At 42.4% G+C, this 144,179-nt stretch overlaps 1 protein-coding gene and 1 pseudogene across 11 annotated transcripts; both read right to left on the bottom strand.

Annotated features, from left to right (window-relative positions):
• Positions 1-5,344: 5,344 nt before the first annotated feature.
• Positions 5,345-73,843, bottom strand: LOC118370131 (muscleblind-like protein 2a). Of its 11 annotated transcripts, none has more exons than XM_035754940.2 (10): positions 73,573-73,843; positions 57,441-58,326; positions 24,162-24,329; positions 23,846-24,052; positions 22,425-22,673; positions 18,638-18,691; positions 17,984-18,143; positions 15,971-16,006; positions 14,966-15,060; positions 5,345-9,612 (listed from the first exon to the last, which is right to left on the bottom strand). In XM_035754940.2, exons 2-10 carry the CDS (start codon positions 57,612-57,614, stop codon positions 9,598-9,600), a joined length of 1,158 nt encoding a protein of 385 aa, XP_035610833.1. In that variant the 5' UTR covers positions 57,615-58,326; positions 73,573-73,843; the 3' UTR covers positions 5,345-9,597. The 11 variants fall into 11 exon arrangements, with proteins under 11 accessions (XP_035610833.1, XP_035610835.1, XP_035610836.1 ...); XM_035754942.2 differs by having other exon boundaries at positions 73,565-73,843; XM_035754943.2 differs by having other exon boundaries at positions 23,846-24,049; positions 73,573-73,836.
• Positions 73,844-104,635: 30,792 nt separating this feature from the next.
• On the bottom strand, positions 104,636-107,112 carry LOC118369968 (zona pellucida sperm-binding protein 3-like; annotated as a pseudogene).
• Between the last annotated feature and the right edge of the window lie 37,067 nt (positions 107,113-144,179).

Raw genomic sequence — 144,179 nt, forward strand, 5'->3', positions numbered from 1 at the left:
ATCTGTGCCGAAAGTAGATGGATGGCCTGGAATTCTCCTGTAGAAATCTGTGCCGAAAGTAGACGGATGGCCTGGAATTCTCCTGTAGAAATCTGTGCCGAAAGTAGACGGATGGCCTGGAATTCTCCTGTAGAAATCTGTGCCGAAAGTAAACTGATGACCTTGAATAAAATAAAATGTTTAAGAACAGGCCATTGTCTCCTCTAGTTCATATGGCTTTTATAATGTTAGCAAAATATCAACAAGTGACTGAATGTTTGAAAATTATATATGACATTAGAAAAACGCATTAATCAATTGACTTGTAGGATCATCTTCTCACAAGCTTTTATCAACAGATTAGTGGTTTAAAATATTACATCTTTATGATTCTGGTGGTCAATTTCCTTATGTCAAAATATTGTGGCTGCGCAACATTGCAATGTTGACCCATGGTTCATTTTCAGAAATTACGAACCTATAGCAATAATTATTCAAATTGACACAAACATGAAACTATGTCTAATAGTACATTTGTTTAAAGTAACAAGCATTATAAACCAGAAACATGAAGATAAGACAGATATTGTGCACTTCTCACCAGCTGTTACTTCAATCCCAAGGCTGTGTTATTCCCATCCCGCTGGCAGGTACAAAAGTAACGTTGTGGTAGTTCTGTTCTCGGTATATTTAATAGAAATGAAATTACAGTTGTTAAATGGTAGAAGACATATGCAAGTTGTTTGCCATAACATATGGTGTCTCTAGCGATCTGAGTAATTAATAAAATAATTTTAAAAAAACTTTCTGCCCGGTTAAATATAAGTCTGCTTACACAAAATATATTTCTGTATACTATGAGTTTTCATAGTAACAATATACACTGCTCAAAAAAATAAAGGGAACACTTAAACATCACAATGTAACTCCAAGTCAATCACACTTCTGTGAAATCAAACTGTCCACTTAGGAAGCAACACTGATTGACAATACATTTCACATGCTGTTGTGCAAATGGAATAGACAACAGGTGGAAATTATAGGCAATTAGCAAGACACCCCCAATAAAGGAGTGGTTCTGCAGGTGGTGACCACAGACCACTTCTCAGTTCCGAAGCTTCCTGGCTGATGTTTTGGTCACTTTTGAATGCTGGCGGTGCTTTCACTCTAGTGGTTGCATGAGACGGAGTCTATAACCCACACAAGTGGCTCAGGTAATGCAGCTCATCCAGGATGGCACATCAATGCGAGCTGTGGCAAGAAGGTTTGCTGTGTCTGTCAGTGTAGTGTCCAGAGCATGGAGGCGCTACCAGGAGACAGGCCAGTACATCAGGAGACGTGGAGGAGGCCGTAGGAGGGCAACAACTCAGCAGCAGGACCGTTACCTCCACCTTTGTGCAAGGATGAGCACTGCCAGAGCCCTGCAAAATGACCTCCAGCAGGCCACAAATGTGCATGTGTCTATGCAAACGGTCAGAAACAGACTCCATGAGGGTGGTATGAGGGCCCGACGTCCACAGGTGGGGGTTGTGCTTACAGCCCAACACCGTGCAGGATGTTTGGCATTTGCCAGAGAACACCAAGATTGGCAAATTCGCCACTGGTGCCCTGTGCTCTTCACAGATGAAAGCAGGTTCACACTGAGCACATGTGACAGACGTGACAGAATCTGGAGACGCCGTGGAGAACGTTCTGCTGCCTGCAATATCCTCCAGCATGACCGGTTTGGCGGTGGGTCAGTCATGGTGTGGTGTGGCATTTCTTTGGCGGGCCGCACAGCCCTCCATGTGCTCACCAGAGGTAGCCTGACTGCCATTAGGTACCAAGATGAGATCCTCAGACCCCTTGTGAGACCATATGCTGGTGCGGTTAGCCCTGGGTTCCTCCTAATGCAAGACAATGCTAGACCTCATGTGGCTGGAGTGTGTCAGCAGTTTTTGCAAGAGGAAGGCATTGATGCTATGGACTGGCCCGCCCGTTCCCCAGACCTGAATCCAATTGAGCACATCTGGGACATCATGTCTCGCTCCATCCACCAACGCCACGTTGCACCACAGACTGTCCAGGAGTTGGCGGATGATTTAGTCCAGGTCTGGGAGGAGATCCCTCAGGAGACCATCCGCCACCTCATCAGGAGCATGCCCAGGCGTTGTAGGGAGGTCATACAGGCACGTGGAGGCCACACACACTACTGAGCCTCATTTTGACTTGTTTTAAGGACATTACATCAAAGTTGGATCAGCCTGTAGTGTGGTTTTCCACTTTAATTTTAAGTGCGACTCCAAATCCAGTACTCCATGGGTTGATAAATTTAATTTCCAATGATAATTTGTGTGTGATTTTGTTGTCAGCACATTCAACTATGTAAAGAAAAAAGTATTTAATAAGAATATTTAATTCATTCAGATCTAGGATGTGTTATTTTAATGTTCCCTTTATTTTTTTGAGCAGTGTATGTTATATTGTAACAGATACCAAGTTTTTTTCATCAAAGAAAAAACAGTGTGCTCATGACGGTTGTTATAGACTGTTTGCAAAGACAAAAGATAAAGATATTGCGATATACCTTCCTCATCAAATTATATTGGTTCCTACTACAAGCTGCACAGTAATACAAACAAATGTGTCAGATTACAGTACTGTGCTTACTTGATTATCACAACGTTTTACACCAGTATAATGGATCTATTGTAAAAATTGTGAAAGTGGTTATGCGACCTCTATACCTACACTAGAATGTTCTCTTGCCTGGAACTGTGAGACTAGTCATATGCAATCTCCATAATTGTTCTAGATAGTTTTCTTGAGGTGAAAGAAACACACCTATTTAAGCTTGAAAAATTGTAAGTAGAGCCGCACACTCTAGGAGCTCAGATCCAATAATTGAATAACCTAATATCCAACTTTCCGACAGACAAGGGTATAATGACAAACACTGCAACGTGACTGGTTTATATCGTGTCAAAGGACACACAGGTGTCTGTAATCATCAGTGTTGCCAACTAATTTTCAGGTTAAGAGGCAGGTTGATTTGTTGCTAAAAGTTGCTAAATGACGTTGTCATGTCATTGCGTGAGCCAACAATGATTTGCAATTCGCTGATATTGCTGCTGATGTCACTCACAATGCACTTTTACAGCCAGGCACGTGTGTTGTGACTGAGTGTGTGAGAGAAAACCATTTGTGTCTTTTAGAGGGAAAATGCATACATTTTAGCGTTTGGGTCACTTTTCAAAAGTTGCTAAAAGTTCCAAGTAGCTAAATTTGTTGCTAGGTGCTGTTTGAAAAAATGTTGCCAGGGTAGTCTGAAAAGTGGCTAAATCTAGCAACAAAATTGCTAAATTGGCATCACTGGTAATCATGGCCGGTGAGAGGCTGCCTGGATCTTTAATTTAAAAGGCCCTTGCACCCTTCGGTCTCAATGTAAATTTTGATCTGAATCCATTATTGTGATTTTGCTATTGTAAATGTTTAGGCCTTTGTAGCCAAATTGTATCTATGATCGTATGCTATCCATTTATGTTTTTGGTATGTTATTTTTTTACATCTGAGAATTAACCAATGATCAGGCCACCCCCGGCCATGATTACAGACACCTGTGTGTCCTTTGACACTATATAAACTAGTCACCCTGCAGTGTTTGTCATTATACCCCGATGAAGACCACTTGTCTGTCGAAACGTTGGATATTAGGTTATTCAATTATTGCATCTGAGCTCCTTAGAGTATGCAGGTCTCCTTACATTTTTTCTAGATGGTGTTCTTACTTGGAGCAGGTAAGGTGAAATTGTCATGTCAGAACTATACCTATCATGTAGTGAGAAGGCACTGCAAAATGGAAAAAGCAACATTTGTTTTTGTCCATACAATCTACCTCAGCTGCTCAAACAATTCTGTATCCAGAGTATCCACCTAAGCGTCATAGCATGAGTTATTTTTCTACCTCCAAAAGCTTCAAAACACACTAGCAAAGCGTTGTATTCCCACCAGACCCAAACTACCAATGCCCATACACACCTCCATGTTGGATCCTCCACTGTTCTTGAACCATTTATGCTACAAACCCCAAATCAACGTTGACATGCAGACGGACAGCCATTCATTTCAATGGCGGAAGAACTGCCACAGAACTGTCAGAATGTTCAAACTAAAGCTATTAACACAAAACCAACTTCCAAATGTACAGACTGACCCAATAGCCTGAGAAAATGTTTTTGAAAGCATGTGTACTTTTTGTACTACAACAATATTAAATGAGCTCCCAATACATTAAATGGTAAAATAATAATAATTCTAAACCCATCTCCTCTTTCACCATTTAAGCTATCAACACCAAACCAACGTTGAGACGTTCAGACTGACCCAACTTAGATGGTTTACATTCCGATTTTGTATCATATTTATACTTTTTTGAATAATACCCATTTTTAAATAAATGAACATGGATTTGAACCACAAGGTTTGAATGAGAACCCCAGGAATACAGTGGCAGTTATTTCAAATGGTCCTGCTCCTTGGTCAATTAAGCAACAGGACAAACTTTAGAACTTTAAGTAAACTATAAATGATAAATAAAATAAAAATCACCCTAGGTTCCTCGATATTTGGGAGTTTTTGCTGGCCACTGTGCCTTCGCTTCTGCTGCATTGGTTTCTCTTTGGGGTCTAGACTGTGTAACTGTAAAGCACTTGAAGCAAATTGCTGATTTAAAAAGGGCTTCATGAAATGCATTTATTTACTTGTGCTTTAGTGAGGGGACAAAAAGTTAGTATCTTGTTGTGCATTCTGAAATGTATTTTTTTCTGTTCCTCATCTATTGTTCTGCAACATGCATGTTGTGGCACAGGGATCATCAATTACATTCAGCTGCGGGACAATTTTTTTCCTGAGCGAATGGTCAGGGGGCTGGAACATAATTACAAATAATTTGTAGACTGCAAATTGACCGCAAGAAACCCAAACAGATATAATATTTGACGAAAACAGTCATTTCAAACCTTATATGTGTGGGGATACTTTGGAACAGATTTCCAAATTGTAGATAACTTGGAGTTGATTTGTGTCATTTTTATAGTCTTATGTCCAACAATAAAACATAAAAAATAAATAAAATGTTTTACTTAGAAAACGTTGGGCCACATATCAGCTGCGGGCCAAATTCGGCCCATGGGACCGCCAGTTGCGGAACCCTGTTGTAGCATGTCTGTCATTCACCACATCCATAAGAGCATTATTAATGTTTACATTTTGGCCATTAGCATACACATTTCCAGAGCGACATACAGTCTGGGCATTCAACTAAGGTAAGTAAGACAAGCGCATATCACAGTCATTATTCACATAAATAAGGTCATTTCTACAAACATCCTTTCCATTTTTTCTTTATTTCAATAGATTTTACACTATCTTGCTGGAACAAACATTTGACTATAGTAACATAAAATAGCACAAACTATACGCACAAAGAAAACTGAAAAATGGTTACATCAAAACTAAAAATCCAATGAGGGTCTTTTACTCTCTATATATATATTTTTGCAAAGTAGATGGGATACTGCATTTCTGATGGCAGTCAATTCATTACCTGGGTAATATTCAATAGTGCACACTGTAGCGAAACGTTTTGCAATGTTAAAAGAAAACAATCGTTTCTTATTGGACAAGTTCAGTTAGTCCCTTCTGTTTCGGCACGTTTGCTTCCTAGTGAATACGACCCTGGCGGCAGTCCTTTTAGGGACCATTCAGCATCTCATGTTGGCCACAGCCCTCATCATCAAGCTCTCTACAAGGACATAATAGGGCCCTGTTCCAATACTTTAACAAATGAATCGTTCCTTCCTCCTTCCTTCCTTGAATAAATACCTAATCTGACATGGCCGGATTGGGGAAAGCTATGTGATAGAACTGTTGCTTACACCTACCAAATAATGTTAGATCCGAAAGTAAGTAAGGAAGGGTGTGTTAAAGTATTCGAACGGGGCTTCGAAAACAAGACAGCTTTCTGTACAGCAGTCAATCCTTTTGGCCTCACCTTTAAAATATGCAAAAAAGTAAAAACTTCAAACAATTTAATTTATGTATATAAATAAAAAGTTAAGTTTACATTTTAGCATTATATATATATATATAAACAAAAAAGTCTGTTCAGCAGAGACCAGTTTACAGCCTTTAAAAGTTTATTTTTAACAGCGCTGGAACATAAAACCTTAAGCACGATGGACTAACGACAAGGCAAAGTGTTTGGATAAGCTGTGTCTGCTCAGCTGACCCAAGTGCTTATATATTTAACTCTTATCATCAGTCAGTCAATGTCAACACATTTCATTTAAATAAATTACATTTCTCAGCACAATTCCATTCTCTTGGGCACAACCATGACCCCATTTGAGGACAACTTGAATTTTTGTCTCATGTGCAGACTATTTTTTGTGTTTTTCGGTATAACTAGAAACATTCAGTACGTTATCGTTTATTAATAAAAACTTTTTTTTTTTTTTCATGCAAGATGTTCAAAGGTTATTTCTGTGATACGAACTGGTAGTGACTATTATACAGAATTACTGTAACTATAGTAACTTTGCCATACCTAATGACATTTTCCATCGGTAATAATGAAATGTTTTATTTTACCAGAAGAAGTGCAATCCTTAACTGATGATAAACAATTTAAACTACATTCATAAATATTTTCCCATTGGTGTGCATGAAACCAGTGGTCCTTTCTCAGGGGAAAAGTTGTACATCTTAACTATTCAATTAACAGATCATTTGTTATAATTTCATCCTAAATATCATTGGTAACTTTGTCTATTACATCTTAAGTGTTACAGTTACACCTTTATAGAGGCTGCTAAGGAAAATTGTCATAATCACGACAAATAAGAAATGTTGAAATCTGCTTTACAATCTAGTGATGTGTGCAGTGTTCTAGAAAAAAAGTAAACTTAATGATTAGATAATTTACAAAAATACAGAACTTTAGTAATTGCAACTTTATGTTGCCACAGCAACAACTTAATATTGTTATGAAATACTAGAGTGAAAAGTACATATTTTGAAAATTATTTTTTGGGTAAAATGTCACCTATACAATTAACATTCTTTTTTTCTTTTCTATTTTTTTTGTTGAACAATATAAGCAATTCTAAAGCTTTGCTCATTACTGTAATGCGATGAACTGTGTTGATGACAAGGCAAGGGAGATCCAGTAGCATTCTATTGGTGGCTTTTTAAGACTCCACCCCCTTGCTCCTGATCTGCATCTCATTGGCTGACTAAAGAGACCAGACCCTGTTGGGACGCACAGCTCAATAAATTACATTCATTTCAAAATAGAATAGGTTACATCATTCTGACTCATTTGACAAAACAATAAAATACGATAAATTACCAAAAAATATCTTCGATCACCTTCCACACCAAAAATTACATTAAAACTGTAACTTTTTAGAAGAAAATCTCAGTGAACAAAAAGAAGGAAAAAAAACATTCTAAGACCAGTGCCATATTACTTTTTTAACCAAAGGTGTCTTGTTGTGGATTGTCTGTGTTGATCAAGCGCCATGAAAATATGTCATGATTCTGATCTTTTTTGTTGAACACACATACAAAGGTAAATAATTGGTTGTGTAGGATCAAGAAATGTGATTTAGAGTCTAAATACATACATCTCATAAAACATATTAGGTAATAACGTGGAGGTTGGTTTAAAACAATGCTAGTACACTAACTATATCATGGCATAAAATAACGGATTGTTCTGGTGACACACATACCTTGATGCTTAACATCATAAAACATAAACGTGAATACATTGCTGCTACAACCATGAATATAAACTCTCAAAGTATGAGACACGTTACATACGTTACACACACACACACACATCAATGTCCTGTATTCTCAATCACTTTTTCCAATGTAAACTACTCAAAACCTATGGTAAAAACAAAATATTACATCATGAAATATTTATCAAACATTCTACCAAGCTATCTTGGTTAGTTTATATACTTTCTTTTCAGAAAGTTATTTTTTGTCGTGTTAAATATATGTTTACAATAACACTAGGGTACTGCTTTAACCATGGCATCTGCATGAAAAGTGAAGTCTTTTCTCTATATAGGTCAACATACTTTTGGGAACTTTGCTTGAACCATCCTTTTGTGTATTCCTATTTTTTCTTTGACAAAGTATGTTTCTCCAGATGCTTGTTGTTTTAAAGTTAAAGGATTTTTAGGCACTTCTACAGTTTTTCTCAAATAGAAACAGGATTCTCGGCGATAGCAGGGTGACGACTGACAGTCACAGATAGCCCTCCAGTCAAAAACTTCAAGTCATCTCACGACGATGACTAGCATCTTCGAACGCACCTTTTTTTTCCTCTTTTTTTTTTTTTGGAGTCGTAGCACTTGTTTCACCCCTAGCCGATCTCACCCTTATCCCTCCTTCTAGCCCCACCCCTAACTCCCCCAAAGGCCTTGTCCTTGTGGTCTTGACTTTGGGGCCGCTGGTGGACTTACTCTGCCTGTTCCAGTCTGCTGGCAGATGTCTATGGCTTGGCCCATCAGGCTGAGGCTCCCTCCCGCCACATGCTCTCAGCCACCCGCAAGCTTTCGTTAAGCCCTTGGCACACAAACCGGAGCCATATAGGCTAGTAGCCTATAACTCTCCCCAACACGGACCCCTCAGAGGCTCCCACCCAACCAACCACATACACCCACAAGCCAATGTCAGCACCCATCCAAACTTAACCGAAAATGTAACAAAATGAGAAGAAATTGAAATTCTAGGTTATTCCCCCCCCCAGGATGTGCACAAAAACGAGGCCCGACTGCACGTTTTGGCCACGAAGCTGTTCCACGTCTGTTCCCTTGCAGATCGACTCCGATCGCTTCTGTCCGTCAAATCGGTCAGTCGCGATGACTTTCGTTTGGCAAGCCGTTGGTTTTCCAGAGAATAAATGTTGGCAAGTGGTTCATATGGAGAGCATACCACACCGTTTTAAAGGGGTGATGGGGGGTGGGGGAGCACGTTCAAATCATCGTTAAGAGGACAGTCATTGAGTAAACATAAGTCTGCCCTAACATTTGTCTTTAAAAAAATTATTAAAACAAAAAGTTAAACAATCCCTTCTAGCTTGGTCTGGAGCGCCAGTTGCAACCAAGGGCTTCTCTGTGACTCTCCTGTTTAAAACAATGAAGCACTTTTGACAATAAGCACTAGTTCTCTTATAGTGCAAATAAGGTGTTTTCAAAGGGTGAACATTTGTGCAGATCGAGGTTCCGTTTTGAAAACAAAATATAAAGGACCCATATTACTTTAACAGAGAAAACAATAGTTATAATGAACTCGTCACCATCTCTCCACTAAGTGTTTGTAGTTCAGTACATATAATTTTTTTGTCATAATTTTCATGGCAATAGTTTCCTAGCAATACATATAAATCTTTTTGTTGTGTGTATCTTCTTACACCAGCACTCAAGTCTTATGGTTAATTGGTAGTATTACACTCTTAGCATGCAGGTTGCTGTACTGGGAGGGGAAGGTAGTATGTACAGAAGGGCTGTTTTGGGCTTTGTAGTGCAGCTTCTTGACACTCCATTTCTTTCCTGACAGTTACTTCAGGATAATCTGCGGGAGAGGTGAAGAAAAAGAAAAATGGAAAACAAAAACGTCAGTTCATTGTCTATACCTTTTCAAATGATTGGCTCCATCTCGTTTAATCTTTCCGTGATTCCTCACATCTGATCCCCTCGCCTTCTTCTCAACCATATTGGAGGAGAAGATCCAAGTTCCCTCTGACCTTCTCCAATGCCTTTTGAGAAGGAGGCGAGAAGAGGATGAAAAGATTGCACAAGAGCCAGATTGTCATTGTAGGGTGGCTAAAAAGCTAATCCCTAACATACAGTAGATGACAAAGTATGTGGACACCTGCTAGTCGAACATCTCATTCCAAAAACATGGGCATTAATATGGAGTTGGTCCCTCCCTTTGACGTCAGGTCTGCGTGCAGGCCAGTCAAGTTCTTCCACACCGATCAACAAACCATTTCTGTATGGACCTCACTTTGTGCACGGGGGCATTGTCATGCTGAAACAGGACAGAGCCTTTCCCAAACTGTCACCACAAAGTTGGAAGCACAGAATCGTCTAGAATGTCATTGTATGTTGTAGCGTTAAGATCTCCCTTCAAGGGGGCCTAGCCTGAACCATGAAAAACAGACGCAGACCATTATTCCTCCTCCACCAAACTTTACAGTTGGCACTATGCATTCGGAAGGTAGCATTCTCCAGGCATGCACCAAACCCAGATTCCTCTGTCAGACTGCCAGATGGTGAAGCGTGATTCATTACTCCAGAGAAACGCGTTTCCTCTTCTCCACAGTCCAATGGCGGCGAGCGTTACACCACTCCAGCTGACACTTCGCATTGTGCATGGTGATCTTAGGCATGTGTGCGGCTGCTCGGCCATGGAAACCCATTTCATGAAGCTCCAGACTAACAGTTCTTGTGCTGACATTGCTTCCAGAGGCAGTTTGGAACTTGGTAGTGACAGTTGCAACCGAGGAGAGACGATTTTTACAAGCTACACGCGAGCGTGTATGGCTGTGAAAGCCCTCAGTTAGAAAGCAGACAGACAGTAGATGAGCTGGCGGATGCATACAGGACCACAATGATGCGCTGTATCAGCTACGGAATTGAAATAACGGCGTTTCCCTTTTAGTCATGATGGACAGAAAAAAGGAAATGACAGGTCAGGGGTGGATGCCTGGCCCACCATAAAAGAAAAGCCAACACCAGATGATGTGTGTGACACTTGATTGTTTTTTGTGCCTATGATGGCACAGAACTCCTTATTGCAGACAGCAGCCCCAAAGGGGATATTGTACAATCGTCCCGCAAAGATGTGAACCAATGTCTACACTAATTACTTTTTCTAACCAATGTGACAAAACCCACAACTGTATCTTGGTGTATTTCCCAATTCAGCCAGAAGAGGGAGCCCCCATGTCCGTGTCAGGGCAGTGAGAGGTTTGACCTGCAGGTACTTATGATCAAGACTACTGTCTGTGGGGCTGACGCCACACAGACATTAGTCGACATGTCGATTGTTTGGTAGTTAGGCTGTTGGTCGACCCAGATTGTTTTAGTCGGTTGTTTTGTGACAAGGTAGGGAGGGGGTGGTATACAGAAGATATCCCTATTTGGTAAAAGACCAAGTCCATACTTTGGCAAAAACAGCTCAAATAAGCAAAGAGAAACAACAGTACATCATAGCGCTTGAAGATCAATCAATGCAGACAATTCCAAGATCTTTGAAAGTTTCTTCAAGCGCTATGATGAAACTGGCTCCCATGAGGACCGCCAAAGGAGAGGAAGACTCAGAGTTACCTCTGCTACAGAGGACAAGTTCATTAAAAGTTACCAGCCTCAGAAATTGCAGCCCAAATAAATGCTTTACAGAATTCAAGAAACAGACACATTTCAACATCAACTGTTCAGAGGAGACCGTGAATCAGGTCTTCATGGTGAAATTGTAGCAAAGAAACCACTACTAAAGGACACCAATAAGTAGAAATGACTTGCTTTGGCCAAGAAACCTGTCCTTTGGTCTGATGAGTCCAAATGTGAGATTTTTGGTTCCAACTGCCATGTTTTGTGAAACGCTAAGTAGGTGAATGGATGATTTTGCATGTATGGTTCCCACCGTGAAGCACGGAGGAGGTGTGATGGTGTGCAGGTGCTTTACTGGTGACACTGTCTGTGGTTTACTTTGAATTCAAGCACACTTCATGGATACCACAGCATTCTGCAGTGATACGCCATCCCATCTGGTTTGCACTTAGTAGGACTATCATTCCTTTTCAACAGGACAATGACCCAACACACCTCCAGGCTGTGTGATGGAGTGCTGCATCAGATGACCTAGCCTCCACAATCACCCGACCTCAACCCAATTGAGCTGGTTTGAAATGAGTTGGCCCGCAGAGTGGAGGAAAAGCAGTCAACAAGTGCTCAGCATATGTGGGAACTCCTTCAAGACTGTTGGAAAAGCTTTCCAGGTGAAGCTGGTTGAGAAAATGGCAAGAGTGTGCAAAGCTTTGATATGTTTAACACTTTTTTTCACTTTCATATGTGTTATTTACATAGTATTGATAACTTCACTATTATTCGACAATATAGAAAATAGTACAAATAAAGAAAAGCCCTTGCATGAGTAGGTATGTCCAAACTTTTGACTGGTACTGTATATCACCAGTAGTACATTTACCATTAATTCCTATAATTTCTTATCTACAAAGTTTGTTACTTTGGTTATGGTAATTTCTGTTAATGCATTCAATATCATTGTTCCAGTCTTTCCGTTTTCATTGTCAGAGTGGACACATTGTTTGCAGAGTGCACAACCTATGCTACACTTGTAAGAAACAAGTTTTGGTTTATTTGATTCCATTTACCAGTTTTTTTCTCCCCAATTGAATTATTGTCTTTTGTTTGGACCGCTCCTGTGACAGAGACAGATGTACTCCGCTCAGATCTACACAAGTGCATTGGGGCTAAGGGATGATTTGGGATTCAGGTTAGTCCCCCATATGGAACACTTTTCCCAGTATAGTGCACTACATCACTGATCAGGGCCCAAACGGCTTTATGTGCACTGTAGGGAATAGGGTGCCATTTGGAATGCCCTATCTAGAGGCTACAAAATGGCGATGGGTGTGTGCTTCTAAGGTAATCATTAAAAATCCTTAAGGGCAAAGTCATATTTCTCCCTGGTCATGGTCCAAAAACAGAACAATATCAAGGAAATTGCTAGTCATGAATGATAAATAGCAAGTGAGGCTGCTTATTGAGTTTTGAGGGAAAGGGTAGAGAGACCTATCCGTAATAGTAGACCTACAATAATAAAACATCATAGGCAGCAATAATAAGTCATGTGCCAGTAATAATATTAGCGTGGTTGGTCATACAGACTAGATGCTGGGAGGAGAATCAGTATAGAGAGAATATTTTTTAGAATATCAATTGAAATTCTAGAGTCTTGATTAAAGGCGTCTAACATGTTAAAGTTTCAGTGCCTTCAGAAAGTATTTACACCCCTGGACATTTTCCACATTTTGTGATCACAACCTAAATTTAAAATGTATTAAATTGCAATTTTTGGTCACTGGCCTACACACAGTACACTATAATGTCAATGTGGAATTGTGTTTTCCTGTATATTTAAAAATAAAAAATGAAGCGCTGAAATGTCTTGAGTCAGTACGTATTCAACCCCTTTGTTATGGCATGCCTAAATAAGTTCAGGAGTAAAAACGTGTGCAATAAGTGTTTAACATGATTTTTTAAATGACTTCCTTCAGTCCTTGAGTGGCCCGCCAAAGCCCTGACTTGAAGATTAAACAGCAAAGTCACTCCCCAACTAACTTAAGAGACCTTGAAAAATAATCTGCACGGAAGAATGGGAGAAAACCCCCAAATCCAGATGTGCAAGATGGGTACATATCCAAGATGCCTCAAAGCTGTAATCGCCGCCAAAGGTGCTTCTACAAAGTACTGACGCAGGGGTGTGAATACTTATGTAAAGGAGATATCGGTATTACATTTTCAAAAAGCAAAAAACAAATAAAACATTTTCATCCATTTTGAATTCAGGAATAAGTCAAGGGGTATATAAACTTTCTGATGGCAATATATGATGTGTAAGAGTGCATTTTCTGGTTCATTTTTTGACCAAATAAAGCCTGGGATTGAATGTATAATGATGTGAAACCAACAGAAAACAAACCATCACTTTCTACACTGAGAGTCTCTCAATATAAACCAATTTGAGGGAACAGTGTGAAATGACGAAGATTCACTGGCAACCGGAAGTCTTGATGATCATGGATCGACGTCATCCGTCCAATTCATTTCTGGGAAAGCTCACTGACCACTGAGATGTAAATCAAATCTCATCAAGCCTGTAACGTGGCCACCGCTCAAGGCCTTGCTAAGTGGGGTTAATGGGAGATTGTTTGCTGCGGGCACTCCACCTGGCAGTGCACTGTAATTGTCAGGTTTAAACGGGGTTGTGTGTGTGTGCGTCACCCGACTTACGCACCCAACTGCAACTTCCCAGGCCCCTGCTGACACAGAGCCATGCGTCGAGCTAGTAACTGTGCTTATCTGGAGCCATTTTAGGCCGGAGACATCGTCCCGTCTCCTGCAACACTAATATATAGCAGAGATGGCCACCCTGGATCGACAGTTTCCTCAAGGCTTTCGTCCTCACCCATCGCCGAAGAGGGAGTCAACATGGTGGAGCCAACATGGTGGATGGAGAGGGAGTGGCTAGGCTTTTTTTTTAGGTGGAAAAAAAAGTGTATGTGCGTGCGTGTGCCACGAAACATAAAGGTGATGTTTCTAACGCAGGTGAAGAGGGAAACTTGACATCAAAGTGGATGAAAAACAACATACATGCAAAACAAAAACTAGGATCTAATGCAACACAAGACAACTATTATTTGCAAATGTGAGAGCTCTGAATAAGTGCTTCACTGGGTCATTGTGTGACACGGCCAACAAATGATTAAACATATACTTGTACAAAACGTACAGCAGTCCTCTGAAATAAAAGCCAACACATTCTGACACCTGTGGCAGACATTGTAATATACCACAGTAGCAGACTAGACTAGAGCCTGAATGAGATTCCCTGTTGGGACAATAAAGTTTGAATTTAATTGAAGGATGTTGAGGTTGGGCTCAGCCATAGAGTTGGATAGAGGGCACACTTGGCCCAAAACCTGTTTTAACATAGGCAGCGCCATTGAGGACTTTCGCCATATTGAAGTAGTCAACTCTTCTGCAGTCATAGAAGTAAAATAAGAAATTGACTACTTGAATTGAAATGATAGTAGATCAGCTCTATGGACTACGGTCGTCAAGCACTTATTTAGAGCTCTGGGACTGTATGAAAGAAAGCTTTAAACTGAGCAAACCTGATTGGCTGGCGCTGCTGCTGCGTAGGGGACACTTGTGGCAGGAGTTGTTGTTGCAGAGATAGTAGCAGGCGCAGCACTGTACATCATGGGTACTTTTTCAGGAAGGGGGGACCATGGAAGCAATGAACAGGTTGGCAGTGGAGGCAGTGTGGTAACCATGGCAACGTGTGTTGATTGTTTGGTTGTTGTTGTTTTTGGGCATGACGCATATTACAGAGAGGGGCGAGCCATCGTTAGGTTAGCCCAGCGGAAGGCGTGCACATCACAATGCAAAAGCGAGAGAAAGCATGGGAGAAAAAAAAAGAGAAAAACCTGAATTACAATCAAGGAAATTTGTCCCGACAATTAGTTGTTCCCAGAGGACTGAGTGAGATATGATGAGTGATATTATAAGATTGAGATTAACTAGAAAACAATTAGAGCCCCATCAAGATCGAGAGCTTTACTACCAATTGTGTTCACCCTCTTTCTATTTTTCTCTGGGATCAACACAGCACAGTAAACAATACAATATCTACTTTTCAACAGACTATTCATTTGGAATGCATTTTTCTTCATATATACTAATAATGATAAGAATAACACTTCACATTTCATAATTAGGGTATAAGACAGTAAGTAGTTAAGTAACAATCATCTCTTACCGGGGAGCTCAAATTGCCATGTAGGACTTTGCAGCACTTTGCAGCGCTTTTCAGTAAAAACAATCAATCATGCACTCTAGCCCAATGTTCTACAACCGTGCCACTCACTGTGTCACAACATCCACAAACTTTGTGTCACCTGTAAGCGCTTACATCTCTCTGTTCCCGCTCTCCCCCCAATTTAAAGAGGCTCCATGGTGAAGTTTCCCCTAGGTACAGATCTAGGATCAGCTTCTCCTCCCCCAATCCTAACCTTAAACATTTAGTGGGGACCCAAGATCAAAGTCTAGGGGCAAATTCACCCTAAACCTTTAAATGAATATGTGAGAGAATGAAAAGGGGAAAGGAAGGAACCTACCAAGGCTGCTAGCAGGAGTCATGCACAAGACTGACCCTGTGTGATCATGCAGTGGAAAAGAGTGAACAGAGGGTTAATAAGGGAAGGAGAAAAACATGTTAGAGAAGAAAGACAGATTTTGGTGGTAGCCTGGTCCCAAATCGGTTTGTACCGTATGGCATGCCATTGACCATAGGAGCCGGCAAGAGAGCACAAACAGATCTGGGACCAGGCTGGAGATTTTGGTAGTTGCTATATAAACAACATGCCTTTAAACAAATTTCACAAGCTTGCAATTGGTATAACTGGACTGTGCAGTTTGACTCCATTTGTAGTCTTATGCCATACTTTATGCTACACATCCAGGCTGTATCACATCCGGCCGTGATTGGGCGCAATTGGCCGTCATTTTAATTATGAATTTGTTCTTAAATGACTTGCCTAGTTAAATAAAGGTTACATTAAAAATAATGTCTGGTCTGCAAATAAATCATTAAAAAATATGTTCTGGAGGGGGTGGGAAGGTAAGGTCACACATATTACAAATGAAACTTTTTCAGTGTCAGGTTAATTAGCCTCAGATAGCAGATGCGTGTGCCATCTTGGCAACTCCTATGGTCTCTGTCACAGCAGACACATGGCGTGACAATGGCAATAGGAGCTGGCAAGACAGCACACACATTTCTGGGATCAGGCTAGGGAAGGTTAAGGGCTGGATGCTTGGACCATGCAGTGAGAACGAATCAGACCTGAGTTCAAATAGTAAGTCTTCTTTCAAATGACTTTATGCGTTGGATCTGGAATGCCAGATGGGCAGGGTTTGCACTTTTGGTTCAATAAAGAACAGCTAGAGTTTTCATAGAGAAACCGATATTAATTGAACTCATGTGTGCTGTGTACACAGCATTCTGAACAAACTTCCTACACTAGGAAAGGGGTGTAAAAGCCATGGAGGATAAAAACACTTTAACCATATCTACATGTACATACTACCTCAATCAGCCTGACTAACCGGTGTCTGTATGTAGCCTCGCTACTGTTATTCACTGTCTTTTTACTGTTGTTTTTATTTCTTTACTCACCTATTCACCGAATACCTTTTGTGGCACTATTGGTAAGAGCCTGTAAGCAAGCATTTCACTGTAAGGTCTACACCTGTTGTATTCGGCACACGTGACAAATACACTTTGATTTGGACACTAAAGAAAGGAGCAGTTAGGGAGGGATAGAGGGTTAGGGAAGGTAGTCTCATCCACAAGAGGCTTCGGATTTTGGCAATGAATACCTTTATCTACTTCTCCAGAGTCAGATGAACTCGTGGATACCATGTGTATGACTCTGCGTCCAGTATGAAGGAAGATAGGAGGTAGTTTTGAGAGCCAATTGCAACTGGCATTAGTGCAAGCTTAGTGCAAAGACTGGAAGTCTGCCGTTTTATAAGTAGGCCTTAAAATGCCTAGTGTACTTAATATAATCATACAGCAATGTATCCCATCATCAGCCACAAAAGAGATTTACCGCTGTGATCAAAGGATATCCATGCCTTTACCTTGTCCTGGCACCTGGCTGCAATTACACATTTATATGAGACGCGAGCATACCGTGGCTGCATTCCGAATGGCATCCTATCCCCTATATAGTGCACTGCATTATTTTGAACAGGGCCCATAGCAACATTATTTCCACTTGAGGAAAAGCGCTTGATCACTCTGTTGGTTTAAAGAGAGACTGGCCTCAAACTTTTGGAGAAAATATGGGGAATATCTTATTTCCTCACAAGCTCACCTGGTGAAACCTTTCAAGGGTTATATACTTGAATTTTGCCCTTTGATGCTTTTATGGGGAAAAGGAAAGTTGGGGAAGCTCTATCCAGTGTGTGTCTACATGCTACATGGGTGTGTATCTGTGTACAAGAGTGTGTACAAATGTGTGTGTGTGTGTACATAAATTGTGTATAGGTGTGTGTGCCTACATACTAATGTGTGTGTGTGTGTATGTGCATGAACATGTGTTGCGGGTGGGTGAACCCCCTACCTGTGGGAAAGCCACAGAAAGCAGTCTGCTGCTGCAGCTGTGCGTTGGCCAAGGCCTGCTGGTAGTGCAACATACTGGGGTGAAAGAGCGAGCTGGCCCCGTTGCTCTTCTCAAGCGCTGGTCTCTTTGGTAGGGGCTGCAGGCAGCCGTGGGGGAACGCCTGTACGGGAGGGACGAGGAGACGTTAGATACAAGGAGGCGGAGGCCTCAAAAATGACTACATTCACATGACTATTCTCTACACTATAACACGAGAAATCACCCTGCTGCTCGGGGTCTTTTGTGGCGACTAGCTACAAAACAGCACAAAGTTACAACAGAGAAGTCACAATGGCAACTTAGGTTTAAATAACCACATGGGGACAATGAAGGAACTACACACGATATCTAGCCAGGCAACTATAAAACAATGATGTATAGTACAGTAACAAACAAATTGATACTTGGGAATTAACATTCTCATTGTTGTTATACGATCAATCAATGTAAAGCATACTAAAATAATAACTACAAGAATCATATTGGTGGATATTAATTGCATAATACAAATACTTGGGCATTTAAAACAGCAAAAAGCCAAATTAAAATTATTGTGAGTTGCTACAGTACATTAAAGAAGCTACATGCAAAGCAAAAGGTGAAAGGTCAAAGTACCAGTTCTACAGTTGCCTCGAGGGGTCGCTTCATTGCTTTGGCAGTCGACTGAGTCTTTAAATAGCAGGCAGCGAGCACATGATGGCAGTGGGCCAATGGGAGTCAAGCGTATTAACATACAGGTAACAGCAAGCAGAGGTGCGTCATGGGGGACAGCATTGCATTGTGGATAGGTGAGAAGGAAAAACAAAACAAAATAATCTGAATGCAGTATACCACGTACAAAACAATAGGCATGCACATAAACAAAAAATTGTTTGTTTAAAGAAACGTATTGCTAAAGTTCTGAATTAGTACGAAAGCAAAAAAAGCATCTACTATACCTTTGGTTAAAAGGTTTAAGAAATACAAAGATTTACAAATGTACTTATGAAGTAAACAAATTATTTGGATAGCAGTTATTAGTTCTGTAAAGCTAGCTACTTCTTTACAAGTAAATCAGCTATCTAATCAATCAATGTATCAAAATATCTTGGGGGGTATTATTGATAAACACAATCGACATTCAGTTGGGCCAAACCCTAACTTGAGATCTGTGCGCATAAGTCAATATTTTTCACAAACCTCCCTTTGACATTGTGATTTACGTGAAAGTTTGAGTTATGTTCGCAGATCTAAAAAAGGTAGGATTCGGCCTCTTCTGTAAACACACTATCTGCTGTATGGAATATTGTTGGCTCTGTTTTTGGTGCTTTGGTGTGACTGGCCACCATGACAGAATAGGATGTGAGCGCAACATACATTTTTCACCGAAAAACACAAGTCTTTGCTCTAGCCCTTACAATTGTGTTCATAGAGCTGAAAGGACTGGATAGGTGAAAGCAAACAGAGGATGGAACCATCACACCTATCCAGTCCTTTTAGATCTGGGAAAACAAAAACAAGATAGGGGCTAAGGGAATGGGCTATTAGGGACTAGATGTTCTCAGCAAGTGAAGAGTTTTCAGCTCAATGGACAATGAAGGACCACATGTCTTGTCGATTGGAATTATTTGCTTTTACAATAAAAGCAGTGCAATTTGGAACCAATGCACATTTTATGGAGGCCATTATGACCAATGGTTTGATAGAAGATGCCCTATGGCAGACAATGGTAGAAAGGACAATGTTTTGGCAGCTGGTCGGTCACATCCATTTCAGTCACGGGGTAGAAAAATGCTGATTTAGGTGGTAAAAGCAAAACTATTATTTTTCTTTCCATAACTGCACTAATACATGAGTGAACCCAAATGTGTAACTTGTTAGTGTGTGGTTAATGGGCAACTTTGGAGAGGTGAAAGTCAAAATGTGAATTGTAACAATATCTGTTATTAGGAAAGTCATCACAGAATGTGGAGCTCTGTTTATTCTACATTCCTCTTGGTTTCTACAGTAAAAGAAAAATAGATATTTGCTCAATGCAATAACATTTAAAGAAGATTAAAAAATGGCGTTTGTTTGCAAGCCTTCTGAATGGAACCAAATCGATGACATTGCACAAAGGAAACAGCAAACGTCGATGGGACAACCAAGGCACTTATGATAACGAGACCATGCACAAGCCTTTCCTTTACGTGTAGGATAAAACTATGATTTTTCGTTAACACTTTACATTACGGTACCTTTTATAAAAGGTATTAGGTATTTTATAAAGTGTTACCATCATTCCAAATGAATACACCTCAGATTCGGTGTTAGATTCAGACTGTAATGTTATGGAAGCAATCGGAGGAGGGGGTAGAAATGTTCTGTTTTAATTAAAGGGGGGGTGAGCAAAGATGGCAGCATTCAACTTGGGACACGACAGGCTATGAAGACAAAATGGAGCTAAATGAAATCAAATGACACCTCAGTGTAACTGCATAGCGTAAAACTCAACCACCTCGACCTGTTGTTTATAATCTTATGTACTATAAACTTGGTTCTGTCTGGGGCATATTTCCAGATGACCAAATCCTTAGGGAATGTACGCTCATGATACATGTACAGCTCCGGGCACTAGAAAATTACACAATGCATGAGCAACATGGCACTCTGACTCCTTTTGATAGTTTGTCACAACAAACTGTACTATGGTACAACTTCTCAGTGCCTGTAACTGTATCTAACTTAGGACAAGAGTCTGGTCGAGCGGTTAATCCTCTCACTTCTGGAACCATATGCTTCGCCCTTCGGCAGGGATTCGGTTTTTGCTCCTGCTCCTATCATAGAAATGATAAATATACATAAGTTCTCCTTTGTAAAAAAACTAAAACAGAATCTAACTTACTGTACCTTGTGTCAATACATTGTAATGGCTTTATAGTACATGATACATTTATTGAGATAATTGCAGTGGGGGAAATGCTCCCATAGAGCTGACTAAAAAGCTCTCTCTCCTCCGGTAAACCATAAGCCCTGTCGCCCCAATATTTTATCTCAGGTCACGCCAGCTTAAGGAAACAGAGCGCGAGTTGTCAAACTCATAATCATGACTTCAGCACTGGATGACGTGTGTTTTCCGATTGTTTAGGTCCTTTTTCTTTTCTACCATAGTTGTGCTCGGGTCATCTTTTCACCCAGTATCAGTGGAGGTGTGGTTGTGTTTTTAGAGCACGCAGTGATGTACGAGCAAGCCGATGAGACGAAAAGCATGCTGGACGATGCCATGGAATCAGACAGCAGCGCGAGAGCAGTGACAGCACAGTGTGAGTGACAGCGAGCAAGACAGAGCCAAGTTCACCCCTTCAACAGCCACTGACTCGGACCAATGTGGACACGAAGTAGAGTGAGAGGGGAGGGAGGGTCACAGCCAAGTGAAAGTCCTATTGCCAAAACCTGCTCCTGCCTGCCTCTGCCTGCCTTAGTGAAGGGGGAGGGTCCAATAATGAGGGAGTGGACCAATGGCCTCGCATTCTCATCCATCTCTCTTGATTCAATTTGTACTAATCTGCAGAGCTCTAAACTTATCATTGTGACGAGGGTGGGCATCGTCTTTGTATGGATGATCAAGGGAGGAAAAAAAGCTCCTAGCCTGAAGCTATACTATGGGAAAGACTATGTCCCAAATGACACTCTAATCCCTTATAGTGCATTACTTTTGAACAGAGGGCTCTGGTCAAAAGTAGTGCAGTATATAGGGAATAGAAACCATTTGGGATGGGCCCTGGTCAAAATTAGTGCACTATATAGGGAATAGAATCCATTTGGGATGGGCCCTGGTCAAAATTAGTGCACTACATAGGGAATAGGGTACCATTTGGGACGCAAGCATAGACTGTTGTGGTCGTGTTATACATTCACTTTACCTTCTCTAAAGCCTGATAACTATAGAGCCTATACAATGACCTGAGTGTGGGTTGAGTGGTCACATTTCCGTGAATTGTATAAAAGTGTCCATACTAGGAAGATGGTATATCAACTGTATGGAAAAATAAAGCAGTGCTCCACATTTTATGTACTTGTGTTCTTTTGTAGATGTGTAAAGTAGAATTTAAGATTTAAGTTTGTGTACTTTACCAAACTAATCGTCTATAGTTGATTACATATTATAAACATTAGAAATTATATTTCTTGATCTGGCCCTTTGTCAGGTGTGCCGTCTGACATTGCTGGGGCTACAAAAGTTTTGTAATTTTCCCAAAAGTCCCAGGTTTTCACGAAATTACAGTTCAAGGATTCCCTCCTGATTTCAGGAATATTTCAACCAGGATTTCGGCAAACCAGGGAATTTGGAAAAGTTAGCAGATTTTTTGCCACCCTACTCTAGTGTGTGTGCTGTGAGGTGCTCACTACTCTACACTACAGGCTGTGAGGCGGAGGGTCTCACCATGGCGGCGGCTTGTGCGGCCACGGCTGTCTGGTTGGCCTGGTGCTGCGCAGCCTTGATCTTGGCCTGCAGGTGGGCCGGCGGGTGGAAGTACTTGCACTTCTCCCGGGAGCAGCGTGACTTGATGTAGTCCATGCACACGGTCACAGTGTTGTCGCTGGTGTCAATCATAGGGCTGTCACTGGGGTGAGCGAAGCGGCAGTCTGTCTCGCCACGCGCGCAGTTGCCCCGCTGGAATTCCCGGCACACCTGGGAAGGAGGGTGGGGTGCACACGGACAAACAGACACACACACAGACACACACACAGACAGACACACACACAGACAGACACACACACAGACAGACACACACACAGACAGACACACACACACACACACACACAGACACACACACACACACAGACAGACACACAAACAGACAGACACACAAACAGACAGACAGACACACACACACACAGACACACACACACAAATATTGGTTTAATATATCATACAATATAATACACATGCCAATAACATAACAACAACTTATCATTGGGTTTATAACTATAGACTGAATAATGAACAGATTGATGTGTTTATCTATTCAGAGCCTGGGCGTAGTCAATCACAGGGGGCTTCACTCACAGCCTGGGATGTAAAACAACACCGCACACTCACTAAGTGTGGGGAGAACACGCACGCACATGTACACGCAAACACACACTCAAATCCACACACAGGCAAAGACACACAAAGAACACACAAAGAACACACAAAGAACACACACAGCCCCTCTACAAACACGCGCAGAAGGAGGTAAACAGTCTCACTTAGCGTGGGGAGTGTCCCCATTCCTCAGTGGAACACGGCCTCTCATTAGCAACCACATGGCTCTGTTGCTAAGTGACAGCACTTTGAGATAAACACACAATACACCTACACTCCGAGGCCTGTCTTTGCTTGCCATCCTTCCAAGGCTATTCTTTGTTTTCATTACGACACAATGGCCTGGGTGCTTAGTTGTTGTATAAACAAAAACCACCCCCATTGAAATAACCTCATCTACCTTAAGTAGATTTAAACAACGGTGAGATCTAAAATTCTGTTGGCCAGCGCTCAAGTTCTTAAAGTCCTCTATTCTTTCAACGTCAAGGTGTGTGGAAAGGGAGTATGTAAAATATAAAATATTCTTAAATGTTCTGTGTTAAAAGGGGTAACTTCTACCTCAACCTAGGTGGGTAAGGATGATGTCATGAGATAATAATTATGGAGAGGCTTTCCCAACACCTCGTAGGGAAAACTCTCTTGATTCCTTGTATCGTGACCACCCAGAGGCCGGCTCTCCTAACTCCTGTTATTGTTATTGGTTAGTTGGTGATGTCTCCTAACTGCTAATATACTAGGACATCTAGTATTGTTATTGGTTAGTGGTGGTGTACCTCCAGCTTGTCCGTGCGTAGCAGCTTCTGGTTGGAGGAGGAGCTCTGCATGGAGCAGGGAGGGCTGCCGGGAACGATGATACTCTGGGTGCTGGGCTGGAGCATCTCGGTGGGCATCATGCCCATGCTGTGGGTCATGTGGGTCAGGTAAGGAGCATAGCTCAGACCCGGGCTGGAGCCCAGGCCCTGGTTAATAGGAAACGACTGCTACCGAGGAATAGGGGGTGAGGTGGGGGGGAAGAGGGGAGACAGAGAGGGACAGAAATGTTAAAGAGGTGAGAGAGGTAGAGACATAAACAAGTAGTCCATTACTCACCATGGTAGGCTGCATGGTCGTGCCAGGGAACATGAAAGGCATCTGTTGAGCCAACATGGCTGCCGCCGTCTTCTGTTGTATGAGGTTGTTGCGGCCGTTGATCTCAAGCTGAGTCTTGAGGTGGGCCGGGGGGTGGAGGTATTTGCAGTTCTCTCGCGTGCATCGGCCCTGAAAAAAAATACAATAAAAAAAATACATTAACACAAGTTAAAGAAAGACCTTGTTAAAGACTGAGATTATGAATAAACCCTAAAGACAGGTCAGAGGTTAGGCATATTCAGACAGACTTAAATACATTGAATACGGAGGGGCAACATTGATATTCACAGCTGATGCTTTTGCAGCGGCTAATGGGGATCCTAATATCAAACATTGTGGGAGTTGTGTGTATTGGCCTCAGCAACACGACGGGGCTGCGCGTAGCTAGCTCAGAGGTTTGAGCTCGTTAGTTAGCTAGCTAGCTGCTTCAATAAAGGATATTTAAAACCTTACAATGTGTAGCTTTGGCTTCAACGTGTGTTAGCAAGATAATGACGCCAAAGATAGAACAAGGCACCAGATATTTCACTGGATGTATAAATCTGAAGCATCCGGTATCCATCTTCTGCTGTTGAAATGCCTCACCTCCACACCACCAGGCAGTAAGGGGAGAGCAGTGACCTAATTAGCTGAGCACCAGCTCCCCAGTCATGGGTTCATGCTGAAATAGGACAACCTCCCTACCAGTCCACTGACAAACCAGCATACAGCCAGCCACTCTCCATGCACACACTGCCTAGCTAGCTCTGACCTAGAGCTGCGTTTACTACTGCAGATTGGCACGTACTCCCTCAGATTTGTCCTGTTTTAATTGCTAAACTTAATTTAAGCACACATTGTTTCATAATTTTTTATAAAAATATCCATCAGCGGTATTATGAGGAAGGTGCCCACTGACTGGACAAGGCTAAGAGTACCCCCCACTTTCCCTAGTACTGTAAGTGGTTACTTCCAAGGTGCATGAGTAAAAGGATGCCTTGGCAGGACGCTAGACACTCAATGGAGAAAGAGAAAGGGTGTAGAGTGACACACACACACACAGCGTTTGTCCATTCATTCCTTTGTAAATAAAACACAAAATGTTCTGTTGTAATACTAGCCACCAAGCAATTTTATTAAGTTGGCTTTAGCTAGCTAGATATGTTCCCCAATCTCCCAACTTCATAACAAGCTACCGAGTCATTTCAGGCTATCAATCAAGTTAGAAAAGCTACTCTAACAATCTTAGCTGGCATGTCTGCTGGAAAGGTTGCTAGACCTTAGAAATGCAAGCAACTACTAAATGTACAGAATAAGACTAACATTCCTTTTAATCTTTTACCCAAATTGTAGTTTCTAAATAACCACCAGTCACGAGGATACAGACAGCCCAACAGGTATGCTTACATAACCTATACAGAAAAATATACATCTTTTTTTTTTTTACATAGAATTTGGCATAATGATTATGGCTCTAGAATGCGCCAAAAAGCTGTTTCAGATGTTTGAAAAAGTCTAAATTCTCCTACTTCCCCCTCCATCCTCGCATACTTTCGTGCCCCTTCTAAAATAATGGGAACATGATGCTTCTGCTTTTAGCCAAGGCAACATGTCAGAGAAGATGAAGTGGACCGTATTTTTTGATGACCAAATATTTTTCTTCACATCACATGTCAACATCAATTCTATAAGGGTGGTTGTAAATCTGAACCACGCTTTACGGTTCCCCCGTTTCAAAATCCGGCTTATTGTTCTGGTCACGAACGTGAGCAGACCTTTAATCAAGGAGGGGTTATCAGACACCGGGGAGTTCGCAGAGCAAATAACGTGTAATCACGCTGGTCAGCCGGGTGTTGTCAGCCCGATACAAAATTAGAAACCTGATGGAAAGTGCCTGTTTTTTACCCCACTGTGATAAAAAAGCACCCGTGGGAGTATCAAACTGAGAGCTGGCATTCACACGGAAGTGATTTGGGATATGAAGTTGAGCTGAGCCCAACAAAGCTATATGTGTGAAGGTATGCCTTATTTATGTAAGAAACTAGCTGTAGCTAGATATAATATGATTACGTACTAAATCCATCATAAAATCATCTCTAAGACAAGTCTGGGGCAAAGTAGGCTACACTGTTAACAACAAACACTGTTAGTTATCTATCATCATGAGACTAATACAGAGTTTATAGGCCTGATATAAAAGGAATGCAATTATGCACCATCCTTCAAAGAACTCTTGTATTTCAGGATATGATCACCATTTTCCCTAGTGGAGGGGCACAGAGGTCTTGGTTTAGTGTGGGGAAAGTCAAGTCGCCAGTCAGGTGGGGTGCCACAGGGCTGCACTCTACACCCCCTTCAGTTTCTACAGCTAGTTTGTGCCAGTGCTGTACTCCCGCTCAGTTTCTCCACTGGCGCATAATAGTTCTATCGGTATCCCTCCTCCGCTTTACTCCATCCACAGCCAAAGAGTAATGTTATCGCTGCGCATCGTAGCTAAGAGCCTGAGAGGTGTGAAAACCAATCAAAGCCTCTCACTGACGCCGCTCTGGGCAGACCCGACTCCATGGCGACTGCTGGGAGGGGAAGAGTGATGGGGGATGCGGTGCTGCTGAGGCTGAGCTTTGGATGCCTTCCCTGTTACTGTGAGGATGGCCTGAAGGGCATTAGATTGTCAGGGGTCAAAGCACTATCGCATGAGTAGGGCCGTGACCACCTGGACCAAACCCCAGAACCTAGTTATAGCCTATTTTCTGTGGTCAGGAAAAACTCTGACAATCATGGTTAGAAACAAGCTACATTACAACAATGTTTTCTTCGTGACATTTTGCTGCCAGTGTCATGATTGATTCAATGTATTTGGTGCCAGTTTTGAGCATCGTTACTCGCCATTTGAGGGAGGAGTTAAGCAGCTATAAAACACACTTTGGTAGAGCGTTTCATTTGACACATTAGGAACGTATCAAATGTAGGGGGCACAGCGGTCCATATGCTCTCCTCCTAAACCACTTTACTTCTGCTTATTAGCATTGAAGGAGCGGTGTAAATTTTAATAACGCTTATTACATGATAATCAGTGTCCTTTTCAGTCACGTACGTAATTAAGTTCGAGCCCACCGGCTCTCGAAGTCACAGCGATGCTGGCTAGAACACTTATGCAGTAGGTACACGTGAGATGACGCAAGCAGGGTCGGTCTGTTCAGAGGGAGTCGCGCCACTGACTCTGCAGATAGAGGAGCGTTTCTGGCTGGCTCCCCGAGCAGAGCTGCCGGAGACTGCTCCGGAGCATTCCTCATGTAACAATGACAGAGCTAAAAAGCTGCCTGTCTCAGATGATGAAACACTGAGCGAGAGACCGTCATTAAAGCTAGAGTCAGATGTTATCTTGCCGGGGGGTTAAGAGAGGCCCAGGTGTCTTAACCACCCACACACGGAGCAAGAATCTATTCATCCTCACCATCGCCTCAGAGCACGCATTTATGAAAAGGGGCTTTTCAAACCTGAGGCACATGATTACCCTGTTAAATAAGCCCGTTTCAGACGCTACATTGTTCGGATGTAATGACACAGTGGATCCCTTCTGCTAGCTGGGTCTGTTTCAAAATGTCAGCACAAAGTCAAGGATCTATGCATCTAGCTAATTTGTGATACCAGGCCTAATAATAAGAGGGTTAAGAAGATAATAGTCTCTTAGGGGTTTGAAAAGCGATGACAATGAGGCAGGCAGTATAATACTATTACTATTAAATGCTTTATTTGGGTGAGGTTTTTTGACTCGCCTGAGAAGCCTCATTTCACTGCCAAAAATAAAAATTAAACCATGTAGAGTTCAGCGAAATAACAACACAATGTCAAATAAAAGTAGCCTAGTCAAATAATTAACATCCAATCACATTAACCGTTACTCTCTCACGGGAATTCCACTAACGGTCTGTATGTAGCCAAACGTAACTGCAGCTCATTCAGTTAGCTCGAAAATGGATAAATGCTTAAAAAAAGTAAGGCCCGCATCCATAGATACACATACCAGCAGTACTACACCTGCACTTGTCCACGACACAAGCTGTTCTGCTTCCACGAGCACATCCAATACTAGCATCAGTAATTCTACATTTGTTGTTAGCCCAGCTAGCATGAACACTGACAGTTGTGAATCTGATGCAGCTGAAGAGCTACTGCCCCCTTACCCGGGAAAGCACCTAACCATAAACATCAATACCTTTCTTAAAATCAATACACAAGTATATATTTTTAAACCTGCATAATTAATATTGCCTGCTAAAATAAATGTATTTTACCTTAGGAAATTGTGTCACTTCTTTTGCAACAGAGTCAGGGTATATGCAGCAGTTTGGGCCGCCTGGCTCGTTGCGAACTGTTTGGAGACTATTTCTTCCTAACAAAGACAGCCAACTTAGCCAAACGGGGGATGATTTAACAATCGTTGCACAACTGTACCTAACCATAATTAATGCCTTTCTTAAAATCAGTACACAGAAGTATATATTTTTAAACCTGCACATTTAGCTAAAATAAATCCAGGTTAGCAGGCAATTATTAACCAGGTGAAATTGTGTCACTTCTCTCGCGTTCATTGCACGCAGAGTCAGGGTATATGTAACAGTTTGTACCGCCTGGCTCATTGCGAACTAATTTGCCAGAAATACACGTAATTATGATGTAACATTGAAGGTTGTGCAATGTAACAGGAATATTTAGACTTATGGATGCCACCCATTAGATAAAATACGGAACGGTTCCGTATTTCACTGAAAGAATAATCTTTTTGAGATGATAGTTTCCGGATTCGACCATATTAATGACCTAAGGCTCGTATTTGTGTGTGTTATGTTATAATTAAGTCTATGATTTGATAGAGCAGTCTGACTGAGCGATGGTAGGCACCAGCAGGCTTGTAAGCATTCATTCAAACAGCACTTTCGTGCATTTTGCCAGCAGCTCTTCGCAATGCTTCAAGCATTGCGCTGTTTATGACTTCAAGCCTATCAACTCCTGAGATTAGGCTGGTGTAACCGATGTGAAATGGCTAGCTAGTTAGCGGGGTGCGCACTAATAGCGTTTCAAACTTGACTCGCTCTGAGACTTGGAGTAGTTGTTCCCCTTGCAGGCTCTTGTGGAGTGATGGGTAACAATGCTTCGAGGGTGGCTGTTGTCGATGTGTTCCTGGTTCGAGCCCAGGTAGGAGCGAGGAGAGGGACGGAAGCTATACTGTTACACTGACAATACTAAAGTGCCTATAAGAACATCCAATGGTCAAAGGTATATGAAATACAAATCGTATAGAGAGAAATAGTCCTATAATAACTACAACCTGAAACTTACCTTGGAATATTGAAGACTCATGTTAAAAGGAACCACCAGCTTTCATATCATCTCATGTTCTGAGCAAGGAACTTAAGTTAGCTTTCTTACATGGCACATATTGTACTTTTAATTTCTTCGCCAACACTTTGTTTTTGCATTATTTAAACCAAATTGAACATGTTTCATTATTTATTTGAGGCTAAATAGATTTTATTGATGTGTTAAAATAAAAGTGTTGATTCAGTATTGTTGTAATTGTCATTATTACAAATATTTTTTTTTTTTTTTTAAAACCATCCAATTAATCGGTATCGGCTTTTTTGGTCCTCCAATAATCAGTATCGGTATTGAAAAATCATAAAATCGGTCAACCTCTAGTCTTAACAGCACGATTTGCCAAGGCAGGATACTCTGAGCGCAGCCTAATCCAGAAATCTGGCAGTGGCTTCTGATTAAATAACATTTTCACAGAACCGCTTATTTCGATGAGGATCTCGTTCAGATATCGGTAAGTGGACTGGAGGCAGGGCTTGAAAGGGATAACGAATCTAGTTGTTTGTGTCAAACGTTTCAAGAAAGTACCTGCGTAATTGCGCACCCAACTCACTCAGGAACTTCGCTATATGACATTTGACATAGTCCGTAAGCTTAAATGAATTTGCACACAAAAAAAAACATACAATGACGGAAAGACCTGTGTGTTGTCCTTGTTAGTGCAGACAGAGAAGAGCTCCAACTTCTTAATCATAGCCTCAATTTCGGATGCAGATCATTCAGGCGAGAAAAAACATCACCCAGATAGGCCATCAAGCAAGCAGTCAGACAAGTGAAAATGATGGTCAGTAAAGAAAACTTTAAGCTCGTCTCTCAATTTAAAAAAAACACATCAATACTTTGCCCCTTGATAACCAGCGCACTCATGTATGTTGTAAAAGCGTTACATGGTCGCGGCCCATATCATTGCATAGTACAGAAAATTAACGAGAGTTCAGGGGCCTTGCATTAACAAAGTTAACCATTTTCACTGTAGTGTCCAAAACATCTATTAAGCTGTCAGGCATTCCCTTGGCAGCAAGAGCCTCTCGGTGGATGCTGCAGTGTACCCAAGTGGCGTCGGGAGCAACTGCTTGCATGCTCATTACCACTCCACTGTGTCTCCATGTCATGGCTTTTGCACCATCAGTACAGGTACCAGCACATCTTAACCACCGAAGTCCATTTGATGTCACAAAGCTGTCCAGTACTTTAAAAATATCCTCTCCTGTTGGCCTGGTTTCCAGAAGAGGATGTCTTCCTTAATTGACCTCCCATAAACGTAACGGACATATCCCAGGAGCTGTGCCAGGCCCACCATGTCTGTTGACTCGTCCAGCTGTAACGCATAGAATTCCCTGGCTTGTATGCGAAGCAGTAATGGTTTCAAAACATCTCCTGCCATGTCACTGATGCATCGTGAAAGTGTTTTATGAAGACATTTGTCTGTATAGTTTTGTTGGCCTTTTCCCCAGCATTGTCCCAGCCATATCCACGGCAGCAGGAAGAATGAAGTCCTCCACAATAGTATGGGGCTTACCTGTCCGAGCCACTCGGTAGCTCACCATATAAGGCACTTCTAGCCCCTTCTTATTAATGGTATCCGTTGCTTTTATACATGTCTTACTACTCGAAAGTTGTCTTAATTCTCGCTCAAAAAACTCCCGTGGCTTATTTTTCAAATTGGCATGTTCTGTTTCTAAATGTCTGCGCAAGAGTGAACATTTCATCGAGTTGTGAGATCGTACTTTTGCACATATAACACAATGTATATAACACAATGTGGCTGAGGAGACTACTCCCAATATAAGTGAACCACAAATCATCCTATTTGCGCCTCTTCGATGGTCCAACGTCCCTGTCTGTTGTTCGGTGCTTTCCTGGGTAAGGGGGCAGTAGCTCTTCGGTTGCATCAGATTCACAACTGTCAGTGTCCATGCTAGCTGGGCTAACAACAAATGTAGAATTACTGATGCTAGCAGAAGGAATTCCCGCGAGAGTGTAACGGTTAACGTGATTGGACTAGGCTACCTGTATTTGACATTGTGTTATTATTTTGCTGAACACTACATGGTTTAATTTGATTTTTGGCAGTGAGGCTACTCAGGCGAGAGAAAAAAAACTCACCCAAATGAATGCCAGAATAATCCCAGGGGGACAGAGATGAACGCCTGTTATTTCATGAACAGATTAGGATTATGCTCACTTAATCCATTTAGGCGTGTCCCCTTGGAGGCTAACTAATTACACCTAATAATTGCCCATGCATACCATCTTGGATCTCACTGCTGGCTTGCCTCTGAAGCTAAGCAGGGTTGGTCCTGGTCGGTCCCTAGATGGGAAACGAGATGCTGCTGGAAGTGGTGTTGGAGTGCCAGTAAGGAGGCACTCTTTCCTCAGGTCAAAATAAATATCCCAATGCCACAGGGCAGTGATTGGGGACGCTGCCCTGTGTAGGGTGCTGTCTTTCGGATGGGACATTAAACGGGTGTCCTGACTCTCTGTGGTCACTAAAGATCCCATGGCACTTATCGTAAGAGTAGGGGTGTTAACCCCGGTGTCCTGTCTAAATTCCCAAGCTGTCCCTCATACCATCACGGTCACCTAATCATCACCAGCTTACAATTGGCTCATTCGTCCCCCTCCTCTCCCCTGTAACTATTCCCCAGGTCATTGCTGTAAATGAAAATGTGTTCCCAGTCAACTTACCTGGTTAAAATAAATGTGAATCCAAAGTCTAACACTGAGAAATTGGGTTTTTGCATGTTGTGATCGAATCATGGCATTTTTCCCTTGTCGTCATATCCGGGTAGTCAAATGGAGCCAAAGTTGTTTCCCTCAAGAATCTCAATAATAAGCTAGCCTAGTTAGTCTCTTCCCACAGCTGCTGTGAGTTTGGGGCAAGCAAGACTACTACTATACTGCTGTTGCTTAAGCATTGTGCTACATTACCAGAAACAGAATGACACTGCTGTCCTCGACGAGGCCTTCGCGAGGAAGGAAAAACACGTACCTTTAAAGCAACACTGTGGCTGCCTGCTGCTGTTTTGGCATGCACCCCCCCCCCATCACTGCCTAGAAAGAAAAAAAACTCAAACCCTCCCACCTTCTCAATCAGCTGTGCCCTGAATCGAGACAGAGATGACTGCGTGTCTGTGGGTGGCACAGCACAGAGGGCCACTTTACCAGGGGCAGCAGAATGGCGCTTCAGTTGAGGCCTCCGCTAACTACTGGCCATTTGCATTTTCCTTTCAATGGGGCTCTATTCTGCCTCGACCGAGACAGAGGTTCACCGTCTCTCCAGCCGACAGAGGTGCAAAAAATATAAATAAAGTAAAGCCAAACCCTAATTCAGGGAAGGCTGGGTGGCCTTCCTTGTGTCACTATATGTTTTATATAGTTTTGTATCTTGTATTCAACTCTGCATTGTTGGAAAATGACCTATAAGTAAGCATTTCACTTTTAGTCTACACTTGTTGTCTTAGAAGCATGTGACAAATTAAATTAAATGACATTGCATCTATATGGCTTCGGGGGAGAGAGACTATGTTGGTGAATGAGAGGGGTCTTTAGTTATGGAGTGAAGTGGTGGGGTTCTGTCGCTCTCTCTGTGTGACTAGGGTCAGACACAAGCTACTCATTCACCCTCAGGAGAAAGGTGCTGCACAGGGTTCGCATAGCTAAAACCCACATTATGACATTATCACCATCCTGACAGCCAGGATCGATGGCCATTGGGAGAAGAGTGACAGACGAGAAGGCCATTTCAATCAAGGAAGAAGAGTGACAGAGACAAAAATAATAATGAGGCACTGGTGAGACATAGTGGAACGCCACGGGCTAGGAATCTCTCTGTACGTTAGTTATTGTGCTAAACATTATTTATTCATGCCTTTGCGTTTCCAGAGACATCCACCGCAACACCTGAGATGACTGCACCTCCGGAGAAGCTCTGACAACACAAAGTCCTTTCCCTTTATCCTTTAGTTCTTCTCCCCGGCGACGAGGGGAGGGCTTTGATCGCTGTGAGAACTGACACTAATTTCTATGACAAGAAGCCAGGAATATCTGTAATCCCCTTACACCATATCAGAGGGGCTCACGTCTCCACTGCCCTGACCGGGTGGCCTCTTCTCTTCCTCAGTTTCTCCCTCTGTCCGTCTTCCTCTCCCTAGGTCTCGCTCTCCATCTCTCGTTCTCTCTCTGGGCATTAATGGCTGCTGGCATGTCAACCTTATTCCCAGTCAAGTGTGACATTTTAGCGAAACCTGCAATGAGAGAGAACCCAACAGGATGGGCACTTACAGAACACGGGAAGGCCCAGAAAAAGCAGGTCCCGACACCGCTCTGGAAGAAAGCGGAATGGTTCTCGTTGCTGGATGCACACAGACAGGAGGTCCCTTCATCCTCCTCAGGGGTAGTAGTATCCCTTTCCGGTGCCCTATTCCACTTAGGCCCACTGTAACAGGTTCACCTCAGCCATGAATACTCCTCGAGGTGCCATGACATCCGTAAGCAGTGCTGGCCACCCTAGCTCAAGTTGAGGCATTCAACTCCATGCACACAGGTCTTCTAAAAGAAAATTGGCACTAATTGAAATGCTGTACTTCCATACTGAAATAATATCCTATGGCTTTTAATCTTGACATTTGAGAAGATGAACTATACCCATTAGCGTTTCCTTTAACTTCAGAGTTTCTTACACCATAGAAATAGTGAAAAGTACAATCGAAGAACGGTAGATATATCTGTAGCAAATCTTGCCCATTTTGTGTCGGCCTACATGTCTGGAGAGTCTCATCATAAGGCTATTATGCGTCAACACAAATGAGAGTCACCATTAAGAAAAATAAATTAGGGAACAGAGGTCTTTGTTCTTGCTTTTTGTCACACACACACACACACACACACACACACACACACACACACACACACACACACACACACACACACACACACACACACACACACACCTCCCGATGCATTTAGCCGCTGCCTACTAGATTCCAGTGTTGGCTCGACGGTAATTACATATGCCTTTGTTTCAACACCCGTAATCCTAGAGATGGGTAAGCGGTGCTACCGCTGACACGCCTGAGATTACCACAGGAGTGTGGCAAAGAGCCTCCTAAGCCTCCTGGCTTTCCACTGCAGAGGAGAGAAGAGCGAGAAAGAAGTAGGGAGAGTGAGTGAGAAAGATAGGTGGTGATAATTCCTCCCTCCTGTTTTCTCAGACGCAGGACACACACTGTCATCTGTGTAGGGACGCTCCTCAGTAGGGGTCCCTCTACCACAGGCCCACACAACACACACACTCCCAAAAACACATCTCCATCTGGGGAGAGGGCGTTGTAGACAAATGTGGCAGGCAGTACTGTGTGTGCATCAGAAATAGAACACAAACTCATTCTAATTCTTTGACTGTAACATCAATGAGAGTGTATTCAGAGTGAGGTGCTGCCTGGAACATTGAGCACGCACACGGTTTCTGTGAAAGACGTGGAAAGAAAACAGCTTGAAAATAGCAGCGTGGCTCTTAATACAATGATGATCCTTGAGATACAGCAGAAATATACACACTTAGTCTTTCGGACAAAAAGCAAGTCTAACTTCTGCGCTTGTTGACAGAGGACTGTCTGACATATTGTTGTGGACCAGTTATGAGGGAGCGTCCTGACCTAAGAGCGAGGGCAAGTTTTTTGTGTGCATGTATGTTACAGAATTGTGTGTGTGTTCTGCTTGCCAGTCAACATAGAGAGAGTTAGGATGTGTGTGTGTGTCTTCACTGCTCTTACTGCAGGTGCCTCCCAGGTCTATGCTGTAGCCCAGTAGGCTGGGCTGGTAATCCAGTGAGCCGTGCCTGCTCCAGTTAATCTGATCATCTGTGACCTGCTGAGACATGAAACCCACCCTGTTGAGCTGCACTAATCCGACGACACACATACACACAGGCGTGCATCCCAACCTCTGTGTTGACAGGCCGAGGTTCAGGACCGAGGCAATATTCCTTACAACGAAGCCTAACTGTCATGAGCACTCAGTCCATTTCAGACACTTGCATACCAGTTGTAAGATTGGCCTATTCGTCACTGAAACCTTCTAGGTGGAAAAGGATTGTAGAATAAGTACTGGCCAACGTCAAACTGCAATTAGAGAAAAAAAATTGCCATTTCAAGAGAGAAAATAAACAACAATTGCTAGCCAATCTAAAATGAATCTATAGTGCAGCCGGAAAGCATTTAGACCACTTGACTTATTCCACATTTTCTTACATTACAGCCTTATTCTAAAATCAATCTACACACAACCACCCATAATGTCAAAGCAAAAACACATTTTTAGACAAAAAAATCAAATAAATGAAAACCTACATTTACATAAGTATTCAGACCCTTTACTCAGTACTTTATTGAAGCACCTTTAGCAGCGATTACAAGCCTCGAGTCTTCTTGGGTATGACGCTACAAGCTTGGCACACCTGTATTTGGGGAGTTTCTCCCATTATTCTCTGCAGTTCCTCTCAAGTTCTGCTAGGTTGGATGGGGAGACGTCGCTGCATAGCTATCTTCAGGTCTTCACAGAGATGTTCGATCGGGTTCAAGTCCGGGCTCTTGCTGGGCCACTCAAGCACATTTAGAGAGACTTGTCCCGAAGCCACTCCTTCGTGGTCTTGGCTGTGTGCTTAGGGTCATTGTCCTGTTGGAAGGTGAACAAACCTGCACCACAGTTTGAGGTCCTGAGCACCCTGGAGCAGGTTATCAAGGATCTCTGTACTTTGCTCTGTTCATCTTTCCCTCGATCCTGACTAGTCCCCCAGTGGCCCCACAAAGGAACTCTGGAGCTCTGTCAGAGTGACCATCAGGTTCTTGGTCACCTCCCTGACCAAGGCCCTTCTTCCCCGATTGCTCAGGTTGGACAGCTGGCCAGCTCCCTGAAGAGTGTTGGTGGTTCCAAACTTCTTTCATTTAAAAACAGAGGCCACTGTGTTCTTGGGGACCTTCAATGCTGCAGACATTTTTTGGTACCCTTCCCCAGAACTGTGCCTCGACACAATCCTGTCTCGGAGCTCTACGGACAATTGCTTCGGCCTCATGGCTTGGTTTTTACTCTGACATGCACTGTCTGTCAACTGTGGGACCTTATATAGACAGGTGTGTGCCTTTCCAAATCATGTCCAATCAATTGAATTTACCACAGGTGAACTCCAATCAAGTTGTAGAAACATCTCAAGGATGATCAATGGAAACAGGATGCACCAGAGCTCAATTTCAAGTCTCATAGCAAAGGGTTTGAATACATATATAAATAAGGTATTACTGTTTATGTTTAATAAATAAACATTTCTAAAAACCTGTCATTATGGGGTATTGTGTAGATTAAAGAAATGTTTTGCTCATCAATTTTAGAATAAGGCTGTAACATACATGTGGGAAAAGTCAAGGGATCTGAATAGTTTCTGAATGAAACAAACACCCCACTCCCCATGGGATTCAGTTCCGATCTGTTAGCTAGATGCTAGTTATTTCCTTATGTTTTTAAAAAATTTGACTGAAAATGGCATGGAAAACATGGGTATGAGTGTTTCCTGGCATATACCTAGCACCTCTGGGACTGAGCAGCACCACAGAGACGTCCTCTTTAAAGGCATTCTGAAGGACCTGGCCAAGGAGGGCTGCACACGACCTCCTGTATGCCTTAGTCTCCAACCTGGATTGTACAATATTTGCACATTATTATTTTTTAAATTCAAACTCTGTCAAGTTGATTGTTGATCATTGCTAGACAGCCATTTTCAAGTCTTCTCATAGATTTTTAGGCATATTTAAGTCAATTTTAACTAGGCCACTCAGGAACATTCAATGTCGTCTTGGTCTTGGTTATTGTCCTTCTGAAAGGTGAATTTCTCCCAGTGTTTGTTGAAAAGAAGACTGAACCAGAATTTAGTCTAGGATTTTGCTGGTGCTTAGCTCTATTCTGTTTCTTATTATCCCCAAAAACTCCAGAGTTCTTGCCGATGACAAGCATACCCTTAACAGAATGCAGCAACCACCATTCTTGAAAACATGAATAGTGGTACTCAATGATGTGTTGTCTTGGATTTGCCCCAAACATAACACGTTGTATTCAGGACAAAGTACATTTCTTTGCTACATTTTTTGTAATTTTACTTTATTACAAACAGGGTGCATGTTTTGGAATATTTGTATTCTGTACAGGCTACCTTCTATTCACTCATTTAGGTTAGTAATTGTGGAGTAAATACAATGTTGTTGATCCATCCTAAGTTTCCTCCTATCACAGCCATTAAACTCTGTAACTGTTTTAAAGTCACCATTGGCCTCATGGTGAAATCCCTGAGCGGTTTCCTTCCTCTCCGGGAACTGAGTTAGGAAGGACTCCTATATCTTTCTAGTGACTGGGTGTATTGATACACCATCCAAAGTGTAATTAATAACTTCACCATGCTCAAAGGTATATTCAATGTCTGATTTAAAAAAGCTTAACCAATCTACCAATGGGTGCCCTTCTTTGCGAGGCATTGGTATTTGTGGTTGATATGTGTTTGAAATTCACTGCTCAACCGAGGGACCTGGCAGATAATTGTGTGTGTGTGGGGTACAGAGATGAGGTAGTCATTCAAAAAGCATGTTAAAAACTATTATTATAGTCCATGGAATTTATGTGACTTGTTAAGCAAATTCTCTCCTGAACTTATTTAAGCTTGCCATAACAAAGGGGTTGAATACTTATAGAATCAAGAGATTTTAGCTTTTAATTAATTTGTAAAATAAAAAATGTTTTAACCTAATTCCACTTTGACATTATGGGGAATTGTGTGTAGGCCAGTGACACAAAATCTCAATTTAATCAATTCAGGCTTCAACACAAAATGTGGAAAAAGTCAAGTGGTATGAATACTTTCTGAAGGCACTGCAACGATCCTAGAAAACGCTATAGTCACACAAGGGAGCCTCAGCAGGTGCTCCTCACACTCAAACCATAAAAACCACTAACTTTACACTGACACTTTTTTTTTCATTCTTTCGAATATGGATATATATATTTTTTAAGTATTTATTTTTTTACTCTGCCTTTGTTTGACCTTTTTATGTTTTGATTACATGCTTAACTCCATAGCCAGGTTATTTTTTTCATCTTACACACCGGCAACCATTTACCCGAGCCCTCGCACTCCTTTTCAAGATTCATACATAAAACGCTACATCTTCTTTTCTCCAATCCTCTGAGGCTATTGATAGTTTGTCGGGTGTCGAGTGTTTCACAGTGATGTAAATCCATAGCCCAGACCAAGGGGGATAATGAGATGGAGGGGGTAGAGGGAGGGATGAGGTGGAGGGAGAGCAGGAGCAGATCTAGTCATCAAAGCCCCTTTCCAACACACTCAGCAAATGGATGAGCATAGATGTGTCCCAAATGGCATATCATTCCCTAGTTAGTGTACTACTTACCCATAGGGCTCCGGTCAATAGTAGTGCCATAGGGTGCCATTCGGGACACAGACCAGGAAATCTGTAATATGGGAGACATGGCTGACACAGGCCAGTGTGTCCAAGGTTACAGTGTTGGGTTGTGTTATGGGCCTTTTCTATTCATTCACAATTTATTGAAGGAGAATGCTGTATTAGTGAATCACACTCAGACTACGAAGTGGCGCTTATAAACAAGACATCAGTCATCCGTATGCGTTGAAATGGCACCATATTCCAGCCTCAGGTCAAAAGTAGTGCAGGTAGGGAATAGGGTGCCATTTGGACACAGACACCCTGATGAAAGACGTCATCCGGTAGCGTAAAGAAAGAAGCATTTTTCCCCCATCAATGTCAACTGCCCTTCAAGAGTGGCTTAGTATATTCTCGCACGTTGGTTAGGCACATTTTCCTCTACCCTGTGCATTTCCGTCATCTTTCTATAATATGCCACTTTTTAGCCAAAGTGACTTGCATTACAGTGAGTGCATCTTTATTACGTTTATGTGGTCCCTATGGAAACTGAACACACAACCTTGGCATTGCTAGCATCACACTTTTACCAACAGAGCCACACAGGAGTAAGAGATCGATTAGGGAGACACCTTGTGCGAGCATGACAACCAAGCGAGGACAGAATGCATACAAAATGTTTTCTGGTTGGGATAGCGTTTCCCCTGGTGACAGATTTCCCCCTGTACGGCTGAACTCAAAAGTCTCTGAGGGCTTAGAGACGCAGTGGTAGCTCCTCGCCAGGGCCGTGTTCATAAGGCAGCAAAAAACATGACAGACTGAAACAGGGAGGGACTACCTGGACTTGTACAATGAGACTTGCTCATTTTTGTTTTCCTTTGCAAAGCATTTTAAAATGATGCATGCCCTAATGAACATGACCCAGGGGTAGGTAGCTTGCTAGGTAGGTACTCTATGTAGGCTCTCTGGTGATATGGGCCTTCTGGCTCTAAATATAAGCCCAAGGTTGCCTCGCGCTACAGGAAGTGAATTAGAGCCCAAGAGTGATGACTCACACAAGCCGCTCAAGTGGAGCTAGCTACCTTAAGCGTACACACACACACGCCAGAATCACCAAGCAAAACACCCCTGTATCGGGAATAGAGGGAGAGTAGGGCAGAGCAAGAGAGAGAGAGCACCACACCCTCTGTAAAACAACATAGGGGTGAATAGAGGGAGTATGGGGCAGACAGAGAAAGTTTGTGTTTCTATGAGTATTCATAAAGCCTGTCAAACAACAGAGACAATACATATGTCTCATCTCATCATTTGTTAATGAATGTAAACGTTGAATTGCATTGGTCTTCATTAAACGATGACAAATGGAAGTACTTTAGAATCCCTGCGTCACCGGAAGAACACTCCATCCCTCCACCCTCTCACTCCTACACCACCCTCTCACTCCTACACCTCCCTCTCACTCCTACACCTCCCTCTCACTCCTACACCTCCCTCGCTCTCACCTACTTTTTTCCTCCCGCCCTTGATCCCACATACCTCTCCCTGACTTCCTCCCTCACTCCTTACGTCTACCTCTCCCTCCCTCCTAAGATAGTTATAATGGACTATAATGGACTGCAACAATATATGCGCTGCCAATTTGTGTCCCCCCCAACAACCACCAGTACTCCCATCTATCTTTCCCTCCCTCTGTACACCCCTCTCTCCCTCCATGGGGTCATCTGAGTCTGGGGAAGTGTGTAGGCGTCCCAAATGTTAACCTATTCCCTATATAGAGCACTACTTTTGACTAGGATCCATGGTGCTCTGGTCAAAAGTAGTGCACTATAAAAGGAATAGGATGCCTTTGGGATACAGACAGTTTGTAGGCCCTGGCCCTGTGTGCGCTGCCAATTAGTGTCCCCCACCTGTCGCCACGGGTCAGTGGCGCAGGCATCTGCTGGGTGTGAAATTGCCCATCTCCATTTCATCCCTGAACTCTGCATGCCCCCCCATGCGCCTACCACCAACAGGATCTCTAGATCTTTACCACATGACCATACAGTGGAGGGGGGAGGGGGGCATGCTGCTAGAGTATACGGTGCACTGGGTCGTATCATTAGTACAAACCAGTGCAACATTTTGCAATGAAAACAAGTGTTTCTTATTGGACATGTTCAGGTAGTCCCTCCCCATTTGAGTCTGTTTGGTTTTCTAGTAAATACAACCCTGGAGTGTGTAGAGCACTGGAGAACATGGAAAACACTGACGTTGACTGAAAGACTTCTCAACCTCGCATGTTGAACCAAATCACTATAATAACGACTGGTCTAATCTATTATTTCTACTTGGCAGTTATGTAATTACGAGGTACTTTGTTCATGTCAAATCATTAGGCACCCTTTGTGCAGTTGGAATGGTAATCAATCTGGCCTCTGTAATCATTGGATCATTTTCCACAATTGAAACACGTGTGCACAGTGCAGACTTTGACAGATGAACTTTATGTGACAGGATAGCAAGGCAACAGTAAACATGTCGTTCCCCACGAATGATGCAGCACCACCCCCCTTTGGGCCAATTGAGATATCACCTGTGACCAACACATTTCAGTTAATTACTATAGCTCCCGCCTTGGGCCAGTCAGTGTAATTTGCAAGACGCATCTTTCGTCAAAATTGGGCCAGTGCCTTTTGAGATATCGCGTGTGACGAACGTACGGATGAAGACAGATCCTCTCCCCGATTTCATCGTGGGGGATTATTATGAAATGTGACCTAACGGTTTACATGTTCAGCGATTGGAACCATTGTAAAGCATTCCCGGACCGATACATGTGTCCCCCAAATGGCACCCTATTCCCTAAATATTGTGCACTACTTCCTATGGGTCGTGGTCAAAGGTGATGCTCTGCAACGTAAAACATGCTTCTTATTGGACAAATTTGGGTAGGTACCACCCCAGTTGCTTCCGTTTGATTCCAAGTGAATACACCCCTGGTCAGTCACCTTAAGGGGAAATCAATATCTATGCATTCGATAGGATATAGGCTCTGAATTGAATTCCAATGAATTTAAAAGTATAGTCAAGTTAAGCCTACAGGCTGTATGGACCTTGGAAATTGCTCCGTTGGACCTTTCAATCTCAAAATCCGTTCAGGGTAACAATTAAGTATCTCACGATGATTGTTTTCAATTAAAATGGTCAAAAAGAAACAGAAATGCTGTAGCATCTTAGCAAAGAGCAATTTCTCAAGAAATACATTTGCTAGGACTGTCGGAGAGGAAATCTGAAAACTAGCCAATATTAGCAGAGGAAGGAACTCTTTCTTATTGGTCTATTGACTAATTTACCGCTTGGTAATGTGACTGGGTTATGGAAAGCTGTTTGGGTCTTTGCGTGTCAAAAAATATACACGTCAAATAACACTGTTTAATTGTAGAATGTTGTGTTTGACCGCAACATGGGGTGGCTAGCTAGCTTTAGCTTGGTACCTAGCTAGCACCAATACAACCAACATGAAAACAATGACCAGAAGAAACTGCAGTCATTTTCATTATTCTTAGCAATGATTTAGGATTCCTTGTGAGTAAGTATTAGCTAGGTTGCCACTTGTTGTTCACCTATTGAAATTGAACTTCAGTTCATGAAAATAAATAGCTAGCCAGCTACTAAACCCTATTGCACAAAGCTAACGTTATAAGCAGCCAGCTAGCTTCATGAGGCTTGACCGGACCGGGTTGTGTTGTGAAGCTAGCCACAATAAGGATTAAGCAATCTTTTTTAGAACTAGCGGTTTGCCTTCAAAATAAATGTACCACGTTGAAAATGATGCAGGCCATATTTAGATTAGATAATGTTAAACAAGGTTGGAATGTGAAGCAATGAAATGGGGTATCTGTCTACTCAATACCAAAGATATTTTACGCAAATATTAGCATTGTAGCTCTTATCGCGGGACTGTGAAATCGCCTCCCCAGTCAGCCATTTGTGTGTATTGACATTCATATTGCACTGTACAGCTTTACCTAAGGATTGGGGATCAATGAAATGGGGTATCAGTCTACTCAATACCAAATATATTTTTTCCCCCCAATGTCCTCCTCAGAGTTAGACTCCAAAACATACACACAGTATTTTTTTCCTCTGGAATAGTGTTCAATACACATGGGTTGACAACAAATGTGGCTCAATTAAGTTGTTTCAGAGTCCCACAACAAGAGCTACGGCCCTAATGTTCTCTGGGTGTCACTGAGTAGACTGATACCCCATGTCATTGATCCACAATCCACAGGTAAGGCGGAACAGTGAAATAAGCCCCCAATGCAATTCTAAAGTCTAATACATCAAGTGTGATTTCAACATATTTTTGTCAAATTAACAAATGATTGCCTTTTGTTGATTTTATAAAAACATGCCAACCTCGTTTAGCACAATCTATTCAATTATGGCATAATTCTACTATTTGTATTCATTTGCATCAGTCAATGACAGACCTCTATTTTGAAGGCTAACTGCAAAGTCCACTACTGTGGGTAATCCTTATTGTGGCTAACTTCACATAGATGGGTCTGACCATTAATCAAATCAGAACTGTTTTATACATTAGGGTTATTTTAGATGATGACACCTAGCTAGCTACTGAAACAGATGTCGTTTTGCTATGTTTTTGGGGAAGAACATTGTCGGCATCCATGAGCTAGCTAGCTTTATTTTTATGACCAGCACAGTAGGTGGGCGAGACAAGTTTACCAGCATCATAGCATACGTATCTATGAATCGTTGTGACATATGAAATACGAGTGTAATAACTACGTAAAACAAATGGAACAGGTAACTTATAATGTGACGTGCAGTCATATTCAGGTCCCGACTGGTCAACAAGCTTATTTGACACGACAAATAGTGTTATTTGACGTGTATAGTTTTTGAGAAGCAAAGACCCAAAAGGCGTTCAAAACCGCATCCCACCAAAACAGGCTGAAATTTCAGGTGGTCTTTTAAAAAGGGCATTATCATAATTTGCACAGTTTTATTCCAAAATCATAGTGTGGAAATACAGTATATAAAACCCAGGGAAATCCATTAATTGACTGCACTGGGACTTTGAGGCTACCTCACTAAAACAATAGAGTGCTTCACTTCAAGGCTTAAATCACTCCAAGATGACCGCCTCACTTCCCCCCGACATTCCCAGAAAGTGAAACAAGAAATCATTCAGTCTCTTATCCATACAGACAAGTCATTCACCGGGCTAGTGATAAGTAATCTACTTAGGTCTCTTCCCCATCTGTATCATATTAGGCTGTCTGTCAGCACAGCTTTAGTCTGCATTCCAAATAGCTGGGTTTTTCAACTCCACTATATGCACAGTTCCTTCAGAAAGTATTCACACCCCTAGACTTTTTATACATTGTGTTACAAGGTGGGATTAAAATGGAATTAATTGTATTCTTTTTGTCAACGAATTACACAAAATACTATAATGTTAAAGTGGAAGAAAAATTGACATTTTCCCTGTGCTTAGCTCTATTCAGTTTCTTTTTATCCTAAACATCCTAGTCCTTGTTGATGACAAGCATACCCATAACATGATATAGCCACCACTATGCTTGATAATATGGAGAGTGGTACTCAGTGATGCGTTTGCCTCAAACATAATGCATTGTATTCAGGACAAAGTGAAATTCTTTTTTGTTGTTTTACTTTAGCGCCTTATTGCAAACAGGATGCATGTTTTGGAATATTTATATTCTATACAGGAGTCATTCTTTTCACTCTCTCATTTAGGTTAGGTTACGTCACCATTCCCAAAGGGATATTCAATGATTGCTTTTACATTTTTTTTACCCATCTAGCAATAGGTGCCCTTGTTTACAAGGCATTGGAAAACCTCCCTGGTCTCTGCGGTTGGATCGGTGTTTGAAATTCCCTGCTCGACTGAGGGACCTTACAGATAATTGTATGTGTGGGGTACAGAGACGAGAGTAATTAAAAAATAACTAACTTGAAAACACTAGTATTGCACAGAGAGTCCATGCAACTTGTGACTTGTTAAGCAAACATTTTTAATTCATTTGTAAAATACTCTAAAAACATAATTCCACTGACATTATGGGGTAGTGTGTGTAGGCCAGTGACACAAAAATCTAAATGTAATCTATTTTAAATTCCGGTTGTAAAACATTTGAAAAAAAGTCAAGGGGTTTGAATACTTTCTGCAAACACTGTCAGTGGAGTTGGGTTGCGACGACTGGGCGGAATGTACCTCCGACTACATCAAGTTCCTTTCAGTCGATACGAGGAAACAGTCAGTGGTTGTAATTGACGAAAGTTTTATTTAAAGTATGCATTTCAAACAATGAACATAGTAACAAAAGGTAACATATATATTACCTTTTCTACATACTTAAAAGCGTTTCTCCCGCCGGGAAAGTTGTATTTTTTAAACCGAAAAAGGTGGTGGAAAATTGTGTTCTATTAGGACAGTACACATATTTTTCATTTTTGGTGGGTGACCATTAGTAAAGCAGGAAAATTATGCTTTTGCAGCCTGAACGGAGGTTACTTTACGTATGAGCCGGGCTACGGGACACACAAGTGTTTTACATCAATCCGAGACAATAGTGCAGATCTAGCGGCCACTATTGGCTGCCAAGGCCAGCTCCATCCCAATTGGCACCCATGCTGCATTGCCTTAAAAGCTTACCAGTCAAATTAGTTGGTGGTGGTTGTGCCTCACATTACATTATTTAAAAGGCCAATTAAAAGGAGGCCTGTGGCTCATTAAAGGGACTCCGTCCCCTCTGAAGACAGCTGTGGCTACCTGTCTCCTAGCTGCTCCCAGAGTGGTTACATTCTGTATCACCAGATCCCAAGGCTCACAAAACACAACGAGGAAAACAAAGTGCCTAGGTGGAGTGTAGGTCCTTGTACAAATAAAATACTATTTATTTCGCCTAATTTTAAAGTTGTGTAATAAAGAGCACATATTCAACTTCATAACTAATATGTTCACATCAAGAGGATACATTTTTTTTAAATACTATAAAAGTGACTATAAAAAGGGACAGGGTTGACTAACTGGGTTGATGATTATCTTAAAATCAGCCATTACTCCCCTTGTGACAGGGGGGGATGGAAGCTTGTTTTGTGCAACATCAAGGGGAAATTGAATGCAAGCTTAAAGATGCACTCTCAAACGTTTGCATAATTTCAGCCAGGAATTTTGAAAGTGGTGATTACGAGCCAAGTGGTCCACGTTTTTTGTGTACAAAAAAAAAAAAGTTCCTTGGTCACGTACAAAGATTTGCAGATGATCTCACAGGTGCAGCAAAACGCTTGTTTCTGTCCCAAAGCCACTCCCTGTGTTGTCTTGGCTGTGCTAAGGGTTGTTGTCCTGTTGGAAGGTGAACCTTCCTTTTCATCAAGGATCTCTCTGTACTTTGCTCCATTCATCTTTCCCGCGATCCTGGCTAGTCTCCCAGTCCCTGCCTCTAAAAAAAACATTCCACAGCATGATGCTGCCACCACCACCACCTTCACCGTAGGCATGGTGCTAAGTTTCTTCCAGACATGACACTTGACGTTCCTCCAGACATGAAACTTGACGTTCAGGCCAAAGAGTTCAATCTTGATTTCATCAGACCAGAGAATCTTCCAAGCAGGCTGTCATGTGCCCTTTACTGAGGAGTGGCTTCCATCTGGCCACTCTAACATAAAGGCCTGATTGGTGGAGTGCTGCAGAGTTGGGCGAATCTTCCAGAAGGACAACCATCTCCACAGAGGAACTCCGTCAGAGCGACTATCGGGTTCTTGGTCACCTCCCTGACCAAAACCCTTCTCGCCAGCTCTAGGAGGTTCCAAACTTCTTCCATTTAAGAATGATGGAGTCCACTGTGTTCTTGGGGACATACAATGCTGCAGAAATTCTTTGGTACCCGTCCCCAGATCTGTGCCTCGACACAAATTCTGTCTCAGAGCTCTACGGACAATTGCGTCGACCTCATGGCTTTTTTTTTTTTACTCTGACATCCACTGTTAACTGTGGGACCTTACATAGACAGGTGTGTGCTTTTTCAAATCATATCCAATCAATTGAATTTACCACAGGTGGATTCCCAGGACCGGTCCTGGGAGCCATCATTACGCACACATGACATCAATCATTACGTGCACATCATTATGAGTCACCTGGACTCCATTACCTTCCTGATTGACTCCCTTTGGTTCTTGCCTCAGTCAGTATTGTTCCTGTGTTTATGAATAGACACCACTATTATGTCTTGTTTCATGTTTGTTGTTTTATTAAACATCGCACCTGCTTCTCGATTCTGTCTCTCCGTTACATATAGCTTGGAAAACAAATAAATGTGACTCTGGATGACAACATAGATTACAACATTAGGGCTATTTTCCAAAATAAGTTAAATACGCTTCGTGTTTTGTTTCAAAATCCCATTAAAAAAGGGGGGAAATGACAATGGCTACATCCCAAATGGCACCCTGTTACCAACATAGTGCTTTACTTCAGACCAGAATACAATGAGCCCTGGTCAAATGTAGTTTACTCCATAGGGAATAGGGTGCCACGTAGGAAGCGGACAATAGCACAAAGGCCAAGCGTGTAGCTCGCTTCCGGCCGGCCTGCCTTGCACTCACTGGATCTCCCCTTGGTCTGCTGCAGTGCCTGCTTACCACAGCGGATGGATGGTGCAATTAACAAGTGTGAGAGATACTGTAGAGGGATACATTCTGCAGAAGAAATTATTCAAGGAGAAAGCATTTCTCAGAGAGCATCTTGTTTTATTGAGAGAGCGAGAGAGAGAATGATTTAGAGCCAGTGAGGGAGGACTTGGTGAAGCCTCTGTCCTACAGACAGATTTTTTTATGCTCTCAGTCTCCCATTATTGGCTTGCTTGTAATACTGGGTCACTAACACCCTGTGCTGAATCTTTGGATGAGATCATGTGGGGGAAGAAATCAATACAAAATGGCTACGCTTCAGTTCCCAATAACAGAGTAAAGCAGCCAATGCTTCAACGGCCTAGACCAGTTCTGCAGAGGTCAGAGCTGGGGCTGTGCTATGCCAGTGGTCTGACCTATTCTCACAGCGTAATTTATGTTTAGGACTGTGGTTTCCAGCCCACAGAGACTGTCACTGGTCCCGCACTGCGCTATACTGCACTGTGGAGACTAGCACGCCATAGCAGGCAGGCGGGGACACACACACACACGTGGGTCAGAGCAGTGGCCCATTTAAGAGGGAAACACTGGCCTCATATCCGCTGCAGCAACCATCTGCGACAGCTAGACCTTCGCCTCGTCCTATCAACTGTCTGACTGTCGGTCTGGGGTCACAAGATGGTAGCAGGAAAGAGTGACGTCACAGGGACCAAATTAAGTCTGGAGTGTTTACGGTGTGTGGAGGGGGAGCCGAGAGGGCGCTTTTAAGAGGGGGCTGCTGCCTGCTGGGATCATCAAAGCCTGGCCTCGTCCCCACCGGTATCGCTAGCCCTACCGTTAAAGCTCAGGTCAGCAGCCAGCGCTTCTTTGTTGCTGTGAATGACCCCGGGGGATCACTAGCTTTACTATGCTTTGCTGCCTGCTGCGCGGCACACATTCCCCGGTCCATGCGTGTTTGCTCTGGCGAGGGTGTGGCCCAGTTTAGGGAAGTACCCTGAGGAATGCAAGTCCCCCCAACCCCCCACTCCCTAAAATGTTTGCAAGCTTATATCCATCTGAGAAGTCAAGGTGAAGACGAGGTGAAGCATTCCTTCCTCGGACACAAACGTAGCAAATAGGCGAGGTGGGATTTTGATCTAAATTCAAGATCTAAGATCTAAATTCAAAAACGAGATTAAAAAAGTGTGTTAAGCTATATCCATGTTTCCTCTGCCCAGATCATGTACTGAAGCATGAGGGAGCCGCTGCTGCACAGAGCTCAAAGATGTCCAGGGAAGTTTTTGGTAGAAGTTTAGTCAAAATCTTTCACAATTGGTTTAAATCCAGCACCAGGCTTCCTGCCTGACTATACATGCTGTGTGCACCGTAGACCTTCCAGCCAGTGCACTCTCATACCTCCTCTTCCCCGCAAATCCACTTGTTTACAAACACTACCATTTTCACATTTCATAATGTCCTTACAGAGGAGAGAAAACAAGGGGATGTTCACACCGAGGGACTATGTCAATGTCCCAAATGGCACCCTATATAGTGCACTGTTAGTCAATAGGGTGCCATTTGAGACTCAACCAATGTTTATTTGACAAGAGGAAAACACAAAACATGAAACAACAATTACTACTAGTGTAGCTAACCGTTTCTGTTTGAAAACTCTGAAATCTGATAGGCTGAGGCAGTGTTGGAAAACAGGTTGGTTGTAAACACTCAAGTCAGGCATGGTGGTGGTCACCGAGAAGTAGCGCTGATGGTGAAGATAACAGGCATGGAGGCGAGGGAGGAATAATCCAACACCTCACAACAGCATTCTGCTGGCGCTGTAAGAATCAAGCGCAGTTTTGACCGTTAAATCCCAATGAATAAGATTATATGGATAGGGGGGGACCTGATCCTAAATCAGCACCGCTACTGTGAGACACTTATTCAATTTGTCCCCTCGTTTTCATTCTGAGGAATCCCTTCTTGGTATTCATACCCCTTGACTTATTCCACATTTTGTTGTGTTACAGCCTGAATTCAAATTGGATTAAACCCCAAAATTCTCACCCATCTATATACAATATCCCATAATGACAAAGTGAAAACATGGTTTTTAGAAATGTTAGCAAATGTATTGAAAATGACATACAGAAATCTAAATTACACAAGTTCACACCACTGAGTCAATACTTTGTAGAAGCATCTTTGGCAGCGATTTCAACGGAGTCTTTCTGGGTAAGTCTTGAAGAACTGGATTGTACAACATTGCTATGCCTACGTTGTGTTGTGTGCCTTGAGTAAATCTGAGCTGGAAAAAAAAAACATTTCTGCCTATTCTATTAAAACAACTAGAGCCGTTGTAATCAAAATTCTAATCTTAATTGGCACATTTCAAACTCTCCTTTTATTTTGCGCAGCTGGGAACTAGTTCTGTATGATGGAGAGTGGTGGGGTCAATAAAGCAGGATTCCATTAATGTTTGAATCTCCAGTTTGGGAACATTTTGGCTCTCCAGTAGATTACAACGGTGATGGATAAAAATAGTATATTGCCACTGCTCAACGAGAATGGCCTACACAGCTGCCAAAACCTCAAACAGGTTGACACATTTACACTGCATTTACAACTGCCTTGTTCAGGGGCAGAACGACAGATTTGTACCTTGTCAGCTCAGGGATTCAATCTTGTAACCTTACAGTTAACTAGTCCAACGCTCTAACCACCTGCCTCTCATTGCACTCCACAAAGGAGCCTGCCTGTTATGCAAATGCAGTAAGCCAATGTAAGTTGCTAACTAGCATTAAACTTATCTTACAAAAATCAATCAATCAATCAATCATAATCACCAGTTATCTACACATGGTTGATGATATTAGTTTATCTAGCGTGTCCTGCATTGCATATAAATCGATGCGGAGCGTATTCGCGAAAAAGGACTGTCCTTGCTCCAATGTGTACCTAACCATCATTGCCTTTCTAAAAATCAATACACAGAAGTATATATTTTTAAACCTGCATATTTAGCTAAAAGAAATCCAGGTTAGCAGGCAATATTAACCAGGTGAAATTGTGTCACTTCTCTTGCGATCATTGCACGCAGAGTCAGGGTATATGCAATAGTTTGGGCCACCAAATTTGCCAAAATTTTACGTAATTATGACATAACATTGCACAACCTTTAATGTACAGTGAGGCAAAAAAGTATTTAGTCAGCCACCATTTGTGCAAGTTCTCCCACTTAAAAAGAGGAGGCCTGTAATTTTCATCATAGGTACACTTCAACTATGACAGACAAAATGAGAATTTAAAAAAATCCAGAAAAACACATTGTAGGATTTTTAATGAATTTATTTGCAAATGGTGGAAAATAAGTATTTGGTCAATAACAAAAGTTTATCAATACTTTGTTATATACCCTTTGTTGGCAATGACAGAGGTCAAACGTTTTCTGTAAGTCTTCACAAGGTTCACACACACATACTCCTCCATGCAGATCTCCTCTAGAGCAGTGATGTTTTGGGGCTGTTGCTGGGCAACACGGACTTTCAATTCCTTCCAAAGATTTATGGGGTTGAGATCTGGAGACTGGCTAGGCCACTCCAGGACCTTGAAATGCTTCTTATGAAGCCACTCCTTTGTTGCCCGGGCGGTGTGTTTGGGATCATTGTCATGCTGAAAGACCCAGCCACGTTTCATCTTCAATGCCCTTGCTGATGGAAGGAGGGTTTCACTCAAAATCTCACGATACATGGCCACATTCATTCTTTCCTTTACACGGATCAGTCGTCCTGGTCCCTTTGCAGAAAAACAGCCCCAACGCATGATGTTTCCACTCCCATGCTTCACAGTAGGTATGGAGTTCTTTGAATGAAACTCAGCATTCTTTGTCCTCCAAACACAACGAGTTGAGTTTTTACCAAAAAGTTATATTTTGGTTTCATCTGACCATATGACATTCTCCCAATCTTCTTCTGGATCACCCAAATGCTCTCTAGCAAACTTCAGACGGGCCTGGACATGTACTGGCTTAAGCAGGGGGACACGTCTGGCACTGCAGGATTTGAGTCCCTGGCGGCGTAGTGTGTTACTGATGGTAGGCTTTGTTACTTTGGTCCCAGCTCTCTGCAGGTCATTCACTTGGTCCCCCCGTGTGGTTCTGGGATTTTTGCTCACCGTTCTTGTGATCATTTTGACCCCACGGGGTGAGATCTTGCGTGGAGCCCCAGATCGAGGGAGATTATCAGTGGTCTTGTATGTCTTCCATTTCCTAATAATTGCTCCCACAGTTGATTTCTTCAAACCAAGCTGCTTACCTATTGCAGATTCAGTCTTCCCAGCCTGGTGCAGGTCTACAATTTTGTTTCTGGTGTCCTTTGACAGCTCTTTGGTCTTGGCCATAGTGGAGTTTGGAGTGTGAATGTTTGAGGTTGTGGACAGGTGCCTTTTATACTGATAACAAGTTCAAACAGGTGCCATTAATACAGGTAACGAGTGGAGGACAGAGGAACCTCTTAAAGAAGTTGTTACAGGTCTGTGAGAGCCAGAAATCTTGCTTGTTTGTAGGTGACCAAATACTTATTTTCCACCATAATTTGCAAATAAATTAATAAAAAAATTCCTACAATGTGATTTTCTGGATTTTTTCTCTCATTTCGTCTGTCATAGTTGAAGTGTACCTATGATGAAAATTACAGGCCTCTCTCATCTTTTTAAGTGGGAGAACTTGCACAATTGGTGGCTGACTAAATACTTTTTTGCCCCACTAACAGGAATATTTAGACTTATGGATGCCACCCATTAGATAAAATACGGAACAGTTCCGTATTTCACTGAAAGAATAAACGTCTTTTCGAGATGATAGTTTCCGGATTCAACCATATTAACGACATAAGGCTCGTATGAGTGTGTTATTATGTTATAATTAAGTCTATGATTTGATAGAGCAGTCTGAGCGATGGTAGGCACCAGCAGGCATTCATTCAAACAGCACTTTCATGCATTTTGCCAGTAGCTCTTTGCTGTGCTTCAAGGATTCAGCTGTTTATGACTTCAAGTACATCAATTCCCGAGATTAGGCTGGTGTAACCGATGTGAAATGGCTAGCTAGCTGATAGCGCTTCAAACGTCACTTGCTCAGACTTAGAGTAGTTGCTCTGCATGGGTAACGCTGCTTCGAGGGTGGCTGTTGTCGATGTGTTCCTGGTTCAAGCCCAGGTAGGGGCGAGGAGAGGGACGGAAGCTATACTGTTACACTGGCAATACTAAAGTGCCTATAAGAACATCCAATAGTCAAAGGTATATGAAATACAATTGGTATAGAGAGAAATAGTCCTATAATTCCTATAATAACTAACTACAACCAAAAACTTCTTACCTGGGAATATTGAAGGCTCATGTTTAAAGGAACCACCAACTTTCATATGTTCTCATGTTCTGAGCAAGGAACTTAAACGTTAGCTTTCTTACATGGCACATATAGCACTTTTACTTTCTTCTCCAACACTTTGTTTTTGCATTATTTAAACCAAATTGAACATATTTCATATTCATATTTATTTGAGGCTAAATTGATTTTGATGTATTATATTAAGTTAAAATAAGTGTTCATTCAGTATTGTTGTAATTGTCATTATTACAAATAAATAAAAATACATTTTTAAAAATTATAAAATTAAAATAACATTTAATTTAAAAATATATATATATATATTTTTAAAGTTACAATTTTATTTAAAAATCGGCCGATTAATTGGTATCGGCTTCTTTATGGTCCTCCAATAAATCGTTATCGACTTTGAAAATTAATAAATCAGTCGACTTCTAGTCCTTTGTTGCGGTCACCCAACCCCTCCTCCTCCTTCACGGTCATGGATCCCTTGGTTAGCATCTTAGACAGTAGTCTAACTGTTGTCAGGTTAGTTCAAAGCAAACCAGTAGCCTGTCACAAAGCGTGATAAAAGAGTAAGTCAGCCAGCTTAGGCCAATTCTGAAATCAAAACCAGATAATCGTTGTCATGAAGGTGGCTCACCTTTTAGCCAGGTAAATTGCTATGGAAACACATCCTTCAGCTCTAACCTTCTCTGGGGCAGGTTCACTCCAATTTATCCTCAATGTGTCGGTTAGCTCAAACCAAACCTAGTTTTAAAACCCACAGTGTCACAGTGTCCATGCAACACAGAACTTCTGTCCATCGGGAGATAAAAGCGCCTGAAAGGACACACGCAATCCACAAGACCGTATGAAATGCTGAAAACAGTAAGACAAAGTCACAGCGTAACGGTGAATGTAACAAACGATGCCTGTGACAGAATTAATTTATCTTGCACTTCTTGTTAATGCAAAGCACACAGAGGGTGAATGCAAAGCCTGCTGTTCAACCTGCCTCTGCAGGTCAAACCTGCCCGTGTTTATCTGGGCTCTGCTGCCAGTGGCCTGACTGGCCTCTGTCTCACTGCTCTGTCCCCGCACCATGGACCCTCTTGGGTCGGGTGACTGCTGTACCTCCAGGGGCTCTGCGAGGAGGCCTGACTGTTCTGTTATGCAGCAGAGTGCCTCTACCTCACCTCTCTCTGAGGTTGCGCCTTTGAATGGATCCCTTCAGATCTCCCCGTGTCACGCCTCGCACTACAGACAGGCTAGATAACCTTGTCACAGATGGGGTTGCTGAGGAGGATCCAGGCAGGCATATATTCCAGATATAATAGGAGAGAGCTCGGACTCTTGACATTGGCCTGGCGGTGATGTCTCAACTGGCTCCCGAGGCACGTGAGGATATGCCTCGGAGGGACAGGTCAACAGAACAGGGCTCCCCAGATAACCATCAGAATAACACTGAGCTTACGAGGGTTAGGAGGACACACCGTTTCAACAGAGCGTAGCCTTGCAGTTTGTTTCTTCATATCTGACTCTGTGGCATCTCAGTATCTGTTTTACACTTCATATGAACAATAACACCACATTTAAAATGTCAGTGACAAATCAAATGTTTCAATGTAGCTTACTTCTCGACAGAACGTAGGCGAACACCCGGAGAACGGACGTCAGGTCCTTACGCGGCACGATTACAAATCGATCCCAATTGGAGTCAGCTGTACACCCATTAAGCTGTTGCAGGGTTTGACGGAGCCGGGCAGCTGTAATAGACCGCCAGTCAATTGGCCGATTGCTCTGCAATAACTCAAAGGGGCTTTACAAATACCAAGGGGGTTGCCAAGAAAACAGCTGATGGCCCCATAAATGCAACGCCATTTTCAACAGCGAGTTGCCTCAAATGATGTAGAGCTGCCAAGACACATGTAGTTATAGAGTGGTTACTGGGTTTGGTTCTGAACTGAAGCAGGCAGAATTCAACACATGCCAAGGGAGGTGATGATCATTACAGATGATGACATTCACAATTTGCTAAATAAACATATATAGTATTTTGGAAATAAATCTGGCTGGACAGAGATGTTGTATCATGTAGAATGCGCATTGATCGTAACTCACACTGTTATAGCGACAGTGGGAACAACACCAGAAAAATTGCAGTTCTCAGTATTGGTATCATGTAAAAAGCGCATCTCACTCTTGTGTGAAACTCAAACCTTTGCCTTTGACCCAAAGCATGAGCTTGAAGACCATGTTATAAACACTGCATAACCTTCTGGTTGGTGTCCCTTTAAAATTGCTGCAATAGCTCACACTTTCATCTAAAAAGACAAGGCATTGTGACGTATGACTATTGTTCGGCAAGATACCTGCTCCAGTTTCTCTGGTCATTCATCATTGTCACTGGGTAGGTTTCCAAGGTTTAATCGCAGCTACTGCTACCACTGTCTTAAATATAAGGGAGCCTGCACTCCCCCCTCCCCACTGCAGTAGTTCACTGTGTAATGTTATGTAAGGGGACCTGCTTTTAATACGAGGGTCTTAGCAGGTTTTTGTCCGATTCTTTCATCTCGAAAGTTCAGGGTTTTATCTGCATTTGATTTTTTATTGATTCACTGTTGAATTATTGGTTTACGAGGCAGCATGATTCCAGTATCGGCCTAGGTCTTTTCAATAACTGAAACAAAATGTTTACACAGTGCAGAAGAAAAACCTGGATAAATAAATATAAAGGATAAATCCTTGAATGTGCCAGGTAACACTATCTGGATAGTCCCAAGTAGATGTTCAATGAGTAGCAACAACATTTCAACTAACTATTCACCAAACCTAACCCTTATCCTAAACCTAACCCTTCCGTAACCGTTGCAAGCATTTGCTTATCTACAGATAGTGTGTTCATCATATGACCATCTATATGGGACTATCCAAATAAAAGTGTGACCATGCACCATACTATTGTAGGTTTTATGCTATTGCAACAACTGCTTGCATAAGCCACATAAAGAAAAAACATTCACCTTATTAAACATGTCGTTTTATGTGTCACAGCTGACACAGTCTAGAAATAGAACCATCGGACACCTCTACACCGGTCAGACGTTGGGTCACTCGTATAAAAGGATGGACGTGGAATGGTAACAGAGCTAAACGTATTAAAAACCCACCCCACAACTGGCAGCAGAGATCACGACAGAAGACCTTTCGCTCAATAGGTCAAGCTCGTCTTGACTCTCGCATTGCGTGGAGAACGGACACACACTAATTCGTGTGCCTCCTACCATCGGAACGGCAAAATGTTAAATTCATGTGTATTTAACAATGATTAGGCCTACAGCAAGACATACCTATTCAAACCAGGGCAAAAGTGAAGCCATTATGAAACAAAACCTGGTTGTATAGCAAACTTAAAGAGTCTTCACTCTGTAGTGCCCAATTTAAATATTCAGTAAATCTGTCCCAATTTAATGAGCAAAGGATTTGGAGAGCGAGATCACAGAAGCCCTTAGAATAGTAGGGTCAAACTCAATCACCGTAAGGGCCATATTGAAAAAAAAAAAAAAATTCGTAGGCCAGACAGCCCGTTTGTATTTAGATTTTTTTGAGCCATTGTTTTACTTGAAGAAGTATGCCCCTTTATATAATGTCCATTAAAGACGTACATAGGATGCTGTATTGAGCGTTTCAACATTAAACAAAAGATAAATCATATTTGTCCAGCCTTTGCTGCATAATATGCTACAACCCTAAAAGTATTTCAAAACGGCAAATAACAAAAACGTACCTGGGTTGTACATTTTTCGCACTGCATGGATCACAGGAAGTTGAAAAGCAGCTGTATGTTGCTGTAATAGGCCTACATGTTTATCCTTTACATGGTGTTTTGTTGCAGGTTCAGTTTTTTTTGTTTATTCATTGTCAAGCTTTAAAAACTGAAGCCAGACTGCAACATTTTAGTAGCCTAGGACTTTGGCATGTGTCCATGCACTTTCCCTCCCCTGCGCACTTTGGGAGCGTGTCAAACTGTTGACTCATCATACTCACTGCGTGTCGTCATTTATACTCACGTGAATCCTTTATCTAATAACTTTTTGACAACCAATATGACATTGTCTGTGGTGCAATGACCCGGTTCCTACAACGCGCTTAAAATCAGTCAGTGCCCTTAAGGAGAACAGTTGGGGATGCTGCAAATGTTTAGTGATGATATGATACAGCACACTGGCGGGCTCATGGTTGGGTGTGTGTGTGTGTGTGTGTGTGTGTGTGTGTGTGTGTCTCTGGGAGGAGGTGTGTGTGGCAATGTACTGCCTTCGGTGAACAGAATAGGCCGGATAGAAATGTGTCACGGGCCAGATCCTGCCGGCGGGCCTTGTTTGACACATGTGCCTTAGAATAAATACTTCGCCTTTATCTCTGCTCTGCATTCCTTACCTTTAGTGAGTCAAAGCAGGCAATCACCCTTCCGTTCTCCACCTGGCAGCTTTTGGGTGGGTGCGCAAATTTGCATTCCTCATCACTCCGCGAACATGTCCCCCTCTGGAACTGCCGGCACACCTCCAGCGTCAGCCATTTTGTGTCTCGCATCGAAGCAATATTTAAAGCCATAGCAATGCCGGGTGGGGTAAAGCTAGCCACTTGTTTAAGGAGAGGCTATACTCTAATGGCTCTTCAGTGTGCTAGAAAAACAACTAAAAGTGTAGCAAAAAATAAAAGGTGTGGATCAATGAAAGTCGTTTGCCCTTGCGGACTTCAGAGCAGCAGAGCTGGTGGATTTGCAACCCAGATGTTGTCCCTGCTTGGGAGATGGCGGCTATCAGAGAAGCTGCCAATCAAGAGACGTCGCTAGTCAATCAGTTAGTCCCAGGTGCAGGCCACTGACAGGGCAACGGGGGGCATGCTCAGAGGCAGGCTGGACTGACGGACCGTCTGAATGTGGTGGTAGTGGGAAGGAAGGGGTAGCGGGGGAAGAGAATTGAAACTGGTGCTATTTCGAGGGTGATGGCACTGCTTGGGCGAGAATATTAAGTGGGTGTAGACGTTGGGTTGGGTATTAACTAAACTTGCCCGATTGAGTCAGTCAGCACTGTGTTTTGGCAGAGTGGCCAGACAGTTCCCCCAACCTCTGCAGTTAAAAATCGGTCTGCTTGGGTTTCTCTAGTGCAGCGACGGAGCCAGATAAAGATGAGTTGGTAGGGCAGGGGCTGAGGTTGAGCTATCTTCTGTCACAGCGAAGGGAGGGAATGTTGCAGGCTCGGTGGAGGAGACGTGCAGGCAGGCAGCTCAAGTAAGAATGTCGAAGGCACTTTCTGTCGACGATCTGTTTGTGAGAGAGAGAGAGAGAGAGAGAGAGAGAGAGAGAGGTTATTTTTTGGAGAGAGTAGCTACACAACTGCCTGAAGCATTAATGAAACAGTCTTTTTTTATTTAAAGCTAAAACACTTCATAAAATAAACTGGAAACGTATTGCTGGGGACAGCATTATTTCCCCAAAACCATTGTGATACTTGGGTGGGCCGCTAAACAATGTTTTATTTCATGACATTTTTGGGATGGAAAAACACTGTCAGTGTAAACTTGAACGACTAAACCATACAAAGTAGGCTATGTAGAAATGAGAAAAAAATTCAATAAATTTAGCAATATTATACATTTTGTTATTAGACGCAAGCAAAATAACACAGCATTAGCCATTGTAAAATGCATAGAATTGCAGGAAACTAGCTTTAAAAATCGTCAGACAAATTTGGAGAAATTTGTAGAACTGCAGAAAATTTGCTTAAAAAAGCCAACATTACTATACACGCCAAGATGAGAAACTTCTTGGCACACATACCAATCACGCTCATTCCCACGCCCCCTGACATGCCCACCACCTAAGCCCCTTTTTGAGCTATAAAAAAAACCCTGGTATCGATGCAATAACAAGATTATAATCACGTTTGTTTCGGTGGAAACAATATCATTCTAATCCATTATCAGGAATTGCGTCAAGCCCTCCAAATCAAAACCAGCTTAAGCTAGAAGAAAAATTATCTTATCTCAATGTCATGGCCTATTCTGTCCTGTTCTAACTTTAACCCCAGTTCTTAGTGCTCTAGCAGACTTTACCAGCGGTGGACAAAGTACCCAATTGTGATACTTGAGTAAAAGTTACCTTGTAGAAAATGACTCAAGTAAAAGTCACCCAGAAAAATACTGCTTGTGTAAAAGTCTTAAAGTATTTGGTTTTAAATATACTTAAGTATCAAAAGTAAAGCTAATTGCAAAAATATCGCTAAGTATCAAAAGTTAAAACACACAGACATCATTTATTTCGTGAGTGAATTGGAACCCTTTCCTGTCCTGCGAAGCATGAGTACTTTTGGGTGTCAGGGAAAATGTTGTTTTCTTTTGAAATGTAGTGAAGATAAAGAAAAAGTAGTAAAAAAATATAAATAGTAAAGTAAAGCAGAAACCTAAAAATATATATATATACTTTAGTACTTTACACCACTGGACTTTACCCCCAAAACTGAAGTTTGTGCCCTAGAAATGTAGGGCCTAAGCCAAACATTGAGAAATGGGATAGCAGTGTTTAGCCACATAATAACCAGGAGAATAATATGACTGTCAAAAACGCATCGATATAGAGACGTCTGGCGCCCTGTTTTTAGTGGCGTGTGTGTGTGTGCCCTTGTTTGTGTGTGGAGCTAGGTAAGAGGAGGCTGGCTTGAAGTGTCGTGTAAGCCAACAGAGGGCGGTTGCGAGGTTATTCAGCTGCCACTTGGTCTGAGTTCCCAATCATTACTTTACGTCATTGTGTGCCAACTCGCCCGGCGCAGCCCCCAAGCGTGTTGAATACAAAGCAGAGCAGAGAATGGCAACGACCCCTGTGCAATGAGACAGCAAGAGTGCAGTAAACTAAGCCAGTGCGGGACAGGAGGGTTAAAGCCCCGGGGTCCATCCACCCTGTCGAGTAATGCCGTGACGAGAGCCGCCAGCTAATAGAAAACATGCAGCGCAGCATTATTCCGGGAAGCCATCCAACAGGCAGAGCGAGAGAGACCAAGACAGATGCATGTGCCAGACACGATTACGCCACTGCCCGGGTACCTAGAGCGCCTCAACACCCACCAGACAGGACCAGTCAAATTAGACGGCGGATCATCGATGTGACCAGTGGATTTTCAATTCATAGAGAGAGAATATAGGTCTCGCGGCACTCGCTCTGCATCGGTTTTCAGGCACTGTCCTCCGTCTACTGGGGTTGTGGGGGGGTGACTCGCTAGATAAAAAAAATGGACATAGTCTATCCTTTAGCTTGCTTTTTGAACCCATTACAAACCAACTACTGCGCAGGGAGCCTGTTACCCCCATCTGGAAATATTTTCTGGTGATAACTAGGAGAGGGGGGTGGGGCAGGCGAACGAGGGAGGGTTGTAAAAACCTGCAGCTGCTGTTTAAAATTCCCTTCACTGTTTCATATACCACAGATCCCTCCATTCAAAAGGCATAGGGCAAAATAAGTACAACAACACTAGCATAGTGAGCACACTGCACTCCACAATGAACAAGAGACATTGGTCAGACTCCATACAAACAAATAGACCTATGTGCAAATCATAGTCAAAACTTTGGGGAAGTAGCTTTAGTGGTCATGAAAGAAAGCAAGTCCAGACAGTAAAAGCCATGGCAGCAGCCTACCGTAAGATAGGCGCTCTATCTTTGATCGCTTGGTTCGATATCATGGGTAGTTGTCACATTCAGGTCTGCTTCAATATAAAGTTAGAATAAAAACAATTAAGAACATCGCATTTCCTTATCTATGACTATAACCATGCAACAAGCTGCTGGTGCCAAGTTAAAGTAGGCCTAACCCATCATCAGCCACGATGCTCCATTTCTGGATATGAAAACCAAAATATAGGCATACTTTACAGGCTAATTTACAATATTATAGTAATGTTTCTCATGAAATAATATTTACAAATGAATGGCAAATGATGTCGTGTGTCATTTTGGAGTCACTTTTATTGAAACAAAAATAGAATTTTTCTAAACACTTCTACATTAATGTGGATGCTACCATGATTACAGATAATCATTATTCACGATTCAGTCAGGATTAAGTCAGACACAAATATCGCACCCCCACAAAAAATGCATGGGGTATGATATTTGTGCATCTGTTACTTTCTCATCTAGTTTAGAAACATATTCTATTCTTACTTACACTAAAGATGACTCCAATATTTACCATTAATTTCTATTAGACAGAAAATAAATCTATATAACAACCAAAACAAACAGCAAACGCATCCAACCAATTGGTAGAGTCACAAGCGTGATGTAGTCATTGCGTGCTAGGAACATGGGGCCAAAATACTACACTTTTACTACTTTAATACACACAGATGAATTTATCCCAATACTTTTAATCACCTTAAAAATGGGGAGATAATGTACAAAAAGTGCTGTAATTACTAAACTTTTCACTCGATATGGATGAAAATTACATGCTGACCACACAAGCATTGCAAAACTAATTGACACATACATGTTATTCAATCATTGCACCCGCCAACCAACGTCAACGAGCACCAACGCTTCCAATCGATAAAATAGAAGTCAGTTCTATTTGTGACACTGAATGGGTCCAAGTCCTGCCTCTCCCATCTCCTCATTGGTTTATAGAAGCAGATACCCACATGGGTGATTGAAAGATGAACTAAGGTCGGTAGTGGTAAATCACCTTATTTTGAAAGTTAGTTGCCAATCGCTATATAAAGAAGAAAAATCCTGGAAGGAGGAGAGATGACTAGAAACTATTTTGTTGTGAGTGGATTAATTGTCGGAGTTGAGGACCTTGTGCATTTAAATAAAACAACAACTCAATGTTTAGAGCTCCATTTTAATGGAATGGTCTGCCTACCCATGTGAGAGAGACAGACTGTCTCAATCTTTAAGTCTTTATTGAAGACTCATCTCTTCATTAGGTCCTATGATTGAGTGTAGTCTGACTCCGGAGTGTGAAGGTGAACGGAAAGGCACTGGAGCAACGAACCGAACCACCCTTGCTGTCTCTGCCTGGCCGGTTCCCCTTTCTCCACTGGGATTCTCTGCCTCTAACCCCATTACAGGGGCTGAGTCACTGGCTTACTGGTGCTCTTCCATGCCGTCCCTAGAAGGGGTGCATCACTTGAGTGGATTGAGTCACTGACGTGATCTTCCTGTCCGAGTTGGCGCCCCCCCTGGGTTCTGCAGTTGCAGAGATCTTTGTGGGCTATACGCGGCCTTGTCTCAGGATGGTAAGTTGGTGGTTGAAGGTATCCCTCTAGTGGTGTGGGGCTGTGCTTTGGCAAAGTGGGTGGGGTTATATCCTGCCTATTTGGCCCTGTCCGGGGGTAACATCGGATGGGGCCACAGTGTCTCTTGACCCCTCCAGTCTCATCCTCCAGTATTTATGCTGCAGCAGTTTGTGTCAGTTTGTTGTATCTGGAGTATTTCTCCTGTCTTATCCGGTGTCCTGTGTGAATTTAAGTATGTACTCTCTAATTCGCTCTCTCTCTCTCTCAGAAGACCTGAGCCCTAGGACCATCTGGCCTGATGACTTCTTGCTGTCCCCAGTCCACCTGGCCGTGCTGCTGCTCCAGTTTCAACTGTTCTGCCTGCAGCTATGGAACCCTGACCTGTTCACCGGACGTGCTACCTGTCCCAGACCTGCTGTTTTCAAGTCTCTAGAGACAGCAGGAGCGGTAGAGATACTCTGAATGATCGGCTATGAAAAGCCAACTGACACCTGAGGTGCTGACCTGTTGCAACCTCGACAACCACTGTGATTATTATTTGACCCTGCTGGTCATCTATGAACATCTTGGCCACGTTCTGTTATAATCTCCACCCGGCACAGCCAGAAGAGGACTGGCCACCCCTCATAGCCTGGTTCCTCTCTAGGTTTATTCCTAGGTTTTGGCCTTTCCAGGGAGTTTTCCCTAGCCACCGTGCTTCTACACCTGCAATTGCTTGCTGTTTGGGGTTTTAGGCTGGATTTCTATACAGCACTTTGTGACATCAGCTGATGTAAGAAGGGCTTTATAAATACATTTGATTGGTTGATTATATCCCAGGACAAATTAGCTAGCAACAGCAAGCTAGATAAATAGGACAAATTAGCTAGAAACTGCAAGCTCGCTAGCTAAATTTCCATAAATGTTTAATGCTTTAACCGGTCTCCAAATTATATAATTGGTTCAGAGTTTGTTTTGATATTTCAACCTGATAAATTCAGGACAGCAGTATTACAGAGAGCAGTCGCAACATATTTGCAGTTCTATATCGCTAAAGTTATATCTTTAGAAAAAAATTCATTTTATAGGCAAGATGCTACACCGCAGAACAATATGAAACTCATCTCTCGGCCCACTAATCTCAGCCAATCATGGCTTGCGGGAAGGTTCCTGACTTTTTCTTTGGCCAAACCAATCAGGCTCTTAATTTAAAAACTTTATTCGTATTTACAGATGGCATAAAAGTTTGTTATTAAAGGCGCATGAAAGTTCACATGTTCGGGGAAGGCATATACGGCCAAAAAACACGTTTCAATAAAAATAAAAATAAATTATGTTCAAATGGCTCTCCTGTGAAGTCGTGACTTGAGACATATGCCTAGTTTCCTGAATCGGGTTACATATCGGCCCAACCCTAGTGTGTGTGGTAAAACACCATCCTGTTATCTTGGAAATTGGCCCACTTTAGAACCACACTGCAAATATGAAATGAGATGCATTCTCTCTCTGACACCAAGCCTGCAGTCTCAAAGGCAGGATTTAATTCCACAGCATCTCCCCAGGGACAAGTGAGTCGCTATGAAAGAACCAGGTAAGAGCCATGTCAGATGTGACCTTTCACTATTAATACCTTTTTATTTTTAGAATCATCGGCCGAAACCCCCCCCCCAAAAAAGATGGTCTCATTTTATTAGGGGTGCAAGACAGTTAAAGGATACGGTTCCTGGCAGCAAAATGACTTAGCCTCACTTGGGTTTGTTCTACTGGTTGGTACAGAGCCAAATGTATGTGTTACATTGTAATATACTATACTAGGCCACCGTATAATTCAAAATTAAATAGGCCTAAAAGGGAAATTCAGGATTTTGGCAATGGAGCCCTTTATCTACTTCCCAAGAGTAAGATGTACTTGCGGATACCATGTGTATGTCTCTGCAGTTTGAAGGAAGTTGCTAACTAGTCTATGGTATCTGCTAGAATGCTAGTAGATACAGTACCATACATTATGCTAACACTAGTTAGCATTGGCCCATGAAATTACCTTTAAATTCCTTCCTACTGGATGTAGAGACATTTTCTTGTGTTTTTAATTCACGCATAGCCATGGGCACACTCAGATACCATTTACAAAAATGAAGCATCTGTGTTTATTGAGTCAGCTACAGCAGAGGCAGTAGGGATGTTCTCTTGATAAGTGGATGAAATTGACAATTTCCTGTCCTGCTAAGGAGCATTCAAAATGTAATGAGTACTTTTGGTAGTCAGGGAAAATGTATGGAGTAAAAAGTACATTATTTCCTTTAGGAATGGAGTGAAGTAAAAGTCGTCAAAAATATAAATAGTAAAGTGCAGAAACCCACATGTAACACGGTGCAGGGTGAATTTGCCCCATGATGCTGATCTTGGGTCAGTTTAGCATTTTCCCAAATAATGCTTAAAAAGTTGGGATTGTGTAATGCATTACTGCATTTAATCACCAATTGTTTATATATTTTTTTCTACGTTTAATTGGCTCAGAAAAATCATTTTGCTCCTAAATCATGACAGGCTGAATCATCATCATCGTTCAGAAGCCAAGTATTCCTCAATTTCCCAGCATCAGCAATCCCCACAAATCGATGTGTTATTTGAATAAATGTCTGGGTTACAGCATAAGCTGGGCCAAAGTTGCAAAATGCTCTCAAGCTTTTATTGTCATGGAATTTTGCTAAAACATTCAAACAAAATTGCAACAGTGTCTTCTTTCAATTGTGTTATGACCCCATATCAGGGTGAGATAGATAAGAAAAGCAGAAAGGCATTTATAATATCAGATTACCAGTGTCACATCTTATTGGCCTACTCTAACACTCTTCCTTCCTGGTTCAGAAAATACAAAAGAACACAGCTAAGATACCTGGTAGCCTACATATCATGAAGAATGGCCTGAAAAATCAGGTTACTTGAGCGCGAGAGAGCTCATACAGCCATACGATATAGCTTAGCTCTAGCATATTACTGAACCCGTGTTTGTACTGTAGCCTGGCCTAAACTAGCCTATGTACAGTATATAGGCTACATATTCAGTGCTTTCAGAAAATTCACAGACCTAGACTTTTTCAGCCTGAATTTAAAAAAGATGAACATTTTGACACACACACCCCATAATGTCAAAGTGGAATTTGTTTTTTCAAAAAGTTTACAAATTAATTCAAATGAAAAGTTGAAATGTCTTGAGTCAATATGTTATGGAAAGCCTAAATAAGTTCAGGAGTAAACATTAGCTTAACATTGCATGGACTCACTGTCTGCAATAAGAGAGTTTACAATTATTTTTTATGAATACCTCATCTCTGTACCCCACACATACAGATAATTGTAAGGTCACTCAGTTGAGCAGTGCATTTCAAACAGATTCAACCACAAAGACCCAGGTTTTCGAATGACTTGCAAATGTAACCTTCATTTAACTAGGCAAGTCAGTTAAGACCAAATTCTTATTTACAATAACGGCCTACCCCGGCCAAACCATGACGACGCTGGGCCAATTGTGCGCCGCCCTATGGGACTCCCAATGCCGGCTGGATGTGATAAAGCCTGCAAAGAAGAACACCCATTGGCAGATGTGTAAAGAAAAAAATGTAAAAGCAGACATTGAATATCCCTTTTGAGCATGGTGAAGTTATTAATTATAATTTGATGGTGTATCAATACATTCACTACAAAGATAGAGGCATCCTTCCTAACTCAGTGGCCAGAGAGGAAGGAAACCGCTCAGGATTTAATCATGAGGCTAATGTAATGGTGACTTTAAAACAGAGTTTAATGGCTGTAATAGGAGGAAAATGAGGATGGAGCAACAACATTTTAGCTACTCCACAAAACTAACCTAAATGGCAGGGTGAAAAGAAGGAAGCCTGGACAGAATAATAACAACCTGTTTGCAACAAGGCACTAAAGTAATGCTGTAATTAGATATTTATGCATTTAATTTTCAATAAATGTGCGAACATTTCTAAAAACATGTTTTTACCGTCATTATGGGGTGAAAGACAAAAACAAATATTGAATCAATTTTGAATTCAGGCTAACACAACAAAATGTGGAATAATTCAAGGGGTATGAATACATTGAGGCTAGCCTAGCAGACACACGTCCAGGAAAGAGTGCTGATGAGGACGAGTGGAGGGACAGATGGTGTGCAGATAGGTAGGGCCATGCGACACCCTTGTTGTGACCTGCACAGATTAGTCCTGTATGCCCCCGCCCAGCTCTCTCTTGGTGCTTTCAGGACAGATTGATGTGCGCAGTGCTCAACAGTCAAGCTTTTTTTTGGCTTTCCACTACAAAATAAAAAATGACATATGCAACAAAACAAAAAAAAATATCCCACTTGGTACACTGAAATGACAGGCAACCTTTAAAACTGTAGTTAATCACTCTGTTGCCTGAATAGAGGCAGGCAAAGCCATGCCATCCAGTAAAAAATGCAATGTTTTACCAAAGAGCAGCTAGCCTAACCAGTCAGGAAAGGAGACCTAAGAGCAGGCCAAAGATTTGTGGGGACTGGGGAACGCTCCATGTTACGACAAGACCTTGATGGATTACAGTTACTAAGGCCAGCTGGCCAAGCATTATCTTGGTCATCTCCGAATTTGAATGAGAGCAGGCCAGTGCAGGGTTCTCTCAAGTGAAAGTCATTAGCTTGACCTCTGAATACCACCCATGTATCCTATCAGCTGTGTTCGTCTCCCCTGGATGTTGTCAACCTGAGAGGAAGGCCAAGTATACACTTTACATCGTTTTCCAGAATACAGACGATCTTATTAAAGCACCAGCTAGGTGTTAAACAGCAGGTCTATAACAACCAAGCAAATTAATACCTGCTCTTTTGAATTGATTACAATGCAGACATGGCAATCCACCATATATTTGCATATGGCCAAGAGGAACACAAGTAGGCCACATTTTCCACGGCAGCAAAGAGTGCGAGTGTGCTTCAGTGTAATGAAAGTAAAAATGTCCATCGATTGGTTGTGGAAAAACAAGAGTAATAGTGCTGTTTTTTTCTGATCAGGCTAGTTTTAAAAAACTATCCTAATAATAATAATGTTTCTAAAGAGCATATATGACAGTATTTTGTTCTGAATTTCCATATGGTCAACTGCCGAATCGTGCAATCCATTTGCTGAAAATTCCAACATAAAAATATAGCCTAGGCTCTTTTTTTTTATTCTAATAATAATAACAATAATAATAACAATGTAATAGTTCAGTTAATCTACACAACTTCTATAGCTGGAAGGAAACAACTGTTCTCCTAACTCATTTTTTGGGGTTGAACACACTCCCTCTCTTAAAAAGATCTCGTTAAACCCACAAATTAAAAGTGCATTCACATCACAAGGGAACGTATTTAAATAAGCTTAACTTGTATACCACAATCTCCTGCAAGTCTACACAAATGTCTTACCAATGCATATTTTCAAAGCTCAACTCATAGGCCTGCTATTAAAATATTAGGCTAGGATAAAAATGGGTGGAAATTAAAGTATGCCATCCTGCAAATTGATATTGGCATTAGCTACAGCTCCTGGAGCTTCAAATTATCAAATGTTATTAGCGTAAGGGGAAATTAGTGACACCTAGCTCAGCACAGGTTAGCGGACTAAGCTAAGCAGGGAACTGGGAAGAGGCAAAGCAGAGAACATTTAACAAAGTCAGCACAAATGTGCGCCTCATATCCTAATTGCCTTAACTAAAACTCGGTGACCGCAATGGTCATCTCATGCCACTGACACAGGCAACTGGCCTATAGGATATTTAACCAATCCCCTGCACTGATTAGGCCATCTACAGCTCAGTATAGATTGGATAGCCAATGAGAGGGCTGGATTTGAAGTGTATGTAGCCTGTAACAGACAGGAGACCTATTTGATGTGACGGTCATGAACTTTCCTGACTCGAGAACTAAAAGATGTAGGTACAACTGTACATTCACACAAAAGTTACTCAGGAAGAAATGTTGTGAAACTATTATATCATCCAACTTCACAGAATCCTCTAATAAACTGTCTATTTTAAAATTGAGCATTTAGCTAGCATTTAGACTTTTCGGTAGTTCTGGAAGAGAAAACAACTCAACTGTCAAGCTACGACTCATGACCAACTAGCAGGCTAATTCTCAAATTACTTCCAATGTGGCCTGTTCATTTTAAAGCAGATGTATCCTTTCACTGAAAAGCCATGCTAACGTGAGGGCCAAATGATTCAGCGTTCTTTTCACAGCACACACACAAAACCAGTGCTTGGACATTAAGAGATCATTTTCAAGGTAACGTAGATTGTTGTTGATGTTTAAAAAGGTCTGGAGGAATATTTTTTAGCTGAAAGCTCCCAAACCTTTAAAATGGCATGGCTAATTACCTTTCTGTGTCAGCAGCGACAACTCACGTGTGAATCAATTTAGGGAGGGAGTTGCTTGGGCTTGCAGCTCTGGCCTTCTAATGAAGAGCCATTGCAAGTCTGTGACGTTACTGTTTTTTGTTGTTCATTTTTGTAACAGGAAGGGCTGAACGGTCTTCCATTTCAGAAAACACCCACTTCCTCCTCCACTGCCCCCCCCTGTGACTGCCAACTGTTAGACAGACACCATTCTAGTGTTTTCCTGCTTGTTTCCAGGCCGCACTGGTCAACATGTACAGCTCCCTCCCATACTAGCACACTACAGAGCAGTGGATAAAGAGCTTACTGTGGAGTGTGGCTGTGGACCTCCTATGTGATAATAAAATACGTGGGACCTTCTTAAAATAGTAAGAAGCCCAAGCAAGGCAAATTAGGGAGCCAACCCTCGGCTCTGTTTCAGGTCCACCTCCCGTACAAGAGAAAGATATTTTAGCTACACCTATGAACTAACTGCATTGAAAGTGAAACTCTTTATATGGCAAACAATATCCTGGCATAAAAGTACAGTTTGAAACAGCCTATGAAGCAGACTACAAATAAATTGGGCAATTCTTTCTCTCTCTAGGAGGTCCACGTGCTCTGAACTTCATGGAGAGAGAAGTCTGCATAATTTGTCTGCATCATGAAGGGAAGGGAGAGGCACTGTCTGTCTGTGGTAGTTCCCCTCATCATCAACAAGTCCCAATACAAGCATGAGAAACTCAAGCGGCAGTAACCCGCAAAGTGCTTGTTAGACCATATCAGCGAGTTCCCCTCACTCTCACACATTTGTGCTCCCCCTCTTTCCCTCTCTGTAGCTCCCTCTCCCACACAGACACACTCTCTTTCTTTCCTCCCTACCCACCCAGAATGGTATGCACGATACTGCAGCAAACTACTTTTTAAAAAATGATCAGAGAGACATTCTTCCCACCTCGTTTTTTGCTGAGTCCCGAATAGCTCTGTCGTGCCTCTCTCTTTAAGCCACAGCATAGATAGACACACCAGGTGCAGCTGCTATGCCTCGGAGTAGTTCCCCTGCTTCAGCGTCTGGAACTAATGACCACGTGAACTGTTGTCATTCCCTGCGAGGAGCTGCCGAGTGCTGCAGCAGCCAGAGTCCCATGCCTAGACAGGGATTTTTTTTTCTCTTTCTCTCTCAGCCACAGAGGGGAGCGGAGCAGGCAGACAGGAAGCAGAGCAGTGTCTGCTCAACTATCTGGCTGAAACACTTCCAGCCATCCCCCACAGCCAGCCCCTTCCTGCCTGCCTGCCCAACCGCCTCCAGCCAGGTCCGCCCACTCAGGGCTCAGCCCAATAGGAAAAGGGATATCAGGGCATAGCGCTTTTCTGGTTGGCTCGTAGGGTACTGACTGGCAGGCAGAACTCAGAACAACCCAATGACACAGACACTGCTGGATCTTAAAGGTATTTCCCCAATTTCATGGCCAGCTCAACTGTTGCAAGCCATCCACCCCCCTTTTGGTTATTCCACGAAGGACACATCTGGCTACAAGGCAACCGACATGAAAAGAGCAAATCCTCCTCTGTATCACTATAAGCAAAACAAAAATACAAAGTTGATATAATAAAGCTAAATACCTGTATGTAACCTATTTATGAAGTAGTAGTCTATTTTAAAAAGAGAGAGACAGGGCGTATTGTTTTTTGTTTTACACCCGTCTGATGTGAAAGGATCTGATGTAGAGCATAAGCTCTCCCCACCTGCACTGTAACATGACATAAGCTTTGCAGCATCCCCTCAGGAAAGAGAACATTGTCTCTCCTCTTCTCCCCACCCCACCCTGGTGACGACACACAGCAGCCTATTTAGTATCACGTGAGACCTGGTGGATGGAGAGGCAGCAGCACAGAACTGATGAGTCAGAGCCCCGGCCGGCTTCATGATTTTTCGATTCCAATACAACACAACAGCTGTATTCTCTCCCTTTCTCTATCCAACTCTCACTCTTTTTATCTCACTCACCCTCTCTGCGTTGAGCTCCCACTCCCATACATGGACTGAAGATTATGTGGTAGCCTGAGTGCTTTATCATCAACATCGATGAGGCTAGACATGCTCTTTCCAGTCCACCGCCAAATAAACCTGATAACCCTCAAGGCTAGCTCGGACAATAACACCTAGTGCTCTAAAAAAAGAGGAACAGATGTTTTTTTTTCTGTTTTTTTCCCACCACCCAAATCGGTGGTGTGGTGTTAATCTATCCTCCTAAACAAAGTGAATTGTGTATCCTACCTCAGCAGTTGACAGACTAAAAACAATTATATTAGCGCCATCCACCAACATCATCGTTGCATGCGACCCACCCATAGACCGTAATAGGGGACCCAACTTACAGGGTCATATTCATTCGTGCGCATTGTAGCAAAAGGTTTTGCAAACACAAATGTAAACAAGCGTTTCTTATTGGACATATTCAGGTAGGTCCCTCCAGTTTCAGCCTGTTTGTTTCCGTTTGGTTTGAGCAAATAGTGATATAGAATCTCTACTCTCATCCCTATGCTGAGAGAAGGGGGGGGGGGCTGGAAGTGACAGTTTGCAAACTGTCACGATACAGCTATGCTTGACAACACTAGAAAGTGCTTCAGACAGAGGTGGAGAGGAGATGACTGCAGGAAAACATAGCCTAGGACCCTACTGGGGAGCAAGTGGTCCTAAACGAAGTCCAATATTCTACCTAATCCAAATCACTTTGTAACGATGGGATACTAGCCTTAAAGAAGGTAATGTTGCAGAAATAAAATTTCCAACAGTAAGACAAAGGCCTTGCGGACAAACAAGTCAGGCTACTTCCTTCCCACCACGGTATCCCCTCCCTAACCTCTGTCCTGGTTCACCCTTGTGCCCAACTGTGATATTAAATAACAGGCTATTAACGCCACACGTGCCTTTCCAATGAGTAGGCTAAAGAAACAAAAACAACCAACACAAGAGATATACATAGATATTTTTTGATAAAACGTTTTTTTTTAATTGGAGGAAGGTTTAGAATTTGAGGGAACATTTTTTGCCCTTGTTTTAAAGCAATTTCCAAGAGAATTTCATGAACTTTATTGTGCATTTTGGCAAGGAAACATTGTTAGGCTAAATTCTTACCCTGTTTTCATATAGTAATAGTATATATTTTTTAATTGCACTGTTGAGGAAGCTTGCAAGCATTTAATTGCACCATTTACACTGCATCCTGTGCATATGACAAACATTGATTTGAATTGGATTTTTATAGCCTATGGCTAAAAGAGGCAAGCAGACCAATCGTTCACATAAAATAAAGGGTGTGGCATCTTTCTATTTCCAAGATTTGAATAAAGAAAATAATGGAAACCAGTGAAAGCTCAATGATGAGATGCTGCCTTCCTGTTGTTGGCTGTAATTAAATAGCAAGAGGCAGAGTTGTGTTTCACTTTGAACCTCCTGGATGAAGGACTTTCTGAAGACCAATGAATACATGACTGAATAAAATGTACAGAACACTATAGAATAGAGTGAAATGAGATAGGTTTACACTACATCCAAATACAGCTATGTAACATCGTTCAGATGACTGACAATACAAAGAGGCTCCATCTTGTTGAATTGTTCATTTGCCCCTGCAATGTTGCAGAGCTTCAAGTCTCAATCAGCAGTGGGTTTCCATGGATACCTAGGATGGACAAAACAGATCCACGGATAGACCTATATATCCTCTGTGAATCTCATCAACAGTTCTTTGCAATTCATATTCATTTCAGGATCTCTTTTTGTAAGACACACAAGAACCTGTTATTTGAAGGCTAGGCTATACCATTAATTTAAGATTTCTAAAGTCCATTGCCTAGCAATTCTCCAGGACACTGAGCAAAATAACATTTGTTAACCCGATTAAAAAATAAATAAAATGTTTTTTTGTAATATCGGGCCTCGGCTATTGCATTAGTTTGACATCTGAAATCTGTATTCTGCCCTGCAAACATGAACATCAGAACAATAAAACAAGTATGAGTCACACATGCATAGCCTAACTGTTTATTGAGCCTTACTAAATAAATCATCCTCAATCAGCATCAAATATTGACCTTCACTCACACTGTACAAGAAAACTGGGTGAGTGAGTGAGTTTTTGTATGTCTAAGTCATAACATATATGTTATATGTGAAAGTTATATAACCTACATTATGTTTACTTAACATACAAAATTATGTATGTACTGTTACTGAGGCTGATTATGTCTGCAACGCACTGTCATTTTGCACCTGAAAGAGCCATCTAGGAGATGCTCACCGATCCTAGTAATGAATAGATCACTTTTCTCTTTAAATTGGACCAAGATGTGGCCATGGAATTTAATTTAGGTAACTAGCTAGTTTGCATCGGCGTTGGTATGGCAACATTGGCTTGCCAAAGCCAACTATCTAGTCAACAACAACATCAATAACATTAGTGACACAGACAGCCACCTGAAGCTTTGACAGCTCAATAACATGTTCCGAGTGCCGTGAACTTAGGAAACCGTTCAAGCCAATAGTTGGAAGCTACCTCGTAGGGGCAATTTAGTGCTAGCTGACAACATTGGCTAACTGAAGTAATATATATATATTTTTTAATCTGTCAACTCACTTTGAAAGCCTACGAGATGCTAGCTAGCTAATGTTAGCTAGCATTCTTGTTGGAGTAGCTGCGGAAAAACGAACTAACGTTAGCTCGCGCCGGTAATAACATAGCTAGCAATCTATCTATGTTGGCAACCACAGTCACAAAGCCAAGCACAAGGTGACGAGGTAAACAAACTGGCTAGTTAACAGGTAACTAAACAAAATCGTAACGACCCAAGTAAGAATTTAGCTATTCTATGCTAGCTGGCTACCTGCTCACCTGTCGCATCCAGCTGTACTGGTCACCGCGCGCAGTCAAGAGACGTTCATCGGCCCACGCGGAACAACTCCCAGGAAAGGTAAAATAATATTGAATATCAAGTTGCAAACATTCCAGTCGGAAAATAAAAATAGAAACTCGGTAAAGGCAGAAATGATTTTTTCTCACCACTAACTACTTTACAGTAAGGCTATCGTGTTGCACAAGCAACAAGCTCTTTTGCAGTTCAGTCACAGACAAGAAGGGGTAACCCAAGCTCGTCACAGGGGCTATAAAGCTGAAGCATCCATTTAGAACGTTTTCTCTCCACCAAATATGGTAGTGAGAGGAAGTCCTGTGGCAGTAGGAGCGGATGGAACTAGCTGAAATTGGTCTGACGTTCTTCTAATTTTCTCATCGATTAAATATCTGATCTCAATGTATTTTTCTGTTTCCAAAACTATATTCTGTTACGAACACTGTGCACTAAGTTTTATAGACTTGACGCTTTTCCAACGTTTTAAATTGCGTTGTTTAGGAGTGCAAGGTCGAATCGAGTTTCTGCACACGCGCACTTTACAGAGGAGGCGTTCCCTAACGGAAATATGCAAATACATGCTACAACGCCAGCTCGTGCTTGGATTTTCCTTGCTTGTTCTGCCCCCTATGCTTCATTTTCTCCCGCTGTAAACGACACAGATGAACTATCTTAGGTTATTTATAAATATCTTTGGTTCAGGGATGGCCAAAGAATGGTAAAGAAGGATGCACTTGACTACAGCGGGGTAGTGGTATTATTATGTATTGCATGTATTAGCACTCAATTTTGCAGTAATTCTAATTTTCACAGTTATTCATGTCAATTGAATTTGTTGTCCAACAAATTGAAATATATTATGTTTAGATAAATATCACCATCATCCTACCAATAGCTGTACTTGGTATGGTCCAAAATGAACGTCAGCAGCACAGGGAAGGGCAAGGGGTCCGCTTGTTGCCTAGGAAACAACTGTGAATCTCCCGGGACAAAATATTAAGGTAGCTACTGTGGCTACAGCTTTTAATAAACAGGAAGCTCTTCCAGTGCCACTGGGATTGATTATTCAGGATTTTTGCAAGTCATTTAATATTCATAATTTTGTAATGTAGTGTGGTTAATCGACACTGAGCTCAACATTGATAAATCAAAAAATGAAAATCACTGCCCATCTTCTCTGCAAAACTATAGGTGTTGATTAGTTATTAAAAATATATTAGTTATCAGAGCACTTTTATTTTTTCATAATTGTTTTAGTTTCTGTACAGTTTATTGACTGAGATTCTATTTCTCTGCGTTGAGTATGTTTATTTTACACACACAGCCTACACACAAACACAATCACACACAATCACAACACACACACACACACACACACACACACACACACACACACACACACACACACACACACACACACACACACACACACACACACCTATGTAGTCACATTAAGGTTTTGACCTGTAAGGCCTCACTAAAAATGGACTGTCACCTCTGTCACCTTCATAGAGTAGCTCCTCTTCCCTTAAGTCAGCGTATTCCTCATGCTCAAATGCTTTGCAGAAGCACCCACTTGTTATGATATTTTGTAATATTGCCAAAGCTGGATTTAGCATCCATCTGCTACACAAACACTTCTGCCCTCAGCAAGTAGCACAAGTCAGGGAGGACCATGTCAAAAATATTCATGGAATGAGCAGGGCATGGATTTGGCTCCTCTGAGTCATGCCCACGCCATGCCTAGCCTATTGAGTGAATGAACAATGAGCCAGCTAGCGCTAGCATGCACTGTGCTCAAGGCCAAAGGGCCAGCATAGTGAAATGTGTGTGAATGCTAGCCTAGCACAGATGAAGGGGGTAGATTGACTCATCTTTAGGGATTGTCAAGGTCATTCTGTACAATTGTATAGTAAAGGCATGATTTTTATGGTTAAGTAAATATAATGAATTATATGGGCAAAACACTGAATATTCGTCAATTTAAGTAGGTTATGGAATTGTAGCCGACGGCGACAGTATAATGTCCCATGCGGGTCTCGAACCCAGGTCTGATAGAAAACTTACCAACTGTTCCAATAGGGTTAACCCACTTGAGGGAGATCACAACTATCTAACCTAGATAAGGATCGCTACATTATCCCCTCCATTCAGGAGAGCATGTCCCTACATTTCCCTATAGCATGTCCTCCATATACAAGCACCTCTGATGGCCACACGGCCACCAAATCCCACTTCTGACACCAACGTAGCACATGGTGCCAGTGTAATGCCATTGAAACTATGTGAGGGTCCCATGACGATATTTTAAGTCTTACACAATGTCTGCTCTTAATTTTTTGTGTAAACAAAATTAGAAAAATCCTTTTGAGAAAGAGTCATAAGCTGCTTAACAGGCCTGCGCTAATTGCTTGGCAGACATCTTGTATTGTCCTGAGCATCTTGTCAAAGTTATCTTTATTATGTTGTTGTCAGTTTGGATTCATTGGCGATACATTGCTATTCGGTTATCAAGCATATCTTAGATAATTAGGCACCACAGCAAGTGACCGTCTCTGCCATTTAAGTAAGCCTAATTCACAAATGGGACCTTGTTATTTATCAGCTTCTCATTGGAATTTCCTTAGCAAACAGAGCAAGTCAGCAGTTGTGTCCCAAATGGCACCATATTGCCTTTATCGTGAAATACTTTCGCATGGCACCCATGGGCCCTGGTCAAACGTAGTGCACTACAAAGGGAAAAGGGTGTACACAGTACACAAAGTCTTTTACAGTAGTGCTAGCGTTTGAGGGTACTGGAGTAAGATGTAGTTTGATTCATTAAAAATCCTACAATGTGATTTTCTGGATTTTTTTTCTCATTTTGTCTGTCATAGTTGAAGTGTACCTATGATGAAAATTACAGGTCTCTCTCATCTTTTCAAGTGGGAGGACTTGCACAATTGGTGGCTGACTAAATACTTTTTTGCCCCACTGTATGTGTAAACCAAATAAGTTCTACCTGGAATCAAAAAGGGCTTTTCAAAGGAGGACAGCCAAATAACCCTTTTAGGTTCTAGATAGCACCTTTCTTTCTAAGAGTGTACTGCACAGCATATGAGAATGTAAAAAAGACTCAAAACACATCGATGAGAGACAAAAACCTCAGGAGTAGTTTTATACTGACAGTGGCAAGACTGTAATAATGATGACGAAAAACTGCCTATGCCTGAGTCACGCTCATCCCTAAGGGTCTTCCGATCGATTTCACTGCAGAGGAGACTTTACCCTAGTTTTCTATAAACCCCTCTGCACAGCTATATGTTTTCAGGTGATGAATTGTAATTGTATGGGTATGGATAGAACATATAATTAAAAAGAACACAGAAGAGGAACATAGACCATATAATTAAAAAGAACCCAGAAGAGGAACATAGACCATATAATTAAAAAGAACACAGAAGAGGAACATAGACCATATAATTAAAAAGAACACAGAAGAGGAACATAGACCATATAATTAAAAAGAACACAGAAGAGGAACATAGACCATATAATTAAAAAGAACACAGAACAGGAACATAGACCATATAATTAAAAAGAACACAGAACAGGAACATAGACCATATAATTAAAAAGAACACAGAACAGGAACATAATGTACAGTATCTAAATATCAAAATGAATATTGTATGGTTCTCCATAACTGAAATACAGCACCCGTGAATGATGGGTATCACCGCTCCCATATGGCATCCTGACATACAAGCCTGGACTACACCGGCTCCGACGCTTGTCGGATGTGGCACGGCTTGCAAACTGTTACAGACCCACTCCAATTTGCATACCGCCCCAACAGATCCACAAATGATGCCATCTCTATTGCACTCAACACTGCTCTTTCACACCTGAACAAAAAGAACACCTATATAAGAATGCTATTCATTGACTACAGCTCAGCATTCAACTCCACAGTGCCCTCAAAGCTCATCACTAAACTAAGGACCCTGGGACTCAACACTACCCTCTGCAACTGGATCCTGGACTTCCTGACGGGCCGCCCCCAGGTGGTAAGAGTAGGTAACAACACATCCGCCACGCTGATCCTCAATACGGGGCCCCTCAGGGGTGTGTGCTCAGTCCGACCCTGTACTCCTTGTTCACTCATGACTGTACGGCCAGGCACGACTCCAACACCATAATCAAGTTTGCAGATGACACAACAGTGGTAGGTCTGATCACCGACAACGACGAGACAGCCTATAGGGAGGAGGTCAGAGATCTGGCCGTGTGGTGCCAGGACAATAACCTCTCCCCCAACGTGATCAAGACAAAGGAGATGATTGTGGTCTACAGGAAAAGGAGGCACGCCCCCATTCTCATCGACAAGGCTGTAGTGGAGCAGGTTGAGAGCTTCAAGTTCCTTGGTGTCCACATCACCAATAACCTAACATGTTCCAAGCACACCATGACAGTCGTGCAGAGGGCATGACAAAACCTATTCCCCCTCAGGAGACTGAAAATATCTGAGGCATGGGTCCTCAGATCCTCAAACGGTTCCACAGCTGCACCATCGAGAGCTTCCTGACGGGTTGCATCACTGCCTCATATGGCAACTGCTCCTTCTCCGACCGCAAGGGACTACAGAGGGTACTGCGTCCGGCCCAGTACATCACTGGGGCCAAGCTTCCTGGCATCTAGGACCTCTATACCAGGCGGTGTCTAGCTCCAAAATGCTTCTTAACAGCTTCTACCCCCAAGCCATAAGACTCCTGAACAGCTAGTCAAATGGCTACCCAGACTATTTGCTTTGTCCCCCCCCCACCCCAATTTTTACGCTGTTGGTAATCTCTGTTTATTATCCAAGCATAGTCACTTTACCTCTACCTACATGTACATATTACCTTAATTACCTCAACTAACCGGTGCTCCTGCACATTTACTCTGTTCCGGTACCCCCTGTATATAGCCTCGATATTCTTATTTTACTGCTGCTCTTTAATTATTTGTTACTTTTATTTCTTATTTTTATATATTTTTATTAAAACTGCATTGTTGGTTAAGGGTTTGTAAGTATTTCACTGTAAGGTCTACACTTTTTGTATTCGGCGCATGTGACAAATACAATTTTATTTTATTTGGAGCCACCTTGATCAGTTAACTCAGACCCACCTACATCGCCATTCTTCTGCCCCTCAACAGAATGCTTCCTGTGTCAATTGTAGGCCCTAATCGATAACGTCCTTGTTTCCGTGAGGTAAGCAATGGCGTGGCAACAACGCTGAGTCAACCAGTGCGAGCCCAGTGGGTAGGAAGGAAGGTTGTGTTTCTGAACTATTCAAACAGGGCCTAACATCAGACAGGAGGATACAGCATTCTATTTTCAAACTCTAGAACCATAATCCAATCTCCTGAACCATAATCCAATCTCTAGAACCATAAAAAGAAGAAGATGCTAGGCTGAGGAAGCTGCAAACAAAACAACAAGCTACAGATCTCTTATGGCAGGCAACTCAATACAGTATGCATTGTGCTTTACATATATGATGCCTGCTATCAAGGGAGGGTTATTGAGGTCATTTGAGGAGGTGTTGAGCAGGATCTAGAACTGCACTCTATCCCCATTATTAAACAGTGGGCATAACGTAGATTGGGTCTCTTGTATAGGGTGGTATTCATTGGAAAACGAAAACAAGTGTTTATTACACATTGTCTCTGTAACGGGACACCCTGTATATAGCCTCGCTACTGTTGTTCTACTGCTGCTCTTTAATTATGTGGTATTTCAATTATTTACTTAACATTTGTTTTTCTTGAAACAGCATTGTTGGTTAAGGGATTGTAAGTAAGCATTGTCACTGTCACTATATCCGACGCATGTGACAAATACTATTTGATTTGATGAGGTTTGGTGAAACGGTTAATGTGTGATTTTGTGTGTTGTACTTAGTCAATTGAAAATGTGCTTAAAGTTTTGAAAGTTGAACGTTTTTGATGACCCGAGTTTTGTAATAAGAGTTGTAAAATTTGAACACAAACTTGTGAAAATAGTACCGAATCGATATTTACCGGAAAGAGTTTAAGGGGGTCATACAGGGCAGAAGTGAGAGGTGTGTGTGTGTGAGTGTGTTTGCATGTGTTATGTGCATTTGTCTGTGCATGCATACTTGTTTGCATTTGTTTTTGTGTGCATGCGTTTGTGTGCATGCGTATATGCGTTTGAGTGTGTGTGTGTGTGTGTGTGTTGTGGGCATCTATCCTCTGTCAGTCACTTTGATTGATTGAGCCTAGCTCACCTGGGTATTCCACATCCTAGTTTTGCTATTCATGTACATTCCCCTAATCACAATGTCTAAGTAATGATGGATTGGCGATTTCCCCATACTCAAACGATAGCTGATGTGCTGAGAGTTGAATTCTTGTCAAATGGCACCCTATTCTCTATATATTGCACTACTTTTGACAAAGGCCCATAGGTAAAAAAAAAATATATATATATATATTAAAGGAAGAAAGAAAATGAGCATTTCTTATTAGACATTTCTAGGTTGTCCTTCCCTGCTTCAACACATTCTCTTCCATCTACTGCGTGCTGACATGACCCTGGTGAATGAATTCAAGAACAGTGTCACAGCAGACGAGTTTCAAGTATGGCTGCCTTCCTCCAGGCTGTTCTTCATACTTTTTGTGTGTGTGTGTGTGTGTGTGTGTGTGTGTGTGTGTGTGTGTGTGTGTGTGTGTGTGTGTGTGTGTGTGTGTGTGTGTGTGTGTGTGTGTGTGTGTGTGTGTGTGTGTGTGTATGCATTCGTGCCTGTGTGCGTGTGTAATGAGTACTGACATTTACAAGATGCTAGCTGGGCAATTAGACGGGTGTAATTGGAGGAAGACACTCTCTCTCCCCCAAAATGTTATTGAAAAATGACGCATGCTAATGTCAATAAAGGGAAGTCTGTATTGTTTTTGTCGCAGGGTCGTTAGTGGAGCGAAATGTCTGGTCTCAGTATGGCACCCCTAATGCTGCATGACCACCAAGAAATGTCACAACACAGCTCAGAATCAGGGCCTACAGTATATTACCGTAAATTCATTTGATTGGGTAAGCACTTTGAGCTCAGAAAAAACTACTTTTAAATCCAAGAAACAGGCAATATGTGTACTTGTCACCATTATCAGTGCCCACTTCTGATAGAACTCAATAGTAAGCTGTACAAGACACAAAGAAACTATGGCCGTTGTTGAGTTCCCCTCTCTTTCCCAAAGAGGTTCCATCCACACTTTACAGTAAACCTCTTTATATTATGAACATATCAAGGTTGCATTAATCTTTGAGAGCCTGGAAGTAAGAGAATTGGGCTAAGTACAATCTGTCGACGTCACGCTCACTCTGCTCAGCCAAACAGCACACTATGAAGTAGTACAGTTAGACAGCAAATGCTGACTGGCGACATGGGTTTTTGTGAATGAAAAATTAATAGCTGAGGTTATGCATAATGAGTGTGTGTGTGTGTGTGTGTGTGTGTGTGTGTGTGTGTGTGTGTGTGTGTGTGTGTGTGTGTGTGTGTGTGTGTGTGTGTGGTGTGTGTGTGCGTGTGCTTGCTTGCGTATGTGTGAGTGAGAGTGCACTTGTATGTGTGTGTTTGAGTGCACGTGTGTGTGCGTGTGTGTGTGTGTGTGTGTTTGTGCTTGAGTAGATGACTACTTACATGCCATGCACAGTCTGAGAGACAACAATATACAGTTGAAGTCAGATGTTAACATACACTTAGGTTGGAGTCGTTAAAACAAATTTTTCAACCACTCCACAAACTTCTTGTTAACAAACTATAGTTTTGGCAAGTCGGTTAGGATATCTCATTTGTGCAAGACCCAAGTAATTTCTCCGACCATTGTTTACAGACAGATTATTTCACTAATAATTCACTGTATCACAATTCCAGTGGGTCAGACGTTTACATACACTAAGTTGACTGTGCCTTTAAACAGCTTGGAAAAGCTTGGAAAAGTCGTGGCGTCAGAAGCTACTGATGGGCTAATTGACTAAACTTGAGTCAATTGTTGGTGTACCTGTGGATGTATTTCAAGGCCTACCTTCAACCTTGCTTGACATCATGGGGAAATCAAAGGAAATCAGCCAAGACCTCAGAAAAATAATTGTAAACCTCCACAAGTCTGGTTCATCCTTGGGAGCAATTTCCAAATGCCTGAAGGTACCACGTTCATCTGTACAAACAATAGTATGCAAGTATAAACACCATGGGACCACGCAGCCATTATATCGCTCAGGAAGGAGACGTGTTCTGTTGTCACGCCCTGGTCAAAGTATTTTGTGTTTTTCTTTATGTATTTGGTCAGGCCAGGGTGTGACATGGGTTTTTGTATGTGGTGTGTAGCTTAGTGGGATTGTAGCTTAGTGGGGTGTTCTAGGAGAGTCTATGGCTGTCTGAAGTGGTTCTCAATCAGAGGCAGGTGTTTATCGTTGTCTCTGATTGGGAGCCATATTTAGGCAGCCATATTCTTTGGTTGTATTGTGGGTGATTGTCCTGAGTGTCTTGATGTCCTTAGTCTGTGTTAGTTTGCACCAGTTAAGGCTGTTTAGGTTTTCACTACGTTTATTGTTTTGTAGAGTTTGTGTTTTGGATTCGTGTTACGTTGTGTGATTAAACATGGATCGCAATATACACGCTGCAGTTTGGTCTGACTCTCCTTCACCACATGAAAACCGTGACATCTGTCTCCTAGAGATTAACGTACTTTGGTGCGAAAAGTGCAAATCAATCCCAGAACAGTTGCAAAGGACCTTGTGAAGATGCTGGAGGAAACAGGTACAAACGTATCTATATCTACAGTAAAACGAGTCCTATATCGACATAACCTGAAAGGCCACTCAGCAAGGAGGAAGCCACTGCTCCAAAACCGCCATAAAAAAGCCAGACTACGGTTTACAACTGCACATGGAGACAAAGATCGTACTTTTTGGAGAAATGTCCTCTGGTCTGATGAAACAAAAATAGAGCTTCTTGGCCATAATGACCATCGTTATGTTTGGAGGAAAAAGGGGGATGCTTGCAATCTGAAGAACACCATCCCAACCGTGCACAGGGGTGGCAGCATCATGTTGTGGGGGTGCTTTGCTGCAGGAGGGACTGGTGCGCTTCATAAAATAGATGGCATCAGGGGAAGGAAAATTATGTGGATATATTGAAGCAACATCTCAAGACATCAGTCAGTAAGTTAGAGCTTGGTCGCAAATGGGTCTTCCAAATGGACATTGACCCCAAGCATACTTCCAAAGTTGTGGCAAAATGGCTTCAGGACAACAATGTCAAAGTATTGGAGTGGCCATCGCAAAGCCCTGACCTCAATCCTATAGAAAATGTGTGGGCAGAACTGAAAAAGTGTGTGCGAGTAAGGAGGCCTACAGACTTGACTCAGTTACACCAGCTATGTCAGGAGGAATGGGACAAAATGCACCCAACTTTTTGTAGGAAGCTTGTCGAAGGCTACACAAAACGTTTGACCCAAGTTAAACAATTTAAAGGCAATACTACCATATACTAATTGAGTGTATGTCAACTTCTGACCCACTGGGAATATGATGAAAGAAATAAAACCTGAAATAAATCATTCTCTCTCCTATTATTCTGACATTTCACATTCTTAAAATAAAGTGGTGATCCTAACTGACCTAAGACAGGGACTTTTTACTAGGATTAAATTTCACGAATTGTGAAAACGGAGTTGAAATGTATTTGGCTAAGGTGTGTGTAAACGTCCGACTTCAACTGTACCTGTCTCAAGGCGCTCCATCAGTTTGAAATATTAATGGCGCTGCGGCTGCAAAGCTGCTGCGATACGTTACATGGACAGTTACTATGACTAAGGGAATGAGAGAGGCAGCACCAAATACTATGTGGGATGGACGATGTGCAAGAAATAGACTAGTGACATGAAATATTACAGTAGAGTGACCTTCATCCCTTTAAGAATAGAATGAAAAAGTCCTATCGATCTCTAATGTAAGAGAATAGCTCAGTGAATAGAACCAACACAAAAAAAATTGTGGCTTTAAGTATGAAAATAAAACATGTTCTCACAATCTAGCTCTCTATTCACATTACTGTAATGATTGATGGAGCTGTGCATTTCATTGCTCAGTGAATACAATAAACATGAATGAAATGAAAATAAGGTATGTTCTCTCACATAACTGCATCGATGTCGCTGCGCATTTAAAAGGTCAGTGAATGGAAAAATACGAACATTTTCAGTCATTAGTGTGTACTAGTCATCCATCAAGGCGTCATTAAAGTCCAGCAACTACTGTACTGTTACTATGGTAATATGGTAATATGTAACAGGTGATGTGGACCAATAAAATGGCTATATTTGATGTAAAGATAAATGTACACCCTTGCGGCCACATAATTCTCTAGTTTTTCAATAGACATAATATGGACACAGTATACAGAAGCTAACGGATACAGTATGTATGTAATGGATATAGTAGCAAGTGTTTGCAGTAGCTAATGATGCATACAGAACCTTCAGAAAGTATTCACACCCCTTGACTTTTTCCACATTTTGTTGTGTCGATTAAATTCAGATTTTGTGTGACTGGCCTACACTTGCCACATAATGTCAAAGTGGAATTATATATTTTTTGATATGTTTACAAATTCATTCAACATTTAAAGATGAAATGTCGACAAAACATGCATCCTGTTTGCAATAAGGCACAAAAGTAAAACAGGGAAAAATGTGACAAAGAAATGGACTTTATGTCCTGAATACAAAGTGTTATGTTTGGTGCAAGTCAATTACAACACATCAATGAGAACCAGTCTTCATATTTCCAAGTGTGGTGGTTGCTGCATCATGTTATGGTTATGCTTGTCATTGGAAAGGAGTAGGGATATTTTTAGGATTTAAAAAAAAATGGAACAGAGCCAAGCACAGGCAAAATCCTACAGGAAAACCTGTTTCAGTCTGCTTTCCAACAGACACTGGGAGATGAATTCACCTTTCAGCAGGACAATAATCTAATACACAAGGCCAAAAAAATACACTGGAGTAGCTTACCAAGACGTCATTGAAAGTTCCTGGTGAGGCCTAGTTACAGTTTTGACGTAAATATAGGGTAAGACTTGTATTTGGCTGTCTAGCAATGATCAACAAGCAGAGTTTGAAGATCTAAAATAATAATATGCAAATATTAAAAATATACTTTAATTTTGTCATTATGGGGAATTGTGTGTAGATGATTAAAAAAAAAATATATATAAAAAATTATAATAATAATGAAAAATAAATAAAAAATAAAAATATATATAGGTATATATATATATATATATATATATATATATATATATATATTGAATTCAGACTGTAACACAACAAATTGTGGAATAAGTCAAGGGGTATGAATACTTTCTGAAGGCACTGCATATACATTTAATCAATTGATGTGAAAAATAGAACAGATACTATATGTTGATGTTGTTATTGTTGTCGTGGTTTCCATCTCTCTCTCTCTGGCCAGGCACAACACCAGTGAGGATGGGGTGGTGGGTGGCAGGTCAGTGGGAGAGAGGAGCCAGGAGCGAAACCACCCACACACCTCCCACAAGCCCTGCCAGACCTGTCAGTCACACACACACACACACACACACACACACACACACACACACACACACACACACACACACACACACACACACACACACACACACACACACACACACACCACACCGAACACACATTGAACTTATATGGTGCCAATGTTTCTGTTGATTTTAAAAAGACAATAGGAGGGGAGATTTTTGATAGACAGTGAGAGGTAATCAGAGGGGGGGTGAGCAGAAAATAAAATGAGATGACCTTCCGACAAACAAAAACAATAAGAAACAAGATAGACTACAGTATTGATGCTATATGAGCATCATAAAATCTACATGCAAAGTTACCATTTTAGCCTGTGGTACCTGGTACATTAATGACAATGTGTTACTTGTGATATGTAGACCTATCACCACTGAAATTAGGCTTATCCACCTAGTGTTCTTCAAGTTAAGTGTTGTGGGATCAAATATTGAATTGTATCCAAGAGTCAAATGTTGCTGTTTAATTTTTGTAATTAGAGTCTATTTAAATATACTGTTTCAGATATACACAATAGTTTAATTCTACTATTGAAAGATGTTTGCAAAATGATACAAAGCTGCAGAAAGTTTCAGTGAACACTTCCATGTTGACTGTTCCCCATCTAGTGGGCAATTCTGGTACTTCTTGTATCATATTGCAAGCACTCGTTCAGGTGTCCCCAATTACATTCAGACTTGTGACGATTTTTCCTTGAGGGTATGGTTCAGGGGGCCTGAACAGAGTGCAAATTGTACAGTGCAAATGGACTGCCTCTCTATTTATGCGTGGGATTACTTGGGAATCACAGGAGGCTGCTGAGGGGAGGACGGCTCATAATAATGGCCGGAACGGGGTGAGTGGAATGGCATCTAACCCATGGAAACCAGGTGTTTGATGTTTTTGATACCATTCGACTTACTGTGCTCCAGCCTATTCCACGAGCCCGTCCTCCTAAATTAAGGTGCCACCAACCTCCTGTGTTGGGAACAGATTTCCTAAATTAAAATCTATTTGAGCTCATTTCCTGATGATTTTTACAGTCTTCTAGTCCAAGAACAAAATTACTCCAAGAACGAAAATGTTAATAATATATAATAAAAATGGCACCGGAGATGACTACCATTTGAACCAATTGTGCTATTTTATGTGTTTTTTCACTTCGTAACTTATTTTGTACGTAATGCTTCTGTCACCGTCTCTTATGACCGAAAAGAGCTTCTGGATAACAAGACAGCGAATATCCACCTCGAACTGGACTAAGATCTTTTCTTTAACAAGTTGGATGCGAAAGATTTACTCCAGATACCGGACCAGGCCCAAATGCCTGTCAGGAGACGCAGGTCCGGGTGCCGAGTGAGAATTTGTTTGCGAGTGGGTAACACGCCTCTACCATCCGTCCTATTGGCCAACTTGCAATCAGTGGAGAATAAACTGGATCAATTTAAGACTGTCCTACCAAAGGGACATTAAAAACTGTAATATCTTATGTTTCATCGAGTCGTGGCTGAACGACAACATGGATAACATACAGTTGGCTGGTTTTTCCATGCATCAGCAAGACAGAACAGCTGCCTCCGGTAAGACAAGGGGTGGCAGTCTGTGTCTATTTGTCAATAACAACTGATGTGTGAAATCAAATATTAAGCAAGTCTTAAGGTTTTTCTCACCTGATGTAGAATATCTCAAAACCAGATGTAGGCTACATTATGTTAGAATTAGAATTAGAATATGTTCCGGGACTCATCCGATGGCATTGAGGAGTATATCGCATCAGTCACCGACTTCATCATTAAGTGCTTGATGGTTCATCGGAGGGCATTGCAGAATTTCTTATAAGCTTCCGTGTTAGAGTCCAGCTCCTTGAAAGTGTCAGCTCTACCCTTTAGCTCAGTGTGGATATTTCCTGTAATACATTGCTTCTGGTTGGGGTATGTATGTACTTTCACTGTAGGGATGACATCATCGATGCACTTGAGGAAGCCAGTGACTGATGTGGTGTACTCCACAATGCCATCGGAGGAATCCCGGAACATATTACAGTCTGTGACAGCAAAACAGTCCTGTAGCTTGGCATCTGCTTCATCTGATCACTTTCTTATTGACCGAGTCACTGGTTATTCCTGCTTTATTTTTTTTATTGTAAGCTGGAATCAGGAGGATAGAATTATGGTCAGATTTGCCAAATGGAGCATGAAGGAGAGCTTTGTGTGCGTCTGTGTGTGTGGAGTAAAGGTGGTGTCAAGTTTTTTTTCCTCTAGTTGCACATTTAAGATGCTGATAGAAATGAGGTAAAACGGATTTAAGTTTTCATGCATTAAAGTCCCCGACCACTAGGAGTGCCACCTATGGATGAGCATTTTTCCTTTTTGCTTAAAGCCATATACCGCTCATTGAGTGTGGTCTTAGTACCAGCATTGGTTTGTGGTGGTAAATAGACAACTACAAAGAATATAGTTGAAAACTCTCTTGGTAAATAGTATGGTCTACAGCTTATCATGACATACTCTACCTCAGGCAAGAAAAACCTTGACCGCCACCCTTTGTCTTACCAGATGCTGCTGTTCTATCATGACGAAAAAGCGTCGTTCAGCCATGACTCTGGGAAACATAAGATATTACAGGTTTTAATGTCCCGTTGGTAGGATAATCTTGATCGTAGGTCATCCATTTTATTTTCAAATGATGGCCAATAGAACGGATGGCAGTGGGGGTTTACTCACTCACTCACAAATTCTCAGAAGGCATCCCGACCTCCACCCCCCTTTTCTCCATCTTTTCTTCACACAAATGATGGGGATTTGGGCCTGTTCCCAAGAAAGCAGTATATCCTTCGCGTCGGACTCGTCAGACTCGTTAAAGGAAAAAGCTTCTTCCAGTTCGAGGTGAGTAATCGCTATTCTGATGTCTAGAAGTTTTTTTTTGGTCATAAGAGATGGTAGCAGCAACATTATATACAAAATACGTTAAAAAGAAAAGTTACAACCAACGTAAAAAAATGTCACAGTTGGTTAGGAGCACGTAAAACGTCAGCCATCCTCTCCGGCGCCATTAACATTTGTTATGCCTGAATTCGACCCAAAACCAACCAAGAAGTCCACTGCAGTGTTGATTGAAAGCAGTCATATGAAATCAATCAGTAGGCTATGTCACGCAAAGCTCTGAACCGTGCTAACCCGCCCTTTATTTCTGTTCAGTTCGACGAGCCATAAATTTGGCATCTGAACTGTGCATAAGATTATTTCCCATTCCCATGTATAGATATTTCACCTCATGATTGCTGTTTTTGTCTAACTTAACAAAGCAAACATAATTTTATTAACTGAAATACACATTCAAATGAAACCATTTCAAACGAAAAGAGGTGAACAAAATGCAAGAGCAGAGAACGCAGGAACACTGGTTGAATGACACATCTTTGGGTATTCTACAATGCAATGAATCTTCGTGTCTTTTTTCCCCCCCCCATCACCTGTCCATCTATAGTATCTATATCGATTCTATCACCTTGAAGAGACATATGATATCGGATTCTGTTCTTCATCTTTACTAAGGGGAGAATCCTATCTTCCACTTTGGTAACATTTTCACTTAGTCTCCCATTGACATCAATGCATGACTAAGTGAAAATTCAACTAAAAGTTAGGATTGCGCCCCTAAAAATAAAAAATAAAAAAACAGGACAGGTGAAAGCAATATGGAGGATCCCTACCTGGAAAAGTGCTGTAACCTGTCCAATTTCTTTCCCATTGCTGCAGATGAAGGAAAGTAGTGGAGGAGAGGAAGCCATATGGGGATGAACTCACGGTATGAATGTTGTTTTGAACACATAGTGCCTGAGCTGCAGGGGGCAATATTGCTCTTCTCTACATATTTCACTGCACTATCATCCCACACAGTTCTTGAGCTGTGAGGGAACAGTCGAGGTAAATCTGCCTTCACTGTATGGGAGGGATACGTTTCTTCTAGGCTACACCTGGAACTGGAAGTAAAGACTGATAACCACTCAAATACAACAACAGAAATACTCATTTAAATATAGTTGACCTTACTCACTCACGTAAAACAGAGAAACACACTTGACAGGTAATCAATTGTGTAGACGATACACTAAGTGTAGAAAACATTAAGAACACCTGCCCTTTCCATGACATAGACTGACCGGGTGAGTACGGGTGAAAGCTATGATCCATTATTGATGTCATTTGTTAAATCCACTTCAACCAGTGTAGATGAAGGGGAGGACAATTGAAACAATTGAGGCATGGATTGCGTATGTGTGCCCTTCACCCCAGAGGGTGAATGGGCAAGGCAAAAAAATTGTAAGAGCTGTCAAACAGGGTATGGTATTAGGTGCCAGGCGCACCGGTTTGTGTCAAGAACAGCAAAGCAGCTGGGTTTGTCACACTCAACAGTTTCTTGTGTGTATTAAGAATGGTCCACCACCCAAAGGACATCCAGCCAACTTGACAAAACTGTGGGAAGCATTGTTTACATAGGCCAGGCAACTCAATGTAGACTGTTGGAGTGAAAACAGATGCTTTAATTTGAATTAGAGCAATCCCCCTACCGAGGGTGCTACAGGACGGTATATCACTGTGTTGTGTGCCCATTTGTTTATTTTCTCTATGGAGCAGCGCTGTCTGGCTCTCACTCATCCTCGCCGTTTCTCCCCCTCACCTGAGATATCGACATGTCCTCCAGCTCGTGTCTCCAGTCAATCGGACAATAGCCATGTGTCTCACTCCTGTGCACTCTCTAGCCATGCAGTCTATCTAGGCCTTGATTGGTTAGTAGCCTAACGCATTCTCTCCAAGGGAGTAAATATTCCCCATACCGAACGGTCTTTTTCCATTCTGTGAGTGTCGGTGGACTTGTATACATGGGATGCTTGAGAACATGTACATTTGTATCACTATTGTTATGCCTGTTGGACGTGTTACTGGCGTGTTTACGACATACAGTGCCTCCAGAAAGTATTCATATCCCTTGACATATTCCACATTTTGTTGTGTTACAGCCTGAATTGAAAATATATTATATATATTTTTTAAATCTCATCCATCTACTCACTGATGAATGTTTGCACATTTATTGAAAATAAAATACAGAAATATCTAATTTACACCCCTGAGTCAATCATTTGGAGAAGCACCTTTCTGAGAAAGTCTCAAAGAGCTTTCCACACCTGGATTGTGCAACATTTGCCCATTCATTTTTCAAAAATGATTCAAGCTCTGTCAAATAGGTTGTTGATCATTGTTAGACAACCATTTTCAGGGCTTGCCATAGATTTTCAAGCACATTTGAGTTCAAACTGTAACTTGGCCACTCAGGAACACTCATTTGCACATGCTGTATATAGATTTTTCTACTGTATTATTGATTGTATGTTTGTTTATTCCATGTGTAAATCTGTGTTGTTGTATGTGTCGAACTGCTTTGCTTTATCTTGGCCAGGTCTCAGTTGCAAATGAGAACTTATTCAATCAACCCTTATCCCAGTCTGCTGTTCCCACATGCTTCAAGAGGGCCACCATTGTTCCTGTTCCCAAGAAAGCTAAGGTAACTGAGCTAAACGACTGCCGCCCCATAGCACTCACTTCCGTCATCCTGAAGTGCTATGAGAGATTAGTCAAGGACCATATCACCTCCACCCTACCTGACACCCTCAACCCACTACAATTTGCTTACCGCCCCAATAGGTCCACAGATGACGCAATCGCACCCACACTGCACACTGCCCTAACCCATCTGGACAAGAGGAATACCTATGTGAGAATGCTGTTCATCGACAACAGCTCAGCATTTAACACCATAGTACCCTCCAAACTCGTCATCAAGCTCGAGACCCTGGGTCTCGACCCCGCCCTGTGCAACTGGGTACTGGACTTCCCGACGGGCCGCCCCCAGGTGGTGAGGGTAGGTAACAACATCTCCAACCTGCTGATCCTCAACACTGGGGCCCCACAAGGGTACGTTCTGAGCCCTCTCCTGTACTCCCTGTTCACCCACGACTGTGTGGCCATGCACGCCTCCAACTCAATCATCAAGTTTGCGGATGACACAACAGTGGTAGGCTTGATTACCAACAACGACGAGACGGCCTACAGGGAGGAGGAGATGGCCCTCGGAGTGTGGTGTCAGGAAAATAACCTCACACTCAACGTCAACAAAACAAAGGAGATGATCGTGGACTTCAGCAAACAGCAGAGGGAGCTCCCCTATCCACATCGACGGGATAGTAGTGCAGAGGGTAGTAAGTTTTAAGTTCCTCGGCGTAACTGAATTGACAAACTGAATTGGTCCACCCACACAGACAGCGTTGTGAAGAAGGCACTGCAGCGCCTCTTCAACCTCAGGAGGCTGAAGAAATTCGGCTTGTCACCAAAAGCACTCGCAAACCTTTACAGATGCACACTCGAAAGCATCCTGTCGGGCTGTATCACCGCCTGGTACGGCAACTGCTCCGCCCACAACCGTAAGGCTCTCCAGAGGGTAGTGAGGTCTTCACACCCGGGGGCAACTACCTGCCCTCCAGGACACCTACACCACCCGATGCCGCAGGAAGGCCATAAAGATCATCAAGGACAACAACCACCCGAGCCACTGCCTGTTCACCCCGCTATCATCCAGTAGGCCAAGTCAGTACAGGTGCATCAAAGCAGGGACCGAGAGACTGAAAAACAGCTTCTATCTCAAGGCCATCAGCCTGTTAAACAGCCACCACCAACATTGAGTGGCTGCTGCCAACATACTGACTCAACTCCAGCTCACTTTAATAATTGAAATGGATGGAAATAGATGTAAAAAATGTATCACTAGCCACTTTAAACAGTGCCACTTAATATCATGTTTACATACCCTACATTATTCATCTCATATGTATGTATATGTATATACTGTACTCTATATCATCCACTGCATCTTGCCATCTTTATGTAATACATGTATCACTAGCCACTTTAAACTATGCCACTTTTGTGTTTACATACCCTACATTACTCATCTCATATGTATATACTGTACTCGATACCTTCTACTGCATCTTGCCTATGCCGTTCTGTACCATCACTCATTCATATATCTTTATGTGCATATTCTTTATCCATTTACACTTGTGTGAATAAGGTAGTAGTTGTGGAATTGTTAGGATAGATTACTCGTTGGTTATTACTGCATTGTCGGAACTAGAAGCACAAGCATTTCGCTACATCCGCATTAACATCCGCTAACAATGTGTACGTGACAAATAAAATTTGATTTGATTTTGAACTAGACTACCTGGTTAAATAAAGCTGAAATAAAAAATAATTAAATAGAGTATTACTGTAATGTATATACAGTTGAAGTCGGAAGTTTACATACACTTAGGTTGGAGTCATTAAAACTCATTTTTCAACCACCACAAATTTCTTGTTAGCAAACTATAGTTTGGCAAGTCGGTTAGGACATCTATTTTGTGCATGACACAATCAATTTTTCCAACAATTTTTTACAGGCAGATTATTTCACTAATAATTCACTGTATCACAATTCCAGTGGGTCAGATTTGACATACACTAAGTTGATTGTGCCGTTTGTGAATTTTGTTACTATACAATACATGGTTATTAGATACAGTCCTTTGCTCAAGTTGTTCTATTCATTGTCATTCCTTCGCGCATAACTTATCCCACTCTATTCCTTCACGCATAACTTATCCCACTCTATTCCTTCACGCATAACTTATCCCACTCTATTCCTTCACGCATAACTTATCCCACTCTATTCCTTCACGCATAACTTATCCCACTCTATTCCTTCACGCATAACTTATCCCACTCTATTGCACTCTGCACATATCGATGCAGTGTATTTACATCCTGTGTATTATATTCATCATCGTCTCTGTACATTTGCAGAACAATCCCCATGTTCATCTTCCTCAGTGTGTTTAAATAAAGTTCCTGTGTGTGTTAACTCTTGGGCTACTTGATTCCCCTCTCACGGGGGGTCAGTGGGTCACAAACCAGTAAAACAAATTAGAGCCAGGGCGCTCTCTTTGGGTCCAGGTCGGGATACTGTAAAGCAATTTGTGACAACTGCTGCTGTAAAAAGGATTTTATTATACACTGTATTGATTGATTGACAGATGGAAGTTGTGGTTGTTATGAGGAACAGATTGTTTTAGATGGTGTAACCAAGGAAAATCCTGTTTTCATACTTGGGTCCTTCAGCAAGGCTGTAGATTTATCAACTGGTGAAAGATATACCAGAAACACAAGAATGGGCATTTCGCTAAAAGGTGACTTCTCTAACGTGGGACTGGCCACACACACACACACACACACACACACACACACACACACACACACACACACACACACACACACACACACACACACACACACACACACACACACACACACACACACACACACACACACACACACACACACACACACACACACACACACACACACACACACACACACACACACACACACACACACACACACACACACACACACACACACACACACACACACACACACACACACACACACACACACACACACACACACACACACACACACACACACACACACACACACACACACACACACACACACACACACACACACACACACACACACACACACACACACACACACACACACACACACACACACACACACACACACACACACACACACACACACACACACACACACACACACACACACACACACACACACACACACACACACACACACACACACACACACACACACACACACACACACACACACACACACACACACACACACACACACACACACACACACACACACACACACACACACACGTGTACAAACACTCGCACCAACTCACACACACACACAGAACTCCCTTGGGGCAGTGAATCAGGCAGATAAAGAAAAACAGGATTCCATTTCTCTGTGTAGCAAAGGAAAACCAAAACAGAAGTGCTGACGGCTTCCTTCACTCAAACCCGATGGGAGCGTTTATCACATTGGTGCCGCAAGATAGAAATCTGCTTTATTTATTCAGGTTGATGGTTCATCCTCATTTAAATGATAAGGAATGCATTGTTATGCTGGTGTGATGCCGTTTCCTATACGCCAATCAGGATTTAAGGTCACACTCTATTAGACATGAACAATATTGGTATATTAGGATTCATAAACGATGAGCAATTGCACAATTTTTGCTACTCCATGGAGGAACACTCTTGAGTTCCCATCTCAAAACGGGGCTCAGAGATAGGTTTCCTATAATCTGCCCTCCTCTCATCTCCCCAATACACACTCGGTGTATGACTGCAAACACAGAAATACAGTACACGTTTTGTATACGTACACAGACGTATACACACATACACTACCGTTCAAAGGTTTGGGGTCACTTAAAAATGTCCTTGTTTTTGAAAGTAAAGCACCTTTTCTTGTCCATTAAAATAACATCAAATTGATCAGAAATACAGTGTAGACATTGTTAATGTTGTAAATGACTATTGTAGCTGGAAATGGCAGATTTCTTTTATGGATTATCTACATAGGAGTACAGAGGCCCATTATCAGCAGCCATCACTCCTGTATTCCAATGGCACGTTGTGTTAGCTAATCCAAATGTATCATTTTAAAAGGCCAATTAATCATTAGAAAACACATTTTCCAATTATGTTAGCACAGCTGAAAACAGTTGTTCTGATTAAAGAAGTAATACAACTGGCCTTCTTTAGATGAGTTGAGTATCTGGAGCATATCAGCATTTGTGGGTTCGATGACAGGCTCAAAATGGCCAGAAACAAAGAACTGGCAGCTTCTTTAAATAGTACCCGCAAAACACCAGTCTCAACGTCAAAAGTGAAGAGGCAACTCCGAGATGCTGGCCTTCAAGGCAGAGTTGCGAAGACTGACCAATAAAAATAAAAGATTAAGATGGGCAAAAGAACACAGACTCTGGACAGAGGAACTCTGCTTGGAAGGCCAGCATCCCGGAGTCGCCTCTTCACTTTTGACGTTGAAACTGGTGTTTTGCAGGTACTATTTAATGAAGCTGCCAGTTGAGGACTTGTGAGGCGCCTGTTTCTAAAACTAGGCACTCTAATGTACTTGTCCTCTTGCTCAGTTGTGCACCGGGGCCTCCCACACCTCTTTCTATTCTGGTTAGAGACAGTTTGCGCGGTTCTGTGAAGGGAGTAGTCAAAACAATTCCAATTTTATTAGTCACATGCGCCGAATACAAAGCAAATAGTCTGGGTAGCCATTTGACTAGATGTTCAGGAATCTTATTGCTTGGGGGTAGAAGCTGTTTAGAAGCCTCTTGGACGTAGACTTGGTGCTCCGGTACTGCTTGCCGTGTGGTAGCAGAGAGAACAGTTTATGACTAGCGTGCCGGGAGTGTTTGACAATTTTTAGGGCCTTCCTCTGACACTACCAGGTATAGAGATCCTGGATGGCAGAACGCTTGTCCCCAGTGATGTACTAGGCCATTCACACTACCCTCTGTTGTGCCTTGCAGTCAGAGGCCAAGCATTTGCCATACCAGGCAGTGATGCAACCAGTCAGGATGCTCTCTATGGTGCAGCTGTAGAACCTTTTGAGGATCTGAGGACCCATTCCAAATCTTTTCAGTCTCCTGAGGGGGAATAGGTTTTGTCGTGCCCTCTTCACAACTGACTTGTTGTGCTTGGACCATGTTAGTTTGTTGGTGATGTGGACACAAAGGAACTTGAAGCTCTCAACCTGCTCCACTGCAGCCCCGTCGATGAGAATGGGGCCGTACTCGCCCTCTTTTTCCTGTATTCCACAATCCTCTCCTTTGTCTTGATCACGTTGAGGGAGAGGTTGTTGTCCTGGCACCACACGGACAGGTCTGACCTCTTCCCTATAGGCTGTCTCATTGTTGTCGGTGATCAGGCCTTCCACTGTTGTGGCAAATTTAATGATAGTGTTGGAATAGTGCCTGGCCGTGCAGTCATGAGTGAACAGAGGGGACTGAGCACGCACCCCTGAGGGGCCCCTGTTTTGAGGATCAGCGTGGCGATGTGTTTCTACCTACCCTTACCACCTGGGGGCGGCCTGTCAGGAAGTCCAGGATCCAGTTGCAGATGGAGATGTTTAGTCCCAGGGTCCTTATGCGCTTTGAGGGCACTATGGTGTTGAATGCTGAGCTGTAGTCAATGAATAGCATTCTCATATAGGTGCTCCTTTTGTGCAGGTGCGAAAGGGCATTGTGGCGTGCAATACAGATTGCATCATCTGTGGATGTATTGGGCAGTATGCAAATTGGAGAGGGTCTAGGGTTTCTGGTATGGTGTGTTCATGTGAAGCCATGACCAGCTATGACCAGCCTTTCAAAGCACTTCATGGCTACAGACGTGAGTGCTACGTGTCGGTTGTCATTTAGGCAGGTTACCTTAATGTTCTTTGGCACAGGCACTATGGTGGTCTGCTTAAAACATATTGGTATTACAAACTCGGACAGGGAGAGGTTGAAAATGTCAGTGAAGACACTTGACAGTTGGTCAGAGCATGCTTGCAGTAAATGTCCTGGTAATCCGTCTGGTCATGCGACCCTGTGAATGTTGACCTGTTTAAAGGTCTTACTCACATCGGCTGCGGAGAGCGTGAGCACACAGTCTTCCAGAACAGCTGATGCTCTCATGTATGTTTCAGTGTTATTTGCCTCAAAGCAAGCATAAAAGTAGTTTAGCTTGTCTGGTAGGCTTGTGTTACTGGGTAGCTCCCGGCTGTGCTTCCATTTGTAGTCTGTAATGGTCTGCAAGCCCTGCCACATCCGAAGAGCGTCAGAGCCGGTGTGGTACGATTCGATCTTAGTCCTGTATTGAAGCTTTGCTTGTTTGATAGTTCATCGGAGGACATAGCGGATTTCTTATATGCTACCGGGTTAGAGTCCCACTGCTTGAAAACGTCAGCTCTAACCTTTAGCTCAGTGCGGATGCTGCCTACAATCCATGGCTTCTGGTTGGGGTATGTACGTACGGTCACTGTGGGGACAACGTCATCGGTGCAGATATTGATGAAGCCAATGACTGATGTGGTGTACTCCTCAATGCCATCGGAGGAATCCCGGAACATATTCCAGTCTGTGCTAGCAAAATAGTCCTGTAGCTGAGCATCTGCTTCATCTGACCACTTTTTTATTGATCTAGTCACTGATGCTTCCTGCTTTAATTTTTGCTTATCAGCTGGAATCAGGAGGATAGAATGATGGACAATTTGCCAAATGGAGGGCGAGGGAGAGATTTGTATGCGTCTCTGTGTGTGGAGAATGTGTGGAGTATAGGTGGTCCAGAGATCTTTTTCCTCTGGTTGCACATTTAACATGACAATAGAAATTTGGTAAAACGGATTTAGGTTTCCCTTCATTAAAGTCCCCGGCCACTAGGAGCGCCGCCTCTCGCGTGGGTTTTCTTGTTTGCTTGTGGTGGAATACAGCTCATTCAATGCTGTCTTAGTGACAGCCTCTGTGGTGGTATGTGGTCGTATGTAAACAGCTACGAAGAACACAGATGAAAACTCTCTCGGTAGGTAGTGTGGCCTACAACTTATCATGAGATACTCAACCTCAGGCGAGCAATAGCTCGAGACTTCCTTAGATATTGTGCACCAGCTGTTATTTACAAAAATACATAGTCTACACTGTATTTCCCTTGTCCTGCCTGTACATTGTTCAGCCATGACTCCATGAAGCATAAGATGTTATAGTTTTTACTGTCCCGTTCGTAGTTTAATCCTCCCGTAACTCATCGATTTTATTCTCCAGGGACTGCACGTTTGGAATGTGCAGAATGGAGGGAAGTGGGGTTTTATTCGATCGCCTACAAATTCTCAGACGGCAGCCCGCCCTTCAGCCCCTCTTTCTCCGCCTCCTCTTCACGCAGATCACGGGGATCGGGGCCTGTTCCCGAGGAAGCAGTATATCCTTCGCGTCGGGCTCATCAGAGTCGTGAAAGGAAAGAAAGGATTCTGCTACTCCGTGGTGAGTAATCACAGTCCTGATGTCTAGAAGTTATTTTTGGTCATAAGAGACGGTAGCGGCAACATTATGTACAAAATAAGTTTAAAAATAAGTTACAAAGAACGCAGATAAACGAACAAAAAACACAATCGGCTGGTGGCACGTAAAACGTCTGCCTTCTTACAAAAAAAGTAGTACACAGCGTTGTACGAGATGTTCCGTTTTTTGGCAATTTCTCGCATGGACTAGCCTTAATTTCTTATAACAAGAATAGACTGACGAGGTTCAGGACAAGTACATTAGAGTGTCTAGTTTTAGAAACAGACGCCTCACAAGCCCTCAGCTGGCAGCTTCATTAAATAGTACCTGCAAAACACCAGTCTCAACGTCAACAGTGAAGAGGCGACTCCGGGATGCTGGCCTTCTAGGCAGACTATCTCGGTCCAGTGTCTGTGTTCTTTTGCCCATCTAAATCTTTTATTTTTATTGGTCAGTCTGAGAAATGGCTTTTTCTTCGCAACTCTGCCTTGAAGGCCAGCATCTCGGAGTTGCCTCTTCACTTTTGACGTTGAGACTGGTGTTTTGCGGGTACTATTTAATGAAGCTGCCAGTTCTTTGTTTCTGGCCATTTTGAACCTGAAATCTAACCCACAAGTAAGTGCTGATGCTCCAAATACTCAACTCATCTAAAGAAGGCCAGTTTTATTGCCTCTTTAATCAGAACAACAGTTTTCAGCTGTGCTAACATAATTGCAAAAGCGTTTTCTAAAGATCAATTAGCCTTTTAAAATGGTAAACTTGGATTAGCTAACACAACGTGCCATTGGAACACAGGAGTGATGTTTGCTGATAATGGGCCTCTGTACGCCTATGTAGATATTCCATAATAAATCCATAATAAATCAGTTTCCAGCTATAATAGTCATTTACAACATTAACAATGTCTATACTGTATTTCTGATCAATTTGATGTTATTTTAATGGACAAAGAATGTGCTTTTCTTTCAAAAACAAGGACATTTCTATGTGACCCCAAACTTTTGAGCGGTAGTGTACGTATATGCACACACACACACACACACACACACACACACACACACACACACACACACACACACACACACACACACACACACACACACACACACACACACACACACACACACACACACACACACACACACCTGGGATCAAAGGAACATTTGCTCCACTTCAATCCACCAAAGGAAAAACAATTGTAGACGTTATTGCCCAGTGTTTAATACCACATAAAACCACAGTAAAAGTAAGACAAACAGTGCTTTTGGTAGAGGTTCTTCTCATAGCGGATGGAGGCAATGTGCCATGTTTGCTTTGGGATGGATTTCTGCTTTGTCAGAGGAGAAAACCATCTGCTCCACAGTAAGAGATATCTGTGTTAAGTTCCCTGTTGCAAACAGTGCCTTGGGCCAACCATTTATTTGTATCGTAACGCTGGCTTCGAGGTGAGCGAGAGGCCTCCACCTCATGCTATTAGCACAGCTGATATGGGAAAACAGGGAATCATAGGAAAATAGTCTGTCAAGAAAAAGGCTCTTCTGTCTTCAGCTGAAGTCTGTGATGATAGATTTACTGTCCAATTGAAACACAAGGAACATATGCATGGCATGTCATCGATAGTCAGAGTAAATGGATAGGCTATTACTTTAACACTTCTCCAGGCATCGGGGGATCTGATCATATGTGCAGCCCAACTGCAATAAAGACTACCTGGAACATACCCAATAACAAAGATATAAGAAAACTAGCAAGGCTGTAAGCTATAATACTGAGGTTATATGCTACTGATGTAGGTTTTATTCACTAAGAGAGTACACTGTGACACGTTGCTCTGGGTTAGAGACTAGAGAGAGAGCAACCTCTGTCAAATGATCTCTTCCGACGATCTCCATCACAGCCCATAATGAACTCCGTTAATTAAGATCCTGGTCAAGGAAGAAAAAGAAAACGGGGTTGATAATGGAGGAAGATTATTTAATTAGCCTCCTCCGATCCAGACTCACAGGACATAATTAAGGATCTCTTATCCTGCCTTAATGGGCTTCAGGGAGCCAGAGCCCCTCATTCATTCTCTTATTTAGTCTTTTGCTAACATGCTGATGACATGCTTCCACTAACCTCTTTTAGAGCAACACAACACGGATCGAAATGTGTGTCAGAAGTTGTGGCTAAGTCTATCGGTAGAAAAACGAAAAGGTCAGAAAGAACGGTTTTGAATACATTGAAAGTAGTTCTTCGTGGAGATCACTCTGCAACAATAGGTTCCCCTCAATCGGTCTTTACTGTAATTCCCATATTTTATTCATAATCGTGGGTTGTTTTCATTACTTCGTCTGGAGGAAATTGATATTACAGGAAATTGAATTCCTGTGACCTTTTTTTGTTTTGTACCCTAGGGTCAATTGATGCTATTGTGAGATTTGTTTTCCCACTCATGTTCAAAGCCATCCATGACCACTTGGTGTTAACTATCCTTTGTTTGGGAGAAATCCTTCCTACTGACAGCAACTTGCAGATCCACTTCCTATGTCTCAACCACACTACGCCTCAGGACGACAACTAGGCCTAAAGTGTGGAGAGTAAACATCTCAGGAATCACATTGATATGATGTGCAGCATGACTGCAGTCAGAAGAAGACCTGTAATTGCGACCGGTTATTCGGTTAATGGAATTGATTGGCTGGTGAGCACATTTATTTAATTTATATGAATAGGTTCGAATTTAGAGAAAAGACCAGCAAAGACCAGCATTTACAACTAAAACGTAATATAGGGCTCTATTAACTCTATATTGATGAAGTATTAGTGATTGCGTGATATACATTTTAAAGTCAGCGGTTTACTGTGAATGCAGTCTCCACTAAGGTGAGAACATTGCCTTTGTGTACGACAATCTAGAGCTAGGATTCCTTTAGAAACCAAATAAACGACAGTCCAACAAGATGGGTCTTCCTTCTCACCGTACCAGCGGCAGTGAATTCATGAAACGTGGTGCTCATCAGGAACTGTTGCTTACCAGCCTCCGAAGATGAATAGACATGATTAAAAAGACCATTGCTGTGAGCCTTTATTACAGTCATATGTAACGCACCACCTTAATAGGGTGTTTGCTCCCATGTGCAGGCTGTGTGTGTGTGTGTGTGTGTGTGTGTGTGTGTGTGTGTGTGTGTGTGTGTGTGTGTGTGTGTGTGTGTGTGTGTGCGTGCGTGCGTGCGTGCGTGCGTGCGTGCGTGCGTGCGTGCGTGCGTGCGTGTGTGTGTTGCATGCTTTGTGCCTGCCGGCTGCGTATTTGATTGGTGGGGTAGGGGCCTACAGAGGGCGCTATGGGGTAATGAAATACATGTTTAATAGAGCGTGGGCAGGCCACATGACAGCAGTTTCCCCCACATGACAGCAGTTTCCCCCACATGACAGCAGTTTCCCCCACATGACAGCAGTTTCCCCCACATGACAGCAGTTTCCCCCACATGACGGCAGTTTCCCCCACATGACGGCAGTTTCCCCCACATGACGGCAGTTTCTCCGACATGACAGCAGTTTCCCCCACATGACGGCAGTTTCCCCGACATGATGGCAGTTTCCCCGACATGACGGCAGTTTCCCCGACATGATGGCAGTTTCCCCGACATGCGGGCAGTTTCCCAACATGACGGCAGTTTCCCCGACATGACGGCAGTTTCCCCGACATGACGGCAGTTTCCCCGACATGCGGGCAGTTTCCCCACATGACAGCAGTTTCCCCCACATGACGGCAGTTTCCCCGACATGACGGCAGTTTCCCCGATATGGCGGCAGTTTCCCCGACATGCGGGCAGTTTCCCCGACATGACGGCAGTTTCCCCACATGACGGCAGTTTCCCCCACATGACGGCAGTTTCCCCCACATGACGGCAGTTTCCCCACATGACAGCAGTTTCCCCCACATGACGGCAGTTTCCCCACATGACAGCAGTTTCCCCCACATGACGGCAGTTTCCCCGACATGCGGGCAGTTTCCCCGACATGACGGCAGTTTCCCCACATGACAGCAGTTTCCCCCACATGACGGCAGTTTCCCCACATGACGGCAGTTTCCCCCACATGACGGCAGTTTCCCCCACATGACGGCAGTTTCCCCACATGACGGCAGTTTCCCCACATGACGGCATGTTTCCCCACATGACGGCAGTTTCCCCACATGACGGCAGTTTCCCCACATGACAGCAGTTTCCCCACACGACAGCAGTTTCCCCCACACGACGGCAGTTTCCCCCACACGACAGCAGTTTCCCCACATGACAGCAGTTTCCCCCACATGACAGCAGTTTCCCCCACATGACAGCAGTTTCCCCCACATGACAGCAGTTTCCCCCACATGACAGCAGTTTCCCCCACATGACAGCGGTTTCCCCACATGACAGCAGTTTCCCCCACATGACAGCAGTTTCCCCACATGACGGCAGTTTCCCCCACATGACAGCAGTTTCCCCACATGACGGCAGTTTTCCCACATGACGGCAGTTTTCCCACATGACAGCAGTTTCCCCACATGACAGCAGTTTCCCCCACATGACAGCAGTCATGTGGGGGACCCTCCTACACCTTCTAAGGCTTAAGCCAAGGAGTGGGCTAGGACCAGGCCAGAGAGAAAAGAGAATTTGAACAATTGAGAATAAATTCAGTGCATCATTCTACTGTTATTGCCCGAATGTGTTCACAGATGTCTAACTGTTATCGTTTTGTGGGGGCGCAAATTGACAAGTTAAACAGTGAGAGTGTAAGAGTGTGTGTGAGTCTCAATTTGAATGAGTGTGTATCAGCCATTTTGCCTGACAGGATACATGACCCGGAGGCTAGCCACACATCAAACGTAATGGCTGTGTCCCTAGCTACGGAGAGAGGCCTGTCACATGTCTAGCACACAGATCGAGTGTGATGTTGAATATATATTGCTCCATGACATTGGTATGCAACATACTTTCATACCACAGCCGTGTTCGATGACAGCACAGAGCATGAAACACCAGACGGCATGTAATTGTGATGACTGGGATCAGGGCTGGCCTTAGCCTGCGTAAACCAGACTGAATGTTGTTCTCACCATTGAGTGAGTCTGGTTCAGTCGGTTTTAACCACGCTAGCCAACAGTAGGCAATACTTGGTTCAGAACGTAACCGTTTTGTAATGGTCTCGGCGACTTTGAATACGGTTTATGTCAGTGATTTGGGGAAGTAAATGTTATATTGTGTTCAGGGTTGGGTAGGTTACTTTCTAAAAGTAATCAGTGAGTTACTAGTTACCGGTCAAATTGTAAATCAGTGATGTAACTTTTGGATAACCCAAACACAGTAGGATATTCGGATTACTTTTAGATTACTTTCCCCTTAATAGGCATTAGAAAACTAAAAAGGATCCATCAAACGCATTTAGTGTGTCAGTGGTCTCAGGCTTACGGTCAGACTCGCTCAGATGGAACAAACTCAAACTCAATGCTGAATTGAATGTCATTGAGAAAACAGAACAATGTCATAATGTATTTATTTTTGCGAACATCCTTTCTGAATTTAAAAGTAATCCATTAAGTAATCTAGTTTCCAAAATGATCTAATTACAATATTTGAACTGGTAATGTAGTTACATGTAATCAGTTACTCCCCAACCCTGATTGCATTTTATGTGAATAGATTTTTTTTAAATGAATGGTTGAACGTGTTACCAAGGAGCTGTTACTGCTTACTGGCTCGTTGATTTATCTTCAGTCACAGAGGGCTGCAGTATATACTGTTTATTGTTCTCAAATCCCGCCTATTAAATGAGAAACCGAGCCGGACACCACAGCCTCAATTACATTAATTAACCAGATAAATTGGTATTCCAGGTCATCCTCCTAGCGACCGGGCTGCACATCTTGCCACATCATAATAATGGACTTCAATGTGATCTGATCATCTGCCTCGGCGCAACTACGATAACCATCTGGAACCTACCCTATTCCAAAGGTAGTAAATAAGACTGCAGAGAACTGGAGTCGGTTCACAACAGGTTTATTGTCATCTACATGGTTGCTTGCCTGTGGGGTTGGCGTAGCCTCAAATACAGCAATGTCGCCAGTGCAAGTGAGTGGGATCACTCCCACAGCAGCCAGCAGTATCCCCATGAGAGACACGCCTGGGGAAGGAGGTTCAATTATTTCACTCGGAATACAATACAGCGTTATCATAACCCTGAGTAATACTACACTTATGTCCAAATGTTTACCTACAAGCTCTTGCTTATAGCGTGGGTTTTTAGCACTTTCTCAAAGCTTCAGTTAGTGGAAAACACTTTTGAAATAGGGAGGTATCGTAACTTGTCCAATAAGGACGCAGATTTTTACTTACCATTGCTAAATGTTTCCTTACGGTGTGCCCGAGTGAACAACTACAGATCATGCAAAAGTCCTTCACCTGTTGTGCTCTGGTAGTTGACCTCTAGTTGAGACGCCTGCTCCTCAGGGAACGCATTCGTCTGTAGCCAGTCGGAGGCCTGGACTAAGATGGAACCCGAGAGCAGCCTCCACCTCCCATCTATCTGTTGTGAAACAGTGATCCGTCAGCGTACAGAATCGGATGGGGAAGAGATGCAAGCTAGACACCACTTGATAGAAAAGCACCACCAAGCATAGATCAACTCATAAACTTCAAAGCTTACTCTGGTGAAATACATTGTCAGTCAGCAGACTCCTCCCCATTCTCAGGCCACAGGTGGAGTCCCAGCAGCCACACACCAGGTCATCCCGACCTGCTGAAACCCACCTTAAGAGGAAAGAAAACAGGACCCCAGTTCAGAAAATGCAAACCAATGAAAACCATGTATAGCTTTGGGTCCTAGCTCAACACAAATCCAATGACGAAACATCCATGTTTGCAGAATTATAGTTTTGTGCAGTATAAACCCGATCCCCATAGACAAACCGGTTTGCCTCTGTAGTAAACGACGAGCAAGCCTCGTGTTCTGAGTCACTGGAAGCAGAGGCCGACCTTGCTCTCAGATGACATGTGATGTACATTTATAGGAAGGTAGGAGAGATATTACTTGTACAGGGTTGTGTTCATTAGAGTGTTCATTAGAGTGTTCATTAGAGTGTTCATTAGAGTGTTCATTAGAGTAAACAACAGAAAGTCAAAGTCGGTGTTTCTTATTGGATAAGTCCAGGTAATTCCCTGTTTGTTTCTTCCATTTAGTGCCTAATGAACATGACAGGTGAGTACAGTACATACAGACTAAAAAATAAAATGGCCTTCAGGTGAATGCGCCGTTACTCACAGAGCTCCTCTCATCTTGGTGGAACCTGAAGGCCTCAAGCTGAAACTGGAGTTTGTCATCCTGGGTTTGCTGCAGGAAGTGGGACTTGGAGCCTGTCTGTCTAGCATCAGTCAGACACCTATAATGGGATGAAATAAAAACAAAGTTTCATTTACATTCACAATATACAGAAGTATAGTGAGGGGAACGCACACGCACCGCTCACGCACCCATGGTTCTCAATTAAGGAATATCCACGGTTTAGAGGCCATTTCAGGGGTCAGCGTAGCCACACAGCTGTCCACGGAGACACGGAGAGTTGTGTGGTGGGCTTGGATAATGGAGGCTTCAATCCTCATGACATACCCCAGAAAGTATTAATTCAGTATCCACCATTCATTTTTTTCCCCCATAGGGGATTTTAGAAACTCTTAAAACAAGGTCTGTGTGATGTGTTGATGTCCAAGAGAGATTTGCATGGCTACGGTTACTTTTATCAATATGTTCTGCTCTCTTTACTCTCAGACTCTAAAATGCTAATTAGCATCCATGTCGACATCATGCAAGACTCATGCAAATCCCTGCAAGGTCCTGTATGTCATCTCTAGCTGACACCTTTGCTAGCAGGTATTGTGTGAATTTCAAACTTGCACAAAACAGTACAGAGAATTGTCAATTTAAATAGACTTTGCCAATGTATCGATTACTACATTTAGCCATCATTAGATAGTTAATCCAGAGATTCTTACCTTTGCCTTGATTCGGCAGTCTCGTCCAGATCATCATGGCATTTGTAGTGCTTTATGATAGCCACATTAGCATTTCAGGGGGGGGTAAATACAAGAGAATACATGAATAAAAGTGATTGTCCTAGAGAGATTTACACAGTTATCAAAACATCATGGCAGAGTAAGCCTACATAACAATGCCCTATGTGGAATATGAGTGGAATCACTTCCCTGTTTGACCGCTAGGTTATGGGTATTATGACTGATACGGTGGTTCTCTATAGCCCAAAATGGCAGAGGTCAACTTTAAAGGTGTAGCCTCACCTTTATTTCCAGTCAAATATGCTGCCCCTGCGCTTGTTTTCAAAGTTTGAGGGCGGGCCTTGGGGATTAAGAATTTGCTTTGCTTCTTGGCCAAATGTGTTCACAGTATCTCAAGTTTCTACTGGAGTGATGAAAGTTACAGATTCCACCTTTAAGCCCTATGTTCTATACCCACCTGTTAAGAGCCTGAGAGATAAGACCAGCTGCTGCTCTGAGACCTTGGTGGAGGAGAAGGGGACCCAGGTAGGCTTCAGAGCGTTACTGGTTACATTGTGCTTCCTGATGGATACAAACGTTTTACAGCCAGAGCCAGGGTTGTGTTCATTAGAGCATGACACGGAAAACATTTGAAAAGTGTGAATGAAATAAAAGTCCTTAGCTTTGATAATGGCATTCAACTCCAAACTCATTTGTTCTTACAATGGGAGTGCCTTTCCCAAGGAAATCCTGCTTGACCTCCACCCGAACCACGTCCTCCCTGCACTGGACCGCTACACTGGTGGCAGACACTGGATTCTTCCACTCAAACTTCTCCGGCTCTTTTGCTTCCTCCTTCACCATATGGTTCAGGACTCGGCCATGCACAGGCGGTTTCCCTGCTTTCTGGCAGGCTGTTGAGGTTCATATTTTACAGGCACCTGGGTTGGTTACTGAACAGGGTTTCTATGTTCAAACTGTACAGGAGATGGTGCAGGTCTCCCGTGCTCAGTGTGCACATGGACTTGAACAGGTATCCTTTGTTCAAATGGCATAGCGGTCTGAATAGGTATTGGGTGGGTATCCTTGAGTCTGTGCTCACAGGCTCTTCGGCTTGCTGCTGTGGACCCTAGCTGGCAAAGTTAGATGTTTCTTGACTACGTGATGGCATTGGAAAACGTCAACCCTGAGCATAACTAAATGACCTGAATGAGACAAGCACAACAAACCCAACCAAATCTACTCGCAGCCCCATTCTGATTTTTGGACATAGTGTCCATTGTGGATTCAATGACATTTCATTTTAAAGCAGAATCTGTGCGCTTGCTCCCGACGCCTCCCGCTTGTCTTAAGTGCAATTGCTGCCAGGAGAGTTGCACAAGATTATGGGTGTGTCTCAATACTCTTTCATGGTTTTCTATCCTTGTCTCCTGTCACTCACTGAAAGGACTCTATACTTTTGAGATGCACCCTCAGTATAACTGACTTTTGCTTATAAGCTGTGTTCGGAATTCTCATACTAACCGTACTATTTGTGACGTAAATTGAGTATAAAGTATGCTTATTGGTTATAGTATGGATATAGTTAGTATGCCAAAAGTACCCGGATGTCGTACTAAGTACTTTTTGGGCCCAGAATGCAACGTTATCATATTTGATGAAAATGGCGGAAAATATGCAGCCAAAGTCCGACAACGCATGAAAGATTGGGGCAGCAGGTAGCCTAGTGGTTAGAGTGTTGAACTCGTAACTGGAAGGTTGCAATATCAAATCCCCAAGCTGACAAGGTAAAAATATGTAATTCTGCCCTTGAACAAGGCACTTAACCCACTGTTCCGAGGCTGTCATTGAAAATAAGTTCTTAACTGACTGCCTAGTTAAATGAAGGTAAAATTTGATAACTGAATGATAGTTATAGTTTTGGCTATGACAAGAGGACAGATAATTAGGGCTTTCAAAGATACAAAATGTAATCAAGTTAATCACAGGATTTGCTGTGATTAAATTCTGAATTTGCTAAAATTAAGTTGTAATTTAGGATTTTTCATATTAAAATAGAGCGAGTGCCCATTTATAAGCCCTATGAGGAAAAGCCATCACACCCTGGGGGGTTTGAAGCTTGGCCTCTCTACGGGGATCTTAAACGTCCACGTCAGATGATCAAGTGGCTCCAGTGGCTTGAAGAATGTGGACTGTGGCTGTGTGTGTGTCCGTGTGTCCATGTGTCAGGTGATTTATGATCGTTCCCAGTGGTGCGTCAGATGGAGTGGAGTGTGAGGGACAGTGAGCAGGCCTCATCTGGAGCCTATATGAGCTGTCAACAGGCCTGTCAATCACACCTAAGGGGCGGGGAGACAGAGGGGCAGGAAGTACATGGCTCCAGTCTTTATGGTTGAATTACAATATGAAAACGTCCTCACTTACTGACCTCTACCCTTGTTGATTTTCTTGTAAAGAAATAGAAAAATGCTTGGATGGGTATCAGGAATGTGGCAATGTAGTAGAAATGCTGTCTAGGCTTCATTTCAACAGGCTAACCCTCGATGACTTGGGTTTAAACACACACACACAGCCACACAAATAGACACACACAGACATCCACCTACTCGTCTGTGGAAATTCTGAATAGAAACATCACATATGAATCTGTAAGGACTATTCTTGGAAGAATCAGCAAACCCATCTCCCGTAACTCATAATACAATACCGTAGCTACCTTTGCGTTGAAATACTGGAATACATTAACTAACTTTCCTCAGCCGTTTTTTTCCGAAATACATCCCACCTGAAAACCCTCCATTGTCAGGAACTGCCTGTTATCTCCCGATCAGCAGTCAAACAAAAGACAGAGGAGAGAATAGAGACTATCGCCCTGAGATGAGTCTGAAGTCGCCCCAAATGGCACCCTGATCCAGTCTGGCAGTGCACTATAGCGGGAATAGGGTACCATTTAGGATGCAGTCTGAGCCCCGGTCTGTCAGTCAGCTCCCTTGGTCAATTTCTCCATCTAACTTAGTTAACAGGCTTTAATGTGGCCTATGGGGAGCCCTAATTTGGCCCCCGAGGGCCCCAGATAGGGCCTGGCAACCTCTACGACTCTGTTTCCAATAAGCCTGGCCCATCTGGAGCTGAATGGGAGCACTGGAAGAAAGGTAGCCATGACAACAACCCCCCTCACACACACTACACATACACTTGACACACACAAACACCCACACTCTGCCACACCAGCAAACCAGCTGCTCATGTGTTTATTAAATGAGAGGGCAGGGATTGGGGAAAGCTGTTGACTATAGGAAGAGCACTGTGCTTTTCACTTGGCCCATCTTGTCTGACTTTGCACTCCAAGGGATGCAGTCACCGATACGAAGTTTCAAGTTAAACGTTTTTTTTAATTAGTTGTATGGCATACACCGTCCAGCAAAAATGCTTACTTGCAGGTTCCTTCTCGACAATAAGACATTTTTTAAAAGACAAGAATAAGTTGTGTCTTTGATTGAGATCCTAAAATTCACCTACAGTGCACGTACGGATGTTCTATAACACCAACACACTGATATAGACCAACACAAATACACACGTATAATACCACCTGGCAGAGTCAGAAATGAGGTGATTTTGCCACTGCTCCACAGTGGAACATATGGGTAACGGTTATGATGCTCAATTAGGATATGTAGGAGACACAGAAGGAGTTATAGCCTTCTGCTTTGGGGAGAGAGAAGTGTTCAAGATGAGCAGGTTTATTGCTTGTTCATCATCATTCCGCAACGGTGACTGCAAAATGTGGATGGCTGTTTGGGACATGGTTGGATTCTGTGAGGATTTTATCACACCATCCTCTCCCAGTGACTGCCTTTGCAGTCTTGGCATCTGTGATTACGTTATTTTACAATCATTAGCATGATTCACATAGCTGCTTGCTTTATGGCCACTGATACAATGTACAATTGTCTTGTATTGTGTTCTATTGGAGGCCGTTTTTAATTTTGAATCTGGTGGAGAATGAGAATAGGTAGAGGAAGAAAGCTATTGAAGAGAGGGGCGGAGATAAATAGAGAGAGAAGGGAGAGGCAGACAGACAGACAGGCAGGCAGGCAGGCAGGCAGGCAGGCAGGCAGGCAGGCAGGCACAGACAGACAGACAGACAGACAGACAGACAGACAGACAGACAGACAGACAGACAGACAGACAGACAGACAGACACAAACACACACACACACACACACACACACACACACACACACACACACACACACACACACACACACACACACACACACACACACACACACACACACACACACACACACACACAAACTCACACACACTCACACTCACACACACACACACACACACACACACACACACACACACACACACACACACACACACACACACACACACACACACACACACACACCACCCCTGGTGATATCATACGGAATTATCCACAGAATGATCCACTGTACACCGAGCGTACAAAACGGTAGGAACACCTTCCTAATATTGACTTGCACCCCTTTCTGCCCTCCGAACAGCCTCATTTCGACGCAGACATGCAATCACAACAATAAGGCTCTCTGATTCACGAGCCATCAGACTCAATTTCCAGCAGCTTAGCAGAGAAGATGGTCTGTCTGTTCCACCACAGCTCTAATGTACTGTTATTAAAGATATGCATCTCACCACATCCCCGCAGACCACACCAGGCCACACCAGACCACACACACACGGCCTCAGCTGCTGTATCACTTAGCAAAACGGTGCAATGACGTAACATGGTGCTGTCAGAGGCAGGTTGACAGTTTAGACTTGGTCTCTGTCCCAAACAGCACCATAGTCCCTATGTAGTCAAAGGTACTGTAGTGCACTGTATAGCGAATCGGGTGTCATTTGGTTTGCACCCTTGGTCTACTGTTACACATCTCATTCCTAAATGGTAGCCTATGTACAGTGCATTTGGAAAGAATTCAGACCCCTTCCCTTTTTATACATTTTGTTACATTATAGCCTTATTCTAAAATAGATTCAATTGTCCCCCCTCCCCTTATCAATCTACACACAATACCCCATAATGACGAGGCAAAAACAGGTTTTTGGACATTTTTGCAAATTTAGTAAAATAAATCAACTGAAATATCACATTTACATAAGTATTCAGACCCTTTACACCAGGGGTGTCAAAGTCAAATGGACGGAGGGCCAAATAAAAAATTTAGCTACAAGCCGAGGGCCGGACTGTTCGAATGTTCATTGAAAATTTTTTAAATGACGCATATAGTCTAGTGAACCTAATTGAACCTACTGAAAACCTAACAAATATATTCCAATATGATCAGATAAATAAAGCAATATTTTCTTATGGCTCTGTCAGTAATCTTTAATTTTCAACAGACACAAAAGACAAATTTCCTTTATATAAAAATCCCCATAACATGAACATTAAATGAAAGAAACCGGTATTCAAGGCACCATCAGTAGCCTATATTTTCTATTTTAGCAAAAGTGGGCTAAATTTACTTCAAAGAAAAAAACAATAATAGCAATTTTCTATCATCCACTCAACTGAAATATTTTTAAAATATAATTGGATTGAAATACAATAAAAATAAAGTGCAAAAATCTATTAATCAAAAACAACACTTTGTTTAAGGAGAAGTAACATGCAGTGAAAACAAATATTAAACTTTAACTTTTAAACTTGAACTGAGTAAAAACTCTAAATATGTGATTGCACAGTAATGTTCACTTGTTTGAGGTTGAGGGTGATACTTGGTGGTGTCCCATCTTTTCCACAAGTTCATCAATGTTCGGGGTAAGGCTCTGAGCTGAGGAAATCCTCAGAATTGAGTGGAGGTGTTCAGCAGTAAGTCGACTTCTGTGTGATGTTTTGTTCAAGTTCATCAAAGAAAACAGTTGTTCACACAGGTATGTGCTGCCAAACATAGACAACGTTTGAGCAGCCTGGATGCGCAGCTGGGGCATTGTGTCGGGGAGGAAACGGGCGAACTCCGCAGCACCCACTGCCGCATATTTTGCCCTCAGTGCATCATTGCATTGGAGGTCAATCAACTCCATTTGGAGGTTTGGTGGTGAGCTTTCCACGTCAACAGCAAATGGGTTACCGAGCAGTTCCAACCTGCTTTTTTGTGCTTCAAAGTCAGCAAATCGGCGTCGAAAGTCAGCGGCAAGCATACCTATTTTATCAGCCAACTGTGCGCTCGGGAACGCACTGGTAGAGAGCTTCTCTTTCATGGTCTGGCAGCTGGGAAAGTGGCTCAAATTTTCTTTCCGCATCTGCGTCTCCCACAGAGTCAGTTTGGTTTTAAATGCCTTCACTGTACTGTACATATCAGAGATGACACGATCCCGACCCTGCAGCTGCAAGTTCATTGCATTCAGATGACTCGTAATGTCACACAGAAAAGCCATTTCACACAGAAACATTTCGTCTCGGAGTTGTGTTGTGTCTTTCCCTTTGCTGTCCAAGAACAGACAAATCTCCTCACGAAGCTCGAAACATCTTTGAAGCACCTTTCCCTGGCTTAGCCATCGCACCTCTGTGTGATAAGGCAAATCACCATGCTCCGTTTCTAACTCCGTCAGAAATGCCTTGAACTGGCGGTGATTCAAACCTTTGGCTCTGATAAAGTTAACTGTGCGCGTGATGATGCTCATTACATGCTCCATTTTCAAGGCTTTACCGCACAACGCTTCCTGGTGTATGATACAATGATAAGCTGTCAGCTCACCTGTCGCGTTTTCCTCTTGCATCTTTTCCCGTATCTTCGCCACCAGTCCGCTCCTGTGTCCACACATCGCAGGTGCTCCGTCGGTTGTCAAACCCACAAGTTTTTCCCAAGGCAGCTCCATCTCATTTACACATCTTGACACCTCTTCATACAAATCATGCCCCGTAGTTGTGCCATGCATAGGACGTAAAGCCAAAAACTCCTCTGTCACGCTTAGGCTGGAGTCCACTCCGCGGATGAAAATTGACAACTGGGCAATGTCAGAAATGTCGGTGCTCTCATCCACAGCCAAGGAATATGCAATGAAATCTTTTCCCTTTTTCACAAGCTGCTCTTTTAGATTGATGGACAACTGGTCTACTCTCTCGGCAATGGTGTTTCTGCTCAGACTCACATTTAAAAAAGAGTTGCCTTTTTCTGGGCAAACTTCGTCACAAACTTTAATCATGCAGTTTTTGATGAAATCCCCCTCCGTAAATGGCCGGGCTGATTTAGCGATCTCTTCTGCCAAAATAAAACTGGCCTTGACAGCAGCCTGGCCTTGTGATTTGGCTTTTTGAACAGAGCCTGTCGAGATTTGAGGCCTCGTTTTAATTCCTCTGCCTTTTGTAGCCTTTGTTCCATGTCCATATTCTTGTTTTTGTCCGCGTGTTTCGTTTCATAATGTCGTCTCAGATTATACTCTTTCAGTACCGCCACACTTTCTCCACACAGAAGACACACAGGTTTTCCAGCTACCTCCGTGAACAAATACTCCGACTCCCACCTTGTTTGAAACCCCGGTTCTCAGTGTCCACCTTCCGTTTTGCCATTTTTGATGGGTATCTGAAAGTTAATTTTACTGTGATGCTGACAACTGCTGTGCCAATAAATATTGAAATGAAGCAGCCTACTGCTCGGTGCGTCACCGTTGCATTGTGGGAAATGTAGTATTGGTGCGTGTAAAAGATCTGCGGGCTGCCGGCTTGCTGCGGTCTGCGGGCCGGTTCTAATAATAAATCAAGATCATCCCAGGGGCCGTAAAAAACCTTCTCGCGGGCCGGATGTGGCCCGCGGGCCTTGACTCTGACATATGTGCTTTACACAGTGCTTTGTTGAAGCACCTTTGGCAGCGATTACAGCCTCGAGACTTCTTGGGTATGACGCTACAAGCTTGGCTCCCCTGTATTTGGGGAGTTTTGACCCATTCTTCTCTACAGATCCTCTCAAGCTCTGTCAGGTTAAATGGGGAACGTCGCTGCACTGCTATTTTCAGGTCTCTCCAGAGATGTTAGATTGGGTTCAAGTCTGGGCTCTGGCTGGGCCACTCAAGGACATACAGAGACTTCTCCCGAAGCCTGTGTGCTTAGGGTCAATGTCCTGTTGGATGTCCTCCTGAGCCCTTTGGGAATTTGCAGTGATGAGACAAGATCGAAATTGAGAGAAAAAGGGGTAAAACACCCAAAAAATGTAAAATTAATTAATACAAAAATCCCCTACACACACACACACACACACACACACACACACACACACACACACACACACACACACACACACACACACACACACACACACACACACACACACAGAGAGCAAGGTTTATGCCTCCTGCTCCCCACTGAATCGCTGTCATTTGTACAGCAACCGAACCCCTTTTGTTTAATAAACAATTTGTCAGTGATGCATCGAAAGCCAACTCTAATTTGATTTACCCATGAAACGGGGCAGTCGGCGGATGTGCATGGGACATTTTACTTTCTTTGTGAGGGTAAACATAAATGTTATAGCCAGTGAGTAAGTGCAATGCAATATGCTGTGTGTGTGTGTGTGTGTGTGTGTGTGTGTGTGTGTGTGTGTGTGTGTGTGTGTGTGTGTGTGTGTGTGTGTGTGTGTGTGTGTGTGTGTGTGTGTGTGTGTGTGTGTGTGTGTGTGTGTGTGTGTGTGTGTGTGTGTGTGTGTGTGTGTGTGTGTGTGTGTGTGTGTGTGTGTGTGTGTGTGTGAGCGCACACTGCCTGCATATGTGGAGAAGCGATCCTTAGGGGCTTGAAATGACATCTAAATGACATAATCAGTCAAGATGGATGACTGCCTCCCGTCCAGAGTGTTTTGAACTCTCAGCCGATCCAACTTAATCACGTCTGGAGGGAAATGATGGAATGTCTAATGGTTTCCCTCTGTGTTGCTCTTATCCCCTCCCCTTTTTACATAACTTGATTGTTATTGTGGTTTACTGACTCTGCTTACATATCTGAAGGAGGCTGACTTAACTAAAGACGGAATGTGATTTGTGTCTATAGTCTTGGGCAGCGCCTCAAATGTCACCCTGTACCCCTTTATTGTGCAGAACTTTTGACCAGGGCCTATAGGGTTCTGGTCAAAAGTAGTGTATCCTTCTATATAGGGCAGGGATGGGCAACTTTGATGGGGGTGGAGGCCACACAAAAAAATATACACATCCATACCCATACATCTAGTCAGAGCCGGCCCTAGCCTTTTGGGGGCCCTAAGTGAAATTTTGTTTCCCCAACCTTGCGAGTGAAACATTTTAGGGGCCCACCTCTTGACAGCGGAGAGAAAGAATTCAAGTTTTAGAGTTCATTTCCTGCAATTATACACATTTTGCCATGGGGCGTAGAAAACATGTTGAAGTTTTAAGCAAGTTTTTACTGCAAGTATACATGGGGAGGAGTAAAATGTCGAAATTGTATAACTCATTTCATGCAATTCTACTCATTTTGCCTTAAGGTGGAGAGCAATATTTGCAGTTTTTAATATGATATATGAGTGAGAGTAACTAACAAAATCAAAGGGGGCCCCCTGGTTGGTAATTTGACCATGATTACTACAACTTTAGACAGCTTTAGATAGCTGGCAGATAGCTGGCTGCTAATTTAGCAATCGGGGAAAAAAATACTGACTAAAGATTTCTTTCCCAAGAGTAATACTACATAGCAGTGCAGTGAACAGTTAAGATGTCACGACATCCGCCGAAGTTGGTCCCACTCCTTGTTCGGGTGACGTTCGGCGGTCACTGAACTTCTAGCCATTGCTGATCCACTTTTCATTTTCCATTGGTTTTGTCTGGTGGCGGCGGTAGTGTGGGACCTGGACACGGACATTGAGCAGGCGTTACGTGCAGAGCCCGCTCCCGTCCAGTGTCCCGCTGGGCGTCTGTACGTCCCGTCTGCTGTTCGTGACCGGTTGATCGATTGGGCCCACACGTCACCCTCCTCTGGTCATCCTGGGATCGGTCGGACAGTGCGTTGTTTGAGCGGGAGGTACTGGTGGCCTACCTTGGCTAAGGACGTGAGGGTTTATGGTTCCTCCTGCTCGGTGTGCACCCAGTGTAAGGCTCCTAGACACCTGCCCAGAGGTAAGCTACACCCCTTACCCCTTCCACAGCGGCCTTGGTCGCACCTGCTGGTGGATTTTCTGACTGATCTCTCACAGGGTAACGTCGCGATCCAGGTCATTGTGGATCGTTTCTCTAAGTCCTGTCGTTTCCTCCCTCTGCCTGGTCTCCCTACGGCCCTACAGACTGCGGAGGCCTTGTTTACGCACGTCTCCCGGCACTACGGGGTGCCTGAGGATATTGTGTCTGATCGGGGTCCCCAGTTCACGTCTAGGGTCTGGAAGGCGTTCATGGAACGTCTGGGGGTCTCGATCAGCCTTACTTCAGGGTTTCACCCCGAGAGTAATGGGCAAGTGGAGAGAATGAACCAGGATGTGGGCATTGTTCTGCGGTCCTATTGCCAGGACTGGCCGGGGGAGTTGGAGGCGTTCATGCCCAGGGCCGAAAAGGCACAGAACACGCTTTGCCACTCTTCAACTAACCTCTCTCCCTTCCAATGCGTACTGGGGTACCAGCCGGTTCTGGCGCCTTGGCATCAGTCATACCGAGGTTCCTGCGGTGGACGACTGGTTCAGGCGCGCGGAGGAGACATGGGAACCTGTCCGTGTTCACCTTCAGCAGGCCGTGACGTGCCAAAAGGAGAATGCAGATTGCGACCGCAGTGAGGCCCCGATGTTCGCACCGGGGGACCGGGTCTGGCTCTCGACTCGAAACCTGCCCCTCTGCCTGCCCTGCCAGAAGCTGGGTCCGCGGTTTGTGGGGCCATTTAAAGTCCTGAGGAGAGTGAACAAGGTTTGTTACAGGTTACAGCTTCCACCCGATTATCGTATTAACCCCTAGTTCCATGTGTCTCTCCTCAGGCCGGTGGTGGCAGACCCGCTCCAGGAGTCTGAGGTGCGGGAGGTTCCTCCGCACCTTCTAGCCATCGTTGATCCACTTTTCACTTTCCATTGGTTTTGTCTTGTCTTCCACCACACCTGGTTCCAATTCCATCAATTCCATGTTGTGTATTTAACCCCCCCCCCCCATTTCCTTGTCGGTAATTGTTTATTGTAGTGCTTATGAAACGGTATGCTGGTATTTACCGGGTTTTGTTTGACCCATTTATTGTACTGTTCTGTAGACGGTGGTTTACGGATATTAAACGACACAGTTGTAAATCAGTTTTCGCTCTCCTGCGCCTGACTACTCTGCTGCCAGTACACACCTCACTACATAAGAGCTGTCGTCTGAATCTGAAGGGAGCATACAGTAATAATCAACACAGTGCTTCATTTGCAACCCTTGTAGAGACATCAATAAAACATGTTTTTTTATCAAGGTGTCTCGGTCATATTCTTTTCAAATCATAAAATGATCGGTTGAGCAACCTTGCAAAGGCTATAACCATGGTTGCCTTGTTTTTTAGCTTCCGTCCCAAAAGAAAAACTTTCAAGCGCAAATGGTTTGTGTCCCTTCCCGACGCTGTGACATCATCAGAACCGCTGGTACAGTGCCACATCCACTTTTCCCATGGGAGCCTCGTGATTACCCACAATTCCTGGGCCGGCGAAGAGGAGACCCTCTGCCTGGCGAAGCCGCCGCTGCCGCCTTCCTCGCTCTGTGCCACGAATGTCTGTCACACGGGAGACCAAGACAGATGTTTCGGTTACGAAAAACAAACAAACAACAAACAACTTAAAAATAGACATCTGTGGTAGGAAAAACAAATCTACGTGTCAATGGGTGACACTTGAGATGATATCGAGTGTGATTGGCACATTTCCTCTGATCTTTTGATTACCCTGGAAACGGGATGAAACACTAACAAACACAAACAATTACACACAAAGACATGTAGAATGATTAGGGAATGAATACCAGGTGTGTATGGGCTAGAAAGCCGGTGACGTCGATCGCCGAACGCCACCTGAACAAGGAGAGGAGCCGACTTCGGCGGAAGTCGTGACAGATCCAAGCTAACCTACCTGGGCCAGTTCAAGACCATTTTCACACTAATGTGACGACCCAAACCATTTTTTCCCTTCATATTATCCTTTCCAGAACTTTCCAGCTTCTATGGTGGATATGTAACCAGGCCACCCCAGCTGGGCTTGATTTGATGGTATAACATACTGGAAATGACCGGCTTTGAGCTGTATGCGTATGGCCAGACAAGTTCAAGTTCAAGTTGAATTCTAGTTCCATGTGAGTACAAGCACATACATCAGGGAATGAATTCTAGACTATAACCTAATCCTGACTTGTCGACCTACCCTATACCACCTGCCTTACACCAACCTATGGCCTATAGGATGTGTAATAACCACGAGTTACCTTAGGCATTGCCTATTTTCCGTCCACTGTCTGTGATCTCCACTGCCACATAGTGTTTGTGTGTATTTCAAAGCCTTCTCAAAGCCTCCACAAGCATAACAGTCCTCTCTTGACCTCCTCTCCTGCAACACAACAGCCATTAGAATGCAAACACCCACGCCACAACGATCAGTGAAAATACGACAGAAACAAATGACTCTGAGAGAAGCTCCCATGGCAGAAAAATCATTCATTCCTAATGTCAGCCCCGATCTTGACAATGACAAACAGAGAAAGGACTCAGAGGAGGAAAATAATTTCGGAAACCCTCCAGGTGACATTTGAGAGATATTTACCTTGTGAAGATCTTGACATTTCACTGTGGCTGTCTAATAATATCCTGTATATGAATAACAGTTTGTGTGGAGTGTCTCGGGGTCCGAGGTAGCTGTTGTTGGAAGATATTGATCACTCCTGCAAGAGTGAAAACCGCCACCAGCATATAGACAGAGGGGTTAACCTTGTGTGTGTGTGTGTGTGTGTGTGTGTGTGTGTGTGTGTGTGTGTGTGTGTGTGTGTGTGTGTGTGTGTGTGTGTGTGCGCGCGCCTACCAGACTCAATGGACTAAGCTATTAATATAATCATATAATAATATATGCCATTTAGCAGACGCTTTTATCCAAAGCGACTTACAGTCATGTGTGCATACATTCTACGTATGGGTGATCCCGGGAATCAAACCCACTACCCTGGCGTTACAAGCGCCATGCTCTAACAACTGAGCTACAGAAGGACCGTTGACATGATGATTTAAAATGCTTCTCTTATAAGTCAGCAACAAAGAATTATACTGTCATATTTTATGATGAATAGGGCATAATGCTCATTAAATCAATGTGTGGCTTTACATACTTTAGTGAACTTTATTCTACTTTCAGAGATGTAATGAAATTGTTTAGATAGATTTTTTTTTTTAAAGATACTTTACTGCAGTCAATGAAGGTTGCACGGTTTTCTAAAATTGCCGCTATTGATCACTGGTTGTCATTCATTTTAACTCAATTTTAATAGATTTTTTTTAAAGAGGACGGAGGAGAATACTGCCAGGGTTTCTTTGTTGGAGAAAATGTCTTATTGTTCGTTGACCGTACTGCTGGGGGTAAAATGAAGAGGCTTGTCGGGAAAAAAAAGGCTTGTAAGAAAACCCAGATCAATCATCAAAAAAAACTATTAAATATGTGTTTGCATCGATTCACTAAGTGGATCCGACTGAGACAGAAATGTTGTGAGTTTGAGTGAAAAGTTCAGCATCTTCAGTGAGTTTTCTGTGTAAGTGGCAATGCATTCAAAGATTTTAAAATGTAGTCTGCCAACCAGGCGGTGGAAGAAAAATAAAGGACTATTGCTGGTGTTTTTAGTTGACAAGCAGTGCAATTTCCACCGATATAGAAACAGAATGTTCTTCTATCTTCGAACAGCTCTATTGCCTTCTCCTTATTTGCTCACATACGTACAGTACAGGCTCACCAACACTCCAGTCTTAGTCTGCATCCCAAATGGCACCATATTCCCTTCCCATGGGGCTCTGGTCAAAAGTAGTGCACTATATAGGGCATCATGTGCCATTTGGGATGCAGACGTAGCCTCGAAAAATGGTATTAGACAGGTGTATTATGGTCTGGATGTTGCCATGACTGTTGCCAGGTAATGCACAGGTTATTGCTGTGTTGTAATGGAGGCCATACTCCCTCCTCCACACTCCCTCCTTCCTCACACACAAATCCCCCTTTAGGGAGTATAATCCAATGATGTACAATTTAGCTGGAGGGATTGACATTTTATTCTTTATTTATACATCTCTTTTGTTTTCACAAGGCAATTGTTTTGGTGGCAGATAGGTTATTAATTCTTCCCCCACTCTCTCTATCTTTCCATTACTTTTCCCTTCTCTTCTTCTCCTCCCTTCATCCCCCACCAACCGCCACCCCCTTATCCTTTCTAGATCAAGCTGACCAAGAGAAAAAAAAAGGCGTGTGTCACAGTGTCACATTTCAGCTGTGGAGGAAAGAGGGTGAGGTGGGCTTTAGGGTCACAAAGTCTCTCTCTCTCTCTCTCTCTCTCTCTCTCTCTCTCTCTCTCGCTCGCTCTCGCTCTCGCTCTCTCTCGCTCTCGCTCGCTCTCTCTCGCTCTCTCTCTTGCTCTCTCGAACACACATTCTCTCTCTCTCTCTCTTGCTCTCTCTAACACACATTCTCTCTCTCTCTCTCTCTCTCTCTCTCTCTCTCTCTCTCTCTCTCTCTCTCTAACGCACATTCTCTCTCTCTCCCATTTGTGATTAGTCTTGGCGGGGGTATAATCAGAGACGGCAGTAATGTATACAGTAATCAGAGACGGCAGCAATGTATACAGTAAATCAGTGAAGGCAGTAATGTATACAGTAATCAGAGACGGCAGTAATGTATACAGTAATCAGAGACGGCAGCAATGTATACAGTAAATCAGTGAAGGCAGTAATGTATACAGTAATCAGTGAAGGCAGTAATGTATACAGTAATCAGTGAAGGCAGTAATGTATACAGTAATCAGAGACGACAGTAATGAATACAGTAATCAGAGACGGCAGCAATGTATACAGTAAATCAGTGAAGGCAGTAATGTATACAGTAATCAGAGACGGCAGTAATGTATACAGTAATCAGAGACGGCAGTAATGTATACAGTGATCAGTGAAGACAGTAATGTATACAGTAATCAGTGAAGACAGCAATGTATACAGTAATCAGTGAAGGCAGTAATGTATACAGTGATCAGTGAAGACAGTAATGTATACAGTAATCAGTGAAGACAGCAATGTGTACAGTAATCAGTGAAGGCAGCAATGTATACAGTAAATCAGTGAAGGCAGTAATGTATGCAGTAATCAGTGAAGGCAGTAATGTATACAGTAATCAGAGACAACAGTAATGTATACAGTAATCAGTGAAGGCAGTAATGTATACAGTAATCAGTGAAGGCAGTAATGTATACAGTAATCAGAGACGGCAGCAATGTAGACAGTAAATCAGTGAAGGCAGTAATGTATACAGTAATCAGTGAAGGCAGTAATGTATACAGTAATCAGTGAAGGCAGTAATGTATACAGTAATCAGAGACGGCAGTAATGTATACAGTAATCAGAGACGGCAGCAATGTATACAGTAAATCAGTGAAGGCAGTAATGTATACAGTAATCAGAGACGGCAGTAATGTATACAGTAATCAGAGACGGCAGCAATGTATACAGTAAATCAGTGAAGGCAGTAATGTATACAGTAATCAGTGAAGGCAGTAATGTATACAGTAATCAGTGAAGGCAGTAATGTATACAGTAATCAGAGCGACAGTAATGAATACAGTAATCAGAGACGGCAGCAATGTAAACAGTAAATCAGCGAAGGCAGTAATGTATACAGTAATCAGTGAAGGCAGTAATGTATACAGTAATCAGAGACGGCAGCAATGTATACAGTAAATCAGTGAAGGCAGTAGTGTATACAGTAATCAGAGGCGGCAGTAATGTATACAGTAATCAGTGAAGGCAGTAATGTATACAGTAATCAGAGACGGCAGTAATGTATACAGTAATCAGTAAAGACAGTAATGTATACCGTAATCAGAGACGGCAGTAATGTATACAGTAAATCAGTGAAGGCAGTAATGTATACAGTAATCAGAGACGGCAGTAATGTATACAGTAATCAGTGAAGACAGTAATGTATACCGTAATCAGAGGCAGTAATGTATACAGTAATCAGTGAAGGCAGTAATGTATACAGTAATCAGAGACGGCAGTAATGTATACAGTAATCAGTAAAGACAGTAATGTATACCGTAATCAGAGACGGCAGTAATGTATACAGTAAATCAGTGAAGGCAGTAATGTATACAGTAATCAGAGACGGCAGTAATGTATACAGTAATCAGTGAAGACAGTAATGTATACAGTAATCAGCGAAGGCAGTAATGTATACAGTAATCAGCGAAGGCAGTAATGTATACAGTAATCAGTGAAGGCAGTAATGTATACAGTAATCAGAGACGGCAGCAATGTATACAGTAAATCAGTGAAGGCAGTAATGTATACAGTAATCAGAGACGGCAGTAATGTATACAGTAATCAGTAAAGACAGTAATGTATACCGTAATCAGAGACGGCAGTAATGTATACAGTAAATCAGTGAAGGCAGTAATGTATACAGTAATCAGAGACGGCAGTAATGTATACAGTAATCAGTGAAGACAGTAATGTATACCGTAATCAGAGACGGCAGTAATGTATACAGTAAATCAGTGAAGGCAGTAATGTATACAGTAATCAGAGACGGCAGCAATGTATACAGTACTAAGAGACAACAGTAATGAATACAGTTATAAGTGAAGGCAGTAATGTATACAGTAATCAGTGGAGACAGTAATGTATACCGTAATCAGAGATGGCAGTAATGTATACAGTAAATCAGTGAAGGCAGTAATGTATACAGTAATCAGAGACGGCAGTAATGTATACAGTAATCAGTGAAGGCAGTAATGTATACAGTAATCAGAGACGGCAGTAATGTATACAGTAAATCAGTGAAGGCAGTAATGTATACAGTAATCAGAGACGGCAGTAATGTATACAGTAAATCAGTGAAGGCAGTAATGTATACAGTAATCAGAGACGGCAGCAATGTATACAGTACTAAGAGACAACAGTAATGAATACAGTTATAAGTGAAGGCAGTAATGTATACAGTAATCAGTGGAGACAGTAATGTATACCGTAATCAGAGATGGCAGTAATGTATAGAGTAAATCAGTGAAGGCAGTAATGTATACAGTAATCAGTGAAGACAGTAATGTATACCGTAATCAGTGAAGACAGTAATGTATACAGTGATCAGTGAAGGCAGTAATGTATACAGTAATCAGTGAAGGCAGTAATGTATACAGTTATAAGTGAAGGCAGTAATGTATACAGTAATCAGTGGAGACAGTAATGTATACCGTAATCAGAGATGGCAGTAATGTATAGAGTAAATCAGTGAAGGCAGTAATGTATACAGTAATCAGTGAAGACAGTAATGTATACCGTAATCAGTGAAGACAGTAATGTATACAGTGATCAGTGAAGGCAGTAATGTATACAGTAATCAGTGAATACAGCAATGTATACAGTAATCAGTGAATACAGCAATGTATACAGTAATCAGTGAAGACAGTAATGAATACAGTAATCAGAGACGATAGTAATGAATACAGTAATCAGTGAAGGCAGTAATGTATACAGTAATCAGAGATGGCAGTAATGTATGCAGTAATCAGTAAAGACAGTAACGTATACCGTAATCAGAGACGGCAGTAATGTATACAGTAAATCAGTGAAGGCAGTAATGTATACATTAATCAGAGACGGCAGTAATGTATACAGTAATCAGTGAAGACAGTAATGTATACCGTAATCAGAGACGGCAGTAATGTATACAGTAATCAGAGACGGCAGTAATGTATACAGTAATCAGTGAAGACAGTAATGTATACCGTAATCAGAGACGGCAGTAATGTATACAGTAAATCAGAGACGGCAGCAATGTATGCAGTAATCAGAGACGGCAGCAATGTATTCAGTAAATCAGAGACGGCAGTAATGTATACAGTAATCAGAGACGGCAGCAATGTATACAGTAAATCAGAGACGGCAGCAATGTATGCAGTAATCAGAGACGGCAGCAATGTATACAGTAAATCAGAGACGGCAGCAATGTATGCAGTAATCAGAGACGACAGCAATGTATACAGTAATCAGAGACGGCAGCAATGTATGCAGTAATCAGTGAAGACAGCAATGTATACAGTAATCAGTGAAGGCAGTAATGTATCCAGTAATCAGTGAAGACAGTAATGTATACAGTGATCAGTGAAGGCAGTAATGTATACAGTAATCAGTGATGGCAGTAATGTATACAGTAATCAGTGATGGCAGTAATGTATACAGTAATCAGTGAAGGCAGTAATGTATACAGTAATCAGAGACAACAGTAATGAATACAGTAATCAGTGAAGGCAGTAATGTATACAGTAATCAGTGAAGGCAGTAATGTATACAATAATCAGTGAAGGCAATAATGTATACAGTAATCAGAGACGGCAGTAATGTATACAGTAATAAGAGACGACAGTAATGTATACAGTAATCAGTGAAGACAGTAATGTATACCATAATCAGAGACGGCAGTAATGTATACAGTAAATCAGTGAAGGCAGTAATGTATACAGTAATCAGAGACGGCAGCAATGTATACAGTACTAAGAGACAACAGTAATGAATACAGTTATAAGTGAAGGCAGTAATGTATACAGTAATCAGTGGAGACAGTAATGTATACCGTAATCAGAGATGGCAGTAATGTATACAGTAAATCAGTGAAGGCAGTAATGTATACAGTAATCAGAGACGGCAGTAATGTATACAGTAATCAGTGAAGGCAGTAATGTATACAGTAATCAGAGACGGCAGTAATGTATACAGTAAATCAGTGAAGGCAGTAATGTATACAGTAATCAGAGACGGCAGTAATGTATACAGTAAATCAGTGAAGGCAGTAATGTATACAGTAATCAGAGACGGCAGCAATGTATACAGTACTAAGAGACAACAGTAATGAATACAGTTATAAGTGAAGGCAGTAATGTATACAGTAATCAGTGGAGACAGTAATGTATACCTTAATCAGAGATGGCAGTAATGTATAGAGTAAATCAGTGAAGGCAGTAATGTATACAGTAATCAGTGAAGACAGTAATGTATACCGTAATCAGTGAAGACAGTAATGTATACAGTGATCAGTGAAGGCAGTAATGTATACAGTAATCAGTGAAGGCAGTAATGTATACAGTAATCAGTGAATACAGCAATGTATACAGTAATCAGTGAATACAGCAATGTATACAGTAATCAGTGAAGACAGTAATGAATACAGTAATCAGAGACGATAGTAATGAATACAGTAATCAGTGAAGACAGTAATGTATACAGTGATCAGAGATGGCAGTAATGTATGCAGTAATCAGTGAAGGCAGTAATGTATACAGTAATCAGTGAAGGCAGTAATGTATACAGTAATCAGAGACGGCAGTAATGAATACAGTAATCAGAGACGGCAGCAATGTATACAGTAAATCAGTGAAGGCAGTAATGTATACAGTAATCAGAGACGGCAGTAATGTATACAGTAATCAGAGACGGCAGCAATGTATACAGTAAATCAGTGAAGGCAGTAATGTATACAGTAATCAGTGAAGGCAGTAATGTATACAGTAATCAGTGAAGGCAGTAATGTATACAGTAATCAGAGACGACAGTAATGAATACAGTAATCAGAGACGGCAGCAATGTATACAGTAAATCAGCGAAGGCAGTAATGTATACAGTAATCAGTGAAGGCAGTAATGTATACAGTAATCAGAGACGGCAGCAATGTATACAGTAAATCAGTGAAGGCAGTAGTGTATACAGTAATCAGAGACGGCAGTAATGTATACAGTAATCAGTGAAGGCAGTAATGTATACAGTAATCAGAGACGGCAGTAATGTATACAGTAATCAGTAAAGACAGTAATGTATACCGTAATCAGAGACGGCAGTAATGTATACAGTAAATCAGTGAAGGCAGTAATGTATACAGTAATCAGAGACGGCAGTAATGTATACAGTAATCAGTGAAGACAGTAATGTATACCGTAATCAGAGACGGCAGTAATGTATACAGTAATCAGTGAAGGCAGTAATGTATACAGTAATCAGAGACGGCAGTAATGTATACAGTAATCAGTAAAGACAGTAATGTATACCGTAATCAGAGACGGCAGTAATGTATACAGTAAATCAGTGAAGGCAGTAATGTATACAGTAATCAGAGACGGCAGTAATGTATACAGTAATCAGTGAAGACAGTAATGTATACAGTAATCAGCGAAGGCAGTAATGTATACAGTAATCAGCGAAGGCAGTAATGTATACAGTAATCAGTGAAGGCAGTAATGTATACAGTAATCAGAGACGGCAGCAATGTATACAGTAAATCAGTGAAGGCAGTAATGTATACAGTAATCAGAGACGGCAGTAATGTATACAGTAATCAGTAAAGACAGTAATGTATACCGTAATCAGAGACGGCAGTAATGTATACAGTAAATCAGTGAAGGCAGTAATGTATACAGTAATCAGAGACGGCAGTAATGTATACAGTAATCAGTGAAGACAGTAATGTATACCGTAATCAGAGGCGGCAGTAATGTATACAGTAAATCAGTGAAGGCAGTAATGTATACAGTAATCAGAGACGGCAGCAATGTATACAGTACTAAGAGACAACAGTAATGAATACAGTTATAAGTGAAGGCAGTAATGTATACAGTAATCAGTGGAGACAGTAATGTATACCGTAATCAGAGATGGCAGTAATGTATACAGTAAATCAGTGAAGGCAGTAATGTATACAGTAATCAGAGACGGCAGTAATGTATACAGTAATCAGTGAAGGCAGTAATGTATACAGTAATCAGAGACGGCAGTAATGTATACAGTAAATCAGTGAAGGCAGTAATGTATACAGTAATCAGAGACGGCAGTAATGTATACAGTAAATCAGTGAAGGCAGTAATGTATACAGTAATCAGAGACGGCAGCAATGTATACAGTACTAAGAGACAACAGTAATGAATACAGTTATAAGTGAAGGCAGTAATGTATACAGTAATCAGTGGAGACAGTAATGTATACCGTAATCAGAGATGGCAGTAATGTATAGAGTAAATCAGTGAAGGCAGTAATGTATACAGTAATCAGTGAAGACAGTAATGTATACCGTAATCAGTGAAGACAGTAATGTATACAGTGATCAGTGAAGGCAGTAATGTATACAGTAATCAGTGAAGGCAGTAATGTATACAGTTATAAGTGAAGGCAGTAATGTATACAGTAATCAGTGGAGACAGTAATGTATACCGTAATCAGAGATGGCAGTAATGTATAGAGTAAATCAGTGAAGGCAGTAATGTATACAGTAATCAGTGAAGACAGTAATGTATACCGTAATCAGTGAAGACAGTAATGTATACAGTGATCAGTGAAGGCAGTAATGTATACAGTAATCAGTGAATACAGCAATGTATACAGTAATCAGTGAATACAGCAATGTATACAGTAATCAGTGAAGACAGTAATGAATACAGTAATCAGAGACGATAGTAATGAATACAGTAATCAGTGAAGGCAGTAATGTATACAGTAATCAGAGATGGCAGTAATGTATGCAGTAATCAGTAAAGACAGTAACGTATACCGTAATCAGAGACGGCAGTAATGTATACAGTAAATCAGTGAAGGCAGTAATGTATACATTAATCAGAGACGGCAGTAATGTATACAGTAATCAGTGAAGACAGTAATGTATACCGTAATCAGAGACGGCAGTAATGTATACAGTAATCAGAGACGGCAGTAATGTATACAGTAATCAGTGAAGACAGTAATGTATACCGTAATCAGAGACGGCAGTAATGTATACAGTAAATCAGAGACGGCAGCAATGTATGCAGTAATCAGAGACGGCAGCAATGTATTCAGTAAATCAGAGACGGCAGTAATGTATACAGTAATCAGAGACGGCAGCAATGTATACAGTAAATCAGAGACGGCAGCAATGTATGCAGTAATCAGAGACGGCAGCAATGTATACAGTAAATCAGAGACGGCAGCAATGTATGCAGTAATCAGAGACGGCAGTAATGTATACAGTAATCAGAGACGGCAGCAATGTATACAGTAATCAGTGAAGACAGCAATGTATACAGTAATCAGTGAAGGCAGTAATGTATACAGTAATCAGTGAAGACAGTAATGTATACAGTAATCAGTGAAGGCAGTAATGTATACAGTAATCAGTGAAGGCAGTAATGTATACAGTAATCAGTGATGGCAGTAATGTATACAGTAATCAGTGAAGGCAGTAATGTATACAGTAATCAGAGACAACAGTAATGAATACAGTAATCAGTGAAGGCAGTAATGTATACAGTAATCAGTGAAGGCAGTAATGTATACAATAATCAGTGAAGGCAATAATGTATACAGTAATCAGAGACGGCAGTAATGTATACAGTAATAAGAGACGACAGTAATGTATACAGTAATCAGTGAAGACAGTAATGTATACCATAATCAGAGACGGCAGTAATGTATACAGTAAATCAGTGAAGGCAGTAATGTATACAGTAATCAGAGACGGCAGCAATGTATACAGTACTAAGAGACAACAGTAATGAATACAGTTATAAGTGAAGGCAGTAATGTATACAGTAATCAGTGGAGACAGTAATGTATACCGTAATCAGAGATGGCAGTAATGTATACAGTAAATCAGTGAAGGCAGTAATGTATACAGTAATCAGAGACGGCAGTAATGTATACAGTAATCAGTGAAGGCAGTAATGTATACAGTAATCAGAGACGGCAGTAATGTATACAGTAAATCAGTGAAGGCAGTAATGTATACAGTAATCAGAGACGGCAGTAATGTATACAGTAAATCAGTGAAGGCAGTAATGTATACAGTAATCAGAGACGGCAGCAATGTATACAGTACTAAGAGACAACAGTAATGAATACAGTTATAAGTGAAGGCAGTAATGTATACAGTAATCAGTGGAGACAGTAATGTATACCTTAATCAGAGATGGCAGTAATGTATACAGTAATCAGAGACGGCAGTAATGTATACAGTAATCAGTGAAGACAGTAATGTATACCGTAATCAGTGAAGACAGTAATGTATACAGTGATCAGTGAAGGCAGTAATGTATACAGTAATCAGTGAAGGCAGTAATGTATACAGTAATCAGTGAATACAGCAATGTATACAGTAATCAGTGAATACAGCAATGTATACAGTAATCAGTGAAGACAGTAATGAATACAGTAATCAGAGACGATAGTAATGAATACAGTAATCAGTGAAGGCAGTAATGTATACAGTAATCAGAGATGGCAGTAATGTATGCAGTAATCAGTAAAGACAGTAACGTATACCGTAATCAGAGACGGCAGTAATGTATACAGTAAATCAGTGAATACAGTAATGTACACCGTAATCAGAGACGGCAGTAATGTATACAGTAATCAGAGACGGCAGTAATGTATACAGTAATCAGTGAAGACAGTAATGTATACCGTAATCAGAGACGGCAGTAATGTATACAGTAAATCAGAGACGGCAGCAATGTATGCAGTAATCAGAGACGGCAGCAATGTATGCAGTAAATCAGAGACGGCAGTAATGTATACAGTAATCAGAGACGGCAGCAATGTATACAGTAAATCAGAGACGGCAGCAATGTATGCAGTAATCAGAGACGGCAGCAATGTATACAGTAAATCAGAGACGGCAGCAATGTATGCAGTAATCAGAGACGACAGCAATGTATGCAGTAATCAGAGGCGGCAGCAATGTATGCAGTAATCAGTGAAGACAGCAATGTATACAGTAATCAGTGAAGGCAGTAATGTATACAGTAATCAGTGATGGCAGTAATGTATACAGTAATCAGTGAAGGCAGTAATGTATACAGTAATCAGAGACAACAGTAATGAATACAGTAATCAGTGAAGGCAGTAATGTATACAGTAATCAGTGAAGGCAGTAATGTATACAATAATCAGTGAAGGCAATAATGTATACAGTAATCAGAGACGGCAGTAATGTATACAGTAATAAGAGACGACAGTAATGTATACAGTAATCAGTGAAGGCGGTAATGTATACAGTAATCAGAGACTGCAGTAATGTATACAGTAATCAGAGACGGCAGTAATGTATACAGTAATCAGTGTATACAGTAATCAGTCAAGACAGTAACGCATACAGTATTCAGAGACGGCAGTAATGTATACAGTAATAAGTGACAACAGTAATGTATACAGTAATCAGTGAAGGCAGTAATGTATACAATAATCAGTGAAGGCAATAATGTATACAGTAATCAGAGACGGCAGTAATGTATACAGTAATAAGAGACGACAGTAATGTATACAGTAATCAGTGAAGGCGGTAATGTATACAGTAATCAGAGACTGCAGTAATGTATACAGTAATCAGAGACGGCAGTAATGTATACAGTAATCAGTGTATACAGTAATCAGTCAAGACAGTAACGCATACAGTATTCAGAGACGGCAGTAATGTATACAGTAATAAGTGACAACAGTAATGTATACAGTAATCAGAGACGGCAGTAATGTATACAGAAATCAGAGATGGCAGTAATGTATACAGAAATCAGAGATGGCAGTCATGTATACAGTAATCAGAGATGGCAGTAATGTATAAGGTTATCAGAGATGATGGTAATGTATACAGTAATCAGAGATGGCAGTCATGTATACAGTAATCAGAGATGGCAGTCATGTATACAGTAATCAGAGATGGCAGTAATGTATAAGGTTATCAGAGATGATGGTAATGTATACAGTAATCAGAGATGGCAGTCATGTATACAGTAATCAGTGAAAACAGTCATGTATACAGTGGCCAATTACCCAGTCAGAGCCACGGACTCTCACCTTCGCTGTGACTGGCAGGATTTGTGGCTAAGTCCCTTTTCCTGTCAATCCAACATCAAAAACCCTTTTGCCTCATGACTTCTTCATGAGTCAATACAGAAATACACTACAGAAAAAGAAGGAACAATATGTCAGAAATCAGCTCAATATAATTGAAGACTATCCACTTCTGGTAAAATTGGAAAACACAAAACAAACAACCACACAAAGAGTTATCTATCCAAAATAGAGATGTGTGGGTAAACCACTTTTTCAATCTTTACAGCCCTATAACAAAGAACAAATCGCAAAAACATAAACATGATCAAATACAAATCTTAGAATCAACAATTAATAACTAGCAGAATCCACGGGATTCTCCAATTACATTGAATAAACTATAGGACAAAAAACAAACCCTCCAACCCAAAAAGGCCTGTGGTGTTGATGGTATCCTCAATTAAATGATAAAATATCCAGACCATAAATTCCAATTGGCTATACTAAAAAACTTTAACATCATCCTTTGCTCTGGCATCTTCCCCCATATTTGGAACCAAGGACTCATCACCCCAATCCACAAAAGTTGAGACGAATTTACAAAATAACTACTGTGGGACATGCGTCAACAACAACCTTAGGAAAATCCTCTGCATTATCATTAACAGCAGACTTGTTCATTTCCTCAGTGAAAACAATGTAGTGAGCAAATGTCAAATTGGCTTTTTACAAAATAAACGTACAACAGACCACATATTCACCCTGCACACCCTAACTGACCAACTGGCAGGTGTCTTCACTGACATTTTTAACATGTTTGAGTCTGTAATGCCAACATGTTTCAAGCAGACCACCATCGTCCCTGTGCCCAAGAACACAAAGGCAACCTGCCTGAATGACTACAGACCCGTAGCACTCACGTCCGTAGCCATGAAGTGCTTTGAAAGGTTGGTAATGGCTCACATCAACACCATTATCCCAGAAACCCTAGACCCACTCCAATTTGCATACCGCCCAAACAGATCCACAGATGATGCAATCTCTATTGCACTCCACACTGCCCTTTTCCACCTGGACAAAAGGAACACTTATGTGAGAATGCTATTCATTGACTACAGCTACTCCAGCGTTCAACACCATAGTGTCCTCAAAGCTCATCACTAAGCTAAGGATCCTGGGACTAAACACCTCCCTCTGCAACTGGATCCTGGACTTCCTGACCGGCTGCACCCAGGTAGTGAGAGTAGGCAGCAACACATCTGCCACGCTGATTCTTAACACTGGAGCTCCCCAGGGGTGCGTGCTCAGTACCCTCCTGTACTCCCTGTTCACTCACGACTGCATGGCCAGGCACGACTCCAACACCATCAATAAGTTTGCAGACGACACAACAGTGGTAGGCCTGATCACCGACAATGACGAGACAGCCAATAGGGAGGAGGTGAGAGACCTGGCCGGGAGGTGCCAGAATAACAACCTATCCCTCAGCGTAACCAAGACTAAGGAGATGATTGTGGACTACAGGAAAAGGAGGACTGAGCACTCCCCCATTCTCATCGACGGGGCTGTAGTGGAGCAGGTTGAGAGCTTCAAGTTCCTTGGTGTCCACATCAACAACAAACTAGAATGGTCCATACATACCAAGAAAGTCATGAAGAGGGCACAACAAAGCCTATTCCCCCTCAGGAAACTAAAAAGATTTATCATGGGTCCAGAGATCCTCAAAAGGTTCTACAGCTGCAACATCAAGAGCATCCTGACTGGTTGCATCACTGCCTGGTATGGCAACTGCTCGGCCTCCGACCGCAGGGCCGTGGGGTGAGACAGGGATGCAGCTTAAGCCCCACCCTCCTCAACAAAAATATCAACGAATTGGCGAGGGCACGAGAACCGTCTGCATGCAGCACATAATATGACAATTGAAATGTCTTTGTTCTTTTCAAACTTTTGTAAGCGTAATGCTTACTATGTAGTGTTTACTGTAAATGTTGTATTGTTTTGGCGATGTAAACATATGTTTCCCATGCCAATAAAGCACTTAAATTGAAATTGAAATTGAGAGAGAGCGAGAACGAGGTTGAGGAGGGGGAGGAAGAGAGAAAAAGGCAACTAGTGAAGAACAAACACCACCGTAAATACAACCCATATGTCACGCCCTGGTCGAAGTATTTTGTGTTTTTCTTTATGTATTTGGTCAGGCCAGGGTGTGACATGGGTTTTTGTATGTGGTGTGTAGCTTAGTGGGATTGTAGCTTAGTGGGGTGTTCTAGGAGAGTCTATGGCTGTCTGAAGTGGTTCTCAATCAGAGGCAGGTGTTTATCGTTGTCTCTGATTGGGAGCCATATTTAGGCAGCCATATTCTTTGGATGTATTGTGGGTGATTGTCCTGAGTGTCTTGATGTCCTTAGTCTGCACCAGTTAAGGCTGTTTCGGTTTTCACTATGTTTATTGTTTTTGTAGAGTTTGTGTTTTGGATTCGTGTTACTTGTGTGATTAAACATGGATCGCAATATGGATCGCTGCAGTTTGGTCCGACTCTCCTTCACCACATGAAAACCGTGACACCATATTTATGTTTATTTATTTTCCTTTTGTATTTCAACTACTTGCACATAGTTATAACACTGTATATTGCCATAATATGACGATGGAAATGTCTCTATTCCTTTGGAACTTTTTTGTGTATAATGTTGATTCATTTTTTATTGTTTATTTCACTTTTATTATCTATTTCACTTTCTTTTTTCAATGTAGACATATGTTTCCCATGCCAATAAAGCCTTTTGAATTGAATTGAGAAAGAGAGGGAGGTCAGTGGCAACTCTCTGTGGCTTCTCTCACAAAAATCATCCATCCATCTCCCCAAAAAAATAAAAAATTTAACACAAGACTGAGGATCTGCCTCGCACAACAGATTGGCTCAAAGAGCTTGAATTGCTCTTGGCTTAAATCCCTTGTGTATCTCTCTTTCTCATTTCAAATGGCCTTTATTGGCATGGGAAACATGTGTTTACATTGCCAAAGCAAGTGAAATAAACAAGCAAAAGTGAGAAGAGAACATCAACAAGAAACTATTTGAATTTAACAGTAAATATTGCACTCAAAACGGTTTCAAAACTCTCTCTCTTTCTCTCCTTTTGAATTGTTCTCTGAAGTTGAGGGAGGGAGAGTATAGGGTTGAAAGGAAAATCAGACTGTCTCTGCTCAAAAGTAGTGCACCAGAAAGGGAATTGGGTGCCATTTGGGACGCGCAGAGGAAAAGCAGACAGTCCCTGCTCAAAAGTAGTGCACCAGAAAGGGAATAGGGTGCCATTTTGGACGCACAGAGAACACGTCCTCTGCCTTAAGAGGTCTAGTTGGTTGGAGACGCCGAGTCTAGGCCTTTGAACTTTGTGACACGTCCAAACTGAGGAGAGCTTATCCCTATCACTTCAAAGCGGAGGACAGTTTATCCGTATCACTTCAAAGCCTTGAGAGGTGAGGCAATGTTACGTCAGTGTCAGTATCTCCATGGTCTCGTTGAGACCGGCTGCATGCTCTCGGACCAAAAAAACGAAAGCTAAGAGAAGTGTCAGACTTTTAATCTACGTTTACAAAGAGCCTTTCATGTGTGATAGAATGTGTCTCAAATGATACCCTATTCCCTATAAATTGCACTACTAGTGACTTTCTAGGGAGTTTTTCCTAGTCACTGTGCTTCTACATCTGCATCTCTTTGGGGTTTTAGGCTGGGTATCTGTATAGCACTTTGTGACAACTGCTGTTGTAAAATGGGCTTTATAAAGTACATTTAATTGATTGACTAGGGAATAGGGTTCCATTTGGGATGCACCCCTAGAGCAGTAAAAGCTTTGGGTCACCTTAGTGTGGGAAGTTTGGGTCATAGAAATCAAATATATTAAATTCATTCTATTTCTATGGTTTGGGTTTTGTTCGCAGTCTGAGTGGTACTGTGACTGTTCAAAATCCTATGGTCTCACACTGTGCAAGTGGGGATTTTCTCCAGAAATTGCAATACGTTTTTTGGGGTGTGTAAGACAATGCATTTCTTTTTACCACTGAAATGTCAAGCATCTCAGTCTCTCAAGGCAAAGTTCAATTTTCCCTTTGTTGGCATCTTTAACCCACCTACCCAATAGCCTGGTTAAAGGTCCAATGCAGATGTGTTTAAAAAAAATCTGAATAGCAAATCATTTCTGGGTAACAATTAAGTACCTTAGTTTTCAAATAAAACTTTTTTAAAAAGGGGAAAAAAAGCTTCTAAGCAAAGAGCAATTTCTCAAGCAAGAATTGTGCTTGGACTGTCTAGGAGTGGTCTGAGTGGGAAGTGGAAAACAGACAACTAGCTGTTATTGGCTGAGGGGTTTGGAACTCTCTTTCTTATTGGTCTATTAACTAATTTACTGCCTGGTGATGTCACAAGGCAGGCCAAAGCTCCATCCCACCAAAACAGGCTGAAATGTCAGGCAGTCTTTTCAAACAGCTCTTACACTAAAAGGCATTATCATAATTTACCCAATTTCCCAGTATTATTCCAACCTCAAAAGCATGGAAATATAATAAAACACAGGAAGTCACGTTTTTGACTGCACCGATCCTTTAAACCAGACTGAGTGTTCCACTCACTATTGCACCCATCACCCCAAACCCCTTGTCTGTGTTCTCACATCATTTATTCATGATCCTAAAACTAGAGAGGACCTCCACAATACCCTTGGCTGCTCCTGATCACTGCCCAGACACCATTTATTCATTTTTTACACACCCCTACTCAGTTTCCACATTGAGAAAGATAGACAAGGAGATTGAGCGCAGTAGATCCAACATCGCCTCCACTGGCAGTGAATATGCCTCACAGGAACAAGCCCCCAATCTGCAGGTTTCCCTTCACACAGAATAAAAGAGAGAGAAAGAAAGAAAGAGTGGATGGAAACGGGGGTTCGGGAACACCCCCCACCTATTGTTTCTCCCCAGCCGACCCCTAGCGTGCCATCTCGGGGCAGAGTGTGCCACCGTTCCTTCGCTCCTCCCCCTCTCCTTTCCCCCAGGTTTCCATGCCCCCCCCTGTCCTCTCACCCCCTGGCTCAGAATGAAAGTGCTGGGGTCAGGGAGGAAACGACTACCCCAACTCCTCTGGTTCTCTCAGAGGAAAGACACAGGCAGAATAGGAGATAACAGGAAGTCAAAATTAAATAATAGGAAAGGGAATAAAATTAGTAAAAATGTCACCAAAAAAAGTATTGTTTTATTTAACCTTTATTTAACTAGGCAAGTCAATTAAGAACACATTTTTATTTACAATGACAGCCTAGACTATGTCTCTGACATCTAGATAATCAGCATTTTTTGTCAGTGAAAGCTCGTCTTCATCCCTTCCCAGACTAGCTATTTTTTGGGCAATTTCCTTTACCATAATTTTGCAAGAATAAAGCAATATCTTTATCCCCCTCCTCCTCCTTTCTTTTGCTGAGGAAAAACACTAGTATCGATTGAATCACGACAACGGCAGTTTCTCCAAGTGATTAAGTCAATTACAGCCCCAGCACGCTGTGAAGGTTGGGAGTCTATGGGTTCACCCACCGCCCAAATTACAGAGGAGCTGCAGACAGAAATAGCTTCAGCTTTCATCTAAACCTTGAGTTAGAATGCATCTCAAATGGCCCTCTATTACCTACATAGTGCACTACGTTTGACCAGAGCCCTATGAGCTGGTCTTATGGACAGTGGTGTACGGGAGGGTAAATGCATGTAAACGCCGTTTATGCACTTTTCCTTTTTATTTTGGCAGAGTGTTCACCCACCTTTTGCGGAAAAGTGCATTGGAAGTATTGGGAGTGTTTCTTCTCTCATCCCGATCAGTATTTGCCCATGTATATTTCGACCACTACATCACTGCCTAAGGGCCCGAGTCAAAAGAAGTGCACTTTGAAAGTAATATGGGGCCTTTTGGGGTTCAAGAAAGCTGTGTAGACATGGTTTCAGCTCTGTAATCAACACAGCTATCAGGTATGAAGGTACGAAGGTAAGACCCAAGTGCAGACGGTGTGAAGTAACAATGCTTATTGTAACACCGGGACCAGGCAAAAGACAGGTCAAGGCAGGCAGGGGTCGATAATCCAGAGTAGGAGCAAAATACAGGATGGCAGGCAGGCTCAGGGTCAGGCAGAGTTCAGTAATCCAGAGGTGGCGCAAAGGTACAGGACAGCGGTCAGGGACAGGCAGAGAGGTCAGGCAGGCAGGTACAGGGTCAGGACAGGCAAAGGTCAAAAACCCGAAGCACGAGAAAACGAGAGGCCGGGAAAAGACAGGAGCTGACAGAACAAACGCTGGTAAGCTTGAACAAACAAGACGAACTGGCACAGACAGACAGATAACACAGGTATAAATACACAGGGGATAATGGGGAAGATGAGTGACACCTGGAGGGGGGTGGAGACAAGCAAGAGGCCATGTGAAACAGATCAGGGCGTGACAACGGTAAGTAGACAATACTATTGCATGGTTATAGCCTACATATCAGTTGTCTTGAGAAGGGAAAATGCACACCTACAAGAAACACTTAAAGATTTTTAAAAATAAGGTAGCCACAAATGACATAATTGGTTAGAGTAGACAATAAAATCACAGTTTTCTAGGATTGTATTCCCTAGCACCAAATGGAAGAAATCAGACTGAAACAGGCAGCGACTACCTAAACTTGTCCAAATGCAGATTGGATTTTTAGTTGCGAAACACTTTGCTACTGTGTGCACAGGAGCGCAGTACATGACTAGGTACATAGTACCTAGTTGAATGGATCAATGAGAGAAAGGGAAGTCATGTGCTGCGTGTAATGAAGAACACACCTTTGGGGGGCAGTGTTCATCCTCTATGAGAAGCGAGAGACTGTTTCCATGATGTGATGACAGAGCGATGCAGCCAAGCTTCCTCTAACAGGTGAAAAGAAAACAGACACATTTTCTTATGTCTTCCCATGACACCAGTCGGAACTGTTTCTTAAAGGCTTCTGAGAAAAGTAGCAATCAATTGGGAACGTAACCATGTGGCGAGGCAGCGCCTGGGTAGGGTTAGGAAGCAGATCGACAGACGGACATACAGACTGCACAACCATCTGTTCACACCTCCATGGAGGTAATCAGATATCCTCAGCTGTACAACGTGACTCTGGACAAGCCCCGACTGGTTCCACTTATCCCTCATCGACCAGTGTTCCCCCACCTACCATCTCCACAGACACAGGGGATGTCCGCTCTGCTCCAGTGAACAGCCTTACCGGTTATTTGTGTGAAAGACCTTTTAACAAAATGTTTTTTTGACTAGGCAAGTCAGTTAAGAACAAATTCTTATTTACAATGACGGCCTAACAACATTGGGTTAACTGCTTTGTTCAGGTGCAGAACGACAGATTCATTTTTACCTTGTCAGCTCGGGGATTCGATCTAGCAACCTTTCAGTTACCGGCCCAGCGCTCTAACCACTAGGCTACCTGCCGCCCCATCTAACTGGGAAGACAGAGAGCTTGAAGCTCAATAGTGGATGGATGAGACACACTCTACCCCAAGTCATGTTTCTATGAAAAGCTGCCGTGTTCATTACTGCACAACATAGCTAAACACCCTGCAACGGATCATGAAAACAAGAGTTTACTGTTTGGACGAGTTTGGGTAGCCCCTCCCTGTGTCCGTTTGTTGTCTTCAGTTTGGTGCCTTGTGAATACGACCCTGGTCCTCGTACAAGGCCTTGTGACAGACTATAGCGTCCTGTGCAGGGGATGTACTTGTACATCAAGTTGCCTCAGGCAATCTACAGAAACAGGAGATGGGCTCCTGCTCTATGGGCCATTCCGGAACAAGGCTTACCCTCGTTCAAGTCCAAAACAAATCTATTGACACATTTTTAAGAGTCAATTTTTTTGCTGCTGTCGCATCAATTTCAGTGGCACATCGTTCTCTGACCATCCAGTGTTTGGATCCAACATAAAAGTCAAAGTCAGGTGAATCCGAGTTGGTCTGATGAACCAATTATACAGTAATTGTTCTGGTCTAGACGAGCGATCCATTATGTGAAAAGGTTGCATTGTGCCTGTCTCCTACAGATTTGGAATGATTATTGTTTTTTGAATGGCAGTAGGGCCATATTGATCTCTGTTATTCTCTTTTCTTACTATTTTCGCTGTCTCCAACACCCCATCATTCTCTCCATTCTCTCTCTATTGACTATGGCCATCAATGTGTGTGTGGGTGTGTGTGTGTGGGGGTGGGGGGGGGGGGGGTTAATACAGACAGGGAGCCAACCGTACTCTTATGCACTGTAAGCTCAGCATATAGCGCACCGGTTTATGTCAAGAACTGCAACGCTGTTGGGTTTTTCACGCTCAACAGTTTCCTGTGTGTATCAAGAATGGTCGACCACCCAAAGGACATCCAGCCAACTTGACACAACTGTGAAAAGAATTGGAGTCAACATGAGCCAGCATCCCTGTGGAATGGTTTCGACAACTCAATATTAGGAAGATGTCCTTAATGTTTTGTACACTCAGTGTAAACATACTGTATTCTTGACATAGCTCATCCTATACAACCACATGTCTTTTTCCTACTTACATTTTGTCCAAACTGTCTATATACACCACATATTTGTATTCTGCACCAGGGAAAATGGCGCAGAACATCTTCCAGAAACACAAAGGTTTTCAAAACACAGGAGGTTGGTGGCACCTTAATTAGGGAGGACGGGCTCATGGTAGTGGCTGGAGTGTAATCAGTGGAATGATATCAAATACATCAAACATGGTTTGATGACATTCTATTCGCCTTCCTCCCCTCAGCAGCCACCACTGCTTTAAAACTAGGGGTTTGGTGACAGTAATTCTGCTCAAAGATTATACATTGACACATCCAGCTCAAAGCGGAACGTTTAAATAATACTCAGTAGTCACACGTCACAGTGTGACAGGCTCTATCTCAATTCATTTCCTGGGATTCCTTGCATCCTATTTTGTCGCCTTCTTCCCAACCCTATTGGCCTTCTTCTCCAATGGGGTTTGAGAAGGAGGCGAGTAAATAAGTTGCAAGGAAATACTGATAGAGCCACTGTGTGTGTGGCATCAATCTCTTCACTCGAGGGAACTATATCTAAGCAAATCTTTGTAGCTACTGTAACAGAACAGCTCAAGACTGAATGATATCACCAAACGTATCCCTCCGCCCCTTCATAAACTGGACGCATATCAAGATGAAATAGAGAAACCACTTGAATATGTGAACGTATAGTATGACTCTCAAGCTACAGAGGTTTATCTCGACTGTGCAGACAAGCAGGATATTTCGAATGCCAAGGAAAAAAGGTGCCATGTAGGCTCATTAAATGTGTGAGATTCACGGCAGTGCCAAGCCAGTTTCCCTCTGTTCCCTTGCTCTTTCATGTCCACCTCGTTTGCTTTTGTTGTAAACACAGCACATACTTGCCCAAATCAATGTTAGACGTCACTCTCGCCATGATTAGGCAGAAAATGTGGTTATGCTGCAGTTGCCATGGACAATTATATTTTTTGGAAAGATCTCCCGCAAAGAGAGTGCATGGTGGTGAGGGTAGGCAGCAACACATCTGCCATGCAGATCCTCAACATTGGAGCTCCCCAGGGGTGCGTGCTCAGTTCCCTCCTGTACTCCCTGTTCACCCACGACTGCATGGCCAGGCACGACTCCAACACCATCATTAAGTTTGCAAACGACACAACAGTGGTAGGCCTGATCACCGACAACGACGAGACAGCCTATAGGGAGGAGGTGAGAGACCTGGCCGGGTGGTGCCAGAATAACAACCTATCCCTCAACGTAACCAAGACTAAGGAGATGATTGCGGACTACAGGAAAAGGAAGACCGAGCACGCCCCCATTCTCAGACGGGCTGTAGTGGAACAGGTTGAGAGCTTCAAGCTCCTTGGTGTCCACATCACCAACAAACTAGAATAGTCCAAACACACCAAGACTGTCGTGAAGAGGGCACAACAAAGCCTATTCCCCCTCAGGAAACTAAAAAGATTTGTCATGGGTCCTGAGATCCTCAAAACGTTCTATAGCTACAACATCGAGAGCATCCTGACTGGTTGCATCACTGCCTGGTACGACAATTTCTCTGCCTCTGACCGCAAGGCACTACAGAGGGTAGTGCGCATGGCCCAGTACATCACTGGGGCTAAGCTGCCTGCCATTCAGGACCTCTACACCAGGCGGTGTCAGAGGAAGGCCCTAAAAATTGTCAAAGACCCCAGCCACCCCAGTCATAGACTGTTCTCTCTACTACCGCAGTGCCAAGTCTAGGACAAAAAGGCTTCTCAACAGTTTTTACCCCCAGGCCATAAGACTCCTGAACAGGTAATCAAATGGCTACCCGGACTATTTGCATCGTGTGCCCCCCCCCAACCCCTCTTTTTACGCTGCTGCTACTCTCTTTTGAACATATATGAATAGTCACTTTAACTATACATTCATGTACATACTACCTCAATTGGGCCGACCAACCAGTGCACCCGCACATTGGCTAACCGGGCTCTCTGCATTGTGTCCTGCCACCCACCAACTCCTCTTTTACTATACTGCTTCTCTCTGTTAATCATACATGCATAGTCACTTTAACCATATCTACATGTACATACTACCTCAATCAGCCTGACTAACTAGCCTATTGTTCACCTAATACTTTTTTTGCACTTTTGGTTAGAGCCTGTAAGTAAGCATTTCACTGTAAGGTCTACTACACCTGTTGTATTCGGCGCACGTGACAAATAAACGTTGATTTGGTATAAATGACTTAAATTAAAGCAACTCTCGCAACCCACTTACTCTTTCCGGCGGCAGCTAGGGCGAGGAGTAAAATACAAAAAAAAGAGGAAATGGAAAGGAGAAAAAAAACAACAGGATGAGAGGAGTAAGAAACACGTTAGAGAATGTGTGCATGTGTGTGTGGGCGTCTGGTACCTATCTGCTTTTTACAGCTTCCCATTTACCCATTGAGGTGAATAGAAAATAGGGAACAGGGTGATAAACTCAGACTTCAATTGTTATACTCTTCTATTCACCACCGTTGCATGGAGATATGACTGTTATTGTGGTAGACATGTATAGAGTGGTTCTTGACCATGTTACTGGCAAGGAATATATCCGGGCCCTAAAGCCTCATGAAAACCTGATCAGGTCACATGGTAAAGAAAAGCTCCTGACCATATTATCACACATACACCTATTTTATTTTATAGTTTCCCCATAGGAAACAATGAGGAAACGTAATTACATCCTTGTAATGACGAGACACACACACACAGGCAGAGACACGCATACACACACGCACGATAACACATGCACTCTACACACGTACACATGGATTTTGTGTTGTAGATATGTGGTAGTAGAGTAGTGGCCTGAGGGAACACAATGTGTTGTGAAATCTGTTGTGAAATGTAATGTAATGTTTTTAATTGTATACACTACCGTTCAAAAGTTTAGGGTCACTTAGAAATGTCCTTGTTTTTGAAAGAAAAGCACATCTTTTGTCCATTAAAACGACATCACATTGATCAGAAATACAGTGTTGTAACGGGTGTCGTCTTCTGAAGAGGAGGAATCGGACTAAAGCGCAGCGTGGTAAATGTTCATTACTTTTTATTTAAACTGAACACTAAACACAAATAACAACGTGAATAACCGAAACAGTCCTGTCAGGTGCAAAACAGAAAACAACTACCCACAAAAACCATGTGGGAAAAAGCTACCTAGGTATGGTTCCCAATCAGAGACAACGGTAGACAGCTGTCTCTGATTGAGAACCATACCCGGCCAAAACAAAGAAATACAAAAACATGGAAAAATAACATAGAATACCCACCCAAATCACACCCTGACCAAACCAAAATAGAGACATAAAAAGCTCTCTACGGTCAGGGCGTGACAAGTGTAGACATTGTTAATGTTGTAAATGACTATTGTAGCTGGAAACGGCAGATTTTTTATGGAATATCTACATAGGCGTACAGAAGCCCATTATCAGCAACCATCACTCCTGTGTACCAAGGGCAGGTTCTGTTAGCTAATCCAAGTTAATCATTTTAAAAGGCTAATTGATTATTAGAAAACCCTTTTGCAATTATGTTAGTACAGCTGAAAACTGTTGTTCTGATTAAAGAAGCAATACAACTGGCCTTCTTTGGACTAGTTGAGTATCTGGAGTATCAGCATTTGTGGGTTTGATTATGGCCAGAAATAAATACCTTTCTTCTGAAACTCATCAGTCTATTCTTGTTCTGAGAAATGAAGGCTATTCCATGCGAGAAATTGCCAAGAAACTGAAGATCTCGTAACCCACACAACAGCCTTCCTTCAGGATATGGAGGATGAGAATGGTTCCATGTTTTTTTTTCATTGTGGAGGTTTTGTGCCTGGAGAGAATAGTTGAATGGAGAGAGAATACTGTACTCAATGCATGTCAACATTACTAAAGCCATCTACCCACGAACCCGCCTCTTGATACATGATCACCCTGGTGCCCTGACAAAAAAGACACACTCACATGCACACGCGCATGGATAGACACACACACGTGCATGCAAGCACCTATACACACACTATTTAGATCCCAGACAGTGTAAAGTGGCTGACATTAAGAGTAGGTAGACCTTAACCATTGGTCTGGGTTGACATATTCTCCTACCCTTCTATTGGTTAAGGCCAAGATTGGGGACTGGTTAATATATAGGCTGAAGGTCCTGCATAAGCAGTTAGGGGCAACTTTGGGCCCTTATGGACTATACTTAAAACTTACATTAACACAATGAATTATCAATGACATAAGCGCATGAAATGTGCAGTTACATCATCCTGTTTCTATCTACCTTGTCTCCACCACAACAGTGGGAGTTCAAGAGATGGCCCGAGGC

This window comes from Oncorhynchus keta, chromosome 37 (assembly GCF_023373465.1).
Source record: "Oncorhynchus keta strain PuntledgeMale-10-30-2019 chromosome 37, Oket_V2, whole genome shotgun sequence".
NCBI lineage: Eukaryota > Metazoa > Chordata > Actinopteri > Salmoniformes > Salmonidae > Oncorhynchus > Oncorhynchus keta.

Bases quoted from the DNA above. Each gene is read 5' to 3' on its own strand.
- LOC118370131 (XM_035754940.2), bottom strand. From the start codon at position 57,614: ATGGCTTTAAATATTGCTTCGATGCGAGACACAAAATGGCTGACGCTG. The intron at 16,007-17,983 runs GTAGGGGGTTCA...ATGATCACACAG, and splicing joins TTTCTGTGGCTTTCCCACAG to GGTCAGTCTTGTGCATGACT. The intron at 15,061-15,970 runs GTAGGTTCCTTC...TTCCTGAAAAAG, and splicing joins GACTCCTGCTAGCAGCCTTG to TACCCATGATGTACAGTGCT.